The sequence below is a fragment of the Nannobrachium achirus genome (genome assembly GCF_963921795.1).
Source record: "Nannobrachium achirus genome assembly, chromosome: 10".
In the NCBI taxonomy this organism is placed as follows: Eukaryota; Metazoa; Chordata; class Actinopteri; order Myctophiformes; family Myctophidae; genus Nannobrachium; species Nannobrachium achirus.
The window spans coordinates 35,488,470-35,632,648 of NC_137819.1; the positions used below are offsets into that span (position 1 = coordinate 35,488,470).

Here is a 144,179-nt window from a genome sequence, read left to right on the forward strand (position 1 = left end):
GTTTGATTGCTAATACTTCAAGACATACCCCTTCATTAACATATGGTTGAAGTAATACATAAATAGAAATAAAATATGCACAGAAATAGAAAAAACTGCAAATGTATTTATGCCACATTACTCTATTTGTCTATTTCAAAACATATTTCTTTCAAATTAACCTACATTTATTTCTTTATTATTTCATTTATTATATAGTTTATTTTTTAATATGGCAGCTGTGGCCCTCCATAGAGTCCTTCTGCGTTTATTGTCTTCTGGTAATGTGCCTTCTTCACCATCCAGCTGTTGGCTGGTTGACCTTAAAGGGATAGTTCATCCACAAAATGACTTTTATTTCCTATCAATTACTCACTCCATGGAGACTTGAATTCATGGATATCTTTTTGTTTTTGTCGCATTCCTAAGCCAATAATTTGAGGAGACTCTTTGTGTCTCCATAGGGAACAAAGCTGGCTCCCTTTAAGAGTATGGGACTGATAAATATATTATTTGTAAACAACAACACCTTCTTATTCCCATATGAGATACAATAATCCATCACACAGAAATAAGACAGGAGAGTGATCAGAGTGAGAATGGAATGTTTTACTATGGAGAGAGAGTATTCAAGACAAAGGTACAACAGAATAGTCAATGGTTCGTGCTCTCTCTGACAAATTATGTTTTGACATGAGTTTATGTATGGTCATTTGGTCAGTCAGTAGATGACGTTTCAACAGTTCATAGGATATGTTTCTTGTCCACGAATGAAAAGACAAAGAGTCCATATACAGTAGGTTACTGGGGGGAAGAGATGTCCTTCTGGATGACACCAGATGTCCCAAGCTGAGCCTTAGAATACCAAAACAATTCTCATTGTTTAGGTACAGGCTCCAGGCAGTTGATAAGGCCTCAGTTCTACCAGACCTTGTGGGTACTGTACATGACATTATATGACAGTCACTGTGTCACGGTGGTCATCAATATGTATTGATAAAAAGATGATATGAACCATAACAAAATACCTATCAGGGACAGACACAATATAGCTGGGTCACAAAGGAATAGTTCACCCCCAAAATGATTTTTTTTCCTATCTATTACTCGCCCCATGGAGACCTCTATGTTTATATATAATATATATATATATATATATATATATATATATATACAGTATATATAGTTAAAAGTACAATATTTGCCTCTGAGATGAAGTGGAGTAGAAGTAAAAGTACTGAAAACTGGAAATACTTCAGTAAAGGTAAAAAAGAAATACCTCAAAATTGTACTTAAGTACAGTACTTGAGTAAATGTTCTTACACCGGCCAATGTCTACCGGCCAGTCGACCAGCTAACATGCTTTCACCGGTGTGGGACCTGTGTGGACAGTAGCCTACAGTATATCTCATCATAATAGCCTTCCGGTTGTTATGCATTCTCTTTCAAGGCTGCAAGCCAGGATAATGTGAGCAAAAACTGCCAGCACTCACAAAAGTGCCCTACAGTTTCCTCTTTATACGATATTGTACAGGTTACTGTAGTTCTGATTTTATTCCCCATAGTTTTCTTTCCAGTTGGTTGGTTCATTAAATACCCCATCTCTCGAGACAGAGTCAATGATGGCTAAGGAAGAGAGACAGACCGAGTGGGCGTCGCCCTTTCTATGATGATGGGTTCCCAGATTGTTAAATACCTAATCTTCCATAAGACAGGTCCACAAGGAATTAGCCCACACAAAGGTACAACACAATTGTTTTATTTATTTATTATCTATTTTCAAGAAAGAAATTCAATACATATATACACCAAGTAGTGCCCTTTCCTAATGTAAAAAAAAATGGCATCGGGGATACTAAAGTTGTTTGAGTGACCAGAGCTGTAAGACACAGTGTGCATCTATAACTATCCATAAATGCCAATTGTACCACCATAAGAATCAGATTCACTGCATGTAACATAATGTCTCCACTTGTGAAATCATAATATATTACACAAGAGTTGGTTGGGTATCTCATTTCCAAGTTTATTTACATTATTGTTTCTTATCACCATTAACTATAAATACACCATTTTAAACAAGGCCTTTTAACCCAATTCAAAAATAATCCTTCACACCCTCTAAAATGTTAAAACAGAAAAGAGAAATTGTAATGGATTAAAACTATTTTATATTGCATCTTCTTAATATTAGTAAAACATGCAAGGCAAAATATATGATATGAAAATAAAGTGGAAATCCATACAATGTGATGCTTTACAAAGGAAAATTAACATCAAAACAATTCAACATGGTGGGAATTACAAACACTGGGTCTGGTGGAAATAAGTGACAAAGCTTAAAGATCTTTCTCAAAGAAATGGGAATCCATGACTTTCAACAATAGTTTACGGGAAATATAACACATTACACAAATTGTCTGAAGATTCCCTATGCCAAAAATAGCTGTATTATTCATTAAAAGCAACAGTTATTGATAATTCAGTCAATAAATGTATGCCTCTGTATGTTATGACACTGATCAAGGATGGTTATTGTTTTGAGGTTAAATTGTGCCATACAGCTTGCCTGTGAAAAAGGGTCTCTCCAGTTTTCATTTCAGTCAGGAGTATTGAGTAGTGTTCTTCCTGTCATGCATCAATCAAATTACAGTTTAGCCTCGCTCTTAATTCTCTCTCTATATATATATCTCGCACAAATGTGTTATAGAGTGCTATGCAGGCACTTACAAAAGCAAGGTTTAATAAGGCTAACCATATTTTGAATTAGTTTAAGATGAGTCAAAGTCCAGAATGTTCCATAGGCATCAAGCCTAGTTGATTACAATCTATACAGCTAAATCCTGAGTATTCATTTACAGTGACTCCTACAGTGTAAAAGATAAACCTTATGGGTCCTTTTTTACACTCAAAGAGTTAAACTAATACTCAGGATTTAGCTGTGCAGACCAGAGCAGTAAGAGCACAGTCCGGGTGCATCCGGAGGACCTCAGGAAGACATCAGGCTAATGGCTTGGACAGGAAATGGCTTGAGGGAAGTATCTGAGAAATGTACAAAGCACAATGCCAAGGAAAGCATGCGATTAGACATTAGTCACAACATCTAGACCAGTGGTTCTCAACCTTTTCAGGCCACGACCCCCAAAATAATCATATTTTAACTGGGGACCCCCCACCCTGACGAGCACTAAGAGTTGAGGCATTACATTTTGTATAACACGGTTCTATTGTGAAAATAGCAGATCTACATGCTCACAATGCCTCGCGTTGTGAGGCGTTGTGTGCATGTAGATCGGCTATTTTCACAATTTCTGCCCCTAATATTTGACAAATTGGCCAATGTTTAATTTGTCATTTTATAGGTATCAAAAAGTCCTTAAATTGTCACTTAGAAATGTGCAATACGCTTAAACGTTATGTTTGTTTGTTTACTGTTGAGTGAGAAAACAATGTTGCACATTAAGTTAATCATCTGGGGACCGACCCACAGGTTGAGAACCACTGATCTAGACAATATCAGAAATTCAACACCACAATGTGGCAGAGCACCTAGGCTACAATACAATACAATAATGACAAGATAATTCAAATAAACTAACCTACAATACATTTACCATTACATTATTTTAACTGATTAAGATCTGGAACGCATCTCTGTCACTTTAGATTTTAACCACTTCATACATTATTTTATACTTTAGCTACTATCTCATAGCACGGCATTCTATAAATGTCTTCTAGCGTTTGTAAAACTCTTGTTTCTATCATCAGTGGTTCTCAAACTTTGTCAAGGACCCCCAATATTATAAGTATTTGGCTGTGTACCTCATCTCAAAATGTGTTGTTCCAGGGACCCCCCCAGAAGCAGGGATTTGAATTACAAAAGTTTGCTTTGAAAAATATATATTCAAAGATTTGCAAAATCTTTCAAAATTTAGATATACAAGATTTTCACAGATCTACATCTACAAGCTCACAGCGTGGCACTCGGTGCCACGTTGTGAGCTTGTATATCTGCTAGTGGTTAAAATGTAAAGTGACACAGATGCGTTCCCGGTCTTAATGGGTTTTAAAATGTTACTTTCAATGTAGTGTACTTACAATGATGAGGTTTCCAGTCAGGTAATGGCTTTTACGAGTTGGTCTAGAGTTTGGATCATCAGTCAAGAGCCCTCAGATGGTGTTTATGGTCCTAATGGTCAACGTGATCCTTCCATAATTATGCTGCTATATTGCTCCTATTTGTTTGAGAATGTCTGCGTCTTGATGTGCAGTCCTATGAGGCTCTTAATCATTTGCAAAGGTGCTTAACAAAATGAACTGAAGAGTTTGGCTGTGAGGCTTAGCTTGTTGGCAATTCCCAGGATCCATGACAGATTGGTTTTGCATCGTTATTACTCACAAGTCTTGTGAAAGAGAAGCAGGGATGGATTTGGACAAGACATTGGTAGAATGTGGCAGTGTAGCAGGAATGGAGAAAAGATCTTGAAGCTTGGCATTCTTGCATCACACCCCAGTGTTAATAATAAAGATTATTCTGCTTTAATTCTGCTCTGCAGAGTGGCCTGGTCATTATACTGGATATAAACTCTAGTCCACTTTACTAATTGTAAATAAACACATTTACATACATATCTCAGCTTTGTTTTAAACCCAATTTGGTTCTTGATAAAAAATAAAAAAAATAAATGAACACTTCCGGTTATAATATAGCAGAAAAAATATACTGGACAAAATAAAAGTCTCGTAATTATACAACACTACAGTCCTAATGATATTAAACTTGAAAAATATAAAATATATGATATACTTTATCACTTGATACTGTCATAGATAGTGTAACTTCAAAAAAGGCAATGCAGCTTTTCTGTATGCAACTGTAGAAAGTGCGGTAATTCTGATAAGATAGCGTAAATGTTGTCAACATAATTTGGACATGAAAATGAAATATGCTATGGACAACATTTTAAGCCTGTAAAAGAACTGTTCTTTTAAAGGTCCCTTAGCAACCACATGCAGAGCAGAATATTCATCATTATTTATTTGAGAATCATGGGCACTGTGGTTGTCTTCTGTTAAATATCTTCTCAGGAAAACATTTCGTCCGTGTAAGTGAAGCCATCAGTATCGGCGGGTGTAACTTGGTGATCCATACGAGGAGGAGGAAGAGAAGGTCGTTGTAAAACTGGATCCTGTGGCATCAAAGCTACCTCGCCTTGAACCTGACCTAGAGCCAGTCCTTGACCCGGAGCGTGACCCGGCACCCGAACCTGACCCACTAACACTGTATGGACTGTATAGTCCTTTGCTCGACTGAGACGACGCCTCCAGCAGTCGCATGCCAGTACCTTCTTCAACCATGCTTCTCTCCATAGCATCCTTGTAAGAGATTTTGAGCTTGGTTTTAGGGCATGTGAGGTATTTAGAGTAAGCGCTGACGTCTCGTAGCTTTTGTGCGGTACGTGCATCTAAGGTGCCCTTCTTTACAGCGTCATCTATGGGTACTCTGGCTGTAACATCTGGTTCGATCAACCCACCAGTGAGATACTGGACTTCTAGGAACCGTTGTCCAGCCTCATAGTACAGCCAGCCTTTCTTGAGGGCTTGGGCTGCTGACATTTTGGTTTTGGTTCTAGGATCCTCAAATCCGTTGTAGGCTTTCTGTGCTAGATTGATGCGGTCGACCATGATCTTATCAACCAGTCCTTTGTTCATTGCATCTGCAACGGAGAACTTTTCCCCAGTATTTGGGTCGAGGATGCCTCCCGTACAGGCCTGGGCCTCTAGTAACCTTTGACCTGTAATGTTGTCCACAAGGTTTCTGTGCATGGCCTCTGTAACAGACACTTTCTCCAGTGTGTCTGTGTCCAGGATTCCAGCCACAGGGCCGGTCTCCTCAGTTGGGTCATTCCATGTTGTTGCTGGTGGTGTTTTCGTGACAGGAACTGGACTCATGGGGTAAGATGAGGAGGACCCAAAGGAGGATGACCGGGATCTGCTGCCACTCGTGTTTCCAGACAGCATGTCTGCAAACTCTGTTATGGACAGAGTCCCTGCCCTGTACTGATCAAGTGCAGACTTGTCAATGAGTCCCTTTAAGATGGCATCATCGATGTCATATTGCCGACCTGACCTCCTGTCAATGATCATGGATTTCACAACACCATCAGATGAGGTGATTGTAATTTCTTCCCACTCACACTCCTGCTCGGCAAGCTCTATATACGTTTGGTGATCGATAAGCCCTTTGCGATAAGCCTCATACACTGACATTTCTTTACCGGTCTCTGGGTCGACAATGACTACCCTGCGTTTGCGCACAGATGACTTTGATGATGTCTTCCTCTCGCGCTTCTTTTCTTTTAGCAGTAGTAGAGCAAAGCCAGTCTCTGGGTCTATCATGCATCTCTCCATGAGCTGCAAGTATGTTAGGTTTTCTTCAGTGTTGGGATCAAAGAAACCTTTAGTGTCGTCGGACGGGTCAGTGAGGATTTCGTTCATTTCTTCGTCGAAGAGGCCACGTTCATATGCTTTTTCCACTGGCAGGCGATGGCTCTCCTCTGGGTCAATTATTCCCCCCGTAGCAATCTGAGCCTCCAACAGGCGAATACCATGATCTTTTAGAATGAGACCCTTTTTCATGGCCTGGAATAAAGAGATAATCTTGCCAGAATAGGGATCCCTGTAGCCTGTTACTGCACGCTCAGCTGAGAGGAGCTTGTCTTTGAACTCAGGGCCAACAATTGCCATCTTGACAGCTTCGTTGACATTCAGCTTCAAGTTCTTGATGGGGTCAATGACATATCCGGTGGCTGCTTGAGCCTCAAGAAGTTCAAACGCAGTTCCTGGTCTGATCATATTCTTCTTCATTGCTTGGTAGATGGACAAGCGATCTTTGCTAGATTCTACATATACTCCAGCAATGCAGCTGGTGCCCTCAAGGTACTTCTTCACTTCTCTGCTTACCTCCTCTACTGTAATGAGACCCTCAGTGAGTTCATTATAGGTCTTTTGGTCAATAATCCCAGACCGAAGAAGCTCATCCACAGTGATTTGCTTTCTGAGACCCTTGAAGAGAAGGCTTCTATCTGCCAGTGAAAGCAGCCGCAGGCCGCTCTCTTTATCGACTTTGCATCTTTTCAGGAGCTGGGTGTAATTTTGTTTCTCATCGGTTGTTGGATCAGTGTAACCCTGCACATCCCCATTAGGATCAGATATTCTGTCATGTGTCTCCTTGTTGATGTATCCACGCTGCAAGGCTACGTCTGTGGGGAGGTGGAAGAAGTACTCAGGATCCATTAATCCCCCAGTGGCTTCTTGGGCCTCCAAGAGCCTCAGGGCATAGTCCTCTGGAATAAGGTCTTTTTTCATTGCCTGGAAGATAGATATCACTTTTCCACTGTATGGATCCCTGTAGCCTGTGACCGCTCTCTCAGCTGATAGGAGTTTATCATGGATCTCAGGGCCTACAAGACCTTTGCGCACAGCCTCATCGACTGTTAGAAGTTCATCTTTCACCGGGTCGATGATAAATCCTGTGGCAGCTTGGGCCTCAAGCAGATTCAATGCAATCTCAGGCTTAATGAGCCCTCTCTTCATAGCCTGGTAAATGCTGAGCTTTGGGGGATTGACTGACATAATTCCAGCAATACAACCAGTACCAAAGAGATACTTTTTCACTGATGGCATTTCCATAACCTCACGAATAGTCATTTTTTCTTGCTTCAGTAGGTTGTATGTTTGCAAGTCAATAATCCTGGCACTGTAAAGCTCCTCTATGGTAACTCTTCTTCTTATTACATCACATGACATGCCCTGCTGCTCTGTCCTTACAGTCTCTCTGTGTTCAATGATTTCAATTATAATGAAAACCATTCTCTCCTTTGTGATTAGTCCTGAGCGATACTGCTCCATAAGCCTACGCCTTTCCTCCCCTGGAAGTAAATCTGAGTTCAAAACATCCAATAGGTTCACACTCTTTCCTGCAAATCTCTCATGGGGGATATCAACCTGAGAGTTAGCTAGGTCTGTCTGAGCCTGTTCTTCTGTGTACTTATAGGACATTTCAATTGGGGAGGCAGGGGCTTCTTCAACCTTTGACAGAGGCAGGTAGCACAGACCAGAGTTCGGATCTTTTACACACTTCTCCAACAACTGCTTATAAGTAACACTTTCATTGGTATTGGGATCAGTGAAGCCTTTAACATCTCCTGAGGGTTCATTGAAGGACTTGGCCATTTGCTTGCTGAAGTAGCCCCGCTGGATGGCCACATCACTGGGAACACGATGGCTGCTAACTGGATCGATTATCCCTCCTGTGGAAAACTGAGCCTCCAGAAGGGGAATTGCATGTTCTCGAAGGACTAGCTCTTTCTTCATGGCCTGTAACAGGGAAATGTTGTTGCTTGTGTATGGATCTTTGTATCCAGTCACTGCCTTTTCAGCTGAGAGAAGTTTCTCGTGAAGCTCTGGGCCAACAACTCCTACTTTTACAGCATCATCCACAATATATCTTTGATTTTTGATTGGATCAATTACGAACCCAGTTGCCGCTTGGGCCTCTAGTAGGGCGAGACCAGTCTTATGTTGCAGGATGTTCCTCTTCATTGCTTGATATATGCTTAGTTTCTCTTTTGTCTCCTCCAGGCTGATTCCTGCAATAAAATCTGTGCCCTGCAAATACTTCCGGACCATGTCAGTGTCACTTATTTCCTTAGGTTTCTTTTTGCCCTGTTGGAGTTGATCAAAGGTTGCCTTATCGATGATGTTGGAATCAAGCAATGAGCTGGCAGTGATGGGTGCCCTGAGGCCTTCAAAACAGGCCTCTTCTTTTAGTTGTTTTGTTTTGTCTTCCTTTTCTTCAACCATTGTCATGACAATGGTTATTAGCCTTTCTATTGTCACCTGTCCCATTCGGTACTGTCGTATAATTTCTAATCTTTGCACCTCAGTGATGTACTCAGAGTGTATGATCTCCCAGATTGTTACTTTTCTTCCCTTGAAAGGACCATAATCTAACTCCATGGTTGCCTGGTTCAGAGCCTCTTTGGTCTTGACCTCTGTAATTTGACTGTCTTCTTTTGACTTTAAAGCTTTTGTTGAGAGAGGGAGCAAAGGGAGACTAGTCTCTTTGTCTGTGACACATTTCTTTAAAAGTTGCGAATAAGATGCACCCTCCTGTATGTTAGGATCATAGAAGACCTTTGTTTCGTCAGTGTTCTTGTTCAAAGTCTTGCTCATTTCTTCATCAAAATAGCCACGTTTACAGGCAACTTCATGTGGGATGCGATAACTTTTAATGGGGTCAATGATTCCCCCAGTTGAGAGTTGTGCTTCAAGCAGACGTATGCCATTATCTTTCTTTATAAGGCCTTTGCTCATTGCTTCGAATAGAGATATTGTTTTTCCAGTATATGGGTCTTTGTAGCCGTTGACAGCTCTCTCTGCAGACAGAAGTCTTTCATGCAGCTCTGGGCCAACAAGGCCTGATTTAACAGCCTCATCAACTGTGACTTTATCATTTTTAACAGGGTCAATTATAAACCCAGTCGCTGCCTGAGCTTCAAGGAGATTTACTGCGGTCTCTGGTGAGAGAATCTCCTTCTTCATAGCTTGATAGAATGGCATTCTCTCCTTGGATGATTCATTCAGAACACCAGCAATGCTGTGTGTTCCTCTTAGTGCCTTCTTAACAGCATCCATCTCAGCTATTTCTTTAGTTGTTACCTTGCCGTTGCTCAACTTGTTGAACAAGTCTTTGTTTATGATCTTGGAATCTAGGAGTTCACTGGCAGAGACTGGAGTTCTCAGTCCATCAAACATATTTTCATTTTTCTTCTCTTTGTCTTCCACAACTGTAATTACAATCTTGATTACTTTTTCCACTGTTATTTTGCCAGTCTTGTATTGGCGAATCAAATCCCTTCTCTGCTCTTCTGTAAAATACTCAGAATTAATCACTTCCCAAATGGTGACTGTTTTGCCTTTGAACCTTCCAAACAGTACAGTGACATTTGCTTTACTGAATATCTCTTTGGTCTCCTCATCTGTGAATGATCGCCCACTTTGGGCAGCTTTCTCTGTTACTGGTAAGATGAGTAAGCCACTCTCTGCATCCTTGGTGCATCTCTCCAGTAACTGCTTGTAAGTGATTTGCTCTTGAGTGCTGGGGTCAATGAATAATTTGCAGTCATCACTAGGGTCAGTTAGCTTCTTGTTCATATCCGCATCAAACAGACCCTGCTTATAGGCTGTCTGAAGGGGTACTCTATGACTATTAACAGGGTCAATAATTCCACCAGTTGCAAGCTGCACATCAAGTAGTTTGGTGGCCTGGTCCTTCTCAATAAGTCCCTTTTTCATGGCCTCAAACACAGATATTTTGGCTCCAGTGTAGGGATCTTTGAAGCCAGTGGCTGCTCTCTCTGCAGAGAGCATTTTGTTATGGAGTTCAGGGCCAATTAGCTCTTCCTTAACAGCCTCATCAACAGAGAGCATTTGATTTTTTATTGGATCAACAATGAAACCGGATGCTGCTTGGGCCTCAAGTAGCATTGTAGCAGTGTCAGGAGTGATTTTCTGTTCTTTCATTGCCTGATAGATGCTCATTTTCTCTTTTGATGGGGTCAATACGCCTCCCACACCGTTCTGGCCCTGGAGACATGATTTCACTTTGTCCATCTTTCCCATGTCTTGCACAGTGGCTTTACCCTTTTTCAGTTTGTCATATTCTTTCTTGGTCAGGATACCGATGTCATGGAGCCTTTCTGCAGGAACCTTCTCCCTGATTCCTTGGAACGCCAATTCCGGTTCTCCATTTTTCCTCACACCATCCACTTCAACAGAGCCATTGAAAACCTTCTTTGTAGTAACTACCTTTGTCATTGTAACTAAATGCTCTTCAGTAACCTTATCGGTCTGGACTTCCATTTCCTTGTTTTCGGCTGAAGCAGCTTGCTGAGCAACCTCAAGTTTCTGAAGTTTCTCCCTGAGCTGTTTGTTTTCCTCTGCCAGAAGCCTTTCTTGCTCAAGCCTTTTCCTTTCAAGTTCCTCCATTTCCTTTTGCTTGTTCTTCATCTCCGCTTCAGCTTCCTTTTGCTTTTTGAGAGCAGCGTCCATGCTAACTTGGAGTTTCTTCTTCTCCTCCTCCATTTGTTTCCTCTGACGTTCTTGTTCGTCTTTGAGCGCCTTGGCCTTCTTCACTTCATCCTCAAATTGTTTCTCAAGCCTTTTCTTCTCTTCCTCAATGACCTTCTCTCTTTTCAGCAATGCATCCTTTTCTGTGATGAAAGTTTGTTGCAGGATGGTCTTCTCCTGCTCAATTTGCACCCCCATGGCGTTTTCCATCTGATAGGGACAACAGAAAAGAATATTAGTTAAATGGTACTGACATTGTCACCTAATTATGTATGCTTAATTTTAAAAAGTACATAAAAACAATAAGAACAATAATAATACTAATGTTTTGGGCTTTTAAGCTGCTTTCATGTAAGTTGCTGAACATGTTATTATCAGTCTCTGCAACTTACATTATAGTTAGAAATGGACCACTATGAAAGGTTAGTACTCGTAAAAGATTATTGTTCAGTTAAACAGTTTATATACATACAGTATATCTTCACAATTTTAATCACAATCACAATACCTCTTTAGATTTATTCTGAAGCTCTGTTGCCTCTTTTTTCAGCTTCTCTTTCTCCTTTTCAAGGTCAGCAATTGCTTTGCGTAAATCATCGGCTTCTTTGGTGCTTTGCAGTCTCTGTGTTTCCAATTCCTTCACAACAGTCTTGTCTACCGTGTCTTTCTCTTTCTCCTGCAGGCGGGCTCTGATGTCTTCTGCTTGTTTCTTGAACTTTCTAGCCTCCTCCTCTGCCTTTATCTGAGCATTACTGAGCTCCGTCACCCTCTGTTTTAGCCTCTCTGCCTCAGCAGAAGCCTCAAGTTGTCTCTTGCGCTCAGCCTCCAGTGACTTCTGGAATTCCTCTGTCTCTTCACTGAGGCGCTGCTGCATCTGTTGTTTGTCTTCCAATAGTTTCTTAGCTTTCTCCTGAGCCTGGTTCTTTTCTTTCTGGAGTTCCTCCGCCTCAGCTTTCAGCTTACTTGCCTCTTGGATGGCTTGCATTTTCTCCTTTAACATTTTCTCTGCAAGTGCCCTCTGTTCTGCCAGATCGGTTTCAGCTATCTTTCTCTGTCGTGCTGCTTCCTGAGCTTCCACGCTTAGTCTGGCCGCATCCTCAGCCAAGCTTTTCATTTTTTCAGCTTCCTCTGCAAGGACTTTCTTTGTGTTGTCTTTGTCTTTCTTCATGAGGCGCTTGTTTTCTTCCTCAATTTTCAGCTTGAGCTTCACCAGCTCCTCCATCTGAATCTTGACTTTAGAGAGCTCATCTTCAACTTGAGCTTTTTGCTTGCAGGCATCATTGACTTCACCCTTCAGTCGTTGTAGCTCCTCGTCCAAAACAGATTTCTGCTTATCGGTGTCCTCCAGTTGCAGTTTAACCTTCGACAGCTCCATCTCCACCTGAGACTTCTGTTTAAGGGTTTGTTCTGCTAGTTTCTTGTGCTTGCTCATCTCTGTATCTGCTGCCTTCTTTTGTTGTAGAGCCGCTGCCTCAGCTTTTGCTCGCTTGGAGGCCTCCTCCTCTGCCTCCTTCCTCAGCCTCTCTGCATCCTTCTGAGCTTTGGCTTGTTTGGCAGCTTCCTCCTCCGCAGATTTCTTCTGCTTTTCAGCCTCCTCAGCTTTTTGACGGAGCAAGGCAGCCTCTTTCTCTGCTTTCTCTTTGGCTTTCTCTGCAGCTTGTGCAAGTTTCTTGGCATTTTCAAATTCCCCTTTGAGCTTGTCCTGAGCAAGACTGTCCTCCTTTTTCTTGCTGAGAACATCTTGTGCTTTCTGCTCAGCAGCACTGCATTTTTGAGCTGCCTCTTTGGCCAGAACGATCTGTTTCTCTGCCTGTTTGTCAGCCATCTCCTTCTGCTTATTGGCCTCGGCAGCTTTCTTCTTCAGACGTTCAACTTCCTCCTGAGCAGCTTTACATTGACGAGCAGCCTCCTCCTCAGCAGCGGTGATCCTCTTGACTTTCTCCTCAGCTTCTTTCCTTTTCTTCTCTTCCTCTAAAGCAAGCTTTTTTAGTTTATCCGCCTCTTCCTCTGCTTTGAGTTTGCTCTTCTGGGTTTCCTCTGCAATGCCCTTCAGCTGGCTAAGCTCCAGCTCAAGATCCATCTTTCCTTTAGATGCTTTCTCAAAGCTGAGTTTGATGACACGTATCTCCTCTTCAACCACCTTCCTGTGCTTAAGCGTTTCCTCCACAATCGTTTTCTGCCGCTTCAATTCAGAGTCAGAGGTGTTCTTTAGTTGTGTGATTTTCTCCTCTATATCTTGTTTATGCTGTGCTGCTTGGTCCTCCAAAATCTTTCTCTGATAAGCCTCCTCTTCAGCCTTCCTTTTCAGCCTTTCATTTTCTGCCTCTTTATCTTTCAGGGCAATCTCAGCTTCAGTCTTCAGGCGAGTTGCCTCATTGATGGCAGATAGTTTTTCCTTGAGTATCTTCTCAGCTTCAGCTCTTTGCCGGGCTGCCTCTTCCTCTGCCATTTGCCTCTGCTTTTTAGCTTCCTCTGCTACTGATCGGAGCCTGGTAGCCTCTTCGGCGAGTTGCTTCATTTTTAGCACCTCAGTTTCAAGGAGCTGTTTGCTTTTTTCTGTTTTAGACATTGTGTCCTTCTCAGCTTTCGCCTTTAACTGAAGAAGCTCATCCATTTCACGTCGGACTTTAGCCAGCTCCTCTTCCAGCTGTTTCCTCTGGTTCTCAGCAGCGCTCACCTCATTTTTCAGCCGCTGGAGCTCAGCATCCAACAGGGACCTCTGTTGTTTGGCATGCTCAAAGTCGGCCTTGAGACGGATACATTCTTGTTCTGCAGATAGCTTTTGCTGGGCTGTTTTCTCTGCCATTTTCCTCTGTTTTTCCAGCTCTTTCTCTGCATTTTCCTTTTGTTTAAGGGCAGCTTCTTCAGCCTTAGCCCTTTTCTTGGCATCTCGCTCAGCCTCCAACTTCTGCCTCTCTGCCTCCTCCTGAGTCTGGCTCTTCTTGTGGGCTTCTTCCTCCGCCTGAAGCCTCAAGCGGAGCGCCTCATTGGCTTTCTGTCTCCATGTCTCTAGCTCCTTCTCTGCCTGCTCTCTGGCTCTGTTGGCCTCATCCTGTTGCTGCTTGAGTCTCCCTGCCTCCTCTTGCAGCTGCAGAACAGTACCTTGCTCCCTCTTCAGCGATTCCTCCAGCTCAGTCGCCTTTTCATTAAACAATGTTCTTTTACTTTGCAGCTCGGTGGCAGCACTCTTCTGTGCTACCTCCTCAACCACCTTGATCTGCCTGTCTTTCTCCTCCTCAGCCTGTTTCATGCGCCTCTCTGCCTCTTCCGCTTGCATTTTGAATCGCTGCAGGTCATCCAAGGCTTTCTGCTTTTGCTTGGCAGCCTCTTTCTCGGCATCTGATTTGCGCTTCAGCTCCTCCTCTGCATTTCGCTTCTTCTGAGTCTCTTCAGCGACCTGCTTGCGGAGCCTCTCTGCCTCCTCCTGAGCACATTTCCTGAGCTTCTCAGCATCATCAGCCCTGTCTCTGAGTTGCTGCAGCTCAGTCTCAGCTGTGGCCTTCTGCTTTAGTGTGGTCTCTAACTGGATTCTGATGATGTGGATCTCTTCCTCTATCTTGGTGCGGCTGTAGAGGGCCTCTTCTACCTGTTGATTCTTGGATTTGATTTCCTGCTCTGAGAGACTCTTCAGCTGGTTCAACTCTACTTGTATGTTCTGCTTCTGCTTCTCAGCATCCACAGCAACGTCTTGCCGCCTGTTAACCTCCTCTTCCATTTTGAGTTTTAGTGCCTGGGCTTCTTGCTCTGCTTTGGCCACAGCTTTAGCATGGGCATCAGCTAACTGCTTTTGTTTCTCTAACTCGGCCTGCATCTCTGCCATCTTTTTCCTCTCCTCTTCCTTTAGTTTTTCAGTAGCTTTCTGTATTAGTAGAAGCAATGAGGGAGTAGAGGAGATAAAGGAAAATGTAAAATTATGTTAGATTATATGTTAGACTATAAAATAAATATTCAATGTTTGATTAGTTATAAAACATGTAGGTACATATATATATATATATATATATATATATATATATATATATATACATGTAAATACATGAGGATATGTTATGCTTACAGATAATCATAATTCAACAAATAAACATTTGTTTTAACGACAGAAAGAAATACTGTATTGGGAAATGCTTGTCATGTTTATTAAACGTATGGTATACAGAATGAAACGTTACGACACAACACAGCACAACAGTAGATTTTGAATGGCTTCATGCAACTGAGGTCTTTCCTGATTGATGTTGCTGATTGACATTCTACGTTTTCTAGGTTTTTTGTTGCTCTGTGTGAAAAGGTCTGTCATACCCTTATCATTTTATATTGAAATTATGTGGCACATTTTTTGGATGGACCCTGAACCCTCAAAAAGAACTTAGTTTAAGAGTGAAAAAGAAACAAGAGAGACTGAGGCATAATAATTAGCAACATGCAAAGTGTATTATGCATAGTGAGTAAGCTGTGAATGATTTGGCAAAACAACAATAACTAATCATTAAATCAAATAATTTGTATGAAATTATTTTGCAGCAATTCAGATTTATAGTTTTGCTCTGCAAGCACACCAATCTGGAATACCTTCACCATGAGAAATAGCATAGTGATGCAGCAAAGAATCTTCATATAATGTCATGTGCAAAATGACCTTGGATTAAGATGGCATTGACAAGATTGACAAAAAATAATAATCCAAGATCACGTTGCTCCAAGTGAGAGAAGCAGACATGTTAAACATAAAGAGATGGATGCGTATTAATCTTAAGTAAGATTGACATAGTGAGTATGATGACAGCATTGATGTTTGGCTCCACATTCCAGTACTGTGAATGCAGATTGTGTATGTATTTACAGGCAACAATCTTCTCATGACAAAGTCTGTCTACATTCTGTTCTTTAGAGTTTGTGCTATTTGTTGCACATCCAAAGTAAAAAGACCATAGAGCCAAAGATGATGACAGTATGTCAAAAGACCACACAAATGAGTGACAGATAGACATGGGTCTGGTGTAAAACATTAAGTATATGTAGAGAGGGGATGTTTCTCTTAAATACCTGGTGCTTTGGGGTTAATTCACCTCTTAAGCGCCCAAACATGATTGCTATTCATCATGACAAAGCACTGGCAAGCAATACAAATAAAAAAGCAAACAAAATACAAGGTTAGAAAAGAAAAGGAAGGGGGTAAATAAAGCATTCATTTGAAACAGAATAATTCTGAGGGCGCGAGAAGCCAGCCTGAAGCATCTCAACCACCAGTGTGAGTGTGAGTAAAGAATAAATAACATGAAAATAACTGTACCGCAAGCATCTGGGAAAATATGACGAGAGGTTCTAAAGCCAGTGCCAAATCAGCATTAAATGTACTTAAAGGCTTCTAATTCAGAGGCACATTAAGTTGTGACAAAATAGACAGTGTGGGCGAAATGAGAGACAGGTAGTGTTGAGGGCAGATGAGCTGCAACACTAGTACTATAAAATATTTACTATTTTCACTACATTAACAAAAGTTTCATTCAACACTTTGCATACTACACTGTAGATTTAATAACCATTCTTAAAACTCATTATGGATTCAGAATCTTTGAATTTGAGTGCCATCATTCTGTAGTTTCATAGAAAATGACAAATTATTTCCCATACAATCATTTGAACGTGTAAGTGTTTTGTTGTTGTGGATTTCATTTAGTTAGTAATGTTTTATGTTAGAGAAGGCGGCTGCAGCCCCATTCTGTTTAATGCGTGCAATGTACCTCTTCATCCTCCAGGCGGCGCTGGGTCTCTGTGATGAACTTGATGTACTGGCTGGTCAGAGTCGTCAGCTCACTGTATCGGGTTCTCAGAGTAACGTACTGAAAGATACGTATTTTTCCAAAGTTAACAGTAGTACATGTAAGCAGGGGTCATCGCCATGTTGGCTTGTGGGGGATATTTTTGTAAAAATTAAATTTTTGCCACAGACATACAAAATAAGAAGTCAATACTAGACACACATAAAGAGATGTGAATGACCATAACAGGTCTGTAACACTGAGTGTGTACAAATGTGTACGGACATGTTGATGACCTGCATGTAAGATTCTCTTACAGACAGTTTCATTAACAACTTTCATCAACATCAGAGTTTCTAGGTTTTCTGTCAAAGGACATTAGGACCATGCAGCAGTAGGCCTAATTGAATGAACTTGAGACTGCATCTGAAAAGCCAACAGCTGTTTTTCAGTTGTAACGATAAAGGTATCTGATGAAGAACGCAAGTCTGCAACACCTACTTCCTGGATGATATTGTCAGATGCGGACTCCATTTTAGCTTTCTTCATAGGAGATGCTATGGGATCCTGGAGTGCTTTGTAAGTCACAACCTGTAGCTCATAATCCTGGAAAAATAAAACATGAAGAGAAAATTAAATGGTACCACCCATTCACACATACATTCATACACCGATGGCGTAGGAAACCATGCAACCTGCTCACCGGGAGAAACTAGGGGTTCAGAGTCTTGCTCAAGGACTCTTCAACATTAATTCAGGGGGAGCCCAGGATCGAACTGGGAGCCCTTCAGGAACACCTCTGTGTTCTAAGACGGCAACTCTACCCTTGAGCCACTGCCGCCCCATTAAAACAAATACGCTGTATAAGAAAACGTCTTTTTAAGATGTGATAATTCCTGTACATACCTTGACTGCATCAATATATGCCTTTGCATATTTCTGGCAATCTTCAACCTTGTCTTTGTTTTTCTCAATCTCTTCGAGAAGTTTCTGTAATAATACAATTAATACAAGACAATGTGAATATACCATATCAATTAAGGAAAGCCATAATCCATTAAAGTTTACTGTAGATACAAAAGTGACACAGAGCTTAATTTCTCATGAAAAAATAACTACAGGTTAAAAACAAAATGTAATCTTTAACTGCCTCCAATAACCCTTCTTTATACGGTACCAACAGCCTATTCCTCTCTAGTTGTCCGGTACCTTCTCCTGAGCCAGCTGCTCCTTGAGAGCCTTGCTATCACCAATGGGAACGGCCTGGATCTCCTCCTGCCTCTGCTTGGCCTCAGTGAGCCAACAGATGAGCCAGTCGTAGCTTTCACGGTAGGAGTGCATCTGGCGCCCCAGCAGGTCCAGCTCCCGCTGCCTCAGGTCGATCTGGCCGAACACGGCCTGCCAGCGCTCCAGGAGACTGCTGACGAGCTGGCGGTAGTGGTCCAACTCGCCGTCTCGTTCGCTGTGCACCCGCGTCATCTGGTCATTGACGGTCGTCGCCTTCTTGAGTTCGTCCTGCAAGCGGTCAAATATGGCCTGGTCGGCCTCCGCCTCGCTGCGCATTTTCTGTAGGAGAGAGAGAAACAGAAAGAGAAGAGGATTTAGGGAAAGAACAGTGTCATTAATTAAGAACTGGAACGCATTATTGCGCATTATTACTTCAACCATTATTTTATGCTTTAACTATTAGAAAATTGCAGATATACAAGAGCAAGTCTGAATATTTTTTACCCGATTCTATAAATGTCTTCTAAATCCTTCAAAGGTTTTTGAAAAACGTTCTAATGTTTCTGTCAGTGGTTCTCAAACGTTTTCATGTCAAGGACCCCTAGAATTACATGTATTTGGCCACTGATATTTGAGTTACAAATCTTCGCTTTAAATAATATATATTTAAAGATTTGCAAAAAAAAAAAAAAAAGTCTTAATGGGTTAAAACTTCTGCTTCAAGGTACATGTTTGGGTAAACGTGTCCCCGATTTTCCTATGCATAAAACCATGTACTGATAAACAATAAGTATATGTTTCCTTTCCAAGATGAAATACCTTTAGCTGGTTGCGATAATTCTCCACTTCCTTTTCATCTGTAGGCACCTTGTTGACATCGCATAGATGGGTCTCGTAATTCTTCAGTGTGTCTTCTGCATCTTTGGTGCTGCGAATCACTACATCAATGGTCTTCAGCCTGAAGGCAGAAGACATATTCTGTAAGGTCTAATGAATATTCTCGTTGAGTTTGCATTAAGGGCCCTGACAATGGTCTTAGTTTACGTTAAGGACACTGAATCAAAGTTTTAGGTTGTGTTAAAAACCTGAGAATGGTTGGGAAAGTATAAATGGAAACACCTATGTTACAATTAAACATTTGTAAACACAATATACAATTTACTGTGACGTGATAAAACACTGAATTAGTTAAATGATTAGCAAATATCGCTGTTCAATAGAGAAAAAGATCCCTCTAAAACAGACTGATGAATGAGGTGAATCTTGAAATCAAGGCTATAGTCCAAATAATCCATAGTCACGGTAACTTACTTATCCAGGTAAACAGAGGACAGACTGTAGACATGATCCATCTTCTTCACGGTAACATCCAACTCAGAGCGCAGCATCGGAGCGGTGTGGGACTGTTCAGGAGAGGCCAGAACCTCTTCTGTCTTCTCAGCCATGCTGTTCAGTTCTTTTTTCAATCCCTCCAACTCTGACTGCACTTTCTGTTTTCAACAAAAGGGGGAGAGAATTAGTAGAGCACAAGTGATATCAATCACCAAAAGTACAAAGCCACAAAAAAAGCATTTAGGTTTCAGGTTTATGGCATGTGACAGTCTTATCAAGCAATTATAGAGGGTAAATTGTACAGTAAGTGTCTTTGAGAGTAAATTATAATACGGCTCTTGGAAGACTTTGGTATGCCCCGTGAATCAAACCTGAAATGTACTTGCATGTCTCATATACTAAATCATATTGCAATTAACAATTATAGCAGTGAGGTAAATCATCAAATGAGAAGATATTTATATCCCAACCAACCAAGTACAAATCATGCCTTCCATTACCATGTGTCAAAGTGTCATGTGCACTCTTCAGATGTACCAATTGTACCATGCTTTCTAATATTTAATGTCTTTATTTAGGTTATTGTTTGATTTACTTTAGAAACATACTTAAAGCATGTGTAATTGATATTAATACAATTTTAATTTAGGCTTTTTGCTTTGTCTTCATAATTACATACAGTATAAATATTGAAATGTCATTCCTTACCATCTGCTCTGCGGTCTTCAGTGCACAGGCTTTGAGTGGCTCTTTATCCACTGGCTGGCGGAGGCGTGTGACGGTCCGATTCTCACAGGCTTCCAACCTCAGACGCAGGTCCTTCAGCTTAGTTAGGTAGATCTTACACACAGACTCATCCTGCTCACCTGGAGAGGTGAGGGAAAGCATGATTTAGGCGAGACGAATAGAAAGGGGATTTATTAGGACAGAATAAGGGCCAGATAAAGTCAGGATTGACTCCTAAATCAAGTATAAATGACGAGTTTCATTCCAAAGTGAGACGTCCACCATTTGATCATTTTAAAGGAGTAGTTCACCCCCAAAATGACTTATTTTCTATTGATTAACTCATGCCATGGAGACTTGTGTTCAATAACATTTTTGGGTTTTTGTCACATTCCTAAGACAATAATTTGATTACAATAAGTACCCATTGACATTAAGTACACATTGATTCCGGATGGGGACCCAAATGTATTCGGGTCCCAATCCGGAATCAATGGGGGTGAATTTACTTTTTAACTTTTTTTGTCTTAGGAATGTGACAAAAAACAAAAGATATTAATGAACTCAAGTCTTCATGGTGTGAGTAATCAATAGAAAAAAAGTAATTTTGGGGGTGAACTACTCCTTTAAGGTGTGTTGTCAAAGTGATCATATGAAAATGAGAAAGCTCTCTTTGGTTATAATATATTTTACAGAATATATTCATTCGAATTTTGGGAATAGTGCACTTTGGCATGGTGGACATAAAGTGCTTTAGAATGAAACCCCTCAAATACACAGGTTTTCTAAGTCATCTAGAAAAATCAAGCTAATGTTTTGTGGATTATTCCACTACTTGTGATTCGCCTAAAGAGGGAGAGAAAAGCATTTGCTTCTGATTGCGTATTAGTAGCATTTATACTACCAACATTCTGTATTATTGCACGCTAACAACTCACTGCTTCATGCATACATTCCATATGGATTATAAATTGAGCAGTTGGTTCATTCATTGACACTCGTTCTCCCATAAAGGGCGATACGGTAAAAAATACACTTCAGTGACACGCATGCACAGAATATTGTGACCAGTAGTATTAGGAAAAACAGTACAATCAATGAAGATGATTTTGATGATTGAAAGGGTTGTGATTGGATGAAGTTTGATGCAGTGAAATGAAATGCCACAGCAAAACAGCCTTGACAGCACACACGGCCCTCTACTCAACAAAAGCTACTGAGTCTGGTAAGGTAACCAGAGCACCTTACCTCCAGTGGGTGCAATGTAGCCTGCAATGTGAATTAAACAGTCAATGACATTTCAAAGAAAAATGGCCATGACTAAAATGAATTGAATGAAAGATGACTGTCAACAGTTTTTGTGGAACATGTCTTGCAACAAAAACAATGAAATGTAATGTGTTTAATAAAATGTTTTCCTTGATTAATAAAAAAATAAAATAAAATGTCTACCAACGGATAGCTGAATGATCCCACAATGGTTCTCAACCTGTGGGTCGGGACCCCCAGAGGGGTCTCCACATTATTTTGGGGGGTCCCCAGATCTTTTAACTTAATGTGCAACATTGTTTTCTCACTCAACAGTAAAAGGTTGAAAAGGTTGAGAACCACTGCAATAATGCAATGCATTGTCAAGAACATAATTGTCAGGGATTCTTGTGTGATTCTATGGTTATGTTACCTTGCTCCACAGTGCTGATCAGAGTGTTGTAGTGCTGGTTGGACTTGTTGTAGCCCGCCTCCACTTGCATGCGGTCCTCGGCCCCGAACAGCTGGGAGTCCTGGCTGTCTCTGAGGAAGCCCTGATAGTGCTGCTCCAAGTTCCTCAGCGCCAGCCTGTATTCCTCTACCTTAAGGGTCTTGAACTGCAGCAACATAAAAGAACAGGGTGATGAGAGATGAAGATATGTGGTGCTTGACTGAATTAACTTCTTGCCTGCGGGTCGACTTTGAGAACGACGGCGGAGCAGATGGTTTCCCTTACCTTCAGATGGTTATAACGAGAGACCGTGAAAAAAAAGTATACGATGATGACGTCACCAATAATCGAGGCCTCGTCTGTTTACAATGGCGTCTGCTAGCCGTTTAGCTCAATACAAACCATCGTCCATTACTCAGCTTCACTAGGTCGGATTTTGATTCGGAAATTTTGTGCGTGGCGTCTGTATACGATCCGTTGCCCAGACCGATGGTGGTTTAGACGATCAAGCACGAATTGAGCAGTAATGAGCACATATGGCGCGCCGTTGATTATAGCCGTGTCTCCCATTGTGAATCCATTGAGAGACGTCACTTATCCATCCTTCAAACATGGATTATTCTGAAAGTTTTAGTGTTACGATGGTGCGCTCTAGTGGTCTTTTTGGTGGTGGTTTATCATCATAGCTTTGAAAACAATGAAATTATTACCTATCATGTTAATAAAATATAGCTATTTCCCGGCAGTTTTAGCCATATTTTAAGTTCGCAGGGAATGGGTTTGAAGAGCAATTGCCTTGAATGCTTCTTTAGGGCAGTGAGTGGTTCTCAACCTTTTCAGGCCACGACCCCCAAAATAATCATATTTTTTAACTGGGGATCCCCCCACCCTGACGAGCACTAAGAGTTGTGGCATTAGATTTTGTATAACACTGTTCTACTGTCAGCCTCTAATATTTGACAATTTGGCCAATGTTTAATTTGACCTTTTAGATGTATTAAAAGGTCCTTCAATTTTCAATTTAGAAATGTGCAGATACCCTCTATACACAACTCATTCTGTGCCAGATGCCAAAATGGCTCCAAGGTAGCTGTGCCGAGATTTTGTATGTTTTTCTTTACTATGCAATGAAAAAAAATGATTTTTTTTTTATAATTTTTTTCCCCACAGAAACAGACACAGTTGTTGTGATTCAGTGGCAAAAATAATTTTGTCAATCGGACAAATGGTTCCAGAGATAGAGCTGTTTGAATGAAAAAAAGTGTCCATCCACTAGAATGGACACACATGAACACACATTTTCTCAATCAGCTAAACGAGGGAGCGAACACACAAACAGAGAAAAGCATCTCTCTGATCTCAGGTCATTTTGACATCTTAAAAAAAAAAAAAAAAAAATGTTTTTTTTTTTTCTTCTTTTTTTTTCTATGTAAAAAACACAAAAACCGTCATAAGCCGTCATTGGCACACAGGGCTATTGGAAAAAAACGTCATAAGCAGTCATTGGCACAGAATGAGTTAAACTGTATGCTGGGTTGTTTACTGTTGAGTGAGAAAGCAATGTTGCACATTAAGTTAATCATCTCCCCAGATGATTAACAAAATAATTTGAGGACCCCCCTGGGGGTCTCGACCCGCAGGTTGAGAACCACTGCTTTAGGGATCCCCCTCGCTACCTCCTAAATCTGTAAAGAGGACCTCATTTGAAAATATTGTAGGGCTGGAAAAAATATCAATAGTCGTTTTGTTGGCACATAATAAATCAAATATTATTCAGCCTTGGCCTTTTTACCATGGTGATGTTCCAGGAGTTGATGATGTGGATGTCTCTCGTTAGATACTGCCATGAGAGGAGGCTCCTCATGTCCACGTTCATCGTCTTCCACAGCGTCTGAAGTGTCTGGAGATTGCCGTCCAAACTGAAGAGGACAGAGCAGAGGACTTCAGAACTTAAGAGTGTTTAAGTAAAGTGTTTAAGTAAAGTCTATCGCGTTGCTGTCCTTGTATCTCCATATAACCTTTCATGGTTTCCTTTTGAAATGAATGCCCTACTTCGTCATACAGGAGTGACACACAATATATAGGCTATGCTATTTTCCCTATTTATGAAAATGTTTGAATATTGAAAGTGTGACTGTATATATTTTTTTTCTTCTAAAGAATCTTTTCTTTTTTTGTTGCTTTTTATGCCTTAATTGGAAAGTAAGTTGACAGGAATGTGGAGAGAGATGGGGATTGACAAGCAGCCAAAGGACGTTGGGATTGGGACTCGAACCCACGGTGCGCTGTCAGGCTACATTGAGCCTAGGTGGACCGCTACTCCAGTGGTCCGGGCCGACTGCGAATTTTGTATGTGTGAGTGTGTCTGGGTTTTATAATTATGAAAAAGCTTGTGACTAAATAATAACTACATTGGATCCACTGGAACACAGGTTATCTTTTTTATTTTTCATTTCCTGAAAAGTAACGGTTTTGGATATTCAAGGTTTGTACCCGACCACGCCGATATACAGTTAGGTAATGAGTAATCAGATGCTTGGCTCACCCAGTTACACTGTTCACAGCCTCCTTATTGGTTGGAGGGACCAGGAAGCAGATGGACGGCACCGTGGCTTCACTGCCTTGATCATTCAGCACCCTCCACTTGTAGGGCTGAGAGTTGTTCAGCAGGGCACACTCATCCCCTCTGTGAACCGTGATCTACAACAACGGTACAGAAGACAGAATGTTGTAGCAGCTGTGTGTAGCACATTATAACATCATTCCAATAACAATATGTGTCAAGGGTGGATGATAATTACTTATGTGGGACCTACAGTGCTAGGTTTAGGGAGCTGGTGCCCATCGAGGGTACTCATGGTACTGTTAAAGTAAGTCTGATTTATTCCTATTGGTGGCATGTCGTTGTTGCATACCGGAAGCACGCAACCAAGTATAAATTAGGAAGGAATTAGGCACTTTTGTTAAAAGGGACACCACATGACATACAGTACATACGGTACAAAGGGAATAGATACTGTAGTGTACTTGCACCATTACTGGCACACAGTACAGTAATGTTATGTGATCTTTTCACCTCCATCTGTTTGAAGTCACAGACAGCCTGAATAGGCGTCTTGCCCTTTATCGAGGTCGCAGGGTTACGTGGCTTGAGCTGAACGATGGTCTGAGCTCTACGGTGCAGACCATCAAGGTGAGTTTTAAACTCTTTCAGCTGCTCTTTCTCATCCTGCAGAGGACACAATAAAGAAAAATCATAGATTCAATCATAGAAAAGATAATGGCCAGGTTTCTCAAATTGATTTTAGCCCATCGTAGCACACGAATGGTCGTAGAGACCAAGCCCCGATCGTCATGGGTTTACATGGGTTCGGGCAGAGGGACTTATTTAGCCCCCTACAACTACACCATCATAATCAACTACACCTAAAATCGCTTTGGGAAACCCAGCCATTGATAGATAATATCGTTAAAATGTATAATTCGTTTTTTCATTTTTGGCCAGGCAAAGCTTGGTGCCCAGGGCTGCAGCCCCTAAAACCTGTGCATTAAGCTGGGGCTGGCCAAAACACAGGACATCCCTTATGCTGTATAACAGGAGGACATATTTAGTACTGTGTTCTACCTGTAACGCACATATACGGCGTCTGCTGTCGAAAATAAAAATATGAATAGCGTCTGTCCTCGTGAACCTTTCAAAGTAGCGTATTTGATAGGCATTATGCACTGACGTATGCCCTGGTCACACGAATAGCCGCGGATCATAGATTATAGTATGCCCTCAAAAAAAGTCTAGAACACACCACTGGACTTATTCATTATATAATAATAGCACATAGTGAATGTATAGCTCCTAAATCCTAACAAAATATGTACATAATACAATCAATAATACTATTTCTTGTTAATCAGAGTAAACGTACAGCCGCGTCCTGTAGCAAATCCTCCAGTCGCGTGACAGTGATGCTGCGGTCACACGTGTACTTCCTCTTCATCGTGTCGTGCATCTTCTTCATCTGCTCCTCTGCCTCTTTCACATCAGAGAAGAACTAGATAGACAAATAACTATTATTATTATTACTATTACAATATTACATTATTACAAGAATTATTTGTTTTTTAATTCATTTATACGTGAAACAGGAAGACGTTCACATAGGATGGACATTAAACAGTAAAACGCAAACCATATGAAATCACACAACTCTTAATGTCTAGCTGGTTAAATGCTATACAAGTAAACCCTAACCCCGGGATCCAAACTAGTGAAAATAACTGAGCTTGTAGAGCTGCTATTTTCACTACTTAAAACATTTTTTTAATGGAAATAATTGTAATTTTTGAAGCGGTGGAAACCGCTTCCAATGAATGGCTTTGTGTGTATCACAAATGACCATATATGGTCATTTCAGTCCAGAATGAACAGACTTTTTCAAAAACAGAATGTCCGTTTAATTACCATATATGGTGATCTCAGTCCAGAATGAACAGGGTTTTTCAAAAACAGAATGTCCGTTACCTTATGTCCATATATGGTCACTCCAGGCCAGAATGAACAGGTTTTTCCTGTCCCGTACGTGTAAAATATCAGTCCAGAATGAATAGGCTTTTTCAAAAAGCAAAATGTGTGTCCCATGTCCATATATGGTCATTTCAGTTCAGAATGAATAGGCTTTATATGTCCTGTACATCTAGAATATGTGTGCGGTGTCCCTCCCGGTCAGATGAATGGATACTTTGAGGATTGGTCAAGCTTCACATGATAATTTGGCCTTCAGGGTTTATCTGTCTTATTTAAACACTTTATATTTATTTATGTATTTATTTAATTACAAATTCTTATTTTAATGTATGTGTTTTAATCTATTTTATTTTTTAAACCTATTATACCAACTGTCATACCAGCTCTCCAAATACATTCAGAATAGAAGTTTTATCTGTCCACCGCTTCAATTCGAACCGAGGTTTGATTTTTTATTTTATGTAGAAATATTATATATTTTTAAATGTAGGAATGAAAAGGGGGTATTTACTGCTATTATGCAATGCAACCTTTAAGAATTGGTCCACAACCCAAACATGGGACCCCCAAATAACAGTTTAATGTCACTATATTTCACTAGTTATCCTAATTAAGAATGTCTACTGTAAGTATTCAGATCATAGGTTTTCCTCTCTCGACGCACAACTGCAGAACAGTCAGTTGTAGAATTCTGTACTAAATCTATCCACAAAAATCTTCTCTTATAGGGAACCCTGGCACAAACTCTTTTCAAATGGGGGTCCACGGCCTAATTTGTATCAGTTATAGGGGACTGATGTTTTCTGAACAGAAGTGCATTCATCGTGGACATACCTGGAAGTACGCCGTGTTCTCTTTCACGTGGGATTCAATACAGCAGCACAGCTGAAGGATCCAACTCCACTGGGTCTGGAGGGCTGCAGTGAAAGCCTTGAGGACAGAAGGATGAAGAGTGCATGATTTCCAAAGTTATGTCGTTGAGCATAAGTGAGGTGAGTGAGGTTGTGGATCAGTTATTTTCGGTGCACGACGCCGACACATAACTAAGTATACGGTAAATCAGGTGTTACAGTGGAAAACATTCCCACCATGCCATGGAATTCTGGATCAATCAGTAATCAATGAGGCAAATAGGGAGTCGAGAGAATATTCTTGGTCGTGAATGGTATGCTTTATGTACATGGTATCATGGGGAGAAGTACAATAACTGACACTAATCTCAGTGGTAGAACGGTAGTTCTGCAAAGAGGCACAGGGATCAGGCCATAGTTATACTGTACTCTCTGATTCAAGGACAGGCTGTACCAAAACAATAGCTATCAGGCATAGTGGAGACATCTAGAGACATAGTACTACTATTGAATGAGAGGTATTTCTATATACAACCTATAATCATACCTAATAAGAATGACAGAACTATACAGTAGTGCACTGCCAAGGTAGAGTGAAATAGTGCTTATTTATGGTGTAACACTGATTAAGATATAGATCAGCTCTACCTCTATGGTCTTCCTGGCAGGGTGTCCGTCCTTCAGGAGCTTGTCTCCTGTGGCCTGGACGTTGTTCATCTTCTTCTCTCTCAGCTCCAGCTCTCTCATCAAACCCTGCTCCACAACGAGAAAGCATCATTCAGCATTATAGTTGATGAAGGGTTTTAATACAAAATGTGATGTCCACCACTTGAAAAAAAGGGTAATTTACAGCTGCAAAATTAATAGAAGTGCAAAATTCGAATAAATTATGGATCGCTATTGCTGTTTCTATTGCTTCTACAGGTATTGACTGGTGAATTTCAGATAATGAAAAGTAAATACATTTAAATAATAACGTATTGTTATTATTATTATTATATTTTGGAAATACGCTTCTACATGAGCAGTTGATCATGAGGGTGCATCAATCTGCTAACAACATAGTATAATTCCAACTAAAACGATTGTACATCTTTTCATGAATCTTAGGTGAAATTAAACACTGAGAAGTCCAGCGTACCGAGTAGTTGTCTTTCTTAGCTGTCATGTTGGTGTTTCGATCGCTCCAGTCGTAGTTGACCTCCTCCTCCTCCTTCTCGTTCAGCCACATCAGCTCTTTGGTTGCTGCGGTTACGAAAGCATGAAGCTCTGCCAGGTAGCGCAGACGAGTCTTGGAAGCATTCTGCAGGAAGACATATGATGAACAAACAATGTGCTATTGTCTCTGGTTGGGGAAATTACCTGAAGCTTAATAGGGGCTTGAAAAATCAATACAATTAACCTCTTGCATCCATATTCTGGGGGGGGAACATTAACCAAAAACAGCCGAACTACAAGTTTGAGCTTGTATATTTGGTGTAGAGGTGGAAAAAGTACAGAGCCAACCCTTTTACTAAGTCTAGAGGTGGTCAATAAATATTCAGTACAGTGTGGACCAATTTATGGTACGCTCCAGCATGGTCTAACTTAGTTTATTGTAATCCTTAAACACATACGATACTATTCTCTAGTCCAGGGGTCTTCAATGTTTTCAGGCCAAGGACCAAGGAGTTGAGAGAGAGATGAAGCAGGGACCCCCACAAATCTTTCGCCTGTTGAAGACCCCTGCTCTAGTCTCGTGAATGTTTTCAGTTTCTTTGCTTTGAGTTTTTAAGTTTGTAACTTACCAGAAGTCTTCCATACTGCAGCTCAAGCTGGGACAGGTAGTCACGGTAGGCACTTTTACTCACAGGCGAGACCTGACTCTGGATCAGAGAAAAGACAATGAGAACAAATGTAAAATACAAATTAATCAGTCAAACAGTGAAGTGATTTATGGTGACATGATGAGGAAGTCTATATGATCTATGTTTTGCCATATTTAATGGGTGTGCTGGTATCATCTGGCATGTTGAAGAGTAGTAAACCTCCAAAATGAGGGGTTTACAATTTGATTGTAGTAAATTCACACCCATTGGGAATCAGTGGGGGTAAATCTATTGTAATCAAATTATTGTCTTAGGAATGCGACAAATACAAACAAATATGATTGAACTCAAGTCTCCATGGAGTGTGTAACCAATAGAAAAGAAGTAATTTGGAGGGTGAACTACTCCTTTAATGGTGCAAAGGGCTGTTTGTGCTATGCTAGACCAAAAGTACTAAACCGATATAGGCCTGTGAGCGTGCTGGTCTGTCATTGGTGAAAATATGTCTCTTTCATTGTTTTTCCTTTCTTATCTTAGTAGTAGTAGTAGTCAGTGTAATATATCTCAGAAGAGCACACCTCATCGGCCTTGGCCCTTTCGATCTTGGAGCGGAACTCTTCCACAGACTGGTGCAGACCACGGTGGCTGCCCAGCTGCGACTCCACTGTGGGCAGGTCAGTTCCCCACTCCCCCTGGTCCACCCGTCGCTGGTTCTCCTCCACCCAGCCCAGCAGGTCCTGGATGTAGCGCAGGGTCACCTCATCCAGCTCGGGCCTCACCCTCATGGGGGCCTGCTGGAGGGTCTGGGAGCTCTGAGTCTGCACCTGCTGCTGAACCATCTGAGTCATGGGAATCTGGGCTGTGGTCACACCAGACTTGAGGCGCAGGTTGAACTCACTGCGCAGGTTCACCAGCCTCTCGTGAAGACGGTAAACTCTGGAGAAGAATACAACACATCGGTCAGTGTGAACGATGGAGCTGTGTGTTGATTAATGTAAGCAAATGGGAGGAAAATTGATCAACATATAATAGACAAACTATACAATATTGGGTTTGAGACAATCGTTTTATCCAAGGGTCTTCAATGTTTTCAGGCCAAGGACCCCTTAGCTGAGAGAGACATGAAGCAGGGACCCCCTCTACATATAATTGTATAAATGTATGATACAGATTTTCATTGATTTCAAATCAATGGACTTATAAACTTGTTTGACAGCACTGTCGTTACTTACTTTCACTTGGTCTGCTCTTTTTTTTACCTCTACAACAAACCTATTTGTCAAAGATAGCAGATCTACAAGCTCTCAACGCCTCACGTTGCAAGACATTGAGAGCTTGTAGATCTGCTATTTTTGGCTACATTTCTCCTCAGAATTGTGATTGTGATGCCTTGCATCACAATTCTGAGGAGAATTCAAGTTGATAATCTAAAAGAATTATCCTATAACACAGATTTGGTGGCCCCCCTGTCGTAACTCTGAGGACCCCCTGTTGAAGACCCCTGGTTTTATCTATCATAGATCACGTATGTCTTTAAGCCCATTGATCATCTATGGGTTTAGAGGGCTCTGTCTGTGATCATAGAACTTCAAAGACTCTTAGCAAATAGGATGAAAGAAAAATAATTATAATCTCAGCACTATTAACTACTTAAGCGTGTTTCGAGTAGCATAAATAGTCAAGCTCACAATGCGTTGTGTTGAGGCACGTTGTGAGGTTGTAGCTTAATCCTATACTGTAACATCCGCAGTGTGGGTGAATTCAACATTGCAACCCTAAAATCTACGGTAATTTGAATTTCAGACCTGCGATACATTTGCTCAGCTTGAAGGTGCCGTCCATCTTTGAGCAGCTGAACGTCATTGAAGAGGAATCGGATCATTCCCTCCGCCTTCTCCAGGTCTGCCTCCATCTCTCCTGAGTGCTGAGCAGGCTTCCCTGAACTCAGCATCCTCATGTCCTGCAGCAAACATGGGAGAAGGTATTCATTGTCTTGCTTTTCGTTTTCTGTTCTCTCTCGTTTTCATATAAATTAACCACGTGAACCCTAGCGTCCCAATTCTGGGCATGCCATATTGTAAACATTCAGTGAAAATGGGCGATCTAGATCGGGTATCTTCGACGAACAGAACTGGTATAAATGGGGAAAAGGTGGGTTGACCAACCCTTGGGGAATGGGGGATCCCGGTCAACTGAAGTGTATAGGGCAGGGGTCTTCAACGTTTTCAGGCCAAGCGCCCCTTAGTTGAGAGAGAGATGTAGCAGGGACCCCCTCAACCTTTTCATAGATTCCATATAGTTTAATTGTTTGACAGCACAATCATCAGTGTATTTTGGATTCATGTCAATTTGTGTTTTCAGATATTAGGCCAAGCGCCCCTTAGTTGAGAGAGAGATGAAACAGGGACCCCCTCAACCTTTTCATAGATTCCATATAGTTTAATTGTTTGACAGCACAATCATCAGTGTATTTTGGATTCATGTCAATTTGTGTTTTCAGATATTTAACCACTTGAACCGTCTACGACTTGCTACTTAATAAACTTCACCTTTCACTCTGTACTTAGTCTGCACCTTTCCCCCTCTACACCAAAGCTCTTTGCCGAAAATAGACGATCTACAAGCTCACAACGGCTCGAGCTGCGAGGCGTTGTGAGCTTGTAGATCTCCTATTTTTGGCTAAAGTTCTCCCAATATGGACACTAGGGTTCAAATGGTTAATATAAAAAAGGAAGAACATAAAAAACTTTCTATCACTCAAAGATTTGGAGGACCCCCTGTAGTAACTCTGAGGACCCCCTAGGGGTCCCCCCTGTTGAAGACCCCTGATATTGGGTTTAAGTGGTTAATTAATTAAAATACTGATTATGATACAGCTATGCAAGAGCATCTTCAAGGATGTGTCTCACCGTTTGTAGCAGGCCCTCCACCTGGTTGAGCTGCTCTTCACAGACCCCAGACTCCATCTGGACCTTACTGACAATCCTCTGGAGACGCTCCAGCCTGCGGTGAGGGTGGACAGGTCAGAGAAGAAAGACCACATACTCTATGTGTACTAGTATCAATGAGTCTGCTGTTTCATTTTACACAGACTATGAGTACAAACTGTTTAAAAGGAGAAAGATGTTCTTCTTCTTTAATTTTTCTTTTTTACATTTTAAGAAAAGAAAAAATGCCATGATACACACCATACATGCCAGTGTAGTTTCTCAAATTGGAAAACATGCTAGTGAAAATGTTGAAAAAGTAAAGCACTCACGCCCTCTGCTGGCGAAATAAAAAGTTTAATGCATAGCCATGATTCATAAAGGCCATCATGAAATCTTCTCTGTCCACAGGTCTTTTCAAGCTTTGCCTGATGTTGGAAGATGGGGTACTGAATGGTGAACCACAGTCATCACTGAAGTAGCTTTTCGGGAGTCTTGTCATAGAATGTTACGCCCCGCTAGCTCATCATTAGGAAAACAAATCTTGAAATAAACTAGAATATGCTGCAAAATGACCATAATATTGGATCTGTACCCATGAATTAAAATGTGGTTTTTACTTCCACCTCACAATGCAGACTCAGTTTCCCTTCCAGCCAACGTAGGCTTTACGAGTTGGTTTATGAGTCACAAACTTCAGGTCCAGAGCGCCTGACTCATTCCTTGATGGTTTCTTGCGCCCTGTGGTATTTTACCAGTATTGTTCATAAGGTATTGGCAACAAACTTCAGCGTTTGCTTTGACAACAAGAAGGACATGTGATGAGATTCACAAACAGCCAAGGACTTCCAACGTAAAAAATACTGTAAAAGGTCTTATTTGGGATGTTCCTTTTAACTGTACTTGTACTGTACTACATTTCTATTGTATTGACTATACTTGTACTGTTCTCCATTTTTGTCTAATAAAATAATCAATCAATCAACACTTGCCTCTCAAACTCGGTCCTAAGCAGACGCTCTCGCTCCAGTATGGCGACGTGTAGGCGGCCCCACTCCTTCTCCACATCGATGGGGTGGTACCCAGGTGGCACTTTAACATGGCCTGCCTGGACTGCACCCTACCAAGCAAAAGACTACTATAAGTGACATTTAATTATTATTATCCAATGTGCAAATGATGGTTTGAAGGAATTCGCAGCATTACCCAGGACAAAGGGGCAGTATAGTAAAGCAATGAATACCACACTGCACATACATCTGCATCCAAAATTCATGTATAAAACAATGCAACATTAAAAGAGCTATCTATGTAGAGAACACTGACCTCAAAAGATTTGTAGATATGTTTAGAGCGGTTCTTGTCTGCCTCTTTGGCGGGGAGCTCCGTTTCCTTGTACTTCATAAACTGCCGCCAAAGAACCTGTGGGTTAGAACAAGGATAGATTTGAACCAGATCAGCACTAACACCACCCCCATGGTCACCATCACCTGAGATTTGATCTTGAAGATAAAGAGAGATAATGCCAGGACTTCTGTAGACTAAAGAAGAGAAGTCCAAGGCATACTATTTCAACAACAAAAAAAAGAATAGAGTCTGCACACTGGTGATGCTGGAAAAAGCTCAGTTATTTGTATCTATTCAGATCTTCATCAGGACTTACACGGTACATGTATATTGTGTGTATCATTCGTGTATTCATGTATGTCAGCATCACCAGTGGGCATTCTTTTTTATGATACTTTTGCTTGTCTTGCACCTGGGCCACGGATGACGTGCGTGCACTGCACTTTCCATCTCCCTCAATCTGCATGCTTGTCTACCTCTGCTGTTCCCGCAGAGCTTCACTCACTCACCTCAATCTCCTCATAGCTGGTGGGGAACTTCCTCTCCTCAAAGACCAGGATGTGATGTCTGATCCATTGTAGCAGCATGGTGACCAGCTCGTAATACTCCTGCCAACGCAGCTCTAGCTCCTAAAACAAGGATGCAGACAGAGAACAGGGTTCGTGTTAACTTTACACTATGTACTGTAATCAGATACCACTGTGGTACTATGGGTACTATTTTGTTTGTTCACATGCTTCGTGCAAAATTGTCCAACAAATCCAAGACCATTAACTGAGAAAAACAGCCGGTCATGTTGTAGGTTACTTTTCCTTTGACTAGTCAACTGGCAGAATCAGTGTTTCGGCACAAAAGGAGCACTCACGTTAGCTTTCACGCCGTCTTGAACATCTGGTACTCTGGGCATGACGTCGTACATTGAGGAGACGTACGTAATGATGGACTTTTCATCTGGGTGTGGCACGTCCACATCTACAGGCCAGAAAGGAGTTGTCAACAACTGACATTTTTCAAGGGATTTCTCTTTAAAAGATGCAGGGAACAAATCTTTTTTGGCCAACATTCAAAATAAAGTCTTAAAGGAGTAGTTCTATAATATTTGTATATATTTTTTTATAATATCTTTGGGTTTTCTTCGCATTCCTAAGACAAAAAACTATTTTTTGCGACCAAAGGTCGCAGTTTACCATGAGAAATGTCACAGCTTGTCTGCATGTAGACGTGAAGCACATTTTTGTACACATTTTTACAGTCTATGGGTTGGTTCCCTTGACACATCACTGTGATATCACAGGTGATATCACATCACAAGTGACATCACCTATGTAAAAGTCCATATATGGGTATTCCCCAGAATCCCTTTTATGCCCTGATATGAAGATCCCTGATGTCATCGATATATATCACTGGCCAGATGGCCAAGACATGGCCCATATCTGTGTGGCTGGTTCAGATAGGGATCTCCATGTATTGGCATAAAATATATTGTATGTTGTGATGTCATGGGAACCACTCTAACAGAATCCCTTTTATGCCCATATATGGAGATCCCTGATGTCATCAATATTAAGCCCATATCTAACAGGACTTCATATGGGAATGCCCATATATGGAGGAAGACAGCCCATATCTGTGCATCTGGTTCAGACAGGGATCTCCATGTATGGGCATAAAAGGGATGTACTATATACAGTACATGGATCTCCATATATGGGTAACTGCTGGTCTGATATACATCACAGGCCAGATGGCCAAGAATTGGCACAACCTCACCCTTTAGGGCGAGGTCGCATGTCGCCCTGAGGCGTCTTACTAGTAGTAGATTTACCCCCATTGATTCCGGATGGGGACCCAAATGCAGTTGGGTCCCCATCCGGAATCAATAGGAGTACATTTATTGTACCTTAATCACATTATTGACTTAGGATTGAGACAAAAAACTAAAAATATTATTGAACTCAAGTCTCCATGGTGTGAGTAATCAATAGGAAAACAGTCATTTTGGGGGTGAACTACTCCTTTAAGCAAGGTTTTGAACCAAAATGCAGATGAGTACATTTGGTATTTCTTTGTACTGTAAATGAATCAGAGTAATACTGTTGACCCTGCATGTGTTTTCTCACCCTCTGGGTCCAGCAGTCTTGTGACACCCAGCTCCCTCTCTGCCACACTGAACGCCTGCTCCAGGTTCTCCTGGTTACTCTGGTGGTACACCTTACCCATGTCAATCAGAGTTGGCCTGGGGAGACAGACAGACAGATCATAAATAATACATTAAAACTGGTACTACTTGAAAATTACTATGCCTGTCAATCACAAAAAAAGTGATTAAGCTGGGAAAATGTATTTGTTACATTACATAATTACACTTTCTTTTTTATGTTGCACCTGCCACTCATCATTTTCCACATGCTTGTTGCTTGAGGCGTTTTGATCATCACTGAAGTTGGGGGGAGTTAATATCAGACAGGGCAGGCAAAAACAAGAGTCTTTGCTAAAAGTTGGGCTTGCTATTCCCCCGTCAATTTGTGCACAAAGAAAGTAGACTTTGCACGCACACTGCCAAGGAGGTAATCACAGACAGCGTGCAGATACAAGTACAAGGAATATTATAAACTCAAAATGGATTCACAGCACAGGTAAGCAAAAACCTCAGCTGCAATAAAGAAATAGCAAGTAAAATACACCACTTTGTTTAGAAATACCAAAAAGGAACATACTGTATAGTGAACACCAAATAGCTTTAACATTGAACGCAGATATTAGCTCTAACTTTCGTGCTGGGCATTAATCTCTTACACACAAAATAGAAGTCTTCCACAGTTTGTGTAGGAAGGAACAAGAATGTATGCATCAAAGTTAATCCCAATCACCATCTTTGGAAATAATTAATCAATAAATAACGTACACTTGCACGATTCTCTGCACATAGTATTCCCCATGACCTCGGGGTGGTTCCCTGTCCACATAGCATGCTTTTCTGTAGGATAGTCTATCCCTGCTCAGGTGCACAAACTGTGGCTCGGATCCTGTGTCGCTCTGAGATCCTCTGCTAGAACGGGCCCGTGGGCTCTGGGGACCCCTGCGTGACTCTGAATAGTTCTCGGACGGGATGTCCTCGCACAGCATAACCACCCTGTCCTCCAGGTCGCTGGCGGAGCCGGCCACACTGCTGGAGGCACTGTTCAGTCTCTTCCCAGACGGGAACTTTCTCTTCATCTTCTTCATTGCTGCACGGGTCGAGGGTGCTGTGTTGCACTGTAGATTTCCTTTTATCCTGTATCCTTTACAAATACATCTGTCTAGTGTTTGGCAGAAGGTCCGACGTTGATAAAAACTAACATCCACGAGCCATGACAAAGTGAAAGAATCAATGTTACTCTAACTTAAGAGGAGCAATTTCATTCTGGCTCCAGTTGTTGACTTGCATCCAATTCCGCATCTATTGCGCTCTTTGTCCTTTGCTCTCTTCTGTTCTTCTCCGCTTGAGGGATCAAATAGCTCCTTGCAGCTCCGAATGTGTTATGGTACAGTGGAGCCCATCCTGCTCTACCTCCACAGAGAAAGAACTTATGGCAGAATGGTTAGCGTACCTGTGTTTTGCTGCAACCTGCAGACTCCAGAGCACATGCCCCTAGGGTATCTTATTCACACATTGACGTGATACACCCTCACAGTAAAAAGGAAAAACGTACTCTCATTATACCAAATGATGCCAACTCAGGTTGTATATGTTGTTTTGGTGTAGTAGTGTTTGGGGGATGCTTCAAGTTTTTAGCTTTTCCATGCAATGCATCTTGTGACAGATATCATGCATTTTCATTGTGATCTGACAACATAGTCACCCAGTGTCAACATTTTATCACAAGTGTTGACAGCAAATTATGTTATTTTAAATCCATAATGACTGATTGGTGTGACTGTGAATGATGTTTAACAAATGAACCACAAATTGCATTGTAAACAGAGATTAGATTCTCCTTGATACTTGACTAATGGTGATTGACCACAAGGTTGTCCTGACATGCTAAGTATTTTGAGGAGAATATTAATCTAACTACAACTGTAGGTATGCAGCAGTGACAGTGTCTTCAAATTGTATAGCCTGCAGCATTTCAAGATCCCAGGACCGGGCAAGCTTGAGCGATCATAAAATGGGTCGGAATAGCTCAAGAAAATATTTTTACTTCTCCATCAATTATGCTACATAACTATACTAGACAGTACACACGCATGGTTCATTTAACTATCGAGGTCGTCACAGACCAGGGGCCTGATGAATAAAATCTATGAAAATCGCTGGTGAGTATTTAGCTTCAAAACTTTTCATACTGTTGATGCCACGTTGATGTCTTTTTACGGTGAAACATCATTCGGAATAAAACTTTTGTTGCTTTTGCTAGATATTTGTGTTCCGTGTGCATGTGACCTTCTGATGACACAAACAACAGTTCAAATTAATGCAAATTAATAAAATGCATTGCATAAAATAAGCCTGATTTGGGTCTATTTTTAAGACTTTTAGAGATTCATTAATAGTGAGCATTTGTCTGTGTTCTTTTTGGAGTCACAATGTAGTCAGACGATTCAGACCTGTTAAGGGTAATGGGGCCCACTGATAAACTTGTGATCATAGTCAGCAGGAGAACAGAATAGGATAGACTAGAGGGCATGGAACAGGAAGAGGGCTCTGGTGGGATTCGATTGCCGATGAGCAGCAGTGTGATTCTGGAGGGGAGTGACTACATTGTTGGGCACAGATGGCGACACTTTTATCCAAAGGGTCTTATGAGTGCATTTTTAGCACCGATATCGCAGTTACAATAATGCCAAGTTTGAGTTTGACAGGAAATTAATGAGTCTCAACCCCAATGACAAGGATAGGCTGCATTCTCTGCCCGCTGGGCTTAACATAGTCCAGTTTATTGTAGCATCTCACCTGTGTTTGTGTATGATGGCATTGAAGAGCTTGCCGTCCCTCCAGCTGGTGGTGAAGTTGTCACAGCGCATGCTGTGGTATCCTTCCACCATCCTCTGGGACCAAAGCAACAGCTTCTCCTTGGCTGTCATGTCATCTGATTGGCCATTCACCTGGATGTCTGAGATCTGGTGGAACAAATTGAAAAATCATGACTAAATACTGTGTAATGTTGAATTGTTTGTGTTTTTCTTTTCCTTTTCCTTGTATTCGATGTGGTTTTTGGTTGAATTTAATTTTCAGTTTGGGGCCATAAAAATAGCCAATCCAAAATGAATGAATTACTCCAATGCGATACACCAAACAAATGCACTACTCTGTTTGTTGACAGAAGGGAAGGCTGGTGTTTTCCAAAACACCAGTTGATTTCTTCCAGACTTTAGATGACTCACATCTCAAACCTTCATTAACCAGTGGCTGTATCTGGAAGGCACATGAAGTCCTTTGCACTTACTGGTTTGGAAGAAAACCAAAACGATTCATGAGATCCATAAGAGCAAAATTAAATTGATAACCGCTTATTTAACCAAGCTAAATCTGCCAGCAAGGAGACGTTGGCGTCTCCATGTCACAAAACCTCCATGGGCAAATTCCTTTTTAGAACAGTTGGCAGTCTAGGTAATGAGTCACAAGAACTCCCTCTTTTTCTCTCTCTCTCGCTCATGAAAGATGAGACTCAACTAAATACACAGGAGGCTTACGCCGTAAAGATGTAAGGTGAATGCCAGTGCTGTGTTTACCTTTGTGGCACATTGACAGAATTCCTGGCTGCCGGCTATTATAAATGTACAAAGTAATGTCTATGGTGTCTATTTTGCATGTAATCCAATCCACATATTGAGTACATGATCCATTCCACACTGATTATGATCTGATCCATACAGTATCTCTATCTCTTTATAATTTGTATCTCTTGGTCAAATAGTATTTGCAAATAATTTACAGTGATTGCATTAATCATCTTGGGAGTGCCAGATAGATGGGGTTTGTAATATAGGGTGATGCAATGATTCAACAAAATATACACCATCTCAGAGATGAAAATGTCAAGATTTGAGTGAAAAAATCCAAACTGAGCAAAATAAAAATATTTGCAGATGATACATTTGCTGTTCCAGTCATGAGACCTATTTCTAGGCCCTCGATAGAACAAGCAGGGGCTTCATTACAAAACTAACGTTATTTTGTGGTCATGCTGATGCGTCACAGAAGTGCTCACAATTTCACTTCCAGGCTTTTTTAGAGGAAAGGGTGGAGGAGAAAAATGAGGACAATCACCCTTCTCTACAGAAAGGGGAACCCCAGTGCTACGTGCGTGGGCACCGAGTGAGTCACAAGCCCAGTGGAAACACAGGACCTCCGCCCTTCAGGACCAAATCTACTTTATTTTTCTACTAAATTGAGAGAAATTCCTGCCTCCTCCCCCTCGCAGAGGAGGTCTATTAACTCAACCGCTCACTTGCACGTCTATAAACTATTAACTTAGTAGGCCATGGGGAGCTCAAAGGAAATCAGCCTTTGTTTAATGATGACTACCATGTGCCACTGCAAGAGTTTACTTTGTGTGGAACAAATAACAGGCACCAGATGATTAAGTGCTTCCTCAAGGATGAGGTTTTAACAGATGAGAATTATTTTGTACACCGGACGGCATGTCAGGACCATGCAAACAGAATAGTGGTGTCAAAAAGAATCAATTCAGCAATGCATCGCAATTCGGCAGTGCTCAATTCTGCATTGATGCAGCAACGTGACATAATCGATAATCAAAGCCTAAATATAATTATATATAATATATAATTATAATAATATCAATAAAATATGTTGTTAATCATTATATATGACTGCTTGTACTGACTGTTTTTTTGTTGCCAAAACAGCTCTTGCCATGTTGTGCAGTAATGGTAGAAATCGAATCGAATCGTTACCTGGTGAATCGTAATCAAATTGAATCGTGAGGGAAGTGCCAATGCACACCTCTAAAACAGAACAGAAGAGTTGGAGGGGTTTGTTGAAAGTGCTTGAAACATTTACCAGACAAAGGTAATATTATTAAATTATAATAATGATAACGACAACAAGCATCACCGTCGTAATCATTAGAACACCCATTAGACCTTAGAATCATATAGCACTTTTCTTAGCCACATTAAGGATTAAATCGACTTGTAAATCTAAATGCACTCTAAAGAAAGCAAAGTACTGGAATAAACGTGACTGCTTGTCACACCCATTTTACTTCCCAACTTTCTCATGGGAATCACTGAGTCATGAAGAACTTGGGTAGGAGACCCGGTTCTGCCTCCCACTATGACCCTCACATCCATTATAGCATCAAAGAATTTTCCTTTACTCTCCCTTTTTCCACATTTTAAAAAGTCACCATCTGGTAAACCAATTCCCAAACATTAAAAAAATCATCTTTAATTTTAAATGAAAGATGATACCATAATCCACAGTGCGTTACAATGAGTGAATTTAATTCTTGCTGGGCCCTATCTTCTGTCCGGCATAAAGAGTGCATTGCTATTTTCCGAATGTGTGCACAAAGCAGACAACTGAAAGAATATATACTGTATATGTTTTGTTTAGTTGTATATATTGCATTAATAGTGTGTGGTTGTCACAAAACCTGCACTAGGCACTAGGGCTAGGCCACACTGCCAAATTGGCTCATACAGTAACAGTACAGAGAATGAAAACACACTGTCTTGTCTGTGTGAATTCATGGGAATCAGTAGTGGTTGTATATACAGAGATTAAGTAGTGCCAAATGTTGAATTAGATCCAAGTGAAATGAAGCGCTCTCGGACTTGTGCTATAATTATGTCAACATCAGTGGGTGGCCTGAAGTCAGTTTGATTAGTGCGCCTATTGTCAGAGAGCCTTACTACACTGTGGTTTCCTCAACCCTGACATGGAAGTGAATCAATCATGTTCTAATGTAAGTAAACTCAGCAAACCGCACTTGATTAAAACTCAAACCGACCGCAATTACATTACTTGCAACAAACAGAAGCATGTGCACGAACCCTTTGTGAAGATTTGCAATGATGGACAACAGACTAGGAAACTTTTCAGGCAAAACCGATGAGTAATGCAGTTTCCCCAGATTTATCAGGAGATGTCTGGAGAGATTTTTACTTTATTGTCTGTGATAAGGAATGTTACTGATCTAGATGGCCTACAGAAGGGCCAAGTTCACTTTGTTGCTTAGATTTTCTCTCAGTTTTTCCATTGTGGATACAGGTATCTCAAATATCTCGAAGTCTTGTGTTTCATCTATAAATAAACCATTATAATTGTTATACATTACCTGGAAGTGAAGGATGATGGTCCATATCAGCCCCAAAGTCAGCTTTGGGTTACCATCTGCAATGTCATCATTCCTGATGTTGACCAACTTGACCTGTTAAAATATCGACAACAGTATGTTAGTTTATTTATCTACAGATACATGAAAAGAACAAAGGAAAATCAAAAGAACAAATGAAAAAAGATTCATAAGTTGTGTACCTGTCTATGTTTAAGAAAGTCCAGGGCGATCTGTACATTCTGCAGTTTGTGAAAACGCATCCGCCCTTTCTCCCTTGGCTGTAAAGAACAAGAGGACACAAAACTTAATTAGGAAAAAAAAATATTTGTCAATAAATGCTCAATGCTCAATATAGTAGGAACCCATGACTGAGGACAGGTATGACAGTGTCTGACTGACACTGTTTGTACTTTGAGAAGTAGACTAATATTTTAAACAATCATGGCCTTAAATACAAGACATACAATAAATGATTGGAACATTTATGTGAGGTTTGACTCAAATTCTGTTTTGCTGTGAACAGAGCACAATTTAATTTGACAGTCTTTTTTTCTTTTGGATCTCTCCATATATAATACAACATGTCTCTGAAATGAACTGGAGTTCAGCCAGGATGTTTGAAGGTGAATGCATGGGAATGATACAGCAGCAATATATCCCTCCAATAATCAGTCACCGCCATTGTTGTCTACTGTACATACAGTACATAGCATTTTATTCTCTAACATTACAACATTTAGATAGGTAGGCCTTAAACTGGTTCAAGCCAAATTTCATATGCATCCACCACTGCTACATGAGTCTCAAGTGCACTAGAAACTGTTAGTTAACATACCGTACAGTACCTGGCTGACCACGTCATGCATTGGTGCAAGATGTCATAAGCTATAAGCCAATCGCAAGCTTTACTGCTGTATTAGTAAAACATTTATTGGCTTGCAGCAATGCTACTTAGTCCTTCGCTTTTCAATAGAGTGAGTGAACCTAATACAGTAAAAACCTGCATGTATGCTACAGTATAATCTTCATTTTCAAGTATAACAATTCTTCTGAGATGCCCACACCACTGCACACACAGTCTGTGTCCAATACAATTCTCATATTTATACTGCTATTCAATTCCTCATGAAGCACTCACTCCATCTCTAAAATAGCATAAGAAATGTCTCTCGTAACCCAGATAATCTACATGTAATATGTAACTCAACTCAATTAAAACCCTTAAGAACTACGGACCCAGGAGGGACAGAGGTTGGGATGTTTTTGCTAACTCCTCAAAAAACAAAATGGAAGGTGGGGCGTGGGGGGGGGGGCAATGTTGAACATAGATCGAGCGAGGGACAGTAACAGGGAGTGTGACATCATGCACAACCCAGCAGCCACCTGGGGTGGTGACACATGCCACGCCCAAGGAGGCGGCCAGCCACGGTCCAGGCGCCACTCACCAACCGCACGTTCCTCACAAGGTCACGTTCCCTCGGCTACCAAGGCAAGAGCATCGCAAGAGAAGAAGGCGGAGGCAAGAAGGGGGACAGGTCAGGGCAAAAAGGTCAGCAGACAGGAATTAGATTGAAAGGAAAAGGGATCAAACAAGTCAGTGCAGAGAACGGTTACGAGATGAAAGCAAAGAATGGAAATTAGTGTTGTTGTTTTTTTTAAAAGGGGGTGTGAGTGATATTGTTTTGTTAAAATGTGTGTTAAATAGCCCCATATTCCGATCATATTCAATCATTGCTGTTGAGTAACAGGGGTCTCCCTGTGTCACCAACTCTTTATTAAACAGAAAATACATTTTCAGGTTGGGATGCCAATTTTATCCAATCAGGTGAGAGACCTCATACAAGAGGATACAGGATAAACAAGTGACATGGAACAAGTGATGAAACAAAGCAACAAAAAAAAGGAGCAGACAAAATTAGAACTGGATATTTGTGTGGTTCTCTCTCCTGGTAGGATACAATTGGTATCCTGACCTGAAAATGCTATTTATATAGCGCCTTTTCTGTTTGCTGAAGAGCTGAAGCGATGGGGAGACCCCAGTTACTAAGCAAACACTCTATAGTACTATCAGAATATAGAGCTTTAACATTTAACAAAAAGTTATTTGGTATTTGCTTTTTAACAAAAACAATACCACTTACACCCCTTTAAGCCTATGGAGTTCATCACCAAATAGGTGTGTTATACCAAAAAGACCAGTGCTAGTATAAAGAAAGCAGAAAGAAAAAAACATTACTGTACTTCAACACATACTGAACTATCTTCATATCTCTAAAAGACTCAAACGTGAATGCATGCAGGAAGAAAAGAAAAGCAAATGAGTGCCGACGCGTGACCCATTAGGTTACAGACATTAGACATGGTTCAGAGAATACACAGCAGTTTTGAGTGTGTTAGGAAAAACTCACAAATGAGTAGCCTGAACAGTAGAATGACCTGGAAAAGCAAATCAAGTGAGGATGGGGAGATATAGTGTGGGGAGATTTGTGGGACAGAGTGGCAGAGGAAAGGTGTTTTTTTTTTACGGCAGAAGCAGAGGTCCTACCATCGGGGAGGTCAGAGGCCCAGGCAGCCCCAGACAGACTCACCAGTGTCTCTCCAGAGAGCACCTCCAGCAGGGAGATGAGGTTGTGTCCATCTCGTAGGTCCTCGTACAGGTCTGTGATGTGCCTCTGGGCCTGAGGATGGAATCAGAGAGGATGGTTGAGTTCATACTGTACCTCAGGGGTTCTCAAACCTTTTTAGGCTGTGACCCCCAAAATAAACATATTTGAACTGGGGGACCCCCCTCCACCTTGACCAGCACTAAGATTTGAGGAATTCCATTTTGTATAACATGTTTCTATTGTGAAAACAGCAGATCTACATGCTCACAACGCCTGGCGTTGCGAGGCGTTGTGAGCATGTAGATCGTCTATTTTCACAATTTCTGCCTCTAATATTTGACAATTTGGCCAATGTTTAATTTGTAATTTTAGAGGTTTTAAAAAGTCCTTAAAGGAGCTATAGTCAACTTTTTCTTGAAAAACGGATGCTAAAATAAAAATAATGTTTCGAAAATATTTTATAAAAAAATAAGCTTCATATATGTGTTTCTATTCAAAAAATACCACAAAAAGCGTAAAATAATGATAAAATAATCATTTTGGCCATTGTCAGACCGACACTTTGTTTACATTCTAGTCTATAGACTAGGATGTAAACAAAGTGTTGGCCCTACAATGAAAAAGTTGACTATAGCTCCTTTAAATTGTCACTTTAGAAATGTGCACATACCCTCTATACACTTTATGTTAGTGTGTTTACTGTTAGAGAAAACAATGTTTCACATTAAGCTACCGTAATCATCTGGGGACCCCCCTGGGGGTCCCGACCCACAGGTTGAGAACCACTGATCTACAGTACCAGCATTTTGTATTGCTGCTACCTTACACAGGGTTTCCCTCGTAAAAAGAGTATCTCAATGGGATTTACCCATTTATTTATTTTTTTGCAAGTGGTTAAAGCTGTTTACTTTTATGGAATCAACATTTAAGACATCAACCATATCATTACTTCTCTACAACTGTAAATCTTCTTGGATCACAGTGTATTTTGCGGATGCTTCGTTGTAAACGGAAAAGACACATTTCATAGTAACTCGAGTAATGACTGAAATTGGATCAGGAAACTATCGCATGGCTATCAGCAGGCTTTGTTTTAGCATCGGTTCGGTGTTTATACACAACGTTGCATGAAACACACTGTAGCCTAATATGACACTAATCACATTAAAAATCCACAGGAAACCAGAGAGTCTGCAGATTAAAATTGAGGATTTACTCTAAGTCATACTGTGTCTGGCTCAGTTCACCTGTACAAAACAAACACAGTATTTAAAAGGGAGGGGCCTAACCACACACAGTGAGCCACGGTTACTGTGTGCCTTCTGCAGAAAGTAAATACTAGGTCAAACACCGAGGTTCTGTTCAGACTTGACAACGTAAACATTGTTAATTTGCAGTATCCTTTTCTTGGTTTTGTTTGGTGCACCTGTCATCGCCGAAAGGCACAATGCACCACGCCAAACCTCTTTGTAAGAACCACCTGTTCTTCTGTGTCTGCCCACGGACACACACGCTGGTTCGACAGCATGTGCTATTAGATCTGGCCGTTACGGCTGAAAAGTATTTATCACAACATTCATGGGATAAACGTTGACGGTCGACGTTTGACACATTTTCTCTAAACTCCCTTATGTGTAAATCAAAGACCCGCTCAAGAACGAGATGACAAATCTCAAGGGTAAATCCTTTCAATAAAGGTACATTATTAATACCACAATGCATCAATGTGCCACCATGTTTTATTGATGGTTTTTGGTTTACTGGATCCAGACCCCTGAATGACACATACTGAAAGCAACGGAGAAAAACTGAGACGAAGGTGATTGATTAATTATTCTGTTTTTGACATCTTAATGTTTTAATCCCCATCCCTGTTTTAATCGCCATCACTCGTTAAACTACACCCATCATAATGAATATGATGTACTGCCCAGCCCTACAGTATACAGTATGCTCTGCTCTGTGTTACTTCAAGTCAGAGAGTTTATAAAAATGCACAAATTCATACACTCTCTGACTTTAAAGTCATACTATATAGCCTTTTCAACTAAACAAAAGTTATTTTAAAATACATTTTCACTGGTACACTATTCACATTAACCATTCCACTTAAAACATGTTTAACAACTTTTCTAAACGTTATGACACTATATATACATAATAAGTATAGTACGTGTTGACACCGCAGCTACACGGCAGCGCTTGGTGAAAAACACTGTAATGACCGGGATTTCACCAGAGGCGTCACCAAAAACACTTCTTAAAATGAATGTTACACAGTATGACTTTAACACTGACTGAGGACTTGTGTTCTCGGAATGTGTTAAAAAGGACCAGTAAGAACAGAGGTTAGGGGTTAAAGCACTCAAGCAAAGTGTGTGTGTGTGTGTGTGTGTGTGTGTGTGTGTGTGTGTGTGTGTGTGTGTGTGTGTGTGTGTGTGTGTGTGTGTGTGTGTGTGTGTGCGCGCGTGCGTGCGTGCATGCGTGCTTGCGTGCGTGTGTGTGCGCGCGTGGGTGCGTGTGTGCGCGTGTGTGTGTGTGAGATTGTGAGAGAGAGAGAGAGAGAGAGGGACATGCAGAACAGAAGGAATGTTTGTCCACTCAGCACTCAGCACTCAAAGGCAGCACCTACCTCTGCTCTCCAGTGCTGATGGAGAAAAGAAGGATGATGGAAGGACACAGTAGGAAGGATGGAAAGAAGAAAGGATAATGAATGAAAGTGCATGTGTAGTAAGAGGAAACAGAGAACAGAAAGTTAATTTGGCCCGATAGATCTACCCTGGAAGCTATTCGGATACATTTTCCTTTTCAAATAATATCTGAAACTTTGGTCCTTGTGTCGGAAACCATGTGGAATTAATGTCCTGAATTAATTAAGTAAAGTAGTAAAGTGAAGTAATTGGTTTTATTTTATTTTATGTTGTCTTCTAAGGATGTCCCTCACAAATGTTGATTCTAGATATCATGGATAAGTAATAGGTATATATTTGAAATCTTGTTTTATATCTTGCTATCCGTGACACAATGTAAAGCTTAATTTATACCCCGTAGTATGGTGTTGCTTGTCGTCAAAAACCGACGCAATTGCGTCGTTCGCTTGAAAATTAAGCAAACATCTTTTCGCTCCACACTATTATTTTCGCCAGAAATAGCTGATCTACAAGTTTAGCGTTGTGACAGTTGTGAGCGATGCGCTGTGAGCTTGTACATCTTCTATTGTCACTGGATTTTTACCCCCACTGCCGCTTCCGTGTTTGCTATATAGCCCGTTTGACATTTGAACTTTGGTACTCTCAAGATGGTGGATCTTAGACACGCCCCCAAGTTTCGCTCGAAGTTTGCCAGCCCAATAGGGAAGCTAGGGTACTTCAAGTCCATTATAGGTGTCAGTGTACAGCAGGGGGCACTTGGAACAACAGGCCCCGGGAATGAAGCGTTCCTGTGGCCATGTTCCCCGTTTCATTCTCTTATGATCACAGACAAAAATCGTCTGTAGGCCAGCCAGATACTCTGACCTCCACGCACGTGCATGTCTTCTGGGCCCAGATCAGAGGGACTCCCCTCACAAGGGAATAACAACGACAAAAGCCTCTGAGTCACCCAGAGAACATTCACCACGCCCCTTTCATGCTTGGCTTGCACCAGGAATTCCACACAGAGTTCAGCAGCCCACACTTCATTTCTCTGGGGACAAAAAAAATCCATCACCTTGACCGTGCTGACTCAGCAGCAGCAGATACAGCAGACAACACACTCCAGGAGGAGACATGTTGTTTGTTCGGTATAAGACCAGACCATTGCTTACAATTCAAGGTCTAATACAGTTGCGGCAATAGAATTGAGACTAAAGTTGTTGTTTTTTTGTTTTTTTAACAATAAAAGAACACAAACAGTTGTTTTTAATTCTTACTTTATAGAATGTTTATGAGGTAATTTATGAGTGAGATTTCTTAAAAGCTGTTAAAAAGCCATGATTGTAAGATTTAGGACACCATTCAGTAATAAGCGCTGTTTGCTTCATTCTTGGAATGTAATTACATAACAAGGATGCAGACCATCTGGGGGCCGAACTACTTTGAATTATGACAGGACTGTCACTCTCCAAACTTGTGTCAGAGAATCCAGTTCTTGGTGTGACAAAACAATCTCTCCGGTGGAGCCAAATGGAAACCATAATGACACCACAATTACACCCAAGATCCCAAAGAGATCACCATAAGATAACATACGCCATTTTGCTTGCTTCCATCCAAACCATCTCCACAGCACCACCAGTGCCTACGGTTTTAGAAAAATGAAGCGTTGTGGGTGGAGGCATGGGTTTCTTCTGGCTCTTCCATGGTCTCTATCTGCCCACTGCAATACGTTCAATAAGCCCGCCTGGCTGTCTGCAAACCAGATGTGGAAACCTGAGCCCTACCCTGCTCTCCATCCCGCCCCAGCCATGCTGCAGCCTCCCTGAACCAGATAAAGTGACACCAGGTGTTTCTGACTCATTCTCACACACGCATACAGTTAACGCAAATAGCATGTGTGTTTTATTGAGCTCAGAAGAAGAAGTACATTGTAGGTTGCTTCTCTAAGACATTTCAGATTTTATTAGCGGTATGGGGTCCAGGCTGGATTTTGTTCTGCATTTTATTTTCAGTTAATGGAGAAGCACAATAGTTTTTTCCCAAACTGTTGTAAATATGTACTACTGCTGTAGATATTTACCACAGTATGTTGTTCACAGAGTCATCCCAAGACATTGTTTTACCATTCCGTTTACCGTTGGGCTATTAACTAAGCCACTAATGAGCTGCAGCTTCTTGTTCTATTGGCACCAAAAACTACTAAACTTGTTCCATTTTATTACCTGCTAATTGTGTTCTGCCTGAAGATGGGAATTGTTATTAGTGGGCGTTGCTGTGGTGTGGTGTGGTCTTACCTTCACTAAATGCTTGTTCACCCATTTTGTGAAGGTCTTTTTCTGAACCCGGTCCCGTTCATCTGTAAAAGCCAGATAGAGACAGAGAGAGAGAGAGAGAGAGAGAGAGAGAGAGAGAGAGAGAGAGAGAGAGAGAGAAAGAGAGAGAAAAAGAAAGAGTGAGAGAGAGGGGGACTTATTACTACAGGTGTATCATTTGTACTACATTAATTGACACCAAAAATACTTCCGACTACAGAGATACCAAGTGTGCATAAATGTCACTCCAATGGAACATACTGTATGTCAACAAAGCCTCCCTTATCCAAGATTAATAAAGCTACTAAGAGGCTGGATATAGTTATAGAAATCAAGTTGTAATATGTTTTAGTCCTATATGAAACATCACCTCTAAAAGAACATGTTCCACCTTGCAAACGCCATAGATCCCACAGTTTGATTAATCCAACTCAGGGTCTGTCAACGCTTGTTTGAGTGTTGGAAGAAGCAGATCGGTCACCTTATCAAATACCATCATCCACATGTTGTGCAATGTTGTTTTTACACATTCAACTTTAAAACCAGGTGTAAACTCAGCTGTCAAGAAAGTTCTCACTCCCTGCTGTTTACAGTATCCACAGCACTACCGGGACTGTCATCAGACTCATCACTGATGATAGGTATTTGTTAGACCATAGCACATACGTAGGAGATAACAATGTTTCCTCATTGAACTCAAGTGAAAGCCTCTGTTCCTTTCCCAGGACACGAGCTCATCAATGCTGGTCTTGTGTAAAAGATAAGATAATCATATCAAAGCCAGGCTGGAGCAGAAAGAAACCAAAGAACTCCAGTGCCAACAGCAATTTAACTATGCCATTACTTTTGTGACTCATATGGCTAGAATGAAAAAGGAGTAGGATATGCACAATTGCACATCCCCACAGTTTCTTTAAAATCACACCCGTGTGAACTGAGCGGTGGTTTATCTCCCCCCCCCCCCCCCCCCCCCCCCCCTGTGTGTGTGTGTGTGTGTGTGTGCGTGTGTGTGTGTGCCTGGCCTGGCCTGGCCTGAAAACAGCGCCCCTCCCTTAACATGTGTGGTCATAAAAGGTACTACACCACTTGAGGCTACATACAGACATACAAACAAACAAACAAACATACATACCTACACACACGGCCACGCTATGGAGACGGTGTGACCACCGCTCAAAAACGTTGCTGCACTCAAAGAATTATCAAATGAAGAAAAACAAGTTCAAGTTCTATATAGTCTCTATGGGTAAAATAATTTAGAAAAGACGGGAGAGCAACCTATCGTGTGTGGATATTTCCTTTTTCTTCATTAGATGTGTATTTGAACGGAAAAGTGGAAATAAAAACCAGTGAAGGGCGAGGAACAATGTCAGAATTACTTCAGTTGTAATTTTGTAATGTTCTCATTAACATCCCATTACAGTTTTATTTTTAATTTTTATAAAGAACATTCTTTGCAAATAAACTGATGGTCTCAGCCCTGCAGCTGCAACCTGACGTATGCCCTCTTCCTTTCTGAATTTACAATAGGAAATAAGGCAGTAACTTAGCACTGAGCAGCAGCTATACAGCATTATGTCAATGTGAGTGTTGATTTTATGGCACAATATGTCACAGAGAGAAAATCTTGTACACATAATATACTTTTCAAATACAGTGACCCTGATTCTGGAAATGTGGGAAATTATAGACACGAATGCAGGAAACTAGGAAACTTATGTAAGGCTGCCATGCAGTCATAATGTTGTTATTATTGTCTGCTCTGGACAAGCATTCTGTTTCTCTGTGTTATCACTTAAGATGCAAAGGCTGGAAATACGTTTGATTTGTGATAATTTTATTCAGCAAAGTTGCTGATGTGCAATGAAGTATAAGCCTTAAAGGAGTAGTTCACACCCAAAATGACTTTCTTTCTATTGATTACTCATCCCATGGAGACTTGTGTTCAATAATATATTTTTTTTGTTTTTGACGCATTCCCCATTGATTCCGGAAGGAGACCCAAATGCATTTGGGTCTACAAATAATCTCCTCAAATTATTGGCTTAGGAATGCGACAAAAACAAAAAAGTATTATTGAACTATTGAATCGATAGGAAATTTTGAGGGTGAACTACTCCTTTAAGGCAGTAAAGGTCAGGGTTACCATTAACATTCCAAATCGGACCAAAACACATTCCAGACGGACCATTTCAAACAAGACGACTGAAAGTGAGTCAAATAATGATTCATCTCCAGCATGTTTGTGTTTAGTAGACCTTTGTAGCCTAAAGCAGTAGCCGGATCTACCCATTATGATTCTATATCCCTTACTGCTACAGTATATTGCAATCTCAATTAAATTAAAATAATACTGTAACCAACAGTTGTTTGATACTTGTGTGATAGAAAACATGGAAACTTAGTGACAAAAGAGCAATATCAGATTCACATATGTTTCCTATATTACAGCAAACCATTGACCACTTAAGCCCTATTTTATACTTTGACTGTTTGAAGACAGCCGATCTACAATCGACAGGTGTGAGCTTGTATCTATAGATTGTCTATTTTAGAACAAAATAGAACATTTTGAGAAATGTTGATACATCTTAAAGATTCTCGCCTATAACAACATGTCCAAAATATGGGGACGCCACAGTTCATGTGGTTAAACGAAGGAGTAACCATGACAACAAAGGGGTGTGGCACATTTGAGAGGAGGCAGTAGATATAGAAGACAGACCTCACATCAGAATATATAGAAGGTAAACATTTACATAAATACCTAACTGTCATAACCATAACTCATAACCAAAAGGCTTGACATAGACCTGCACACAAAACATCTAATTGCAACCAAGCAATGCACCAAAGAATTTCATTCAAAGCTCATATCTTTCCTATTAGCACACATCTTTCCTATCACAGACTTCACAGAAACAACAACAAGGGGAGGGGGAAAATACAGCAAAACTGTCTGTGGCATTGCAACAAAGACTGGAATAAAAACTCTACCTTTTCTGTAGTCAGTGGCCTTAAGTCTGCCCTGGTAGTATGAGTCCTCTATGAAGACCCCGTCACTACTCACGCTGTCAGAGGAGTAATTTCTGAAGCTGTGGTGCATTGCCATTGCACGGCCAGATCGGCGTCCTTGACTCAATGCAAGAAACAACAAACAGATAACTGTAGACAGTTTGCACCGTTCAACTTCGGAGGGGGTGTGCTGCTAAGTAGGAGTGTCAGCCCCCATTACAGTTCCTGCACTTCTTTTTTTTCCCAGCATTTACTGTCTCTGACACACTGTTCTCTTTTTTTTTCCTTTTCTTAGTCTTACAAAATGCCTGCCTGCAGGCTACAATGTCAGGACCTGTCATTCACAACACTGTGGTCTATGTAGAGAGGGGGGGGGGAGAGTCTGTTCCTCCAGGCCCGGCCCAGCCCAACCCCATACACCCAAACCCAGCCCACCGCACTCCACCCAGGCCATGCCTTAACAAAGACAACCCTAAACCTAGCTGTCCTCTGCACCAAATCAGTGGAAGAAGTTTGCAAAGACAATGGGGTGCCACAGCAGAGGAGCACAGTTACATAACTCGGCATACCTGAGTGCCAAATGGACCTGAAAGTTAATTCACATCTGTTCATAACCTTCAGGCTTATCCCACTGTTGTATTTATTGTGTGTCACTCAGGTATTTGCTAGAAGGCATTTTGCTTTAAAAATTTAGTTTAGCTTCATGTGCTTAGCTGATTAAGCCAATAAAATGTATATGGAATTTCAAGTTAAATGTAAAATATAAAAGTTAAATACAATGAGACTCGCAACTCATTACTAATTTTAAACATAAGTTAATAGCCATCAAAAACGTAATAGATGAATAGTAGGCTATTCACCTTTGTCTGAAGTTAGAGCAAGCTTTAAATAAGTATCAGCAAAATGACACAAATGTAATACTACAGTAACTACAGTAGTATTTAAATGTTTCTAATTTAGCTGTTTTTTGGGAACAAAGTGAGTTATCAGTCTAAACACAAACAAGAACACCACTAATGTGAGTAGGTGGGCATCCCTATTGTCCAGCTTAAGCGAAATGGTCCAGCTTGACTGAAATGGTCCACCAGTGCCCACTGCCTACTGACCCTAAATGAGCACCACGTGTTCAAGCCACCAACTCCAAGTGTGTGGCCAGTGGCAGAGAGGCTGGACACACGCCACACATCACAGCACACTGAATGAATGGCCTGTTCTTTAGCAGAGAGGACCAGGGTAGGAGGCAATGTACACAATGGAAACCAATTCTCACTACCAAAGAACATTGTCCCACATTCACCCAGTAACCTTCCCTCGGGTATGGATTTTCTGACTCCATCAGAGCACAATTACAGTGCACATTGACTATATATTTTATTCTTCCATTGGGGCACAATTACAGGGATCTCTTCATTGAAGAGGTTGTTTCCAGTGAATGAGGGTGGGTGACGGGAGGATACTTTGGGGGATGAACAAGAATCCAAAGCCAACAAGAATGTAACTATTTCGAGATTTTCTAAAAAGAACATCGCTGAGCATTCTTGTCTGAGACAAATGATTTCTTTCAAGCATTTGGTTTTGATTTTCTGGAGTTGGAACCGACAAAAGACAAACAAAAGCGTCAGAAAAACATGCCAGCGGGCTGTGAGAAATTAGTTTGCCCACAATGCAGCTATTGTGTGACTAGAGAGTATCAAATCCAAGGCAGACTGAGGTGAGCGGTGTGTCCGGTGTGTCTACAACAGTACGACTACGTTCCACACGCAATGAAGGAAGCACGCATCAGCACTTTCTTCGTTTATAAAGCAAATCACCTCTGCACATCTGTAGTCTCAAAATGATAAAAACAATTAGGTAACGTCTGACATGTGCAATACAGACATTGCTCTCAGGGAATACAGGACGGAAGCTATTTGACGGAACCATGGTCACGACCTGGTTCAAGGCCTCCAGTGCTGTAGCCTAGCACCTTCACAGATGTGTCACATAGCACCAAGGTACCCGGGACACCTTTCACCCTTAGCAGCATCCATCTTCTTCTTTCAAAGGAGATACTGAGACAAGATCTTGGAGAGGAGAGGGATTCTTTGGATGCCTGCGCTGGGCGTTGGCTTGTTGGAACATGAGAAGAAGTTGCTGATATACTACCTCTGCTCTAGGTGCCTTATTTGGTTCTGATGCAGCCCCTAATCATAATACATGCATTACGAATTACAGAACCATACCAAAACCCCCAACCAAGTGTAGCCTAAGCCTTCAAAGTGAAATGAAAGTAAAATAACCCAAGGAGGTCAAAGCTGCTCAAATGCTCAACAGACTTCATGCTCCCAGCCCTCCTGTTTTATAGCATTTTCTGAATTTTTCGTTATTAATTTCATGTGTCTCACATATGTCTTATGTCTGCAAATGTTTTTGTCTATTACAAAATATGCACGGTGCATAATTGTTTCATTATTCATTTCACGTGTTGCACACATTGTTTTCTGTATGTTTTGTCTATTGCGGATGTGCATGGTGTCTCTTTGAGAATCAAATAATGTCCTGGAATATGAACTTGATAACCTGATAACAAAACATTGAGGAATGTTCAAGCAGATCAAATCCAAAGTGCTATCATTCGTATTACCTTTATAAACCGTGTATGCTGAAATAAATTAGCATTCATTAATTAATCAACTACCACATTTAATACCATTTAACTACCATTTTTAATAGATTTGTGTTTTTAACTTGCCACTAGATTAAAAATACTTTTCATATAGAGTCATGCTCCACGGGACATTTCTAGATTAGTTGTAATACACGGTTATTAGAAATATGAGGTTGTGTTGCTATATAAAAATACCACCAGTCACCCTTTTTTGTATTATTTTAAGAATAGCAACAAGTTGGAACACATTGGCCTAATTTAAGGGGTGACTTTTCCCCCTGTAGCATATACTGCAGGGATGAGCCAGAAGTCGTAATAGCATGTTTTACGATGACAGCTTTGGCATGACGGGGAGCTTGTACACCATCAACCTCAAGGGTCCATTTTTACACTCTCAGAGAGTTAAACCGACTAAAAACCAAACACTCTGGATTTTATTGCGTATTCTTTCTGAGCATTCCTACTTGGGGCGTACACCCATCCACCACACAGACAGGGGGAGCCAGCTCCCTGCGATAACCCCATCACCTCACCCACCTAACCATCGCTCTCTGTGCACGTGATAACACGCAACAACACTGACCTCTTAGAGGGGAGGAATGTTAATAAACATTTGCCGAAACCTTATTCAGGGCTTATGATCTGATTAATAAGAAAGGAGTAATGGGCTGAAAGTGGGATGGTTCAGTGGGCTCATAGAGAAGGTATGGAATGGAAGCCCTGGGGGCATTATGGCAGCAGATCCCAACGTGCAATAAAGAGGCCATTATAAAAACAATATATGATCTATCATAGACTGCAAAGCTATAGCTGTGTTGTTGTTATTATGGATTACAGATGCAACAGTTAATTGAACTAATCGATTTAATCATTATAGAAACATCATCGATAAACAATTTTCATAAAAATAGGGAAGGGGTAGCTTTGTTTCCCCAAACAAATATTTAAAAAAGAAATAGCTTATCTACAAGCTCTTTGCAACTCGTTGTGAGCTTGTAGATCGGCAAATCTTTTCGGCTAACGACAACAGTGTAAGAATAAAATAGGCTTAAGTGTTTCATACTAATTGACTTAATGGATTATGAAAATACATTTGAATCTTTTTGCATTGATTTGTTGATATAAAACGAATTAAAAAATAAAAATGTGCATCTCGATTATTTGATTTACTCAATCAAAAAAGTAATCAATAGAATAATCACAGGAATAATGGAGAAATAATCGATAGTTGCAGCCCTAATTATGATGTCTCTGCATCCTCCATGGAAAGAAACAGATGACACCAACTCTTGTTAAAGAAAGATGTGACCATTTGCACTGCAGGAATATGCACCCAGACACCAAATGGAATGTATTAGGAACACATTCTGTTCATTAATTTGTGGTTACAAAAGTATGGTATCACTGCTGGGTAATTTGGATGGAGATGGGCTCTTCAGCTGTGGTAGCCAAAGGAGGAGAGGATGTTTGTCTCCCTCCTCTGTTGAAAATGGGATAGTACTGTATTCTATGTTGCACACCTCAAATGTTATCTACAACTTATCACCAGCCAAATTAGGCTAGAACTGAAAAATAACTAAATAAAATATGTCACTGGTGATTTTCTCTGCCTTTCTTTCCACATTCTAGTCAAGAGTTATTATGACAACGGTGGAAAGTAGTAGTAAGTAGTAGTTCAACAGTGGCCGACAGTGTTTTGGCTCGTGTTGCTGGACAGTCACTCTCGATTGCCGTAATATGAAACGTGAGAGAGACGTTTCCATGACAACATACCAAAACACACAGAAGCTGGGAGTCCATTGACGTATGATTTATAAGTGAGTTGTTGGCAAAAGAAAATACTTGCTCTGGAGCAAAGGGGACTTCAGGAAAAAAAATGAAAAAAAGAAACAGCCTCCTTTTGGGGAATCTTGAGCGGTCCCGTTAGATTTTATACAGTCCAATCATAATGATAACCATAATGTTTTACATGACTAGAGTGGAAGAAGGACGTGATAAGAAATGTGGTTAATGTTTAAGCTGTTGCATAGAGGGGCACAGCACAGTCAAAACTAGTTGTATAATGTATACTTTTTCAGACAAAGGATTTCTTGCAGCACCAATATCTAAAATAGGCTGTCCAAACATTTTTTTTTGTTGTTGTTCTGAATCTTAATTTTAATAGATCAAAGGTATTTGGGCGATAGGCCTATGTAAGCCCAATTCTTGTGTAAACGTTCCTTGGTGCACTTTGCAAAGAGCAATGAATGAGTGATGCTGATCACATTATGATATAGTCTACATAGTGAATAAAAAAGTGACTGTGATTGACATTTTGGCTGTAAATCGTGCACATAGTAGGCCTACTAAAATTAATAACCTAAAAAGTTCTAATACTATCAAATATTAATAATGAATTGAGGATAGGCCCATTATCAATAATTCTTCATAGTTTGGAAGCCTCCGGAATGTTGATTCATTGATTGATTGATTGATTGATTGATTGAAGACTTTATTAGAAGTTTGCATATGAAAAGGTAAGGGACAGTACAGTTCACTGATACAAGGTCAACTAAAAGGATGAACACCACAAGAAAGCTGTATAGACTTGTTTAAATTGGGGTCCCTTTTTACAACCCATGAACAAATAAAACACAGGCTACTATGCAAAAAATATAATTTATGTAAGAGCATTAGAGCAAGCGTTAGACCTATATAACACCCATAATATCCCCAGATAAATGCAGTAGGCCTACAAATAGGCTACAACTTAATTGGCAGTTGACGCTCGTCTATAATTAACTGTACCGTTATCACACCATTAAGTCTGACGTGCACTTCGTCGTACGAGTCCGACAGTGTCGACATTTGAGGAACGCCGATCAACAAGCTCACAGCGCATTGAGCGTTGCAATGCATTGTGATTTGTGAGCTTGTAGATCTGCTATTTTCGGCGTACTGTTGCCAACGCAATGCTGGCATGCAATAGGTCAAAAACCATTAGACCCCACTCGCTCAATCACTCTCTCCCACCCACCCCGGCCCTCCCTCAGCACACACAACAACTCCTCCTATTACACGGACGGAGACGCTTGGAGACAGACACAGTTGATGACCAGGACACAGCGCTGCCACTGCCAGTGCTTACCTGCGCAACACATACGGCTGTACAGATGGGATCCCACTTCACCACAACTCATTTCGTGGATGTAATTAGCGCGTCCATAAATAATTTCCCGGTCGAAGGCGCCATACCAAGAAGACTTAGCTGCGATGGCACTATCTGTGACAAGTTCTGCCGCCATCCTGTTTTGTTTTGTTTGCGCGCTGCTGTGCGTAAATGCGCACCACTGTGGGCACTCTTTAAAACCCCCCCCACACCCCCCAAAAACGTGTATGCTGTCGCACGCGTTCGTCCTCTTGAGTTCAGAGAAGTGTTTCAGCCCTTCAGACAAAAAAAGAAGGAATCCTTTCTCCTCTACCGAAGCCACAAAAAAGGGGTCGTATCGGATTGCAAATAGTCAAATCTTCCCTCTCCAAAAGCCCGGCCCACATTTGTTCTGTTTAATGAAATGCAGGAGCGAGCGCTCTTCTCCTCCATTCTGCGCGCCCGGCGCTCAGCGCAGCCGTTGGACAAGATGATAACATGGAACAAGGAAACATCCCAGATTAGAACGCCTGCCTCCGTCTGGAGCAGCGTTTACACACTGTTGACTGCTAGAGTTCCGCACGAGATGTCTGTCTCTATTTTAGCATGGCGGTGTAATGGCTGTGCCTTCGTTACCAAACATTACATAATAAGGCACCATGGAATGTTTTAATACAGAAATGAAGGCCGATCTTTTGGCAGGACAGACCGTTCATATAGTAATAGTATTACTCATATCATTACCAACCAGACCCCGCCCTCCCTCTACTCTGAGTGATTTCTTCCACATTTCTTTCAACTGTGGCTTGTCCGAAATCATTCACTCATTCTCCACTTAACCTCGCCCATCAGGCTTTCTGATTCTCCACTAATCCTTACTACAGGGAGTTACAGCCTGGAGTAGGTGAATATAGTCCTCAAAAATAATAATTGGGCTGGGCAGGGCAATATTATAATAATTAATTGCATTTTTATAGCGCTTTTCCAAGTGCTCAAAGCGATTTACAATGGTTCATTCATTCATACATTTATGTTTGATTATTATACATTTATTATAATTTCGCGATATGAGACTAGATAGGCTATGACTGGGATTTGGGATATTAAAATATGATATGGCATGTTGATTTCATTTCCTCGTTTTAAAAAACTATTTTATTCTTTAGAAAATAATTGGAACAATTAAAAAATAGACTGTATTTATTTGGTCAGAAATATCAGATCATTTATTGTGTTGATACATGGCCCAGATAGAGAGTAGCCTACAGTGAGTGATTACACAGCCTGCATGTGAATACTCTGTTGCACAGGATAGGACCAACTGTGTATAGGCTACAGCATGTGCCATGGGTGATAAATGATACTTTAGGGTTTAGGCACATTCATAACAGCTGTGCGTCATAAATAATATGAACAGAGCATGATTGTCTTCTCTTTCCATAACATTGAAAGCATTTCATATTCATGGACGCACAGTAAAATACATTGTTTTTTTCCCCCACTTCATTTGTGCAATATATTACACATTATCTGCAATACAAGCCAAGTATTTGTTCTGGCACACCAATTCCAGTAAATATTTCAATTGTTTCTGTTCCTTGTTTCTTTCTTCACCACAGGGACCCCTTTGCAGAATCTGAATCACAATTAAACACATTCAACATACAAAGTCTACTTTTACTTAAAGAAAGGTATAGATTAAAAAGAAAATCAGACTTGTATTCCAAATGTATTTTAATAAGAATAGAAGAACAAACATGGGGTAAATTTCCTATAAGAGAATAATTCATTCCCAAACATACTTGTCAACCATTCAAAAGTGTAGCTGAGGGGGAAAATGTCAGTTGTGGGTGTTTAAGGATCTTATTTTATTTAAGTGCTCAATAGTTCCAAATTAACTTTTATTCTCAGCAGCCACTGACCCAGATTATTTCTTCTAGGTTACTAGGCTGATAATCACACCATACATTTATAAAATTAAGTATAAAGCTCACTTGATATGCAACCATTCACAATTTAACTATATTGTTTGCCCTTTTTCATTTTTAAAACAAAAATAAATGTCATTGTTAAAAACTTACTAACACATGGGAGATAAAGATTCTGTCAAAAACAGGGTGTATTCATGTATTTCATACATTCTTTTTTGTATGTTTTATATTTTAAACACACGTCTCTGTAATACCAGTATTATACCAGTGTTATACTGGTATTATCAATCATGACTGTGAGTCTACCGCATCTGATGAATTCTGTGGACCACAATTAGCACACTGTTTGAAACAAACAAAAAATAAATTCCTAAAAGTAAACCTATGCTTTAAGACTATGAGAATTGAGTTTCACATTTCAAAAAAAGAAAAAGAAAATATTCAAACCAATCAAAATGAGAAAACAGAAATTAAATTCTAATCAAAAGTCACCCTCAACTTGTCCTGTAGTAAAACCTTGAATGTTTGGTTGATGAAGAAGATTTAAAAAAGTCCCGTTTTTTGGCAGAGGTAGTTGGTGGTCTTTTCCCTGATATGAGAGAGAGAGCCAGTTTTGATCAGAAAAGGGCGTTGATGTGACAAGGCTGCCGACTCTTCACCCTATGAAACATAATCGGACATATCTCAGACGCTGTATCAGCATGACACTTTTAAACAAAGCACACTGCAGTATCATTCATTCTTGAGGACGTGCCAAGATGCTGGAGAGGATCGATGGAGTGTTAATTTAACTCTGAAAGTAAAATTAAATTGTGTTGCCTTGTGTTGCGTTGCCTTGTGTTGCACCTGTGTGTATGTGTGGATTTGTGCAAGTGTGCGCATGTGTCTTGTGCAAGTGTGCGCATGTGTCTTTGTTGTCTGCAGGTCATTGTGAAAGGCATGGCGGGAGGTCAGGACACAATGGTGGTCCCTGAACGGGACGCACACGCTCTTAAAATATCTCATTATGGTTACAGGGACAACTTACGAATTAAGAGAGACAGCAACAGAGTAATGCCTAGTAGTTTATGCTCTGTTGTTCGGCGGTACATGAGTGAGGCTTTACAAAAACCTGAATCCATGCCAACTCAAAATATATGTCTTGGCGTTCACCAGACCGAGCAACCTTGTCTCCAGTACCCTCCCCTGCTCTACTGTACAGTAATGTCTGATGCTCACTTGGGTGTGTCTTCCTGAAAGGACGGATTAGATTCACTATCAAGAATGGTACCATAAAAGTGCATTGCAATCCTCTAATCTCCCGAGACCATAGAAAGCCAAATAAAACACTGTTGACGGAAATCTCAAGGCAAAAGAACAGTAAAAGCACAACAATTGAGGAGAGCAGACAATAGCTTTCCTTTTTGGTTTGCAATGTATTAAACTGCAGGCAACACTATAATACCATCCCACAGTTTAGGAGAACACAGATGAGGAGAAGCCCAAACCAACTGAAAGCAGATGATTTACAACCTATGGTCATTATGGTCTGCTACCGGTACTTAAATTACTGCACAAACTCTCAGCTGTGATCATTACAATCACACGCAGAGAGCAAATTACTCTTTCATTATCCAGCCATACACACAGCACGCGCACGCACGCACGCACACTCACACACACACACACACACACACACACACACACACACACACACACACACACACACACACACACACACACACACACACACACACACACAAATAAATAACTCAGATTGTTCAAAGGTCCTGAGGATCAGATCGGGAACACGCGGCCACAGCTTAGCAGCAACTATAAGTTTGTTATGTTATGTCTGTATCTAGGATACACAGACATCCCAACCCCCTCCTCTTTCCTGTGTGGAGTTGACCATCATCACCCGGCCTCTGCGTGTGGCAGGGCTGCAGACATTCTGTGTGCTTTTTTTAACCTGGCCGGGGTAATTCCCTTTTTTAACCTGGCCGGGGTAATTCCCCTTTGCCCCAGAGCTACCTTCCCCCTTAATGAACGACACCAAAGTCACCTTGTTATAACAAACTACAGCCTTGCTTTACACAAGTACACTTGGCCAGGTTTTGTTTGCCAAACGTCACGCAGCACGTGACGTCCACTCTACGCACCTTTCCTTTTGTTTGAACTAGACGTGTAATGTCAACAGAAAGCCTACTGCTGTCTGTTTCTACCACCTCTAGGACAAAGTAAAAACATAGCACTAACACGTTTAATGGTAATATAATTGGGCAAGAGAAAGTCTCTATCGCTACGAGTCCAATCATGAAACCTAGTTTCTGCACATGCAAATGAGCTGGATATAGTGTAGAGATGGCATTTGGCCTATCGCCATTTACCAGTCAAACCTCTCTTCCTGGTCACATTCTATTTGATCTGTTAGTTGAATTAGTACCTGCAGTAGCCTTGCTGTACCTGCAGCCACAACAACAGAGTTAGCATACTGTACTGTATGGTCCCGATCAATGCAGATCCCCTAACAGCAAATTGATTAGATATACAGTAGCTCTTTATTTTATTTTTTTGTCATCTAAACACTTTCATATTTTATTGCCTCCCTTTTTTGCCTCATAAGCTCTGGAGTGAACGTTTCCTTTTTCAACTGCGCAGAACCTCCATCTTTCCTCAAGTTGCACTGCCTAGTCATTGTTTTGAAAGTTAGCCCTCATATCATAACATATCCAGTAGAAAAATCTCCAATTATCAGCTTTAGGCGGGCCCTCCTTGACTTCCTGCATGCGTGTGTGTGTGTGTGTGTGTGTGTGTGTGTGTGTGTGTGTGTGTGTGTGTGTGTGTGTGTGTGTGTGTGTGTGTGTGTGTGTGTGTGTGTGACTTATATAATGATAAACCTGTCATCACTACTCCAAAGCCATTACAAACTGCCTGGGCAATGTTCTACAAAATAAAGTTATCTCCCAAAAATAAATTTGAAGGCAAAGGTCCTCTCAAATAACACTGTTATCCTTTAAAGTTGGCATCAGGTGGTGTCTAATTTAAAAAAATTGTAGTAAATGTCATAGATGTATGTTAAGATGCTTTATTATCATATGCCACTTCACTGTATGCTTAAGTATTTTTTTTAAATATGTACAGTGGCTGTTAAACAGGTTTTCTGACAGCACAACTATAATGTGGAAGGGAGAGGGCTACTATCGTCCTCTTCCCACACCTGCAGACTTTCACCTACAGATAGGCATCCTGTAATTTGCCTTTGGGTGTGGCTCGTTTGGTTACCTGCAGCCAGAGACGTACTAGTGCTGTTTGACAGGCCACCATCGTGATGAACCGTGTCAACAGTAAATTATAGATCAGCAAGGTGTGTCTGTCAGCTAAACACCACATACCTAGAGGTAACCTTCATGTTGTTAAGTGAGCAGAATGCATTGTGATCTCCCACTCCTCTAAGAACAGATTGTCTATGTGAAGGGGTATAGGCCAGCTGGGGCCTGTTGAAATTCCTTTTAATAAACAAACCAGACTGAGCACATAGTTGAGAAAGTCTCAAATGTCAAAAGATCCCTCCTGAATCCTGATCCATACAAAATGACGTGAACAACACAAAAGTAGAAAACCCGACGTCTTTAAGACACACAATGCAAAGATTACAACCAGTCAGACCTAAACATCAACACGTATAGTTGAGTGTAATACCCCAGCTCCTACGTCATCACATTTCAACCAGCATTTACAGGGTTAACTACACCACTCTCCACCGGCAGGAAACTGAGAGGGGAGTGTTGGGAAGGGAAAAAAACGAGGGGGAGAGGAAGAGATACAGGGGAGTGTGCATCACGACAAACGCAGTGAGAGAGAAACCAGAGAGGAGGCACGAATGGTGAAGACAACCGAAGGCAGCCGGTTTGCCACAGAGGACAAAACCGACTTTGATCTACCTCCCCGCAGGCACAAACTACTAGCACCGGCAGTTCTCCTGAAGTAAGACTTGTAACTAAACCTGTCTTACCTTGCTTCTTACGTAGCCTCCACTGCCAAAAGACGTATAGAGTAACCAAGTGTCCCACAACCACGAGGGTTGGGAACACATTTCCAGGGGGGCTTGCCGGCATCGGGCCTGGGACAGAATGGAGAGTCACAGGCTCCAAGGACAGGTGGGAGGGTTGGGGTGAAAGGTGAGGGAGGGTGGAGGAAGGGAGGGGGGCGTCCTAGGGGTGTGGTGCCATCCAGGACTTTAAAACAAGAGCGGTGGCCAAGTTGCTCGCGACTTTTACGAGAATGAGCCGAGAGGAGCGAGCCCTGCACCCCGCCTCCCTCCCTCTTTTTTTCCCTGCCAGTGAGTCAGTCCTCTCTGGCTCCAGAAGTGAGTGAGCTCCCTCCCCTCTTTCTCTCTCTTCGCTCGCTCTCTTTTGTCACTGCCAGACACTTTCTTTTCTTTCTATTATTCTTTCTAGTTATTTAAAACGTAACCTTAGTTCACAATTTACTTTTCTCTAACTACTACAAGCTCTTTGCAGTGTTCAAAAGTAGTTCCTAGTCCTCTGCTGTAGTGACTCCACTTGGCCATTGCGAGAGGCTCTCTGCATTTCCCAGTGCCAGGCTCTCTGCAGCCTGTCTGCAGCAGTTAATAATACATGAGGCTGTTTTGTGTAACACACACACACACACACACACACACACACACACACACACACACACACACTCACACAGACATACACACCTCTCTATCTCTCAGGTCAGCATTGATAAGGAGTACAAATACAGTAGTACATCTTAACCTTGCTTTCAAGTTTACTGTTCAATAACTCCATAGAATGATTTTCCCCTTAACAAAGCCCCTTGCAGTTATTTTCCATCCCACTTTATGAGTCATGTATGATCCAAGTCCTTCCCCCTTTTCTGTGTTTGTACTAAAACCATGACTCCCATTTTATTTTCCCTCACAGAACAGACAGACAGCTCACCATCAATCCAGCTTCATAGTGCGGCTTAATCTTAATTTTCCTGAATGCTAATTGCTTCCTTATGCTGGGACAGCATAGCCCATGCCCATAACCTTCCCAGAAGCCTGCATAAATGAATAGTGTTTTACCATCAGCCAATGAAATGGTGGTTAAAAAGAATCTCCTTTAAACCCTCTCCGTGACTCAGTCAATAGATCTACCATACACCTTTCTTTTTTAGGACATCCCCTGTTATTAAAATAGCCAGCAGCCAGGAGCTAAAATACCTCCCTTAAGTAGGCTAGACCAAGAGAAATGAGCTAATTTTGTCTAAATCTCTTTCTCCTCATTTTACCCAATTATTCTGTAAACGTGTACTTCTGCACTGCAAATTCCTGAGATTGCCACTTTTGAGTAGTTGTAGGGTTGTAAAGTACTGACTCATTCTGTAACCGTCATGGCCTGTACAGAGAGAGACTCTAATTTTAGGGATACATTATTATGCAAAGCTTTTTGGCCATATCCTTTCTCAACAAACAAACCATGTCTATCTACTGATCCACCCTAAGCTGCGTGCACAGTGCACACACCACCCACGTTATGGCCAAGATCAAAAGCTTCCTGCAGTGATCAAACTGACATTTGCCTCAAGAACTTTCAATTGGCCAAACACAGCCAGGAGAGTTTCTCGGCACTACAGAGTGTCAGTTACACCCTTAATACCATGCTGTAACCCAGCACCAAGACCAGTGTCATGCTTGTAAAGGGACGGCGGCACAAGTCAGCCGCCTCCCATTAAAAAAGAGCCCAAATAGATCTAGTGACATCACCTGTGGCGTGCTCAATGTCAGCGTATACTGTAAACAAAACTGTGGTTCGACACATACAGTAGACCTTCAACAAACTAGGCTAGGATATAGTATGGAGTTCCCAAAAATCTAGCAGTAACATCTGTAACAGTTATCACAGTTACATCACAGTTACAGATGTTATGAAACATCTTGGGCCACAACTATATCTCAGACAAACACGAAACATCAGGTGAGATAATTGGGAAGGGACAAATGCAGCAAGGACCATATGCCTCGACGCTGACCATTAATTTACCAGGTCATAATCAGGAAGATCTCATTTGATCTGTGCAGAAATGTCAACCAAATATCATTCTGGACCGTTATAAAAGTGAGAATGAGAATACGATGCGCACTGCAGAGTGAATATCAAGCAGTGGAATAAAAGCAATAAATACAGATGTTTGGCTATAGCAGTTTAACCTCTCCTACCACTCCCACAAGGGTGGAGTCAGCCCACTTCTACTATCCTCACATGGTAGGATGCTTGTTCAATCACCCCCTAAGGCAGTCCAGGTCTTATGTTCTCACATTGACTGCAAGTATATTGTTTAATAGCACATTCCAATTTAAGAGTAGTAGGTCTATCACAAAAAAGTTATTTTGACGTCAATCAAACTATCAAAACAATGATAAGCTCTATGTAATGACCTTCACACTTCACACAATGACTGGAAACTCAACGTTAACTTTGATTGAAATCCTCCTGTACCAAAAACAAAGTACCAACAAAGGGGGTGGGACAGGTGGCATGCCTCACCACGTTCTCCTTACTGTCACCTTCTCAAAGCATCCTCAAGATCCAAGATACAAAGTCCAATATAATAAGACCTGTCCCTACTACAAAAATAAAATAATCCACTTACCATGTGGTCTTTTTTTTCGACAACAAGAACAACAGCAAAGGTCCATCTTTACTCAGCCCGTTCGTGTCTTTCAAGCATTATTCTGAACTAAAACTGCAAGGATTCACATCTGACCTAAAGACACTGCTCACTGATCAAAACCAGGGGGGCGTGCTGAAAAGGAATGAGGGAAGAAAAAAGAAGGGAAAAAAAGAGCGGGGCTGGGAAATAAAAACTAGACAGCCGCGCAAGTTGGATTTAATTTGTTCCGTTCGCAGTGGAAAGCACTGCATATCTCTGGTGCTCTGGCGAACAGTACTGGATCCAAGCCATTTGCAGGGCTGTGCAAATACTAGGGGACACATTCATTTTCTTACAGGAAGGAGACAAAGAGCGGAAAACACGGATTTGCCAACCGGCTACCATAACAAAGGTTTGTCTGTGGAGGACATAAAAAATAAAACTGGAAATTAGTGAAAATGTATCCCCATGTGTGCACTGTGCAGAATATCCAGTCACAATGTACTGCGTGCTGGTCAGAGCAGTGGCTCTGGTACACAGCTTAAGGGCTTTAATAGCATTGCACATACGTATTTAAATCAGCACAAGTGATCAAAAACCCTCTACAAATTGGGATTAAGTGATACTTTATCTAATCAAAAGTTAGATTAGACATAATGTGCAATTTAAACTTGTAATAATGTGTCTCTAGACAAGGCAAGTACAGGCAACAGATGCTAGTCATCATCGGCATGCTATTTATATAGCTGTATACATTATATACGGCACCCCATAGGAATGACCCTCACTTTTGAGAATGCAGGCAAATCACCCATGATGAGGGGGCAGAGTGCTATTGGCAGAGAGAGGTTGGGGGACCAGCCAGTCAGGGCCTCACCCCCTGCCCACGCCCCCTGCGTTTAACACCAGGGAACATGATCCCAGACACCCACAGACACAGCGTGGGTCTTTACTCGAAGTCTTAGAAAGCTATGAGCCATAATTTGCTTCAGTCTTACTCCCTATATGTAGTAAGTCTACGGTTGCAATAAATGCATGGGAACATATTTGGGAGTAGCACAAATAGCACAAATTACAAATGCACACTACAGTAAAAATGTAAGTATTTCAAAAAAATCACACGCTTTGTCAAAAACCTTATAACTGCTGACACTAACTAGACCTAAGAGGCACAGCCATACTCGCTGGTCCTACAGTATCTCATCCCAAGCCAAGCCTATGCATAAGGTACTACTGTGGTGACATCTCTTGGTAAGAAGACAGAAGTGTACGGATAGTAAATGCTTCCTACCTTGGCCCTGTTGGATCAATGTTTCCATGATGTCTATGACATGAGTCATTTCCATCGTAGCAGCCATGCGTCTTGGCGTTGAATTCAATTAATTAATCTTAACCTATCGCTTGCATCAGAAAATAAGAGACTAACCGAAGCTCTGCTATGTGCTACTGTTGTCACTGCATTTACAGTATGCACAGCCTTTCTAAATGTTGGAGTTTAACGTTCACAGCAGGCTGGGCTTAAACAGGGAGATTCTAGGTGGCAACTGCCACATGTTCCCATCTGGAGCGCTCTGCAGCTTTGCCCTCTCTCGCGGAGGCACGGCCATGGTGCGGCAGGAAAAGCTGAGTGTGGCTTAATTGGACTCACATTTTCCCGATCTTTGCTTAGTCATATATCAGCCCTGAGAATGGAAAGATCTCGGGCAGGCCGTGTGCATCCAGGGAAGGTCATGAGAACATTTGGACGTGGGGCCAGTGCGTAAATGCTACCTTCAGATCATCCAGCTAAAAACATATGAATATTGTGTAAAAAGCATGCAGATGCCATAGCAACACAAATCATCACTTACTGCGGAAACTTCCCACTGGACTTCAAGCAACTCTATCTTCAGACGGTTGACATTTCTCTATTATAAATCCTTGTTTTGAGTGGTCTCGTGTGATATTGTAATAGGCCTATCTTGAGTTATGGATTCTATCTTGAGTTATGGATATTTTATGAGCTGTATAAAAAAATCTGAATTCTAACAAAAACATTTTGAATATTTCACTGCATGTGCAATGTATCTAGAATATATGAAAGTTTACATTTTTTGAATTATATTACAGAAGAAAATTTACTTTTACGCAATATATATTCTTTTTATGGATCTGTCACTTTCGTCCTTACAATCATTCATGAAGATAAAGAAAAGAGGATACCTAGTTGTTGTATGAACTAGTGCAAGATGGAAATTCCATACTGTGTGTTTCCTTGTCCCTTGTGCTTAGAATGACACAGGTTAGATACACCCGGACCACGTACTGTATATACACACACCAAAGCCCTAAAAATAAAAAATAAACATCCCCATAACACCTAAAATGTGTAAGTAAATTGTCTGATTGTGCCACGCACACAAGTGCCATACACACGTATGCAGAGTTGACTATATTTGTACAGTATGTACACTATAAACTACAGTCAGGACCATGTGCTTCAAGGCACATGTTCTCTAGTAAAGTACATGTGCTACTGTAATGTCCCAGCAGAGGGCAGCAGTACCACCATCACATCTACAAGTCATCCCTACTGGAGTTCAGAAATATGCTGAGCACAGGAAGCTCACAAACTAGGCCAGTGGTGGAAAGTAACCAAGTACATTTACTCAAGTACTGCAGTTAAGTATACTTTAAGTACAGGGATTTTTACTTTACTGGGGTATTTCCAATTTCAATACTTTTAGATCTTCTCAAATACTTCTCAGAGGCAAATATTGTACTTTAGATTCCACTATAATTATTTGACAACTTTAGTTACTTGTTACTAGTTTGTAGATTTTGATTATTATTACATAGTGTAACCACTTCAGCCCTATACCCTATACATGTCGGCCATTTAAAAATAGATGATCTACAAGCTCACAATGAGTCGCGATGCGATGCATTGTTGTGAGCTTGTAGATCTGCTATTTGCACATTAAACTTTTATACATTTGAAAAACGGAACCTTCAGCATTCACTTTCTACTTTTGATTTTGATACCAGTACTTTTGTACTTTTACTCAAGTAAACTTTTTTTTCCTACATTGCAGTACTGATACTTTATAACTTGTTTATCTGAAATGGATACAGACCTCAACAGAGCAATTGTGCTAGCTTCTAGAACCTGCAGTAAAGATCTGTCCCTGGATCTGACTTGACAAAAGACTTGATTCAGTTCCATGTACACAAAGCAATGGATTTTGAGGTGCGAGTATCTATTCTGCATCAAGACCCCCATCTCAAAATATTTGGTTCCAGGGACCCCCAGAAGCAAAGATTTGAGTTAAAAAAAAATATTCCACTGCTTGATGAAATTGGGTCTTGCCTTAACTCAACCTCTGCCAAAAAAATACACCTTTGTACCCCTTCCCTGCCATGCCCGAGGAACCCGAAGATTTAATAAGCTTTAATTAAAAAGAAATAATTTATCGAAGCGGAACCAAAATAGGCCGGAACTAATGCTCCGTGATCGGTTTCTACACGGACACATTATTGAGCGGACCAGTTAACATTGAGGCCGTGAACCGGAAGCGGATGGTCCGTCGTCTATTTTGGCCCGTTAGCTTTCTGTGTAAACTCCGCGGCTTACAGACGGAGAACTTATTGATCAATTGGAAAAATGTAAAAGGCTGATGGAAATACGCGAACACACGATGCATAGCAGTGTCCGATCACGCACGATGGGAACTGGATGAGCGCCCGCGTTAACAGGTAGGAGAAGCCAGCAGTGAAAGACATTGAAAAATCTTCGGGCTCCTCGGCCGTAAACTACGAATGAGTTAAGCTAGATGCAGAATAGATACACGTGTGCAACTCGTCTCAAGATAAAGCATTTCTTATATGTATTTCAGATATGGATATGTGTTGTTTGACTAATGTTTATGTTGTTGTTGTTGTTGTTGTTGTTGTTGTTGTTGTTGTTTTTTTGGTTGTTGTTGTCATGCCTGTTTGTGCTCACTTGTCTGTAACGACCTATTTTCTTTATTCTATATATTTTTTTTATTGTTGTTTTAGGTGAAAACTGCAATCCTTGTACCACTGTTGTATATTTGATGTTTGTACAAAAGAAGCTGCTACTCTTATTATCGTACCACTCCATTGCCTTAAAAATATAGAAAAAGATAAAGCATTTCTCAGACAATATCTTATACTTGTAAAGTTGTAAGACGCCTTCTTGGTCATCTGACCAGTGATGTATATCGGACCAGTTACCCATATACTGTATGGAGGCCACATTGGCCACAGGGATACAGAGATACATACATACGGACAAGCTGTGACCGTTTACATACTAATATGCGACCTATGGTCGCAAAAACTGTGAGTTCAAATATACAGCGCACAAACTGAAGATGACTTTTAAGATAGCCTACTGTACATGTACTATGAACACTTTTTTCCTTATCACAGTGAATAAAGCATATATAACATATATATATATATATATATATTCTGTGAAAATAGCCGGTCTACAAGCTCACATTGCAAAGTGATGCGTGGTCGAGGAGGGGGCATAGAACAGAGCCCTCAGGGTCAACAAAGGGTTTAAGTGGTTTTAAAAACGGTCCACTCAACATACCCTAACCAGCCGAAACTAATACGATCACATTGATAAAGCATGTCTCTTGTCATGCACCACAAGTGGCATTTGCATTCCTGCAATGCAAATTCTAAAGATGAGTAAAAATAACTTCATACAGTATTTAAATGAATCACCCATGACAGTTCAGGAGTGTACTCTCATTTTACCCACAGTAATTCTTCCACATGGATACTTTGGAAGTGTATATGTAGGCTATATTATTATTTCCCCCCCAGATTGATACCTTTATTCTTAAAGGACTTCTTTACCACTTTCAACCTATCTTCATATATTTGGTCCTCACTAATGTTCACGATAAAACATAATTTTGTTCTACTCCTGTGTCTTTTAGGAGGGCTGTGGGCAGTTGAGAAACCTGCCTACCAGTGACATCATCTTTAGGCAGATGGTTTTTTTATAAACAAGATTAAAAATATATATATATTTAGATTTTTATTATCGCGACAACAAATTCTTCAGGAATAGAAAGCCTGCAGTTTCTATTAGCTTGGATTCTCCATCAATGATGTCACTGATAAGCAGGTTTCTGAACTGCCCACAGCCCTTCTATGAGACACAGAAAAGTAGAAATAATTTGTGCTATTTTATCATGAACATTAGTGAGAACCAATTATATGAAGATAGGTTGTAAAGTGGCGAAGTCGTCCTTTAAGTTTGATGCAATGGCTCTAATGGCTCTATGTCCTGGCTCAATAAAATGATGTATAAGCACCACTACGTCCGTAAAACCTACAGTGTGAAACAGGTACATACTAGTACTGTGTTTTTGTAAAAAGAAAGTTAAAGCTCTAGATAATAATCATTGCTGTATAGAGTGTTTGTTCAGTAACATATCTCCAGTTCTTTAGTAAACAGAAAATCTATTTCCAGGTCGGGATACCAATTGTATCCAATCAGGAGAGAGAACCCCACAAAGATCATTCATCAGCTTCAATTTGATAGTGTTGTTCCAGCATCAATATATTTTCTGTTTACTCAAGAGAATCATATAGCAATGATTGTTATTGTAATGTAGAGCTATTTAATACTTATTAAAATAAAATAATAATAATATCATTTACACTCACTTTAACGCACTGTACCTACACACCTAGCACACATCAAATGTGCTACCTCTACAATAAATACACAGATAGTGTGCCATCATGCAAAGCAACCAAGTCTCTCAATTTTACCTTATTTATGTAATGAATTGTCATTCTATTACTATAATTGCACGCAGGGCAGGAATTTCATAGAGGCCATGAAGGCCATGGCCGCCGTTGCCCCTCAGTTTGGCCTTGTGTCCCTCAAAACAATGGCATGACCTGAGGCCACAGTGGCCTTAATGCCCCAGCTGACTGTACCACTTTCTCCTCTGTCTCTTTCTTGTCAGACACCAGTCTCTCTTTCTTGTCATGTAGACACCAATGTGTCTTTTGTTGAAATTCTGAAATCTTAACTCCCCGAATCGCCATCTTTAAACCAATGCTGTGACTTTGATTGGTGCAGGGTTTAGCATGGATTCATCAGATTGTAAATACCATCATTTATCTATTTCACTGCAGATTAGGTTATCATCCCTAAGCACCCTTAGATTCAACAAATTATTTCAATGGACTAATATCTTGTTTTATTTTATGGCCTTCCTGCCCTGGCATTTGGCCTTTGTGCCCTATGTTCCCTCAATGTTAACCACTATGCCTAACCCTAACCCTAATCCTAACCCAAACCCTAACCCTAACCTTAACCTCAGTGAGGGAACATAGGGTTGAGGGAACATAGGCATGACCCCAAAAAATGGACAACACCAAAGAACAAGTGGCCTTGCCCCTAAAATGACAACATTCCAGGCCTGATTACATGTACATCCTCAAAGATGTGCTCATGCCACAAACTCAACGTGGCATATTCTCATCATCAAAGGTATATGATAGACCTTCATCAGGCAAGAATTCTCACTTGATGAAGGCCTTGCAACCTAAACATTGCACCTAACTACAGTAAAAGTGAAGGGAGTGTGCAGGATTCTGTTGTTAGCATTGATAATACCTAGAACTGGAAGGTATTTCTTTGTCCTATAGTAAAATATGCACATTGCACACTTTAAGCGTGCAAAAATTCTTTCTAGGTCTATGTAAGATAAAAATCTGTAGAACTATTTGACAAACAATATAGCACCTAGCACTTATTACGTAACATGCATTTTACAGCTTTCTAAATCATTCCCCCACTCAGCTGAGAGCAGGAGTGGAGAGCAGCGAGGAGAAAGTATGCCTTTGTAAATATTTGCAGTGTACATAAAACAGAGCAGACTTCTAGCATCACTGGGCACACTGAGGAGCAGATGCAGGGGGGGCACTGGATCAGCACACATACTACTGTCAGGGTTCGATTTGCGGGGGGGGTTCTTAAACACGTATGCTTACTGTATGCAAATAGCTGATCTATAAGCTCACAACGGGTCGCAATGCAACATGCCGAGAGCTCGGCTATTGTTGCTTTTTTATGTTTATTTAAAAAATGAAGAATGTTTAAGATTCTTTTTTTAAGTTTGCTGAAGATAAAGACAACAAGGTTTTCAAACATATCAGACAGTCTCTACATTTCCCAAAAGAAAATGAAGGTATTTAATTTAGTCTGACCGGAAGTATGGATAAAACATCCCACTCAGCAATAAAAATGGATGACCAGAGGAGGAAATCTGAAGCAGAGGGTTGGATGTGGATTTAACCCCATCCCCCCAGCAAATCGAACCCGGAATACAGTACACAGTAGTGCAGTACGATACGACACAGCTCAACTTACACTAAAGCTCCATTCCTTTTTTGAGCACAGCTACTGTATGCACGTGGCCAACTGGCCACTGAAACAGCCTAAAGTCGCGCTGCCAAATGCAGAAATAAAAGTACTATACAGCACAGCGTTTATACTTTTATACAAATTGTCCTATACTATTATATCCATCAGCGAAGGAAAAAGTATCTACAGTTTTCACTTACAGAAAAACTATCAATACTGCAATATAGAAATACTCTGTTACAAGTAAAAGTCTTGAATTCAAAACGTGCTTCATTAAAAGTACAAATGTATCAGCATCAAAATGTAATTAAAGTACCAAAAGTAAAAGTACTCATTATGCATAATGTCCCATTTCAAGTTTCAACAACATTTGAAACATTTGAAAATAGCAGATTTACAAGTTCACAATGTGTCGCATGGCGACACATTGTGAGCTTGTAGATCAGTTATTTTCAAATGGTCGAAATGTATATAGGGCTGAAGTGGTTAATGTATGTTTTGTAATAATAATCAAAATCTACAAAGTAACTAGTATAAACTTAAGTTTTCGAATAAACTAGTGGGGTAAAAGTACAATATTTGGACCCAAGATGTAGTGGAGTAGAGGTAAAAGTATTGGATAATGGAAATATTTGAGTAAAGTACAAATAAATCAAAATTGTACTTAAGTACAGTACTTAAGTAAATCTACTTAGTTACTATACACCACTGGTATCTATGGTTTCAGGTTGGCCTCTGAGTGAGTTTCAAAGTGTAGTGTGGATGTTGAATATATGCAGAATGAGAAAATGTGTAGAAAATCTCCAGCATCTTGGCAATCCTCTGAACATTGAGACATCATAGAAACACAAATCAACATTCTACAAGCACATAAGGCAATTTGTAAATGCAAATGGCCATGTACTGTAAAAGAAACTGACAAGATGGGTTACATTAATATAAAATATAAACATTTTACACTAGCCATGCAGCAGGCAAGCAAGCAGTAGCAGAGCAGTGCAATGCTCTTCATCATGCATCCTGAAGATGACATTCAATTAGCAGTCTGGTTATTGTTTAGCTCTATCGAAAATGACAAGGCCATTATTTGTATCACTACTAAATCAAATTATCCCGCGTTCACCCTCCCACACATTCACAAACAGAAAGAGTACCCATAGCAACGCCTGTGTGTTGTCAGTGCTGCAGGAAAAGACAGGAAGAGGAAGGAATAGAGAGGAGGGAAAAGGAACTAGAATGGGCTCGAACCTTCCATGGAGTCTGGCCAGACTTTCTTGACCTCCTGTTCATCATTGGGGTCTTCTGTGAGGAAGCCCCAGTCTCCATGAGGCAGATTGGTCTTCAGGACAGAGATGGGGCTATCAGAGGAGACAAAGGGGCCGCTGGCATAATGTCCCTCAAAGGCCTCAGCCTTCTCTTGCTCGAGTCCAAGCTCCGGTACCATGTTGGAAACCATCACTGAGGAGGAGGACATCTGTACGTAGGTATGGGAGGTATGGGACTGGGAGATGACTTGGGTGGCATTTGGTTCCTCCACTACTGTAACTGTTTCCTGGGTAATCTGCATACTGGATGTTTCAGGACAAACAGCACTATGGTTCGCTCCTGTTTCCTCCGACAGGTTTGTGAAGTCATCTGCGACTGGCGATGGAGGGCTTGGTAGTTCATAGTCGGAATCTAATTCAGGGGTCTCAGCTTTGGCCGCAGGCACGTGGGTTTCTTTGGGTTCTTCCAGGATGTCGATCTCAGCCTCAACAGGAACATCAGGATTGTCTTCAGTGGACACTGCCTCGGTTACCAATTCTCCATGAACCTCCTGTTCCTCTACTTTGGGTTCTTCAACCAAGGGGGCTGGTTGGGGCTCTTCCTCCACAGGTTCATCAGGCTTAACTTCAGTAATGATCGCTTCTGTGACTTCAGCAGGTTCCTGCAAAACTGGCGTAGGTTCCTCTTCTTCTGCGTCGTCTTCTTCTTCTTCTTCATCATCATCATCATCATCATCTTCTTCTTCATCATCATCGTCATCATCATCATCTCCTTCCTCTTCCTCTTCTTCCTTGCCATCTTCCAACACCTCTTGGATCAATTCTTCTGAAGGCACCTGGGTTACAGCTCCCTCTTCTTCCAATACTGTTGCTTCTACAGGCTCAGGCTCTTCAGCGACCTCAGGTGGCTCAGCAGAAACGACCTCTTGAACTATCGCCTCCTCCACAGCTTCCTCCACAACTTCCTCCACAACTTCCTCCACACTTGGAGCTGGGACCTCTGGCTCCACCTCTGGCTCCACCTCTGGCTCCACCACAGACAGAGCCTGTGGAACCTCCTCAAGGATCTCTGGTGTGCTGGGAGCCTCAACAGGGACTTCAGAGACTGGTTCATCTGCAGGGATTTCTGGTGTGCTGGAAGTCACTACAGGGACCTCAGAGATTGGTTCCTCTGAGTCTGCAGGGGTAACCTCTGGAGCCAGGGCTGTTTCAAGGACCTGGTGAACAGCATGAACCTCCTCAGAGATCTCTGGCATGCTGGGAGCCACTTCAAGGATTGGCTCCTCTGCCGGGGTGACCTCTGGAGCAAGCGCTGGTTCAATGACCTCGTCAAGAGTCACTGGAACCTCCTCAGGTACCTCTGGAATAATGGGAGCTGTAACAGGGACTTCAGGGGTTGGCTCCTCGACTGCAGGAATGAACGCTGGTGGCAGGGTTGGTTCAGTGACCTGCTGAACCTCAGGCAAAGCTGCTGGAACTTCCTTGGGGATCACTGGGGCTCGAGAGGCTGGTGGCTTGGGCTCTCTAACTGGAGCAGCGTTTCTACTCTCAGAAGAAAACTGGGAGCTTCTGAAACCTCTCCTCATGCCCTCCTCACCTACACGCTCCTCTCCTCTACGGGGGCCCTGGCCTCTCCTGAAGAAAGTCTGGGTCTGAGCACCAGGCTCTCCAGGAGGGGCACGGGACTGGTAGGAGCCCCTGAACCTCATCGGGGGCTTGTCAGATGATTCCTCTTCCTCTTCCCCGGGTCTCTTGTGGCGGTAGCGTTGGCGGTCCATCATGCCCTCATGGCTCTCTCCAACTCCCGCCCTGGGTTTTGGAACATAGGATGTGGGGCCTTCCACAGTCTGACTCCCCACCCGATTAGCTCGTCGCATCACGTCCAGGGTGAAGGCAGGGCGACGCACACGTTGCAGGGAGGAAGGTACAATCTCGGGGGGCAGGTGGAGGTACTCACGCAGGTACACAATGCCCTCATTGGTCAAATAATAGTAAGCATGTTTCCAAGCGAAGGTCTCCCTGACAAAGCCCCTGGACTTGAGTGAGCCCATGACACGAATCACCTTTAGGTTGGCAACACCTTCAAGGTTAGGATGCATGTACTGAGGACGTTTGTCCTTCTTCGCCACCATGACTCCATCCCGGAAGAGGAGCTCATAGATGGCCCTCAAGTCGGCTAAGGGCATTACCATTCCGGCCACCATTTTGTCTTCTTTGTCTTTGCCTGATCAAACTTTCAAAACAAAAGAAAGCAAACTTGTCACACCCAGATATAGGATAGCAAAAACTATAGCTGTCAATGTCCTGACATCACAAAATCAAATCAAACATTTGCAACAGAAAGTTCTCCACTGTCAGATCAAGTACTTCTGCCTGTTAATGAATTGTGCAGTTCCACAACATCACACATGCACCATCTATGACAAAAACAAAACTCTTTGGAAATGTTTCTTAAAGTTACAAGGTAGTTTGCAAGGTATTTACTGATCTACCAAAACAAAACACAGCACAGAGAAACAGCAACGCTCACAACCCCTCCTACCTTTTTATGTGTCTCTGATCGGAGGAGAAGCAGCCTGGACGAGAGTCGAAGAGAAGAGAGAGAAAGGGGAGAAGCCAAGTATGTGTGTGTGTGAGTGCATGTGGGATGCAAGGAAAGCGATAGAAAAAAAAAAGGGAGCCAAGCAGGAAGGGAACGCAGAAGAGGTAGAAGGAGTGACACACCCCCTCAGCACTAGAGCACATGTGTTCGTACACTGTGTACCTAAAGGGGCACCCCTCCCCCTCCACTGCCTTGACACACCCCCTTTAGGGAGCCCCGAGCGGAATGGGCAGGAGTCCAACACATGAATAAAGCTCACATATACAGTAGAAGACCTGTGCTTTAACAGTAGCATATATTCACAATTCAGTTTCCTACAAACTATCACACAGTTAACTTTAAATCACTTTTTTGCACTCTGTAACTGAACTTAGGATACAGGCCAAATGACAACGAAAGGAAATGTCCGTGCCCCTTCTCTGTCCATTGCGAAGGAAGTTTGAAGCAGTTTCAACAATAGGGGCAAACTCTCTGTTTACAGAGCAGGTGGGAAAATACAAGCTGTGGCACTTTATGAAACTGGGAAAAGTTTGCCTGGACACTATGCTAACAAGTTGCCGCTATGTGTACTGAACTGCATGCATGCATGTGCACATGTATGTCAGTGCAAGCACATGTGAGCTCTGCAGTGGAACAGCATGTTCCACTCCCGACCCTATAACTGGGGGAATTCTTACTGAATTGTATTCTATACATTTAAAATACTTTTGTGACTACTGTGTTACATGGAAGTTTATAATCTTTTTCTGGAGATATAGGTCATAAGCACAAATTGATCTTGAGAGTGATGTGTGTGTACAGTAATAGATTCATAATATGCCTATACACTTTTTCAGGGTGGGAAAACTGAATTATCTTTACAAATGATGACCCTGACAGCTTGGCTAATCTCGAGTTCACATTTTAACTTGAAGATAATGTCTTCACTTATGCAAATACAGTATATGCTGCAGAACAGGCTGTGTGCAGAATGTCAGAGAGTTTCCAAGTTGTCTGTTAAACTGGTCTGAACAGATCCCAAGAGTTTGACACGTGGACAACTAGCAAAATTGGTTTGCATAACTATACTGCACTAAAGTACATTAATTTACACTGACGTCTAGTCTTTTAATCGCAAACGAAAACCAGATCCAACCAACATCCCATTGTGGAGATGACTTTAAAAGCCATTCTACAATCATGTCACATACACATTTATTTAATTCCTTTCCACATTTGCAATGACAAAAAAGTCCTCTGGCAATTATCATGAATCTGCATGCCCATGCCAACCGCTGTGCCTGGCTTTCCAGAGAGAGGCCTTCATTTAACCAAAGGCTCGAGGCAAGATTTTGCAAGGTGGCGGTTATTTGTCCTTATAGCAGGTAACACATACCAAAGGTTGTGGTGAAGTGTTGATGTCTGGGAATAAGCTTAAGAGAAGAAGAAACTGTTGCACATTCTGCATGTAGAACCATGTGCAGCTACCTTAATGATGACATCTCAGGCTACAGGTCTTCCTCAAAATCATCAAATTGGTTGATTTTGAAGGCCCCATCATTAAAGTGACTACATAATGAAGCCAGAGTGTGTGCCACCTTTTTCCTTTTTAACTATTTTGTATTTTACTGTCTAAAAAGCAAGATTTACAAACAGCAATTATGAATATAACATATACCAAATGCATTTGAGTACAAATTAACAGTGTACACTGAACTATTCAGGCTTGAAACAAAAATGAAATGTATTTCCCAACAGCCTTCTGTAACAGTAGCCACGGTCCAGCTGTTGCAATGTCAGCGGGAGCAAACAGTTGCGAGTTTTGCAACTGGATGGTTGACATTTCAAATCACTGGGCCAACTGGGAAAAGATAGTGATATTGTGAAGAGGTGACATGCTTCACATTCAGGATTCTTGGAACCATGGTGCTTTATAGCAAACTGGAAGCATTTTCACCAGTTTTAAACGGAACCATTATAATCAAGGATACGTCATCACTAACGCCTAGCTAGATATACCTGTATTTTTATTTTATCCTGCAGGGGAAATTCAGTTGTCAATGGCAGTTACATTTTCCCATAGCAAACTTTGCACGCATATTTGAAAGAGAACTAATATTGGATATGAGGAAAGCCCTTGAAGGATACAGAATCTAAAGTGGAAATGCATTTGAATAACTTGGATGGAAAAGCAAGAACACTGGTGGAAAAGGGGTATCACTGAAAAAAGACTTGCCACATTATCCCCAACTCAGTGAAGCACATTATAAAACTGGTGTTCATTTGTGTGCAGGTGTCGCACACAGAACATTGTGGATCTACAAGCTCACAATGCGTTGCAGCATGACGGATTCTAAGCTATAGCAGATCTGCTATTTTTGGTGTACGACACCCAGTCGCAACAAAGTGTTAATCAGGCATGACTGTGTGAAAGTGAAGCAGGGCCGTTCTGTGAACCTGCATGCAAACTCAGCAAGCACTGATGAATTATGGTCAAGAATACTTCAGGAGAGCAACAAATAATTGCAAAGGAGAAAATGCTTTTCTTTTTTCTAATGCTTCACCATCTGAAAAGCATACTGGGTCTGAACCACAACTTATACAGTCTGTTTATTAGGGCATAATGTACCTTTCATAGCTTAGCATACAGTACATAGCTAGACTAACTCACACACTATGTTACAGAAAATAGCCATGTCACTAGAAACAGAAGTATGTATTTGAACAAAGAGGTAGCTAGTCCACTAGTACTGACTGGATTTGACTACTGCTATCAGCTATTCCATTTTATACTGTATATTTTATACTGTATATCAGTATAATATTGTCCAAAATACAAGTCCAATATAAGTTTGTAATTATCAGGAAATAAGAAAAAACATTATACTGTAGCAATAAATGATCTGAGAAAGTTGTACAAATCAAAAGACTTGACAATTAGTTGTCCAAGGGCGGGCGGATGTACTTGGCTCAGAGCCAGAGAAATGAGCACAGTAAAGGCATTCATGATCTCGTGCTGCAGAAATGGATACATGACAAACGTATGTTGTGGCCCTGCTACTCTCCATCAGGGGTGTCACACCAAATTATGGGCCCTGGGTACAAGGATTCATTGTGGGCCCCTCATGAATATTCTTAATAGGGGGAGGGGGTTTAACCCATTTAGACTGGGAATGCATTATTACGCATTATTTTGTGCAGATATACAAGCTCACAGCATGGCACAGAGTGCTGCGCTGCAAGCTTGTAGATCTGCTATTTTTGAGAAATCGTGAAAAAATATTTCAAATCCTTCTAAGGTTTTTTTGATAAACCTATGTTTCTATGTCAGTGGTGCTCAAACATTTTCATGTCAAGGACCCCCAAAATGATATGTATTTGGCCACGGACCCCCATCTCAAAATATTTTGTTCCAAGGACCCCCCAGAAGCAAAATTTGAGTTGAAAAAGTTTGCTTAAAAAATACATATATTCAAAGATTTGCACACATTTCCCGACTTTTCAAAAATAGCAGATCGCAGCGCAGCACTCAGTGCCACGCTGTGAGCTTCTATCTCTGCTATTTTTCAATAGCTAAAGTAGAAAATAATTAAGGCCCCTCCACCTTGGGCCCCAGTAACTCAGTTCCACTTTCTCCCCCCTTTTGACGCCCCTGCTGCTACTCTCCATTGCTGGGCGGTCAACATGTCAGCCATGTGATGATGAATGACTGCATCCTAAGCGTAAGTTATAAAAAATGCAATGTAACAAAAACTTGATGACCCGAACAGAAATAGAGCCACTGAAAGGTCACTTGGAACACCCAAGTATGAAAACCTTTGGGATGGCTATAAAAGGTCATTAGTAATTGAGACCGTCTACTGTATGGTGCACATCAAGACGCTGTATGTAAAACAAGTCCAGTTGGCTTATGTTGATGTGTGTTCACTAGTCACTGTGTATCCACGTGAGCTTGTAGATCGGCTATTCTTGGTGCGCAGTCACTACGTTACGTTACGCCGCTGTGGACACCATCATATACCAGAGATGATAAATTAGGCATAATACAACACAATGGCAATTAAAGAGCTTGTTCCAGATTAAGATACAAATTCAAATTTGGTATTCATCAAAGAACATCAGGAAAGCCCTTGATTGTCAAAATATTTTTCAATTAATAATTAGGATTAAAATAATAATAATCTAATATTCTTATTCACAATTTATGCAAAGTATTACTTTCATAAGTGTAGCATTTTGTAAGTGGAGTCTTCAAATATGAAGCTCATTTAGTCTTCATCCGGCTAACTGTACAGAGAGAAATGATAAACAAATAAGAGGAAGCATGTCTGGTGGTAGAGTATTGGCCAGCGGGCCATATATTCGAATAATACCTAACCCAATGAAAAACAATACGACTGAAATAGACCAGACATTATGCTACTTCTTGTGCACTGTGGTAAAAATAAATAAATACATATTATTATTATTATATATTGTATATATATTTCTTTTAAATGGGCATTACAATATGTGAAATGTGTCTAAAATTTCATGTGTCAACAAAATTTACCAAATGTCCAAAAGATATATATTTTTGAAAGTATAAAATAGGGCTTAAGTGGTTAAAAATATGGTTGATGATTGACGATGACGCTGAGGGACAGATCATAGCTTTGGACAATGTTCAGAACACTGCAAGGCTTACAGAATGCGCAAGTAACAACATACGGTGCATGTACGTACATCCACTACAGAAATAAATGGGGTGTGTAGTGTATACTTATACAGTATGCTGGGCAAATTTGTGAAAGGCCAGTTATTTAGAACATGCCACTGAGGTCATAAACATTGATATTCAGTAGCCTTTACATCTCTTCTTCAGATTTGTCCCTCGATAATCTGTTCGCATATAATGTGTGTATCTGATATTGAAGCATGAAATAGCAAACTGGAACTGAAACTGATGGCACAGACTGGTTTTGTCTGTTTCTATTTTTGGCACATAAAAAGAATGCTGATAAGGCAGCAGTAAATAACAGCAACGCTTTAGATGAGTGGGTGCGGATGTGGAGAGGAGTCGACCGATCAAAGGAAAGAGCGCAGACAGACAGACAGAAGAATATATGGAGAGAGTAAAGGAGTTCATATCTACTAATAAATGATGTGTCACAATGCTCTAGTCATGTCCTCCTCCAATCTCATGCCCTCCTCACTCACATGAATTTAATTGCGACCGTCAGGTCGCAGTTACTATCAAAACCTCCACCGGCTATATGTCAGTCTGTCACACGTCATGCTTTTGCCCTACTCATATCTCTGCCACCGTTGCCCCGATCCATGCCAAACTTTGCACATAAACTCCTTGGCTGCCAAACCACAACCTCATTTCTCACATGGCCCTCTTCCAGCGCCACCATGAGGCCCCTACAGATTTGACCCTAAAATCACGCAAAGCGGTACATAGTATCTCTACAGTGATGTCATCAAAATGCATCTGTCCCATCTAGCGCCACCATCTGGCTGATTCTTTTAAAACACATTTTTGGACACTTCTCCTACAGATTCTGACCTAAAATCACGCAAATCGGTACACAGTATCTCTAAAGTCATGTCATCAACATGGATCTGTCCCATTTCCCATATTCCCTCCTGATTGGCTACCATTGCCTTCTAAAGTTTGTGCATGCGACCTGGCGGTCGCTTATCTCCCTTACTGGTATACTGTAGGTACATGAAGGGTTTAACCTCTTAAGGGCTAAAAGCAGATCAATAAGCTCACATTAGTCACATCACAACGCTTACAGAATATATGTTTTGATGTCCCAAAGTAGGGACATCAGGGTGAAATGCATACAGAAATGCTACAGCATGGCCTGTGCCGCTGGCATCTAGGCTAAGAGCAGTTACAGCGTGTCGCAGGTTCGAGTCCCGATCCCGACGGCCTTTGCTGCATGTCACTCCTCATCTCTCTCCCCCAATAAAGGCACTTTAATTACAGATGTGACTACTGACTACATATTTTACTGTACTTCAGAACCAGGTAAACAGAGATTTCTTTTGTTTTGTAATTTAATCCTCACTTCCATTTTCAAAAAATGTCTTATAGCACTATGAGAAGTTTTGAGAACGCCTTTATTATTTAAAAGTTGTAGGAATTAGTGATGTTTTCCATACCATCTGAAATGCGACCATGATGACAATGAATTTATTTGTATGGTGTTTTTCCAAAAAGGGTAACAAAGTGCTTTACAGAACACGGTAAAAAAAGAGCAGCAACATAAGCCATAAAGACATAAAACGGCAAATAAAACAAAGGATAAAATAAGCGCAATTACAACAATAATAATAAATAAAAACTAAATTAAATAAAAACTAATTTGATTTCTAACTGACATGAGAGTCAAAAAACTAAGAAAGGCACTTGACATAGTACCTGTAAAAGGATGTTTTCAGAAGAGATTTAAAAGATGTTAAGACTGAGGGAGGACTTGAGTGTTTGAGGGGGGGATGCTCGAGATCGAGTGACGACAGAGACCAGAAGAATTGGAATCCCAATAAGAAAAAATCCACCAAAGGTGAGCTCAGAATGCAAATCCAGGAGGCATGCCATATATTGTATATAGTATTAGTGTTGATTCAATGCCATTTACCCATTGTCTTTGTGAAGAAATAAAGCTACAGAATGTGCATGTCATAAACAAATTATCAACCAGCGTTCATTGTCGCCCCTCGTTATCCAAGTTGGTCATAATTAATATATTATTAATATAATCTATGGGTCTGTAACACATTTGTACACTGTTAATGTCAGTTAAATAAATTGGCCTAATGCACATCACACTGGAGGTACCGGTACTTGAAATGAAAACGGCTGAGAAGCACTGATATGAGATCAGGTCATTAGCTTGCTGATTTTACATCATGTGACTTACTAACTGAGACGCTTATTTTTCTATTTAAACAAATGACTTTTGCTACTGTATTCAAATTTAACGGTCCTAAAGTTTCTCCTCTTGTTTTTCAAGAATATACTAAGACGTCACACCAAAGCCTGTGTCGGACATTGCCTCAAGTCTTTGGTACTGTACTAGCTGTCTACTTTCTTGGTGTGGGAGAGTTCTTGCATCAACGGGAAGGTTCTCACACTTATATGCAACTTATAAGCATGGTCATGACAACCTGTCTCTGAGGACTGTGTCAGTGGGGGCAATCCGGAGGGGTTGGCTGTGCTAGATGAAGCCATTTCTGGGCTGGGGATCAGTGCTGGGGTGGCTTGGTGAAGATCAGCAATGTGTGAAAGATTACTCCAACTACTTGTGCAATCTCTACTAGAGCTACTTTGCGTGCTAAAAAAAATAATGTAAGAACATGTGAATTGTATTTGCTTAGAAGAGAACTGAAGAGGCCTAAGAATAGAAAATAACTGGCAAAGAATATCCTGTCTGTGGAGTGTATTGTCAATCCATTACAGCAGGTTGACTCTTTTGTGATCCCTGTAAAGTGTTCCTGAAAATAATGCTGAGCAATACTGTATGTCTTATATGTTTTTGTTATGTATGCGCCTACTGTTCAGATGGTAGTAGAGTTCTCTATTCTCCTGTATATGATGTGGCTTATACTGTAGGTCCTGGTGGGGATCACTGAGCTCAGTGATGAAGCGACGCCTCGCAAATCTCAAAGAATGAATGAAGGGAGCCTTTTTACAGGTGTTCCCTTTCTTCTGTTCCACTGCCTGGAACTTATTCTCATTGTTGTCATCTATTGTAATTTATCTATTTTAATTAATAACTAATGTATTTATGTATTTATTATTTGCTTATTGTTTGTTTATTTTTATTTTATTTAAGTGGGATGTGTTGTTTTTCCTCTGTTGCTTCTATTAGCAGTCATGGCTGCCAGTTCCCACCTGATGTTGTGTGTGAGTCCTGACTGCTCCAGACCATACTGAATAACTGCTAGCTTGCATAAGGTCTTCAAACTAGGACTCAAGTCTAAGATGTACACCTGCACATCATTTACATATTCTCCAAAGAGAATGATACGATCTCCCACCATGCAACAGTACATCCTATACATCCACGGACACAGGACTTCCCCCTTTGGCTCAATCTTCTTCCAACAGAAGGTCTCTGGATTGAATTTCCACAGTAAGTCAATGAAGATCCAGTTCACGATGTGGTATCCAGCAAATATGTACAGCTCTCCATTGTGGGCAAAGGCTAAACGCCCCACGCGTTGTTCTGCACAAGAAAGCTGTGCAGAGGGTGTGCACAGCCAGCAATTTGTCTTTGTGTCAAACACACTGATGTTGTTGTTATTGTTTCCCCCAAATACAAACATCCTTGTCCCGATCATGGTGGCAGAGTGACATTCTGAAGCAGGGGCCTGAGTGCCTCTGGTGTCAATTAAAGACCAGGCCATTGTGGTAGTGTCCAACTTGTAGATGTCATTAGAACATTGGGTCATGCGACTTAATCCGCCAAAGATATACATCACCTTCCCCAAGACGCAGGATGTGTGGTAGCGCCTCGCCCAAGGAACAGTCCCAGAAATCTTGGGCCTAAACCACCTGTGGGTGTCAACATCAAATGCATAAAGCACGTTGCTGTCCTCCCCTGTGTAAGTACGTCCCCCCCAGATAAAGATATTATCATCTATAAGGCCAGCTGTATGGCCTGTGCACATGGAAGGGACCTCAGGGGGACATTCTCCTCTCTCAGTCGTTGCTGGGGGTAACTTAATCCAGCGCAAAGACACTGTGTTGAAGACGTGCACCGCAATCAGACTTCCCATGTCATTACCTCCAAACGAGTACACCTTGTGCCCCAATACCACAGCAGGAGCATAATACTTTCTTTTTGGTCCTTCTGTCAGATGCACCGTCCATCGCAACATTTCCCTACAACGGTATACAAAACGAAATAAATATAAAAGAATGGAAATTACTGCACACTCTACAACTTATATCGGTACAGCGGCACAAATTACACACAAAGCTTGGCCAACATCAAAGGCTAATCAGGGAAGCTGATGCCCTAATATGGCATGCAGTATGCTTAAGGTAGCTGCATACACCAGAACTACCAACGTCAGTTCGGTTCGTCTGGCCTCCCCAAACAGAACAAACAGTGGACAGATAAATGTCACTTCATATACATATACGACCACCGCTACATCAGGAAGCACGGAACAGATAGTAAAACTAGACTGCACTCTGTCGAGGTGCCAACTTGCACCTTGTGCATTTGTGGTCATGTATGGCCTACTTGTACTGCAATCGTGCTGTTTGGTGTTCTCTGTATGCATAAGGGTGGGCACGTTGGCACTCTGCCGAGGTGCCAACTTGTGCCTTGTTATTTATATCAGGTCGCACTTGTTGGTGGTGATGTCACCAAGAATGATGGTCCCTCATTGGCTACGGCTTGGAGCCCTTCTCTGATTGGCTATGGGCGTAAACACAGACACACAGATACCGCCACATACAGAAACACCGAACGCAGTACTTGCGCCCTCTGCTATTTATTCTTACTTTTAGTCGACAAAATCAACACTATGGACTATGGACGATCACTAGACATGGGCTTGAAATTAACACTATCTCTCACTCTCTCTGTTGCACTCACCCCATGCATGTGTTTGTCAGTAGGTTCTCCTGTATGTGGAAGACAGACATAGACAATAAAAACATATCAATGTTGGTGTAACTAAGAGATTAGCTGATGGTATTAAAAATGTACTTGAGTAAAAGTACAAAAGTATTGGTATCAAAATGTACTTAAAGTACGAAAAGTAGAAAGTACTCTTTGTGCAGAATGTCCCATTTCACAAGTTTTCAAATATATACATTTCTTTAAATAGCAAATCTACAAGATCACAATGCGTTGTATCGTGACTTATTGTGAGCTTATCCACCTGTTTCCGCCAGAATTTACTGTAGAATTATTTGCGGGACACTTCCGGTTAACAGCAGACATACAAGCTCACGTAGCGTCGCAGATTAAACCGCTGTGAGCTTGTAGATCACACCCGGCTGCGACACCGGAAATGTCCGCACGCCTTCTGCGCAATGCACGATGGGACGTTGGAAACTTGTGGATAGATTGGCTATTCTCAAATGGCTAAAATGTACAGTATATAGGGTTGAAGTGGTTAATATATGTTTTGTAATGATAATCAAAATTGATAAAGTAACTAGTAACTAAAGTTGTCTCAAATAATTGTAGCAGAGTAAAAGTATAATATTTGCTTCTGAGATGTAGTGGAGTAGAAGTAAAAGTACTGAAAATTGAATACTACCAGTAAAGTAAAAGTACTTCAAAATTGTACTTAGGTACAGTACATGAGTAAATGTACTTTCCACCACTGAGCATTTAAATGTGGAGCATTCTGGCTTGAGGTGGATGGACAGTAAAATTGTAATTGCCTAATATACTGTACATCAGGGGTCAGAAACCTTTTTGAAATGAAATGCCATGTTTTTATTTTCTAGATAGTCAGTGTGCAATGTCAACATAGATTTTAATGACACCCCATCAAAATCCTGACACATTTTGATTGTCAGGACATTTTCATAACGATCATTAGACTTGCGTATCTCCCAGACTCCCTCCCCAGTCAAAGCTCAGAATTTTAATGGATGTGCCAATGTTGGCAGTGTTGCCTAAGGTTGCCTACCCCTGCTGTACGTCCTTATATCAAGCTACAACACTTGTATAACTGTTGAAAGCAACACTAGCATAGCCTACTGTACTATTGACTCTCTGTTTGCAAAACCACTATTGAAAGCTAATTGTATCAAGAAGGAATGATGGGAGTTGACAGACAAACAAAGTTGATAGGTAGCAGAGGGTTAAAGCAACTGTCAAAGACAGAACATGCCTAAGGGAGAAACCACTGTCTGTACAAACACACAAGGACAATATTGACAATTGTCTAAGCATCAATGGAAAGCAAAAATAAGCCAATATTAAATGTCACAGACAGAAACACACGGGTATGATTACAAATGTACAAAGACAATTGTTTAGAGCAGTGGTTCCCAAACCTTTTAGCTCAAGATCCAAATGAGAAATTAGATTTCTCACCGGGACCCACACTTGTGAAAATAACCAATCTACCTACAGTATAGAGACACACGGGTGCCTACACATTCACGCCCCCTATTGTGATAGCGGCCACACTTCGGGTAAGGATGAACGGTGCACTGCAGCTGCCGATGCAATCCCAATGAGAGGCATCGTGAAATATCATAATTTCAGTGGTTGACTAATGACTACTGAGGCCATAGCGATTTTTTTTGTATTCTAATAAAGTGTCCCATGAGTTTTATTTTGCCTTTTTAAAGTGGCATATCTGTCATATTGATACACTACCTACAATATACTTTAATATACTTCATCTGTGAGTCAAAAGTGCTAGCATTGGAAATCGTAAGTTTAGGTGGTCGCATGGTAAACACGTCATGGACGCATCCCTTGAGGTTTTCAATACCCAGATACGCTTGTCTCTCATGTATAATTAGGCTGTTTATTTTTGGAAAATGATTGCATCTCGCTTCTTCCAAACGGAGTCTTGCAGGTTATTTTTGGATTAATACTAATGTGGCAAATTCACTGTAGTTGAAAAAGTCAGGATCTTCAAAGTCGGCGCTCATAAACGCACAGCAGTAAAGACAGTGATGTCACTGAAAAGCGACAGGTTCTGTGTCTGCCGTTTCCCCTCTACTCTGTTAACATTATGGGTAACCCATTCAAGTGTCAATTAAATGTGACACACTTCATGTATTTAGCAAAAAAGAAGATATATTGTCAGGGTCAGGCCATACATTTGAAAACATATTTTTATTTAAATCAATATAGTCTTCAGTTCGTGTAGGATTATTTTAATATTAGGCTAACCAAAGTTGAATTGCAATGACTTTCTATGGGCTGGCTTGCAGTTCACCGTTCTCCCTTACCCGAAGCGGGGCCGCTGTTTCAATTGTGGGCGTGAATTTGTAGGCGCCCGTGTGTCTCTATTTGTTGTACCAGTAAGACTCCCTAATCGGGAGATAAGTGATTGTGTATGCGTCAGGTCACATACACAAAATGCGTCAGGTCACATACACAAACTTCAGAAGGCAATGGTAGCCAATCAGGAGGGAATATGGGAGATGGGACAGATCCATGTTGATGACATGACTTTAGAGATACTTTGCGTGATTTCAGGGCAAAATCTGTAGGAGCAGTGTCCAAAAATGTGTTTTGCAAGAATCTGCCTTATGGTGGCGCTAGAAGAGGGCCATGTGATAAATGAGGGGTGGAGGTTGTGGTTTGGCAGCCAAGGAGTGTGTGTGCAAAGTTTGGCATGGATAGGGGCAACGGTGGCGGAGATATGAGTAGGGCAAAAGTGTGACGTGACGTGGCGTGTGACGGACAGACTGACAGACAGACAGACTGATAGCCAGTGGAGGTTTTGATAGTAACTGCAATGAAGTTCTTTCGATAGAAATGTGTCCATGACCCACAAATGTGTCCCGACCTAGTGTTTGGGAACCACTCTCTTCCTCTCTTTTCAATACGTTGGATTTCTTCTGAATTTACTGGTATTAAGTTACAAAAAACACATACAAATTTGAAATATGGAAATACAAGGTTTCTGCCCGAAAGCAATGATATGAGAACTCTAAAGGTCAAACTCTTAAGAGTGCTGAAAATATATATTCCCTTGTCTCCCTCCTTGGTCCACTGACAGTCATATTAGCCCATTTTCCAACTGTGCAAATGGAAAAAAAGTAATGTAATTTCTTTGCATTCAGACAGAGGACAATCGTGCCTGTGTTTAATTCTCTTTTACTCAGCCTCCTCTGAGAGTACTAGAGACTGGAAAGAAACATGGACCCCAGGAATGCTACGGTTACGCATCTCAGGGGCTAAAAATACAAACTTCAGACTATGAAAATGTTTGGAGGAGAATTGTGAGAGATTTCATTGTCCATTTCTTTCCTCTGACAATTAGCTGCCCAACAAGCTTCATTTACAGCAGGGTACAGTACTATACTGTACAGTACATACCAACCTATACTGCCATCTGCAGATGGCTTGGAGAGACAATGCCCAAAACCACTGCATCAATGCCTCATATATTAATAAAAACAACAAGGCTGGCCTTACACTACAAGATAATTGGTAGGATCTGGTAGGATCACACACTACAAGATAATCATTTAGTCTAGAGGGGTTTTAAGAGGCTGTCAATGTTTCAAAATCAGCACGGTTCCTCATCTCACAACCAGGCCAAGCCTGGTATCATCTTCCTGGCCCATCAGTGCGATTCAGCGCGGTTACAACCGGACCGGGCTGTGCCGCGCTGTGCCGTGTTCAAAAGCTTAGTGGAAAAAAGATTCACACACACTACACGGTTTAGAAAATCGGGTGCACCTCAAACTAGAAGATTCGATTTAGATGATCGGGCCTGGGGAGGAGGGTGGGGCGCGAGGACCTGGCGTCTTCTCAGTTCATGTGATCACATGTGAAAGCAGTAAATATTGGGACAATGGGACGAGTCGATAAACATGGCAAGCGAACGTGTTTTAAAAGTCAGTTGGACAGCTGAAGTGTGTGTGTGTGTGTGTGTGTGTGTGTGTGTGTGTGTGTGTGTGTGTGTGTGTGTGTGTGTGTGTGTGTGTGTGTGTGTGTGTGTGTGTGTGTGTGTGTGTGTGTACCCTTATACATACAGAGAACACCGAACAGCACGATTGCAGTACAAGTAGGCCATACATGACCACAAATGCACAGCCCGGCCGCTGTTGTCAATCAAACAGCCACGCGGGGATGTCAATGCAGTTTAACGGCATGCCCCGCGTGAGCCTTTTAGCAACGCGAATACTGTAGCACAGCTAACCGTAAATCATAACTCTTGTAGAGATATTTTATTTTGGGACGTTTCTCTCTACAAGAGTTATAAAGGGGAGTCAGAACGCTCTTGCTGGGTGAGCCCTTCCGTCCTTTTTCTGCTCCAAACATGTACAAATCAATATATAAGGTGCTCACCGCATTGTCGAAACAGTTTTCTACCGACCCGTCCACTCGTCGGCATGTGTTAGTCCATATGATTCCAATAAATTAATGTTTGCTGCTATTCTTGTGTTTGCTTTCTATGGTGTTGATGAATGTGCATTGCCTGTGTGGGCCAGGCCTGTTGTTGGAGAGAAGAGAACTGAAAGACTTAAAGTTGTGATGGACAAAACCTAAAATGTTTCATCTAGTTGCTTTCCTTGGTACTGGAAGTGCATATTGCTGGTGGACAAGTTTGTTTTAATTTATTATTAGTATTATTATTAAGCTGTTGTTACCTCCAGTCCAATTAGTTTAGATTTTATGGTTTTATTTATTTATCTATTGTTTTATGTTGGTCCTGTCTAAATTGAAAATAATTTGCGGTTGGCTTTGTTCTACATGTAGCCTTGAGACTTGACTATTAAGATGGTCCTAGAGAGTAGAGACATGACTGTGACTATTAAGATGGGCCTAGGTGCAGCTGAATTAACCAGATAGCAAGCTATGCCAAAATGCCCTTTCTATGCATTTTCTATGCATTTCAAGGGGTTTGACCCCCCAAAAGCATCCCACATTGTCCCCCACAAACGTAGTCTTTGTCCCACATCTGGTGACTTGGGATCTGGTCACCCTACCGAACAGCTGCTGTCTTTCTCTCTCGGTCGCCCGCTGTGCTGTTCGATAACAGTAGCGATCCAGATAAATATCAAACATTTTTGAAAATAGCCAGGCGGCCCCCGACCGTCGTGCGAGCAATCGGCAGGGTTAAGACTGGATCTTTTAACCCTCACACTAGACAACATTTATGCCCGAGTTTTGCCCCCGATCTAGACACAGCCCCCCCCCATACTCTGGAAGGTTGTTAAATGTTCCGATTTTCTTGTAGTTCAAGGTTTAAAAACAAAACAGAGGACATCTAGTATTGCCAAACTGATTCAGTTAGCTCCATTCAAATGATTTATCCATCTTTAAAGTCCCCCTTATAATGAAAATCACATTTATAGCATGTTTGTGTGTTGCCCAAATCTATTTCTTGCAGAAAATAATTAAATAAGCAAATGAAATGACTTAGCAGGACTCATTTGAAGGCTCCAGTCAATCTAAAACAGGCCACTTGTATCTACTGGTAGTGATATTCCAGAACTAGACACCAGGATGAACTGCACAGACAGGAGCCAGACTGTACTATTATGGCTTTAATTGATTAAACACACCCTTGAGGACAGTCTGTGTTTAATGTAGTATCAAATGGGTGGGGTTTTTCACATACCGTAGGACAATGCAATGGCATGATACTAAACAAAACAGTATTTGAGATCTTGTTTTTTTTTTGGGGGGGGGGGGGGGGGGGGGGGGGTTATGCCTTTATTGATAGGTATACAGTAAGTTGACAGGAAATGGGGAGAGAGATGGGGGTGACACGCTGCAAAGGTCATCGGGACAGTCATGTTCTACTTAACACAGTTATTATCAGGATTAAACATAGGCTAATGTCCCTCGCTGCCAGGCTATTTCTATGACTTTCCTACCTTTTGATGATCTCAAAGCGTGTCCATCGTGCCCGAAACGTGTGCACGATCGTCATTCAACCGTCAACAATACAGTGTCAAACAAAAGTAGCAAAAATAGCCAATCTACAACGCGGCGCGTTGTAGATTGGCTATTTTTGCTACAACGTGGGTTTTATAAGTACTGAATGAAAAGTATTAGTTTGCAACAAAGTAATATCTACATTGGATCCATTTGAAAACTGGTTCTTCTTTTCAGTGTCCTGAAAGGTTTTGGATATACAAAGTTTCCACTAAGCGACAATATGTTTTTGAGTATTGTATTCCAGTGGTGTAAAGTAATTGTACTCAAGTACTACAAGCTCACAACACGTCGCATCACGACGTGTTGTGAGCTTGAAGATCTGCTGTTTTCAAACATTTTAGTGCTTTTACTTTTGGTACTTAAGTATATTTTGATGCCAATACATTTGTAATTTTACTCAAGTAACATTTGAACACAGGTCTTTTACTTCTAACAGAGTATTTCTACATTGCAATATTGATACTTTTAATTAAGTAAAACATTTGAGTACTTTTTCCACCTCTGTTGTGTCATAATTCGTGTCTACACAACTCTACAATTGTGTCTTCAATATCTGTTCCACAAACAAAATGCTCAATCTACACAATATTTAGCATTCAATGATTTACCAACGGTGTCAATTCGAATGGGAATATCAATGCCAATTGAGAAAATAAACTCTGTTTTGACTGGAATCTCAAAGGGGAATGAGAACTGCATTTACACTGTAACTGCATTTAGTGTTTTGCATTTTATGAACACAATGAGAAGTTAATAGTGGTTTTGAGGCACTGTTCAGATACTGAGGTTAAACGTTTCAATAAATGCATTCCAAAGAAAAACTTTAGACTTGTCTTGGATTTGCACCGATAGACTACAGCTCTGGCTCTCAGTTCTTTGGACTTTCATAGCCCATCATGACCTTTAATATTTGACATTTAGAAGTGAGTGATGTTATCTGGAAGAATGATTCACAGAACATAGATGTAATCCTAGAATAGAAAAGGCACTAAGGTATACAGTATACATTTCAATAGTTGAAATGGGTTTCCATTACAGTACGATTCAATCTGTATCTCTAAACTAAGGAGGGAACAGTGGAATAATCAACATGTTGAATTGATTCAGTGGACGCTAATACTTCATCTCCATGTGTTCTCCATTACCTGAGCTGTGGCTACAATTCAAACAGCGCTGCAGTAACAATAGATCTCTGTTTGGTTCTATGTAACCCTGTCCAGAATGAAGCAGTCAGACTTTGAGTCAAACACTTACAGTCAGTACCAGCTTCAAAGCACAAATATGGCCCTTAACAAAACACAGTGTGGACATAATTCAGGCAACACCACTTAGATAAACAACTCTATCCATCCATGTAACAGGAATTTGCAGCTTAAACTTTTATCTGATCTTGTCCAAAATGAGTGTGAGGGTTTGGGTTTCAGTGTGTCTACTCGCGGTTGCTTTGATGGAGACGTGTGGAGTTTAATGGACACACAATGGCTTTAGCAAAGGTCCAACCTAGGACAGGGTCTCTGACCACTCGACCACCCTGCTGCACATACAAATAACAAGTTCAGAGTTCATCTCCCACTGCTTCTTTGTAAGGCTAGTACATGATTAAAAATCCTAGCCCTTCACCAAGGTGAAGGTGGTTCATGTTTTTTTAAGTGTACAGTGATGTTGCTAGGTTTTCAATGTAATGGGTCCCGGGACCCACAGGTGGTCATTCAAATGGGTCCCAGAAATATGTTATGGGTCCCGCAACGAAACACGCATTATGTATCAATGGTGAAAACATCAAAAAGGACTTTAATTTAAACAAATAGTGGCAAATAGCTACTTGTATGTAGTACATAAATGACAGAAGCATGGATTTACAAGACAATCTCAATCATCTCATCAATAATGCCAGAACGCACAGCTGTGGAGACTCCACCACATGCAGCTCAGCTGGTGCAGTGAAATGACTGATAGCAGGAAGGATAGAGTTGTATGCGTCCTGGGGATGAAGTGATGCTTAGTTTAACGCGTCCTTTAAACATATGCGTCAGGGACGCAGGATGCAGGGCTAGCAGGATCACTGAGTATATATATTATACACGAAATACATCAACATTAATACATCAAATGGTACATTTTATGGTGGGCAGTTTAACCACGTTCAACCCTCAACCTTGTGCCCCTGTTCTGGGCATGTCATTGTAGTCCAAAATAAAGAATATAAAAACATTGAATAGATTCTAGAATTGAAAAAGCCATTTCACAATGTGAGGGGAGGGGGGGGGGGCTTTGCCTATTTGGGGCTCTTTGGCATGGAAAACGTTGGGAACCCCTGGCGTGTACGCCGTGTAGGTGACAAAAGCCTGAAGAATAGAGAAACCACAGAAATGGAGAAATGGTTCTTTCAGCTTCGCCCTAACGAAACAATTTATGCTTTATAGAGAGCAATTTATTTAGGCTGCAACTCCTGCAAGGCTGTCTTCCAGTTTGTTAAAACCTGGAAGACATTTTCAGAACTTTGCATTTTGATGTTTGGGAACAGAACAGTGGAGGGGAACATGCTGGAGGGGACCAGGGTCTACGCCCACAGTAGGCTCGCACCACATGACAGCTACACCCACACGCCTGCAACCATCACACCTGAACACACACAGAATAAGCATGTACTCACACACCCATGAGGGCGTACACGTGTACATATGCTTAAATGTAAAGTACACGTAATAATATACCGGTAAGACTCCCTAATCGGAAGATAAGCGACCACCAGGTCACATACAAATTAATGCAAATTAATGCAAAGTTTGGCATGGATAGGGTCAACGGTGCCAGAGATAAGAGTAGGTCCAAAAGTGTGATGTGACATGACAGACAGACAGCCGGTGGAGGTTTTGATAGTAACTGCGACCTGACGGTCGCAACAACAATAGAGGTATACAGTATAATATATCCATGTCTGCTACCTCTGTCATTCTTCCTTAAAGGCTCCAGTATGTAGATATACAGTAATATCAAAGACCATGCATTAGCTTCATCTCTCATACGTCTCTTATCTATTCTTTTTCAAAACAGGTTCTGCAGCCTGTACTGTGCATGCATGTGCATGCCACATGCCCAGTGCAGTCAAGAATGTTTCCCTGATTCGTGATGCATATTTTTCCCAGCCTGTCAATCTGATCATTCGTCATTTTTGACGTGTGCCGTCTTAAAAACGAATGTGAGACTCAGTTCAAGAGCATATTCCCCAATGTAACAACAACATATTACAATAAGATAACTCATAAAATATCAAACCATGAACCAAACACCTACAGTAGCTGAGCACACAGACAGGAAACTTTACTTCCATATTCTGATTCTAAAATAAAATTTGGTGCAGAATTGTATGAATAGGAAATGAAAAAGTGAAACAGTGATTGATCACCATCCTACGCCACAATTTATGAAACACTTGAAACAATGGGAATTCTGACCTTTGGGTATGAGGACTGCATTTCAGAGTGACAGAGATTGACAGAGGGGGATCTGACCAAACAAATGAATAAATGAATAGAAGTATTTATGAAGCTTACTCAATAGCTGTGATGGAATACTTCCAATACTTTTATGATACATTAACGGTATTTGAGACAAAATGGTGGACTGAGCTAGCAGCTAATGGATGCCTGATGATGAGGTCTAACGTTGTACAAAAATGATGAATCATTGTATAGTAGATTATTCCCCACAAGGGAGAGCAGAGTGGCACAACAACTTCAGAACAGTGAAGATGTCTTATTATATGAATATTTAATATTATCATGTGAAGAGTCAGAGCAACAAAAGAGGAAGAAGTGTGTGTGTGTGTGTGTGTGTGTGTGTGTGTGTGTGTGTGTGTGTGTGTGTGTGTGTGTGCGCCGTTTCATGTGCATGTGCATGTGCATGTGCGTACGCATGCGTAAGTGTCGTCTGTGTATGTGTGTGTGTGTGTGTGTGTGTGTGTGTGTGTGTGTGTGTCACTGACCACTGGGATGAGTCATCAAAACCTATAACAAGCTCATGTTGCCAAGGTTACAAGGGAATTCTTGCCACGCCCTTATGACCCACCGCAAAATGTGTTTAAATACAGTACAAGGCCAGGACAGTGGTCAGAGACGGACAAGGTTTCTCTGTTACTAATGGCGACAGAAAAGAAATACAAGCTCACTCTTCCTGGAAGAGCTCACACAGCTCATCATGATACAACCTTGATTAACCGTCGATGGAGCAGCTGTGCCAATACAGGATGTGGCTGGAACATTCTAGAACTATGTTGGGCAGAGTAGGCACACATACCACCTCTTCACAGCTTTGGTTTGTGAAAACCTTCCCCAATGTTTTTGGGCTTCTGCCTTTTAGAGTAGAAGTTGCACATGTACAGAGTATCGTCCCCCTTTTCCCCCCAGAAACGTTGCCATAGGTAATTCCTAACAATCACCTTGATGAATACCAGAACGCTCGCCCCCAAAACACAGTCGCCTCGGGCGTCTATCTGGCAGAACGGTAGAACGGTCTCTGCCTGGTATTCCTAAACGTAACTTCTGTGAACTATGCCTAAAGGTTAGGTTAAACCTAATCTTATTCATTTTTTTTTTAAGATTTGTTTTTGGGCTTTTTGCCTTTATTGGATAGGACAGTAGACTGACAGGAAATGAGGGAGAGACAGGGAGTGACATGTGGCAGAGGGCGCCCGGATCGGGAATCGAACCGGCGACGCCGACAGGCATTGATGCCGAAATGGCAATGCCTGTATGGTATGCGCCTGGTCCACTAGGCCACCAGGCACCCCCAACCTAATCTTATTCCTAACTTTAACCCCAGTAAAACAATGCCAAAACCTAACCCTATTCCTAATCTTAAACTCAGTATAACTATGCCTAACCCTAAAGTTATTTCTAACCTTATCTTCAGTAAAACAAATACAAGAATACAAGAACTGCCCCACCGAGTGGTCGGTGTGAGGTCGGCGGAAAGAAATGAGGGCAAGTGTGTTTTGGGGTGAGCAATCTGGTTATACCACCGGTACTGATGATACATGTAGGATATGGGGTTACACTCAGATCATAATGTGACTGATATCAAGGAAACATTTCCAAACAAATTGCAATTCCTGAATGTACCGCACAATATCTCTGAAGCAATTATTTCTTCACACAAGTCATGCAGTGCATGAGTAGAGACACCTGCCAACAGATCAGCCACTCAGCCCACTGGGTAAACTTGACACTCTGGAAGTGTAAAATTGAAGAAAAAACAAAAACAAAGGGGGAATACTGTTTTTAAAATGAATGGGTTCTCAGATACTGTAGACTGTCACTAAAATGTTAATCAGACCATGATCACATCATTACAACTCTGATCAGCATAATTAGTAATTACAACTCCCCTCAAACTTCTATTTTTTCCTGGCAATTGGATTGTGTGAGATGGTCACCAAATGTGCATTATCTCTCTATTTACATTTTACAATATCAGTATTAGCAGCTGATCTGTCCAGGCTTTGGACCACTTTCTTTTTCATTTCATTTGACAAAATATAGGTCAAACATTAGTAATGGGCAGCCTAGAACTCTCCAAAATCGAGATCGGATCCAAAGATCTGCCATCGGTCGGGCTCTAGTGGTGAGTTTGTTTACGTACTCTATACATATTTGTGGAATGTTACGAGTCACCTGTTAGCCCGGTAAACCACTATCTTTACCCTACTACTGAGTAAGCATTAGACAGACCTCCCCTACAATTAATACACTTCAGGTGGAGCAGGAAGACTTCCATGTATGATTGCAAGGAACCTCACCGTCTCTCCTCTATGTCTTTAATGTCCACACAGATGACTTTGAGGTTAGACCACCTAAACCTAAACTTAACCCTAACCTCAGTAAAACTATGCCTAAACCTAACCCTAGGTTAAGATTAGGAATAGGGTTATGTTTTGGCACCATTTTACTGAGGTTAAGGTTAGGAATAAGGTTAGGTTTAACCGGCATAGTTTATCGAGGATACATTTAGGGATACCAGGTAGAGACCGTTCTAACGTTCCACCGGATAGACGCCCAAGGTGACTGGGTTTTAGGGCGAGCATTCTGGTATTCCCGGCATCAATCACATAATCTTTAAAGGAGTAGTTCACCCCCAAAATGACTTTTTTTCTATTGATTACTCATGCCATGAAGACATGAGTTCAATAATATTTTTTTGTATATGTCGCATTCCTAAGACAAAAAATGTGATTATAGTAAGTTTACCCCCATTGATTCCGGATGGGGACCCAAATGCATGGCCCTGGATGGGGACCCAAATGCAACAAAAAACTAAAAAATATTATTGAACTCAAGTCTCCATGGCGTGAGTAATCAATAGAAAAAAAGTCATTTTGGGGGTGAACTACTCCTTTAAAATACATTCAGCCTGGTCAAGGGTCATTACCCGGCTGGCCCTTATAATTAGCTGTGAAGAAGCTGTCGTCTGTGTGGTCCAAAAATATGACTACAGCAACTGTTCATTCATGCAGAAGTCATGAAGATCAGAGCAGATACCTCGGTGTCTGTTTACGTCCAGGTACTGTATATCTTTCGCAGCACATATAGTTTAAACTTGAGCTAATACTGCCTTGGAACCGCCTCTATTGTCTCTCTTCACTGGGAATCTGTTCATGGCTCATTAAAACAGACCCATTCTTTGTATCAGAGATCATCTCTCTTCAGAGGTGCTGACACTAACAGTAGAAGTAAACACAAAACTACTACTCTGGTGAGCTTGAGGACACAAATCAAGGGAATGTGGGTCATATATCTACTGTACCATGGGGGACCAGTATGTGTAAGACTGGCGAGCGTTAGACTAAGCAGCGTCAGCACTAAGAAACAATTTGGAAGAACCCTGGACAGCACTCACTATAGTATACTGTAGGAATGTGCATGTGGCCTACTTATAGGGATGTTGTGTGTGGGGAGACCATAAATCGTCAGGGTCATATATAACAGTTTGCCCTCCTCGTAAACTCAGCCTTGACAGTGTGAGAGAGCCCCCTGGTTTGAAAGCCCTCTTTCACCGAATGGCCCACCTCCTTTTCTACCGAGCAACTTTTTGCACCCCCTACCGATCCTCTCCTAATCTTTTTCGTCTTCAGTTCACTCCCAGACATTGCACCGCAATGATGAAAAGAACGTCACGTTGTTCTGTCTTCCAGATCATAGGAGCAGAGTGGGAAGGCATCCCAAACAACTTCTTTTGGGATTCTGGGGCGCCTCCCTGGCTGTTGCCGGATGGTGCGCATGTGGTTAAGGTTGGCAAACAAACAGTCCCTAAAGCCTTTATAACTTCAACTCATGCCAGTCGAGTGCTGGAAATGGCAAGGATGAAGGCTATATAAATTTAAGTTACTGGGAAAGTTGAAATGTCAGTTGGGAGGAATTGAAAACAAATGTGACACAACACAGCACGTATAAACGTCTTATAAGAGATTAGAAGTCAAAACAGCTGGCCTAGATAATTGCAACACATAGATATGTAGAAAACATCAGATGTCGGAGTAATTTATTTTGGGTAAACTACACGCAAACTTTGTAACCAAGAGGTTGTTCTACATTACATACAATACGCATTCATTTAATGTTAAATCAACAGGAGGATGACAAAAAAATGAATTCAAATCAATGCTACCTGAAGAGCAACAATGAAAACATGCAACAATAAGTGATGCCCGTAAATCCGACATCTCATTACTCCGACTACGTGGCTACGCGTGTGGTTAGGGTTAGGACCGACGCAACGTCGGAGAAATGCGCCGTCGGAACAATGACACGGCACCGACTGGCTGAAGTTTTACTCAGGTTAGTCTGTCTCAGGCTCTCAGCAGAGGGATTGAACTATCAGGGAAGTGTCCAGATAAGTAGAGAGACCAAGAGCGACAGAGAGAGAGCAAGAGAGAGAGAGAAGACAGAGGCATTAGACTAGGATTGATAAAGGTTCCCAATGTTTGGAACAACTTTAAGAAGAAGTGTTCCAGTGGTGGTGTTAATGGATTTCCATTTCCTCCTCACACTCTTGTGTTTATGTTCCCCAGGGAAACGAGCTGGCGAAAGTCGACAAAAAGCGGACATTGTAATATGGAGTGTGGGGGAATTAATTACATCAGATATTGTTATTATGTTGTTCACCTTTGGCCTAATATGATATGATCTGACCATCTGAATATCATAGAATCAAGTTGCCAAGGCACAGAACTGTATTCATTGTTTTGGGTATATCTTGGCCTCTTGACACAAAACTCAAAACTGATAAAGGAAAACAAAGCCTATTCTTACCTCCCCCTGACCTTACTAATGTAAATACCACTTATTTTGTTTTAATAGTGGCGACTGTAGCTCAGGAGATTGGCCAATTCATGGGTCGGTGGTTCAAATCCCAGCTCCTGCTGTCTACATGTCGAAGAGTCCTTGAGCAAGACACTGAACCCCCTAGTTGCTCCCGGTGAGCTGGTTGGTGCCTTGCACCAACCAGTTTCCACCACTGTGTGTGTGAATGGGTGAATGTAATGAGCCTTGGATAAAGGCGCTATACAAATGCACCAACAGTTTTTTTGTATATATTTTCTGCATAGTACTGTGTTTTATTTCTTTGCCATTCAACACAACCTACCCATAATCAGTCAAGCTACGGAGCACCACAACACACCACTCACTACAGTATGTATGTAAACCAGATTGGAACTTTCAGTGTGGTTCCAGGTCATATGCAAACCTTGAAACACGTCTATCTGCATAATAGCCTTACTACCAGTGTGAGATGTCAATCAGACAGACTTCAAGTCATTCAGTACATAAATATAAGCCAGTGAAAACAGGATAAAGCCACAGTCGCTTTACCTTTCCAGAAGCTCCCGCCCTACCAGCACGGTGACACAACAAGAGGACAGGAACAGTCACTTACCTACAGAAGGAAGAAAAAGACAAGAAAAACATACAGTTACAGTAAGCAAATTTAAGTCATTATTTCCCAAATTGGCAATGCACTTAAAAGAATAAATGATGTGATATAAAGAATAAATAAAATTAAAGATAGACAAAAAAGTATTTATAGAGGTGCGGGATATAACAATGTTTTCAAAAGTTGGTGAAACAGGGGGTGAATGAAAAGGATTTAAAAAATCTTGTGTCTTTCTGAAAACCACATTGCAAGCAGCTAGCCTCGTAAATCAGACTCTAGAAGGCAGGAGGAGTCTAGTTTACTAGGCTAGCAAGCAGCACCTTAACAGTGAATTTAATGAAAGTGCTATTGTTGAAGTGTTAATGGACAGTGCTGTAGGGGGAAAAACTGGTTTTATGACATTCACCACATATACTGAACACACCAAGTAAAATGTGGCAACTATTAAAAGCAGTGGAAAAAGAACGCTCAGAAATGGCAATAGAAACTGAAAGAAAACTGAAATAAGAGATTTAACACTGTGCTGTAGGCCTATACCATCACATTTCAGTGTCATAAATTGTTGGAGAAAAGTAAAACCTAACTCTGAGGAGCTGGAAATCAGCTTGCTGTAGCTTTGCTAGCAGTGCCACCTAATGGACGTTTCAGATAAAATTCCACTCAGACACTCAGCTGTTCAATGTCTTCAGACTCTCTCAGTTATAACAAGTGTTCGTTTTGACAGTCACCTGGTTTTCATTCCCTAATTGATCCCACTCTCTCTCTCTCCCTGGCAAAGGAGAACAAAGTACACAATTATATCCCACGTGGAGGAGGATTAACCGAGGATGTGTCGAATTACTGAGCAGGAAACCTCAGGTTGATGAGATTTAGGTAATCATATCATATAGGTTAAGAATGCACCCCGCTGAGACTGCGGCCAGACATGAATGACAGCCTTACTAACAACTCTAACAGGATTATACACCAACAAGACCCACATCTGTCTAAAGACACTGGACTGTTCTCTACACATACTACAGCATGATAGCTCTCAATCGTGGGTGTAAGAATGTGAAGAAGAAAAAAAAAGACATTGGCAGATGACAAACCCACATGATCTGCTGCTAACTGTAAAAGGAATGCAACAAGAATGTCTGATTTACATTTTATTCAACCAGCTTAATTTCTGTTCACACATTAGGATATTGTGAACGCCATCATATTTTAGAGTTTGTATGTCATTTAATTCTATCGTCAACTCAAATTATTTATGAACATGAACCACTTTCTCCAGAAGTCTGAGAAGCTTATACTTTTAGCTGCTCCATAGATAATAGTAAAGATTTGCTGATTTTACGGTTTTCCGCTTAAAGGATATACTACTAAGTGCTGTTGTTTGCATAAGCAGCCATGTCATTTCCTGAAATGGACTGTGCTCATAGACAGGCCCCTACCCACCTATACATTACCCACAATGCATTTGGACTTTTCCCCATATGTCTTGCTGTTATGCGAGATGCAAGTTCATAAGTCTGAAAATAGATCAACTGTGCAGCTGTATTGATATCACTCACTCACACTGCATTTACGGTAGGAGCTCAGCAGTGGGAGAGAGATAACTCACAGCAAAGAGAGTTCCTCTTTGAACTTATTTTAAGCCACACAGGAGTTTTACAATAAGTCATAGAGGTCATTAGAAGGGCAAATTGCATAACATACAGTATCTTCCAAGTCCCTTTGCTAATTCTTTTTAACTTGTTTGAACACAGTGCAATTCCTGCATTTTTCCAGATGTGTTGAAATAAATAAAAAATGCATTGGACGGTGTGTACAAAGGCCTTTAGAGGTTTTTGATGTGGTACAGTTAATTAACATGCTATATATATATATATATATATAATATATATATATATATATATATATGTGTGTGTGTGTGTGTGTGTGTGTGTGTGTGTGTGTGTGTGTGTGTGTGTGTGTGTGTGTGTGTGTGTGTGTGTGTATGTATGTATGTATGCATGTATATATATATATATATATATATATATATATATATATATATATATATATATATATATATACATACACATACTGTACACTAGATCTAGCAAGGAAATACAGAGAAGAATATAATTAATAATGAATTCTGTCCAACACCACCAATAACAACCAAAAGCAGCATCTATTTAATCTATTCATCTTTCTCTCTAATTATGAGTAGTAGTATTGGACACAAATTCTTTATTGTTCAGGGCTGAAGGTACTGTCAACAACTAGCAAGGAACTACTGTAGGTATAACATTTGTACTGTACATTCCCGGGGATAAATGAACATTCAGGATTTTACAGTGTATGACACTAGACATCCCATGTGGAAGGATCAGATCTCCAGAGAGAAGCAGGTATGGAATCTGAGCAATGATAACCCTGCAATTCCCTCGGATCAAATAGCCTCTAAATATTTCTGAAGGTAATTGCACTAAACCTGTTCAGCCCTGCAGGGGTATGAATTAAACACTTAAAACCATACTCCGTTGACCGCAGAAAAAAAACAAAGCTGATCAACAAGCTCTCAACGCTGATATTTTTGCAAAATGCTCACCTATTTTTTGCTGAATGTTCTCCTATTATGCCCAGAATAGGTAATGCTAGGGTTCTTGTGGTTAAAGGCAGGATGTATTGTAGACCTTCACAACTGTAACACTAAAATGATCATATTCAGAGGATTAGTAAATTGCCATGACTATCCTAGAATCAAAATTATTTAGAAATTTAAAAAAGTATGTAACAATTTGTGACTGCTCGAGTGGTTCAAATATTTGAAAATATATCAAAAGCTATACTGTATACACGCACAGCAACCATGTGCTTGTATTTTAAGTTGTCCTCCCCCTCTGGCCTAACATAAAACACACGCACGCACGCACGCACGCACGCACGCACACGCACACACACACACACACACACACACTTTCTGCTTTGTCCCATTGACAGCAGTCACCCGTTGAGGCCCAGTGTTGTCCTCTCATGTTATGTTGGTAAAGCACTTGGCAAGCAAAGAACTGCAGTGGTGGAGAAAAGCTTAGAGCTGATCAGATACTGGACTAGACTGGGGACTTATCTGCTGGCACAAGTGGAGAATGACTGCAGATATGCACAGATACTGTAGGCGGTGTCCATGCTTGTAGATTCTCAGCCAAATGTCATATCTTTAGATCAGGGGTCTTCAACGTTTTCAGGCCAAGGACCCCTTAGTTGAGAAAGAGATGAAGCAGGGACCTTTTCAGAGATTCCATATAGTTTCATTGTTTGACAGCACAATCATCAGTGCATTTTGGATTCATGTAAATCTTTGTTTTCAGATATTTAACCACTTGAACCGTCAATACTTAATTAATAAACTTGAACTTTCACTCTGTAATTAGTCGGCTCTTTTCTCCCTCTACACCAAAGCTCTTTGCCAAAAATAGTCGATCTACAAGCTCACAACGCCTCGCAGCCTTGTGAGCTTGTAGATCTGCTATTTTTGGCTAAAGTTCTCAGACACTATACTGTAGGGTTCAAGTGGTTAATATAAAAAAGGAGAAAAAAGTTTCTATCACACAAAGATTTGGGGGACCCCCTAGGGGTCCTGGACCCCCTGTTGAAGACCCTTGCTTTAGATATAGATTCTAAATCTATCTACCAGACATCTTGTAGCCATAATTGTTCATCTGACATGCCATGTTATGCCCGAATTACACTTGGCTGTGTGCCGTGTTTTGAACCAAAAATAGCAGATCTCTCCTACAGCTTGTCACGCTCGACACTGACACGCAACTAAGTACAGTGGTGTAATGGTCGTAGAGCGCGTTGTGTGGCCGGTGATCTTTACATGTGCACTTGCAGGAACGGCACGGAACGGTGCATGAGACGGTACGCCCCCTAGAATATATTCACGACGTGCCAAGTAGGCTACACTAATCAAATGGCTACTCTGCATAACAAGTTTACCAGTGGTGAGTGCATCCCCCTAGATCAGTGGTTCTCAACCTTTTCAGGCCGTGACTCCCAAAATAATCATATTTTAACTGGGGACCCCCCACCCTGACGAGCACTAAGAGTGGAGGAATTACATTTTGTACAACACGGTTCTATTGTGAAAATAGCAGATCTACATGCTCACAACGCCTTGCAAGCATGTAGATCGGCTATTTTCAAAATGTTTGCCTCTAATTTTGACAATTTAGCCAATGTTTAATTTGTCATTTCAGAAGTATAAAAAGGCCTCAAATTGTCACTTTAGAAATGTGCAGATACCCAATATACACTTAAATGTTATAATGGTTTGTTACCGTTGAGTGAGAAAACAATGTTGCACAATAAGTTAATCATCTGGGGACCCCCCAAAATAATTTGGGGACCCCCCTGGGGGTCCTGACCCACAGGTTGAGAACCACTGCCCTAGATTCACGACCCGCCGAGAACTCTAATCAAAGGGCTATTTGAATATTCCAGTGGTGACTGTGAATGTTCCCATACATGGTATAAAACCAGCACTATGGCTTCAGTACTGCTTCTGTGGTATTCTTTTTGCACGCAACAAGAAGAGATTTGTTCAAAGCAAACTTTTTAGTTTTGCTACTACAGAGCAGTATTTTCTAATTTAATTAATTGAAACTAGAAAAAAATGGTGCCCGCTAGCCTAGTGGTCCAGGCACATACCACATGCTTTGTGCAGCCTGTAGCGAGTTGTGAGTTTGAATCCCGCTCCCAAGTGACCTTTGCTGCGTGTCTCTCCCCATCTCTCTCTCCCAGTTTCCTGTCTATCTTCACTGTACCCTATAAATAAAGGCAAAAAAAGACCCCAAAAATATCCTACAAAAAAAGAAAAAAAGAAACTCTAATGTAATCAAGACTAGAAATAAATTTAAAACATTGTTTTTGTTAATTTCCCATTACATCTGCAGGGTGTTGACATCCTTCCTTTCTATTAAAGCCTAATTCAAGGCATTCCTTGAGAAGATTTACAAAATGTTTCCTACTACTTATACAGTTTAAGTAAAAATTATGTTAATCACACAAACGTTGCTTGTCGTGGACTCCTGGTCTCGTCATGAGTAGAAAAATTGTGGAATGCCCTACCGACGGCCTTAAAGGAGGGAAAATCTCTACCCTCCTTTAAAACTGCTCTGAAAAGTCACTTACAAGTGGCTGCAACTTGAAACTGATAAAAGACAAAGCCTATCCTTACCTCCACTTGACCTTTCTACTGTAAATACAGACTGTTTTTTATTCTGTTTTCCGACTGTCTTATGATTATACTTTCTGCATAGTACTGTGTTTTATTAGTCTGTCATTTAATTTTGTATGAGTATGAGTTGTGAAAAGGGACTCCGATTTAAACAAGCCGAAAAGCTTTCTTGTGGTGTTTATCCTTTTAGTTGACTTGTACCAGTGAACTGTACTGTCCTGTACCTTTTCCTATGCAAACTTCTAATAGTATTCAATCAATCAATCAATCAATCAATCAATCGACACTCATACGCATGCACAGTTGCACACATGTCGAGGCACGTGAGTGAGTGATTAAATGGCGTCCCTGGCGGGGGAAAAAACACGATTATACAAGTATAAATCAGGCTGAAGAAGAAGAAGAAATGGTACACCAGTTGCACTGTTCCCTGTAAATGTTCCCCAGCACACATCATGACCATATTAACAGCCATCAGCTGGGTGAAGCTGAAATTGAATTCTCCACATAGGAATAACATGCATCCTTCTGATGCTGGTGAAGTCATCCTCAATTCAAGCTTCAGTCTCCATCAAAACAATGATGTCATACGGATCATTACATATGCCATGGATTACTTCCTGCCAATGCCTCAGCGTTCATAGTATGAACGACATCATGAATGACACCACAGGGCACAGGCTGCAGGGTGGGGGCCTTATTCAGAAAGTGGATTTCACTCACAACTCACAAACTGAAAGTTATCTGTGATTCTGGGTGTTTTTATTCTAGATAGACAAATGGATGGACAGACAGGAAAAAAGACAATTAAGACTACTGCCATGTTTGTATCATTTTCATGTAAACCACCATGAATTGAAAAAAAAAGAGTCCAACACTGCAAGACCTTCTATATTACTTTGTAAACTATTACTACACCAAATAATATCTATACTACTAGCTATTTTTTCGGGTATGGAAAAGAGGCTTTGTAGAGGGAAAAAGAAGCGGACCCAGAGCCGTGCGGGACCCCGGTATAGAGGGTTTATGTGGTTAAAACAAAAGCAAGGTGAGAAACATCTTGGGCACTAACTCATTGGCCCATCAGTGTGGAGTGACTGTGGTAAGCTAGTTGCCATGTCTCACCTGCCATACGACTGCTCATTCAACCTGCAAAGTGCTGGAGGTGTTTGTCTTGTGCCTTCGCTGCCTAGTACTCCTGTGCTGTAACTCTATACCGCTCATAGGACAAGTGAACCCCGCCCTGACCCCTTCCGCCATCCGCTCTTTAACCCCACATCTGTGCTTTCTGGATTCACCTTATTCTTGGCCTTTTTCCATGCAGGGTGGCGCCATTGAGTTTTTCTCTGTGTGCTGGTAGATAGATCCCACGAGAGTATGTCACGTTCACTCTTCCATTATAAATAAACTGGAGATGGAATGTGTCTTTTTGTTGTCTTGGCTTCCACCCTAGTATGCTACTGAAGTGCACTACTGTAATGCAGGTAATCAGTAGCGTTGAGAGATTTTGCAAGAGACAGAAGCGGTAAGGTCTACGCTCAGAGCCCAATAGAAGCGACTAGGCTAAGTTTTACCACTTTAAATCTGCTGTTTTCCAAAAATATTGAAAAAATATATAATTTTGAAATATTTAACACAAATGTTGTATGGGGTCCCTGACACAATATTTTCAGATGGGGTTCCGTATACAAATATATATTAATCTGGGGGTCCTTGACATGAAAAAAAAAAACAATATTAGCAAGCCCAAACAAGCAACTACACTTTAGACACAAGCCAAACGCAACCCACAACTACCAATGATACACCCCATATCGAGCTGACATTCTGGGCGTGGCCAGGAATAGGGTGAATATCAGTGGTTCTCAGTTAAACGATTCGTATTAAGGAAAAAATGGACATGCAAGGGTCCTTTTGGTTCTCTGTACACCCTCAAGAGTTAAACTGAGGATTTAACAGTGTAGATTGGGATCCCAGTAGCCTGGCTCCAGTCCCTGAATCGCTAGTCACGCCCATTAAAAACATTCAGGTCTGGTGAAGATTCTGTTGAAAATCTGTACGGCAAATCAGCGTTGTTTCAACTTGAACGCATATCAAACTGGGGGTCCTTAAAATGAAAAAGTTTGAGTACTGCTTGACTTGAACATGCAGTAGTGCAGTTGGTGACGATGTGGCCAACAGCTCTAGAAATCAATACTGCAGAACAGAGCTGAGGCAAGAAAAGACAAGCAGTCTGGTCTGGGGTTTTACAGTATGGGAGGCTCATTCACCCAGACGGACGCAACTCATGGAAGGGCCCCAGAAAGGTCAAGGGTGAAGGAGGTCAAGAGTGCCGGCACGTTGACAGATTAGCTACGTGTTGGCGGAGAGAGTGAGATAACAGAAGGAGACTGTGTGTGTGTGTGTGTGTGTGTGTGTGTGTGTGTGTGTGTGTGTGTGTGTGTGTGTGTGTGTGTGTGTGTGTGTGTGTGTGTGTGTGTGTGTGTGTGTGTGTGTGCTTGTGTGCTTGTGTGTATGCGTGAGTGAGAGAGACAGGGAGGTAGAAAGTCTGTGTGTACATGTGTAACTGGGGGGCGGTGTTATTGTAACAAGAGAGGGAACTAAAGGGAAAGAAAAGGAGAAAGCTTATAATGTGTTTGATGAAGGGGGTGACTTCAGTTCTGGATAAAGGAATTGGAGGTGGCTCTAATTCCATCAACCACACTGCAAAATGCTGAGCATTAATTTGCCACCATTTCCACTCTCACACAGATAACCTAATATTCTGGATTTCTTTTGCTGTAAAGCAGACAAAGGGCTGCAAAAATATAAACACAGGAATTGGATTAATCAAGACCACCACCCGCTGTGGCCACAGCGTGTCTATGCTTGTTCACATGTCTGTAAGAGCTACTATGGAGCTCAAAATATCTAGGCCAGGTCCTACATACTGGCTAGGAGAGTGGGCAAAACATAGTGGAATGTTATGACATATTGCTTAAAATGTAACATACAGTAACAGCATGTAACTGGTCAATATGGTACTAGTCGGGCCATGACATACATACAGAAAATGGTCAAATCATATCTAACAGAAAGAAAATGTGACAATGTTTAGTTTCATTTCAGAAGCTCTGACCTTCTGATCCAAATGATTATGGTTGTACTTGAAGAAAAAATCGAACCTCTGTTCGAAGTGGAGCTGTGTGTGTGTGTGTGTGTGTGTGTGTGTGTGTGTATATTGCAGTTGATGCTCAGGGCAGGCTAGACTCAACAGCACCTCTCTGGTCACCCAGGATCATGTGTACCGATTTTTGTGACATTTGAAGAAAATATGTAGGAAAAGGAGCAAAAAGTGTGTTTTGGAGAAAATTCAAGATGGCGGAAAATCTATCCTGGCGCAAATGGGCGTGGCCTATATGGGGAGATGCGTCTTGACCCAAGGAATCCAGGGAAAAAAGAATTTTAATTTTCCGATCTACGGTTCAAGAGTTACGGGGCAAAACGTAAAGTGGGCCGTTATAGCGCCACCATGAGGCCGAGTGATGTAATTATTTTTCGATTCATTCTTAAAATCATTATGAATCTCCTCTCCGAGGTTTGAAACTGTAGCTCCTATGGTTTACGAGAGAAAAATACTTGAAAGTGATTTCTTGCATTGTCCCATTATAAGTCAATGGGGACAATTAAGCGTCGTTTTTTGCCGATTACGTCGGCATGGTAAGGCGGATCGGAACGAAAGGTAATAGAACACCATTCCCGGCCGAGCCGCACATTTTGATGTATATATTGCGCGAGTGGCGTAAATGGTGCGGCACTAGTTACGCGCCGAAGTTTAGGCTACATACACGGACGGAGACAGACAGACAGACAGACAGACCCACACACACGGCCACGTATAGGGAGCTTGTGTTCCACACAGCTCCAAAAAAGCTGGTTCTGTGCACGGAATGCCCTGAATATAGTTGACAATAGTGGACAATAAAAGCAATGGTCTTGTGGTGAGGACATGCTTACCAATGAACTGAGCCTGACTGTTTAGTATAGTGGTGTCAAATATATTAAGTAACTCCATTGGGAGTGTTCAGTGGAGCGAGGGAGGCCTTTGTCTTGACTACACAGGGGAAAACATTCTCAGCCCTATTCAGACCAGTAGGACAGTCTTCCATCGCTCTCCAGGGTCACATAAATGCCCCTGCCACATTTTGCCAGGCAAAAAAAAAAATCACACCCGTGTGAAGTGGAGCTGTGTGTGTGTGTGTGTGTGTGTGTGTGTGTGTGTGTGTGTGTGTGTGTGTGTGTGTGTGTGTGTAGATCATGTGTACCGATTTTTGTGACATTTGAAGAAAATATGTAGGAAAAGGAGCAAAAAGTGTGTTTTGGAGAAAATTCAAGATGGCGGAAAATCTATCCTGGCGCAAATGGGCGTGGCCTATATGGGGAAATGCGTCTTGACCCAAGGAATCCAGGGAAAAAAGAATTTTAATTTTCCGATCTACGGTTCAAGAGTTACGGGGCAAAACGTAAAGTGGGCCGTTATAGCGCCACCATGAGGCCGAGTGATGTAATTATGTTTCGATTCATTCTTAAAATCATTATGAATCTCCTCTCCGAGGTTTGAAACTGTAGCTCCTATGGTTTACGAGAGAAAAATACTTGAAAGTGATTTCTTGCATTGTCCCATTATAAGTCAATGGGGACAATTAAGCGTCGTTTTTTGCCGATTACGTCGGCATGGTAAGGCGGATCGGAACGAAAGGTAATAGAACACCATTCCCGGCCGAGCCGCACATTTTGATGTATATATTGCGCGAGTGGCGTAAATGGTGCGGCACTAGTTACGCGCCGAAGTCAGGCTGAGTCAGGCTACATACACACACACACACACACACAGACACACAGACACACAGACCCACACAGCCACGTATAGGGAGCCTGTGTTTCACACAGCTCCAAAAAAAAGAAAAAAAAAAAGAAAGGAAAACTCAGAAGGACACAGCATCACAAGTCAAGCTTTTAGAATGCGTCTCTCTCCCTTCTGGCTGTGTCAACTCATGGGTCTGTCTGAGTTGTGTGCAATGCTTTTTCCATGTAAAGGTTTTGCCAGGTACTTTTAAGTATCTTTCTTATTGAAGGTGTAGGCGGTGGTGGAAAGTAAAGTGTACATTTATTTATGAGGCATTTTTACTTAACTTGAGTATTTCCATTTTCTGATACTTCTATACACTCCATCTCAGGGGGCAAATATTGTACTTTTTACTCCACTACAATTATTTGACAGCTCTAGTTTATTAATTTAAAAACAAACATTAACTGATAAATTATGATGTATTACTACACACTACGCTTCCCAGCAAGACATCAACCTTTTCATGATTGGCACAGGCACCTTTACCAGTTGAAACATTAAAGTGATGAACACATTAATGCTTTACTAATTACAGTTCAATAAGGTGATTGTGACTCTGCATAATGAGTACTTTTATGTTTAGAACCAATACTTTTGTACGTTTACTAACATTTGAATGCAGAACTTGTACTTGTAACAGGGCAGGGTTAGGTACAGTAGTCCCCCCTGATTCAGACAGGGATGCGATATTGTGCAGAATAGCCAGAAGGCAGGGGCGCCCGCTGGCCTAGTGGTCAAGGCGCATACCACATACTAGGCTATGATGCCTGCTGGCGTCGCCAGTTCGATTCCCGATCCGGACGACCTTTGCCACATGTCATTCCCCGTCTCTCTCCCCATTTCCTGTCAGTCTACTATCCTATCAAATAAAGGCATAAAAAGCCCCCCCCAAAAAAAAATCTTTAAAAAGAATAGCCAGAAGGCCTTGGGTAGCTGCCAGCTCATAATGTACTGTAGGCTATTATGAACATGTCTTACTTTAACTACAAATTACATGATTGAATTCAGGCCCTTCCCTTTGCAAGTGGGGCAATTAACATAATCTGGAAAGTCCCAGTGAGCCAATATAATTAATCAATTAATGTTCAACATACTTATCTAACTATTCATTCTATTTAATAATATACTAAACAGTGTCTCCGCCATGGTTACAGACGCATGCTGAAAAAATGCCCAAATTTGGATATCAGCATGCTGACATCACTGATACTAAACAGTGTGGGCACCATTGTAACAGCCACATGCTGAAACATTTGGAGATGATGTCTTCTGTCTTTTCGCATGCTGACATACTCTGACATCATAGTACGGACATCACAGACTGATACAATGGGTATTGCACAACTGGACATCAATGGTGACTATTCTGCCCAATGGGCACCGGCCTGAGTTCTCCAACATACTTATTTTAATATAATCTGGAATGTCCCAGTAAGCCAATGTACTGAAGGAATGTTCAACATCTTTATTTTAATATAATCTGGAATGTCCCAGACAGTGAATGTACGAGTGATCAACATACCTATTTTATACAAACTCACATTACAGCTGTTTTGCTTTGAACTGAGAGCAAAGATATTTGAATAGTGCCAGTACTGTATAGTGTCAGTATACTGTATATAGCTTCCATCTTGGATTATATACTGTATAAGTATAACACAAAAACATATAATAATTACACATTTTAAGTGCGACAGAAATGGCCGTGGCAGCGTAAACTCCAGTGATGTCAACAAAGTAAGAAACACAAGTTGTAACCTAATACAATGCAGGGGGAAAGAAATCAACTAGCACAATACAGAGGGCTGAATACGATACGTGATACGTATCATCTTAACCACTGTCCCATTAGAGCAGTACATCCTGCCATTCTCTCCAACCACAGTCCCGTCCTGAGCAGAGGGGCAGGGCTAAGCTCAGCCCCACTGTTACCGCGGCGATGCTGCAGCATCGCAGCCACTTTGCAGCTACCAGCGCAGACGCATTCAGTGTGCCGCATGCAGCACCAGCCTTCCACAGCAATCACCCCGGCTCTAACACACACGCACGCTCATAAAACTAACATTTGACACAATCTCTGCGACTGACCCTCTCCGACCGACCCCGTTGGCTGCAGCCCCTGCGGTCACGCCTGGGCAACAAAAAGAGAACAAAAGCCTTTCATTCCTTTTATCCAAAACAAGCAGCAGAAACAGAGGGCGAGAGCGGAGGATTAGAATTCCTCCAACATTCGAAACGTCAGCAGTACAGAACCCTTTCAAACTAAAACTTTTCTTTCTTTTTATTTTCTTTCTCTTTCCTAGCTCACATCCTTGAACTGCTCACATCCTCAAAGACAGCAAGGGGATTGTGGGAAACCGAGGCAGACCCGGAGAAGCACGCAGATGTCTACTTGAGGGCGAAAACTGAAGGAGAGAGGAGTACCTTTGAGAGAGGTGATCTCATGCTGAATAGACCTCCCGGAGTCCATGATCTCGATTTCCCTGCTCCAATCCCTGAGGCCGTGGTCTAGTCGAGGCCGAGCGCTGCAGCCACAGCCCTGGGGCAGCAGCACAGCACGTCAGAGGATGGAAATCCCTCTCTGTTCTCTTAAACTGCTTATTTTCTGTGCGCCTCTCCTGTTCTGCTGCTGCTGCTGCTGCTGCTACAGTAGCTGACAGCTTCGTGTTTGGGTCCTCTCTCTCTCTCTCTCTCTCTCTCTCTCTCTCTCTCTGCCGCTTTCTGTCTTCCCCCTCCACTCTCCTCTCTCTCTCTCTCTCACACACAACCCTTGTCAGCCGAGAGAAAATTGTGAAAGGAAAAAAGCACACTTCCCCTCCCTTCCTGATGTTGTCCCATCCCAACCCATCCTCTCGGTGGTTCACAGGGAGGTGCCTTTAACCAATAACGGTCACGCTCAGCCATCACATCACATTGACGCGTGAGTTGGCTCTGGCCAGCCAATGCGGCTGTTGTAAAGTGAAGAATGCATTTAGATTCTTAGGAGGAAACACCAATGTCGGGGTGTGTGTGTGTGTGTGTGTGTGTGTGTGTGTGTGTGTGTGTGTGTGTGTGTGTGTGTGTGTGTGTGTGTGTGTGTGTGTGACTGTGTGTGTGTGTGTGTGTGTGTGTGTGTGTGTGTGTGTGTGTGTGTGTGTGTGTGTGTGTGTGTGTGTGCGTGTGTGTGTGTGTGCACACAAGTTCGTACATAAGAAATGTAATGCCCAAAAGATCTTGCGTTGTGAGCTTGTAGCTCGGCTATCTAGTATCTTCTCCAAATGAGATTAGGTGTAAGAGGGAAAAGGAGCCCTTTTTAAGTGTATGAAATTCACATAAGGTTAATAAATGAATGACAATTTGAATGCTAACATTTTACTTTCATCTAGTAACTCATCGTATCAGTCACAACATCAGATACATTATTGCGTTTGAAACATACAGTGTCACTCACAATCTGAGTCTACTAGTGACTCAGCAATACCTGTGCTTCAGTCTAGCACCAGAGTGTTGAACTTGAGACTAATCCATTTTTCATAGCAGTGCTGCAGAGGGAAAGGACCTTGACACAGCACTTATGCTTCTTTACAAGCAAAGCAAAGCCAAATAACGACAGGTAAAGGGATCACTTCCCAAGTGATCCCAAGTGTTATATATTATACTGTGAAAATCATTCCAAAATATGTATGGGTGAGCAAACACAGAGTAGCTATCAACTGTCAAATGTTCAACACATAACATATTTGCATACAGTATGTGAGACATGCTATTGAGCAGGTGTATTTAAAACAATGAACAGCAGTAATAGAAAGGGGCCAAGCAGCTTGCCTCAAAACAACTGCCCATTCATTGGCACATAATACCACAAGCTAATCCTTCCCATACCGATTGAAACACATAAGATCACAGGCATTTATTTGGCAACGGGGCCACATATTAAAAAAATGCTATTGGCAAAGTGGGTCATGTAAATGGCAAATTGTGCATTTATATAGTGCTTTTATCCAAAGCACTTTACATTGATGTGCATTATATTCACCTATTTGCACACCAATTGCAGAGGAAACCATGCAGGGCACCAACCTGCACATCAGGAGCAATTAGGAGTTCAGAGAGTCTTGCTCAAGGACACTTCGATACTAACTCTGGGAGAGCGCAGGATCGAACTGGGAACCTTGCGGTTCCCATACAGTCGCTCTACCAGCCGCTCAACCCCTGAGCCAGATACCTGTAAATGCTTTAATTTGTTTATTTGGCAACACTTTCTTTGAAGCCTCTCTGTAATATATAATATTAAAACACTATAGTTACTGTATACTATAACAGACTATATTTATTATTACACTATAATTATAGTGATAAGCACTTAAATAGTCATAACACACTTTTATGATGCATTATAATCACTGTTATAATGCATCCTAGTCATCAGTCACTACAAATGGTCGTTGGATGAGTCAAATACAATATTAAAAAGCTTAAGATGAGACAATGACTCAGAGCGACCACTTGGGAATCAGAAGGTTCACGGTACAATACCCGCCTCCCCCTGGGTAATGTCAGAGTATCCTTGAGCAAGACACTTAAAGGGCAACTTCACCTCTGGTACAACCAGATCTTATTTTATTGTTGTTTGGGACACAATCAACACAATCCTGAGTTATTCTTTGTGTTCAATCTGTGTTTTGAGATATTTTAGTATTTCAGCTGTGCTAGTGATGCGTTTTGCATCATATGATGCAGCATGATGATGCAAAATGCATCATATGATGCAAAATGCATCACTAGCACAGCTGAAATACTAAAATATCTCAAAACACAGATTGAATACAAAAAATAACTCAGGATTGTGTTGATTGTGTCCCAAACAACAATAAAATAAGATCTAGTTGTCCCAGAGGTGAAGTGGCCCTTTAACCCTTAACTTCTCCCAATGAGCAGGTTGGTGCCTTGCAGGATTTAACATGAATCTGCCGGTAATAGCGCCACCATGAGCCCCCCCAAAAAAATAGGGTGGCATTTCTTCCTTGACCTGTACATGCGGAATTTGATGGCAATCGGATTGCCTCATGATTTAAGGCATTTTATTCGAAACAGGCCAATCCTGCAAAATCTGGAAGACAATCTTAGCCAATCAGGATGGAATATGATAAATCAGACAGATTCGCCTTGATCACAAGGCAATAGAACTAATGTGTACCAATTTTCGTGATGTTTGGACAAAATCTGTACGAGTAATACACACAGAAGAATTGAGGCTCCAGAGTGTGCGTGCAAAGTTTTGCGCCTATCAGTCCAACGGTGTCGGAGATTAGCTGCTCACAGATGGACGGACACACTGACACACGGACGGACACAGGCGAAAGCATAGCCTAGCCCTAGGCCATGGTGAGCCTTCGGGCAAACTAAGGAGAAATCAAAATGACTTTGGCTCTGAGACTTGGCGGAGGTTCCACCGCCCCTCAAGCCAGGTTCAGGCTGGTCAGGTCACATGATGTGACGAAGATGTATTGACATCGAAGGCTCCAATGCCTTCACTGTTTTTGCTATTATATGTCCTGCTATGGTTGTCTGGTAGAAGCAGATACCTATAATAAAGTATCAAGTTCAAACAAGACACTTTCAGATTGAATGGGAGTCTGCCGCTAGAACCACTTATTGTAGAGCATTCGTAGTCAAGGACATATATTATCAACATAATTAAGTGTTTGCAGGCCAGACCACTTAAGACCATTGGTTTTAAAAGCAGCCGTTATGACTAAATACTGGAGATTGTAACTACAGTACTCAGTATGGTACGTTTTATAACATCCCAAAAGAGCCAATGTTTCACAGCTGCTTTTCATTATAATAACTGAAATATTTCACATTTCTTGGAAGCCACCTAAATAACCCCAAATTATGATAATAGGATTTCATAAGCTACCGCTGTTTTACAGGCTATGATGAGCAAAACAAAGCCGAGTTGTTTGAGGCAAATGACAATTTGAGACGCCTGTTATACACATTGTTTCTGATCGTCAGCCAAGTGACTGGAGACAGTCTTCAGTCAATGCAAGCCTTATAGAGTTGGACTTCAGTTTTGATGCCATGGGACAATATATGAACATTCAATCACTAGTGTGGCTGTGGTTGCTATAGGCAACACACTATTGTTCACCTAAAGTAAAACAGATTTCTTTTTTTTTAGTTTTTACCTTTTTTGTTCACCGAGTTCAATGGACCTTTTCTGATTGGATATTATATTGTCCAGGATTGGTTATGCTTCACACGACATCACAATATATAATATAAATGGTGAGACGGAATTCATTTCCCAGTGGATTCCTCACGACTTGCGTCAGTGCAACCACACTTGCAATTTCCCAGAATCGCACCTTTCTAGTTAATAATCATGAGCTTTTTTTTTTCTTCCAAGGGCCACACCTGGTTACAAATCTTATGTTATCCTCTCGCAGGGCCTTGTTGAATTCAACAGTCTCGCTGTGACCTTCACCTCTTTCAACACTCTCATCCTGTCCTTCTGTCCACATGGATGAGTCAGTGAGCAGACTTTGTGCGAGGACGGTAGGGAGTACAGTAACACATGTCACCATAACACAGAGGCATTTTCTTATTTAGTACATTTAGTAAGTACATGTTACTGTATACGTGTATACTGTATACATCCTTCACCACAAGTCAGCTAAGAAATGGGTGAGAGAGGAACCATGCACTGCCTTCTCCTCCAATCAATACCGGATCAATAACTGATTATCAAGAAGCGGTTGTTGCACAGATCCACAGTTACAGTGGGTGACAGAAACCATGTATGTCAGTACAGTAGATCTACAAGCTCACAGTGTGCCGCAATGTAACAAAAAGAGAATACAAAATACATTTAGATGTATTTATTTTAAGACACGGCTAAAATAGGGATGCCAGGTTGAAAGTCTGCAGATTTTATAAATATTTAGTATACAGTACAGTAGGAAAAGTATTAACAAGAGCGTGTGACTAAATAATGACTACCGGTTCATTACAAGGTTTCTGCCTAAATGTGATGGAATGCAATACAGAAAAGACTGTCAAAGGTAAAACGTTTAATTTTTCATGAGGTCTCAACAGCACAAATGTTGTACCAAAAATACATCACAGAAATGCATTTGAAGTTATTCAGCCATGTGTGACAATAACTCATCAATTATGTGATGCAATGTGCAACAGGATGTTACTAATAGTTAAAACCTCCACCACTGCACTGGAACTACGTGCCCTTTTTGAATCACGCCCAAAATATCCATGCTGAGAAATCAGCACTGCAGAGGACCTCCACTAATGCACAGGGCTTCAGACCAAGGAAATAAACTCTCTAGTGATGACAGATGGTAAATCTAATCTAGCAACTGGAAGGCCACACCTGAAATATTATCTTAATCATGGTGGTGTTGTTATGGAAATGTGCTTTCTTGCGGAACACAGTCTAAGCTGATAAGACAGAAAATGGAGAACTTGTATGAGACGTTAAGTTCTCCAATGAAATGCTATCATATACATCCTGGAGGAATAGCATGTTAGGGATACGTGGCGGGCACTTGCAACGTTGTTGGTTTTGAATCTGGCTCATGACCTTTGTCGCATATCTTTTCGTTTCCTGTCGCTCACCCCACCCGTATATTATACTAAGAAATGCCCTGAAATGATCTTTCTATGAAATGTGCAAATGTGCAATGCAAGGAGTGGAGAAAACATGACTCCCGAGTCCCTTGCCTGAGCAGTCGATGTTGCTGTGTTTACATGCAGCTGTTGAGGAGCTTGGTGTCAAAACTCACTCTGAAACACTGCCAATTTTCTTTCTGTCACAGGCACAGGCATATCATCACTCTCAGGCAGAAACCTTGTATGTCCATATTCATCTTTTTGTCTTATGTTCATGAAGTAATGCCCTGGCCTATTACATACTTTGTTGCATGTCAGTGTTATGTAAATGAAGTGAAAACAAAAGATCTGAAAGCTCACAAAGTGCTGCTCCACGACACGTTGTGAGCTTTTCGATACTACCAATAAGACTCCCTAATCGGGAGATAAGCGACCGTAGGTCACTTATCTCCACAAATAGGGCAAAAATGTGTTTTGCCAAAATCTTCCTGATCCATGTTGATGACATGAGTGTAGACATACTGTGTAGTGATTTTCGTGATTTTAGGGCAAAATCTGTAGGAGCAGTGTCCAAAAATGTGTTTTTAAAAATCGGCCTGGAGGTGGCGCTATATGGGAGAGATTCATGTTGATGGGATGAGTGTAGACATACTGTGTACCGATTTGCGTGATTTTAGGGCACAAATTGTAGGAGCAGTGTCCAAAAATGTGTTTTGCAAGAATCGGCCTCATGGTGGCGCTAGAAGAGGGCCATGTGAGAAATGAGGGGTGGGGTCTCCGCGCCGGCAAGGCGGACGAATAGGTACCGGCCCCGGCTCTCCCGGAGGCTCCTAGCCGGAGTTACAGCATTTTATGTGAGCTGCAGTGGAGGGGGTCCTCCACTGGGGGCGCCACCACTTTTGCATCCGTTCTGGAGCACCAGGAGTGGGTGGTCCCCGGGAATTCCCCGTGAGCAGCCCCGTTGGGGTGGTCATTTGGTCATGTTTGCACATTTGGTCATGTTTTACATCTGGGGGTCCCCCAGGGACCTGGGGGTCCCTGGAGCTCCGGGGGTCCTTGGAGGTTGTAGTTTGGCAGGCGAGGAACGTGTGTGCAAAATGTGGCATGGATTGGGGCAACGGTTGCGGAGATATGAGCAGGGCAAGAGTGTGACGTGTGAGGTGTGACAGACAGACTGACGGACTGACGGACTCACTCACAGTTTGTGCAGGTTTTGATAGTAAGTGCGACCTACGGTCGCAACTAGATGGCTACAATAGTTTCTCTATTTTTGACACATTTTTTTAATGTTTTGCTAAATGGAACATTTTCACCTATAATTGCATGTCCAAAATAGGGATACCAGGTTAAGTCTGTCTGTGAATTCTAACTCAAATGGATTATTTTTCCATTTCCTGAAAAATTTAGAAATACGAGGTTTCCACCTGACAGTGAGGACATCATAAAAAGAATACATGATACACCATTAACCCCCACTGATGGGAATTTGGTTCAGCCCAATGGGAATTCCAGCATTAGAATTTGGACTGGGCCCAACACACAATCGAGCTTCTGAGAGGGGTGTGTGGATGCAGGACACGCCAAGCTTTGACATTGGATTCCCTGACTGGGCCAGACAGTCTCAGAGGCCTGTAAGAGAGACGGATGATAACGGTGTGTATGCCACACAACCTAACTTTATTAAAGTGATATAAAAACCCAGCGCAGTTGCTCCGTCTCATCTGCCCACAAATAAACGAGAGCCTGAGGGATTGGGAACCTTCCTCTGACCATTATCAAAATATGTGTTTATCATTGCTTCTCCATCTATGATACAGCCAGACAGACAGACAGACAGACAGACAGACAGACAGACAGACAGACAGACAGCCAGAGTATCAGAATCTCTATTATATGTTTTGGTCAAACATTGATGACAGTTACAAAGCCTGTAGGATGTCCCAAACAAAAACAGTGACATTGCAGATCTTTTCTAATAGGACACAATCAGAGGACCCTTATGAATGGGAATTTAACTTGTTCTCTGTCTGAAGCCACATATCTTTGAATTGATTGCCAGGCCACAATCGTAAATACGAATTTGTTCTTAATAGTTCTGCCTGGTTAAATAAAGAAATAAGAAGTGTACTGTAACACTAACAAAGCTCCACTAGAGGCTGTTCTAGGTTCACCAGGAAGAATGTTTTTTTCCTGCACATCTATTCTGTGTAGACAAATACACTCATGACAGGTTCTTTAGAGATAGGAATCAGGCAGACCTTTTCAGACTTCATCATGAATCAAATGGCACCAATATCATGCATCACAAAAGATTCCATCAGACTCTCTATCTCAGTAGCAATAAGCTCGTTTTCTGTTTTATATAAATAAAAACAAGTCAAGACAAAATATTGCTAATAAACTCAATAACGTAGAAGCCCATAACCTAGTGTCTATGTTGGCACTAGCAGCAGGCGGGGCACTAGACTTTACCAATAGCACCCCAGCCCAGGCCCAGTAGCAACATACAGTATGTGCCAAAAGACTTGCGATGACATTCCTGGCATTAGTCTGGCTTAGCGTGCCAGCATCAGGGGTGTTAGTACTATTGTTCTACACCCCAGAACCATAGCTAAGCCAGGATGTATCTGACTTGCTGCACCCTGCAAGCCTGGTTGTGACCGAAGGTTGCATTATACCCTGAAAAACCTCGTCGCTTGTCTGTCTGACTGTCCGTACGTCCGTACAGGAAGTGATGTCAGTGAGTCACAGTGATGTGGTACAGAATTACTCATATATGGGCATAAAAAGGATGTCACGTGACATCACTTCCTGTACTGACAGTCAGACAAGCTACGAGATTTCTCAGGGTATAAAAGTCCATATATGGTCATTCCCAGAAAGAGAAAAAAAACTTTTATGTCCATACATTTCTCATAAATTCCAGGTCGAAAATGAGAATGTTAGGGTACCATATATGGAGATCCACAGGCATCAAACCAAGGCCCTAACTCACCAAGGCCCTGCTTGGCATTACTAATTAACGTACGTTTCTTTTATGCCCATCTCCATGTATGGACATAACATATATTGTATGTATGGATACATATTATTATTAACACTTGGGGAGCCAAACTCGTTCAGGGACGAGTTATGGCCACTAGATGTCACCCTGCCACAGGAAGTTATATCGTCGAGGGACGAGTCAACAAATAGTTAACTTTTCGAGACCGCAGCTTCCCTTTGCATGCCCTGAATCCATTACGTCACCCAGCCAGGGCAGGAAGCCCCCTGTCTCTCCCCACACGGAAGGATTTTACATGGCTTTAGATTCTACTTTGAAACATAAGAACGGCTTTATCTGAGAATGAGGTAAAAACAGCCCCATGGAGGCAGAGAGCTGATTGTTTTCACGGCGACACTTTACCGCGAATTTACCGCGATTTTTTTACCGCGAGTTTCGCGAGCGTTTGTAAACAAATGGAGTACCTCCTCAATCTTCTCTGGACACGCACGTGCACACGCACGAAGCTTGCGGGGCTCATCAAAACATAACGTAAGTCAATGGTGGCACCAGCAACAGCTATAAATGTTATAAACCTTGGCCGCCCATGTGTTAATAAAGGATAAAATAAAATAAAAAGTCCATATATGGTCATTCCCAGAAAAAGGAAAAACCTTTTATGCCCATACATGGAGATTTCTGATGTCATAAATCCCAGGCCGAAAATGAGAATGTGAGGGCATGGAACCAAGGCCCTAACTCACCAAGGCCCTGCTTGGCATTACTTACGTACGTTTTATGCCCATACATGGAGATTCCTATATTGTCAATATTAACCCTTCTTGTGCCTATCCCGGACAAGTTCGGCTTTTTTTTCAATCCAATACAATGTTTTTTTTTGCTATTTTACTTACCCTGAGCTGCTTGTAGAGATGTGGGTGGTCCTGGCTCGTCCTACGCTTTCCAACGAGTGATTCTAGATGGTCCGACGATTTATTCCATTGAAAATGGTTTAGAATAAAGTTTAGAGCCCCCCCCCCAAAAAAAACTCAATCTATACTGTCGGCGGGGCGACGTAATCCGGGGTGCCTATCCCGATCTAGCCCGGGATATTTAATAAAATGAATTAATTAATCGGAGGCCTTAACGAAGCCCCGGTCTAGCCCTGGATCCAAGCCGCCTACCGAGCTCTCTTTCCACCGGCCCGTAATCGGGCAACGCCGCCGCACCGCGCCGCCCACTCCAATACAAACTCACATCTTTAGAGACCTTTTTCTCTGAACTGTGTTCCCAGACCAGCGACCAAGTTTTATTTACGGCTGAATCGCCGAAAATCGATCTTCTAAAATGAATGATAGCCTATAGCAACATTGTTGCTCTCTTCATCCGGGTCACATTGATCACATGCACCAACGTGGACAGGCGCTTCACTGCTACATGGCTCCCTGTATGTTAGACTGGTGGTCAATGGGTCTATCCCTGGCACTCTAGCGGCCTCTTGTGGCCTGGCACACAACTTGTTAAGGACAAACTCCCCCCAGAATGACAAATACTAGAATCGTCAGAGAAACGCTGTGGTTGGCCAGATGGCCAGGGCGAGGTCGCATGTCACCCTGAGGTCGCAAGTCACCCTGAGGTGTCTTACTAGTAAACAAAGAGGCTAACAAATGGACATACAAACAGGTATGTGTACCCTAGTCCAGTGGTTCCCAAACAGTGTGCCAAGGTTCACTGGTGTGCCGTGAGACTAGTCAGGTGGGCCTTGGTATTTTGTCTCAACCACACATTAGTATTGCAATACATACAAGCATACAAAAAGTGATGTACTTTGTGTGCACTCATTTAGTCCTTTCCCAAATATAGAGGCGTATCCTATACCAAACTCTGCACTGTATATCTATTAACCACTTTCAACCTGGCATGTCATTATAGGCCAAAATGTGCACAAAAAAGCAACATGAATTGAGTAATTATGGCATGGTTTGAAAGATACAACTTTTAAAAGATTAACTTCCAGAAACAAGAACATGAGATAATTCAACGTACCAAAGTATCTACTGTATCTACTCATCACCTTTTACAGCCTGGCTTTGCAGGACACTGGGGATGGATACAATAACAATTTGTGCCCAACTGTAGCCGGCAGACCAGAATCTTCCACTGGCCAGACAGATTTGTCTGTCTATGACATCTCCCTGACGGGCAGATTAGAAAGACAAACCTTCCTGAGTCACCTCCACTCTCTGTCAATATTCGAACAGAGCAGCATAGCACACACTGAACTCTGAACGCAACCATTTCTATGAGCACACTGTTGGAAAGTAAATATTGAGATTGCACTCATGAATCATTAGTTTAATTAGGTTAATTTGGCTAATTGCTTCCGTTGATGACAATCACCATAGACACTGGGGACATAGGTAGCAAACAGAAACAGAAGCGACAAGAAATATGTACGTCAGACCTATGTATAACTAACCACCTAACTCTCGAAAACTGTGGTCCAAAATACACCAGGCAAAATAACAACAATATGACATACAACAATATTGTGTTTACTTTCAACATTCTTCTGAGAAGCCATGCTGAAAGATGCGTCAGACTATTGTCATGTCAAAACTATGTCAGCAAACAAGGGAAACAATCCTTTACTATGGTTCTGGGGTTGGAAAGAGACTGGTTGACTAGTCCATGATAAATCCCACTACAAATACAATTCAACATTCAGTCTACTTTTAACCCCAAGGAGGCTTTGCCAAGACTTTATTTTGGACAATTGGGCTTGCAAAGCTGGTGTCATACTGGGATGCCCCTCCCCTGGCAGCCATTTTGAGAGGGTCGGGGGATATATACTAGCTATAGTAGCAGGGCTTGACATTAACTTTTTGAGGCACAGTGTCATCTGGACAAGTACATTTCCCATTCACTTGTCCAGGCACAAAAGTAACTGGTCAATTTGCCATTTCAGTCACTTTTTTTCCCCTTTTTTTTGGGACAAATAAATAAGACCTCCTTGGCCCCCTCCACTCCACAGCCCTGCTAGGAGCATCACAGAAAAAGTGAAACCAAAAGCCACAAGTATATTTAATTACTCTTAAATCTTTATCCCACGATTTTGTAACCCATTTTTCACCCAGGGTCAAGTACATGTTTAATTAACTTGTTCATAAGGATTTATAGTTGTCCCGGACAACAGGCCAAGCCTAATGTCTATGAGCCTTTCTGCAGCGCAAAAAAATCAAATAAAAAATAAAGTTGAGCCTCAATGCAAGCGTAGTAGCTATAAGGAACATTTTTAAATGTACTTGTGGCTTTTGGTTTCACTTTTTCTGTGACGCTCCTAGCAGCTTTGTGCTGTATAGACTATGGACTGTGGAGTGGAGGGGGCCAAGGGGGTCTTATTCATTTGTCCAAAGAAATAAAATACAAAATACTGTGAAATTGCAAATTAACCAAGTGACTTTTGTGCCTGGACAAGTGAAAGGGAAATGTACTTGTCCAGAGGACACTCTGCCTCAAAAAGTTAATGTCAATCCCTGCTACTATAGCTGTGGCTTTTGGTTTCACTTTTTCTGTGATGCTCCTCGCAGCTTTGTGCTGTATGCAGACTATGGACTGTGGAGAGGAGGGGGCCAATTTATTTGTAAAAATAAATAAATAATAATAATAAAAAAAGACTGTCCAGATGACACTGTGCCTCAAAAAGTTAACTTCAAGCCCTGCTACTATAGCCAGTATATATCCCCCGACCCTCTCAAAATGGCTGCCGGGGGAGGGGCATCCCAGTATGACACCAGCTTTGCAAGCCCAATTACATTGTTGAGGTATTTAATTGGAGCTTTATTTATTTTCTATACAAGACAATAGCAACAAGCTAATGAAATTAACTTTTCGAGTATAATTTATTTTCATTGAGGCTTGTGACCCGATGAAAGAATGTGATACCACTGCCAGGTAAAGTGGCGTAACAATTCTCAACTTTGCCCAGGAGTTGTTCAGACTGGTACAAGAATTACAGCATGAGAAACACAGATGCTCACAATAGACAGTGTTCCTATACAGACCCTCCCGTGTAGCCATCAATAGCACAGAATTACATCACAACAAAAATATATTATGTGGTAAAACACACAATCAGTCGAAAATATGAACAAATGGAGAGGAAAACAGGGAACCTTACGAAACCCTGTGAAATAGCACACAGGCGATAAGGCCCCTATAAATCCTGGGACAGTTGTTTTTCACCTAACTCTGGACAATCAAGCATATCTGAGACAGTGCTGCACCTGGGGCCAAGGTTTGGGTAGAGTGTAGATGTGAATAGTACGTGGGAATTATGTATGACTATCTCTTCTGCTTCCAGAGGTTGTCACAAGGCAGGGCTGGACTGGGACATACATTTGTCCCTGGCACCTTGGCTGGCAAGGGATTGTGTCCTTGTCGCTGCACTAGCAACTCCTATTTATTGGTTGATACTGGAAAATGTTCAGCTGTGAAAGATATCTGGGCGAGAAGGGTCGCCGTCAAGTGAAAAGAAGCAGTTGGTGGCTACAGATAGTATGTGGTAATCAACTTATTCCCCAGGCCAACAGTGGTAGTTAACAACGGGGACCGCAGTACACAAGGGGAATTGGCAATGATCAAATTGAGGAGAAAGTGGAAAAATAAACAATAGCAAATGTGTGGGTGAGTACTAGTGCAGGGCCATCATTTAATCATTGGCTGGAAGTAAGGAACCTTTTGAGTTCAAATGCAAAGAAAATTAACTAGTGAAACTGAAAGTAACCTGATCCGAGGCTACATCAAAGCCTACTGTATCCTACTTAGGGCTGAGTACACAGAGAGGCCGGAGATTCAAAGACATCATGTGCGACAACAATCTACAATAAGTCCTTTTTTTTTATCCTGCACAGATACCTGATCATATTCCATTACTGAAACTTTCCTCTTAACACTGTGCACCCAGACTGTTTCCAGACTTGACAGAGTAGAGAGAATGGAAAGAGAAAGGAGGGGGGGAGAAAAAAAAAAGTGTCATACATACACTCCATTTCTCTTCTAAATGTCGCATTTCAACAACAACAGCTAGTATAGTAGTAAATTAGTCATCTAAGTCATAGTGTGAATCAAAAAGGTTATTTTTGATATAATCTTTACACCATTCTACAGTACATACCTATGTTTTTGACAACTTCTCTAAACACTATTAAACAAAAAAAAAGTATAGATATTTTTGGGGGGCTATATTTATAGATTTACAGTAGAGAGAGAGGAAACAGGGAGAGAGATATGGGGAGAGACATGCAGCAAAGATCGTCAGGAACGGGACTCAAACCCGCAATATGCTGTCAGGCTACATAGCCAAGGTGCCTAGACCACTGGACCACGGCCCAGGCCTTAAACATTATTTGTATTCATGAGTGACTGCACCTGACATATACAGTAATGTTTCTGACAACTTGTTGCATTCCAAAATATCTGTAAATGACCATGCAGGTCAATTATCTGTCAGATTGACACTGATCTCTGTTGATACTAATGGAATTATGTCAGCAAATGATTGGCTGACTTGGAGCCCACCCACAAAAGACACAAGAGGCCTTTCCATTATTAACTGGGGACTCATTCTCCTTAAAGGTTCCCATGGGTTTCTGTACTCATGGTTGACAGTAATAGGACTGACCGCAACTTAGTCTCTGATGAATTAACTAAATGGACAGGTTCACAAAGGCTACTGCTGGTGGATAATAGACAATTACTATGGAAGGGCTTGGGACCAGAACACTATACTGTACAAGTACATCAACTAGAAAGATGCAATGATGGGAAATTGCAAGTGTGGTTGCCGTGACGCGAGTCACACTTGCAAATCAGTCTGGAGGTCATTCGTCTCCATATTTGGGGAAAGAATAATTTTCCCATTCAAGTCAATGGAGAAAAAAGTCTCTATGAACTTGGTCGATTTGACATAGAGCTTCTTCTTCTGGATTGCCATGAAACTCGCAGAGCACATGCATGTTTCCCAGAGAATGATCCCTACTTTTAGTGACCCAAAGGCCTTTCCATCAGACCATCACCCTCATGTGAAAATATCAACTTTTCACACAATATATGTTATATCTTATAATAGGATTCCAGAATGAACGCTACTGATTCTGGTGACCTCATGGATTTTCTTCTAGACTAAAGCCACATTTTAGACAAATCTCAACTTGGGTATAAGGAGCAGCATAGACTACAGCAGAGAACCTGTTGACAAGTGAACTTGTTGACACTGACTGACTAAGTAATGGGTTTTGATTATTAGTCACAATTGCCATCACTGTGAGAGGAATAGAAGTACTTTTGTATTGCAGTTAAAAATGGCACAGAGCCAGGGTTGCAAGAAAATAAGCAACTGAGCAATGCAGTTCTACTTTATTATGAGGTTCTTATTGCAGTATAATAACAGTATAATATATTAAGCCAAGATAATATACAATTACATAAACTACTTGCACAGAGACACATAAATAATAACAATAACAACCAGTAAGGCTCCCTAATCGGGAGATAAGCGACCGTAGGTCACTTATCTCCACAAATAGGGCAAAAATGTGTTTTGCCAAAATCTTCCTGATCCATGTTGATGACATGAGTGTAGACATACTGTGTAGTGATTTTCGTGATTTTAGGGCAAAATCTGTAGGAGCAGTGTCCAAAAATGTGTTTTTAAAAATCGGCCTGGAGGTGGCGCTATATGGGAGAGATTCATGTTGATGGGATGAGTGTAGACATACTGTGTACCGATTTGCGTGATTTTAGAGCAGAAATTGTAGGAGCAGTGTCCAAAAATGTGTTTTGCAAGAATCTGCCTCATGGTGGCGCTAGAAGAGGGCCATGTGAGAAATGAGGGGTGGGGTCTCCGCGCCGGCAAGGCGGACAAATAGGTACCGGCCCCGGCTGTCCCGGTCGCTCCTAGCCAGAGTTACGGCATTTTATGTGAGCTGCAGTGTAGGAGGTCCTCCACTTTTGCATCCGTTCTGGAGCACCAGGAGTCGGTGGTCCCCGGGAATTCCCCGTGAGCAGCCCCGTTGGGGTGGTCATTTGGTCAGTTTAGCACATTTGGTCATTTTTTACATCTGGGGGTCCCCCAGGGACCTGGGGGTCCCTGGAGCTCCGGGGGTCCTTGGAGGTTGTAGTTTGGCAGGTAAGGAACATGTGTTCCAAATTTGGCATGGATCGGGGCAACGGTTGCGGAGATATGAGCAGGGCAAGAGTGTGACGTGTGAGGTGTGACAGACAGACGGAGGGAGGGACGGACTGACTTACACTTTGTGCAGGGTTTGATAGTAAATGCGACCTACGGTCGCAATAATTATTTCCTAGCACATGATTTCTCTGTGTACACAGTAAATTGTTAATTTCATTTATAAACCCGAGAGTATACAAATGTGAATTTAACCCCAAATGTGAATTTAACCCGGTGGATTTCACTGTGCAGTTAAAGCTTCGATACTCAGACTAATACTAATCCCTCTTCACTGCTGCTAACCAAAGCCAACCAAAGAGCTGCTCCCTGTATCTGGGTTGTGTATCATGTATCATTATGTATCCCCATAAGTCCTCTCCATTCCTCCAAAGAGCAGCTGTGTTTGCCACTTGTAATGCATATTAGTAATAACTACTATTACTTTACTTGCACGTCTTCTTATTTCCCTCCATGCACACCACACCGTACAGCACATACAAGTTAGAAAGTGTATGCTTGTCAGTGTCAGTAGTACAGTACATACACAGCGCATACACTGTATACCACAGTGCATGAACATGCACAACTCAAAGATGCTATTTATGAATGCGAGGTCATGTTGCATGAAACCGATCTGAAAAAAGTACTGGAAGTAAAGCGTGGAGGAAGGGGAATGATGGGGAGGGGGTCGGGGTTGTCTCTGTATCGGGCGGCAGTGGCTCATCAGACCAAATTATCGTACGCTTTTTAGAAGTGATCTCTATAGCTATTTAGACATGCATTCTGCTAAGAATGGGTCCTCTGTTGGGTTCTGCAGAGGGTCAAAAAATATAATTTGCATTGTTCTCTTTAAGACTATTTAAGGTTAAAGCTAGTGAATTGCAGAGAAAGGCAGTGTAATAAACTCAAGACCTGTGGGACAATGTTACTTTGGCTTTTGTACGTCACTGTGTAGGCTCTGTTTGTGGAGCGGCATTTCTAGTAAATGGCAGTAAAAACATCCACCGGTTTCGACCACAATGATGTTGTTTTCCCAGGGTGTTGCTCCTGAAACACTGACCCTTAAGCATAATGAGATGACATCACCAGGGAGGATATCTGGTAAGACCTGAAATAACCCCACTCAGGGGGCATCTCAACCATGTGCTATGGTCACTGGAATTAATGGTTGGCAGGTGCAGTACTAGTACAGCAATGTTGATTATGGGATCCTCCCCACACACGCACACGCACACACACACAGTCTTAGCTGTTAGTTACTGCAACTAAGGGGAAACTCAACTAAGGGGAAACTCAGACCACTGCAATATTTCTCCACAATGTTTGACTTCGAATGCTTAATTCATACGAAGGTCTCACACCGGAAATAGCAGTTCTTCAAGCTCAAAATGCATAGATCAATATTTTTGATGTGCGACACTGTTATACGCCAAATTATAATCTTTGGTCTTTGGTCTAAATGTTGTGGTGAGAAACCCATGGGTTGTGCCTGCACAGGTTTGAAATCAATTCTGTGTGCGATGCCACTAACTTCTTGTCTCATTGCTATAGTATCTTCACAGTCTTCATACTGCTATATGAAAACTACAGTCTCTCTACCAGAGATGTCTGACCTAGATGTCATGATGTCCTTTCAACCAGAATAACTTTAAAAGTGACAGGCTAAACTTAAAGGATATATTTGCGGTGAGTATTTCAAGCAGAGTGGCGTGCTTAAAGTTATACCATGTAACTTTTTTTATAAAAGAAATCTTAAAATTGTCCTAACTGTTAAATCGCTAAAGTTTTAGAACCCCCACTCCGTTAATTTCAGCTTCTAAAGCCTTCTCTTTATATGTTTTCTATGAGCTGTGAGGGGGGAGAATTTCGCGGCAAAATGACGTCATCTGCATCATCTGTATACGTTGGCCAATCATATCGCGGATCATAAACACATGGTACACTACCGGCCAATCAATTCAATTCAATTCAATTTTATCTGCGTATCTGCAGTATCTTCAGGAAATAGCTTGCTTCAACAGCTTTGTTTACACTGGTCTAGAAGTCTAGCATGTAGCTCCCCAACCGCTGCTCGTAGAGGCACACGGGAGACCTCTATGGATGCGTCTCGGCGAGGCGGACGCGGTGGTCTGAAGGACCGGTACGCGGCGAAAAACGGACGAAAAAAGCAGACGCGACCACGGTTTGCTATACTGCTACAGACCACTAGTTGAGCAACTTACACAGTATAGCTTTAAGATTAACAGATGTCTACAGTTACTATTATGAAAAACAACCATGACAACCATGAGCTTAGCGTTCATTGTGGGAAACACTGAATTCTTTTTTGCAATTGCAATATTGTTAATGTACTGTAAATGGTATGAATACCGTTGGCACTGCAAAATGTCTATTCTACTGCTACATAGAAAATGATGCATGCCAAGGTGCATCAGTGATGACACAAAATGATGATGTTTGTGGAAAGGGAACATATTTCAGGGTGTCTGCTAATTATAGGTAAATATTAATAAATATTTTGGGTAAAGAAACAACTAACAAGTCTACATCTGAAATCCCCATTAACAACCCATAGATGTACCGTTCCTTACACACAAACAGACCAAAGGTTTTTGAATGACAGACCAAAGTGGCTTGGCCTAATGTAGCAATAGAGGAAAGGCTATGAGGTGACCAAATTTGGTACTTTAGGTTTCATTCTCCGGGAAGCATGAATACCAGGATTGGCATGTTTCACAGGACCTGCTCGCTTAAGAATCAACTGGTAATGTCAGAAAAGACCTGAATGCAGCAAGCAGCATACCAAAGCCTTCCATATGAACATTTTTACAGTTTACAGTATGTTGATTCTTCATGTCAGATTTTTAGTTTTTTAGCCAATCAGGATAGAATATGGTAAATTGTACATATCCATGTTGATCACATGACTATAGAGATACTGTCTACGGATTTACGTGATTTTTGGACAAAATCTGTATGAGTACTGTCAAAGAATGTGTTTTGCAAAAATCAGACTTGTGGTGGCGCTAGAACAGGCCCATGTGTGTGGCATCCAGGGAGTGTGTGTGCAAAGTTTGGCAGCGACCGGGCCAACTGTGTCAGAGATTATCTGGTAACAGACAGACGTCTTACGGACAGACACGGACGGACGGACGGACGGACGGACGGACGGACAGGTGGCTGAAACCAGGCCTTTCGGTCTGGTGGACACAACCCTGTTGTGTGCAAGTGTCCTACTGGTGGCATTAGAGGAAAAGATATGGGGTCATTTAAGGCAGTGTTTCTCAACCACTGTTACATGGACCTTCTAAAATATGAATCCTTGTAAAAAAACGAAGTTGTCCTTTAAAGCCCCACTACTAGTGACGAGAGCCAAAGAAAAGCATGTTCTTTCATTTTTTACATGGCAGGAACAGCATCGGTGCAAGTGTACTAGGATGGTGGTGTGGGATGCTCACAATTCTCTCAGCAGCAGTGACCTCCACCCAATCTCAACAACAAGAGGAGCAGATCTTGGCAGAGAGCGGAGGGTCTGACTGGGGACATGGAAGAACAGACTGGTTCCAGAGGGGCACAGTGGGATTGTTACCCACAGTGACCTGCACTGTGGGGGAATGCATGGGAAGAAATGACTAGACCAGTGAGACTACTTGGATGGATTCTGTTTCCCAGCAGGAGCACAGCAGATTCAAGGCCAAGATCACTTGTTTTGTTGTCAAATATCTCTATTGAACCTAACTGTTCCTACACTAGTTATGTTTGCTTGTTTGGTTTTAATCTATACCTAATACCTATTAGGGAAGATTTGATTAGCTCTTTTTCAGCAACAGCCTGTTTTGAAGTGATATACTGTAGTTCTGCCACCTTGGAGCTTTTTTGAACATGGCTGTTGGTCATGCCATGGTACAGCTCCACTAAAAAACGTTCTAACAGTAAATTAATCTGAAATATCAGTTAGAAAGTGAAAGTACAACTGCCCCTACATACATAAACCATGTTTGAGGTGAATCCTCTACTTAAGTGCTTTACAGTTTTTTTAACAGACAGCAAACCCAGCCACCTGTAATAAATAATGCTAACCTGAACACAACTACCATCAGGTGAACATACAGTTCATACAGCATGTGCCACCTTGTAGACTGTCCATTTAATTAAGGTGCGCTGTGGGCATGGGCCCTGTGCCATTCAACCAGGAAACAAAATGTAGCACCTCTCTCTCTGTGCCCACATAGCCCACAGTGATTCCCCTGAGACATGTAAGGTTTATAGTAGAAACAAAACCAGATCAGGCGCAACAGGATTCCTTTGTGGGCTATTAGATACACAGGTCTTCTAATGCTGAGTTCCACGCTCCTCATTAACCATATGAACCCTAGTGTCCCTATTCTGGGTTGAAGATTCTGCTATTATAGTTGAAGAGATTTGGTGTAAAAATTAGGTCCCTACTAGTATAGAGCGTGGTTACAGTAAATGAGAACTTTAAACCCTGTGAGATACTGATATTTCTTGACCCAGAAATTGGCCAGTAGCACTTTATCTCTCTCTCTCTCTTCCTGCAGACTCTACAGAACTAAACAAGTGTAATACCCAAGCTGATTGATGCATTGCCAGCAGTACAAACTTTTCACTGTATGTTAAATGTCACTTCCATTACAGAAGCATCATGGGTCCTGTTTCCCTGTCTGACTTCCCTCCTGAAATAGAGTACATCTGTGCAAATCAATATGGAACCAATTAATGTTGGACAGTCAGACAGGTCTTAGAACCCCCACACACATACAGTATACACACTTCCCACTTAGCCCTGCAAGATTACTCTCTCTCTCTCTCTCTCTTTCTCTCTCACACACACACACACACACACACACACACACACACACACACACACACACACACACACACACACACACACACACACACACACACACACACACACACACACACACACACACACACACACACACACACACACACACACACACCTGGACAATGCTCCCTCTCAAACATATGATTGTCATTGACATGCCATTTACCAGTAGTTCAGCCATTGAAGACTGAGAGAGGAGGAGGAGGAGGTGGTGGTGGTGGTGGAGGTGTGGTGAGAGAGAGAGAGAGAGAGAGAGAGAGAGAGAGAGAGAGAGAGAGAGAGAGAGAGAGAGAGAGAGAGAGAGAGGAGAATGAGGAGGAAGAGGAGGTGGTAGTGGTGATGGTGCAGGTGTGGTGCTGTTAGTTACCTTTATACTTCTCCCTGACGTTCTCGTACGCCTGCACATAGTCCTGCTCCTCTGGGAGCCGCTGGCCCGGGTCAAACATGGACATGATGGCCTGACCGTCTGGCTACCTCTTCTGTCTCTGGGTCCTTCCTTTTAACTCTTCTGCAGACGCTTTTCCCAACTTACTCTAACTGCTGCCCTTCTGCTCTGAGAGCACCCAGCCCTGCTGTCTGTCTGTCCGTCAGCCTGTGTGTGTGTCTCTCTGTCTGTCCCTTCTTTCTGTCTCACTCTGTCTGTCTGTCTCTCTGACCCACACTCACTTACAGACTGAGTATTCCCTCTAAAGCCCAGTAGATTTAGTTCCGGACCACCACCCACCTCCACCACACCAACACTACCACCACCACCACCACCACGCACCCCTCCTCTCTGTTTGAGAAATACCAACACACGCGGCAAACCCTCCTCCTTAAAGGCACAGAGGCTCACAGACCACAGAGTCTGATATTAGGAGAGAGACAGAGGCACCAACTCCCCCCGCGTGCACACTGCACACACACACACACACACACACACACACACACACACACACACACACACACACACACACACACACACACACACACACACACACACACACACACACACACACACACACACACACACACACACACACACACACACACACACACACACACACACACACACACACACACACACACAGCTCCGCTCCACCCCAAAACAAGAGACAGGCACACATGGCTACACAGTTAACCTAACTCTGAGAGAGTGTACAACAATGGAACCTTCAGAGTTGAATCAATACTGAGGATTTTGCAGTGCACACCAGAAAGAGCATATGACTGAGCTGACCGCATGGAAGGTTATATGAGTTCTTAACACAAGGGGGAAAAACTGGCAGGTTTAGTGCTTCATCATGACTCCTGATGTGCAGCCTAAAAGAAAACAATAATAGAAGTTATGCTTAGGCCTACAGTTTAAGGTACTCTTCAAAACCATGTGTTATTCCCAGAACAGGATGACGGCAGATTGTAAAGTTTGATGCCAGAAGACCACACCTCTAAAGCTGAGAGAACACTGGGTCAACAATAAGTCATACAGCCCATTCTGTAGTCTTCCTGGTTTAAACCACAGTATTAGGCTACAATACTATCATCCTCTCAACTTAAGAGGAAAATAAACAGTGACAGCAAAAAGGCCTATTTTCAGCAAAAATATGAATAGAAAAAAGGAGGGGTCCTAGTATGGACCCCTGGGGGACTCCAGTCAATGCTATATAAAGGGGAACACACACCGGATGCGGGCGACTGCGCAGCGTCGCGCCGCAGTATTGTGGTGCAGTGAGCGCCGCATCCAGTTGGTGTTACCGACCGGCACTTCACGCACCGCAATACTGCAGCGCAACGCTGCATAGCCGCCCGCGTCCGGTGTGTGTTCCACTTTACGAATGTTAGCTGATCCAAAAGCATCAACCCTGTCCATCAGGATTGGGAACAGTTGACTTTGAAAGCACTTGTTCCGTTACATTTGGACATATAACCATTGTTATGAAAACAAGACTTTTGAATGCCGAAGAAAACTTGCTTCCTGAAATGATTGAATTGCAAAGGGAATTGACCTCTGACTGCTGCCAATATATCTAAACAAAAGGTGAAAGGACTTCAGAATCTATTTTCTTTTCTTACAGTTTCACTTCCTATGCTGACTTCATAACTGTGGGAAAGTAAAGCCTGATTTTATTGTCATTGGATGCCAAAAATATCCAATCTACATGCTTACTATGCATTGTGAGCATACTTTTTGTATAATGTAAGTATACATTAAGCATTAGAAATCAATTACAGGTAGGTGACTTTGACACAACTTCTTTCTGACCATAGTGAAGAGATGCAATATACTGTACACCAGGGGTCTTCAACAGGGGGTCCTCAGAGTTACTACAGGGGGTCCTCCAAATCTTTGTGTAAAAAGAACTTTTCTACACTAACCACTTGAGCCCTAATGTAGTATCCCTATTCTGCGTGGAACAACGCCTTGCAGCACAACGCCTCTTGCCTTGTAGATTGTAGATCTGCTATTCTTGGCAAAGACGTTTGGTGTATTCACCATATTCCTGGCCCCGCCCCTGGCTTCCAGTTCATATCCTGAAAGAGGCGGAGGCTGAAAAAGCTGGCCTGAAAAACATCATTTGGTTTCCTGTTGTCCTTGCATTAAAGTGTCAGTAGTTGGCGTTCTGGGCTCTGGGCTCTGAATGTACCTGGGTTGCCATGTCTGCTTATAATAAGCAATGTGTGTCTTTTAAAAAAGTTGTATAGTTGCTTATTGGGCTTACTTTCTAATATTTTTTAAACCAGTGGTTCCCAAATCTTTTAACATCAAGGACCCCAGATTAACATATTTGTCCACAGTCGCAGACCCCCATCTGAAAATATGTGGTGCCAGGGACCTCCACACAGATTTATGTTGTTGAAATGTTTCAAAAATATTCTTTTTTTTCTCCCCTCAATATTTTTTTAATAGCAAATATACAAGCTCACAATGTGTCGCAATGTGACACATTGTGAGCTTGCTGATCTGCTATTTTCAAATGTAAATGTAAAGTAGTATAGCCTACTGTAGTTGCTTCTGTTGGGCTTATTTCTTTGGCAAAATCTGGCAACAGACAATTTCATGTCACTTCCTTACTTGGGAGAAAAACTCTCTAGCGCCCCCTGTAAAAGAAAATGGCAGCCTCCATAGAGAGGGCCAGGAATTTGGTGAATAGTGAAAATAAAAGCAGACCAAGTATTGACGGTTCAAGTCGTTCAATGCCTAAAAATACACAACACAACCAACAACCTCCTACACTGGTGACATTTCTGTCAAACAAGTCTAAGCTGTCTCAGAAATCTATGAAAATGTTTAATCTGCAACACAATTTTATAGAATACGTAGTGGGGGACAGTGGGGGTCCCTGCTTTATCTCTCTCTCAGCTAAGGGGTCCTTGGCCTGAAAACATTGAAGACCCCTGCTGTACACTCATAAACTACATTTGCGATGAGTGTGATTCCAAGACATATTGGGAACAGCTATAGTAGCACAGTAGGGGTTCTTCCTGCAAGGAAGCTGTGATTGGAAAGGCTGTTCTGGGAGTCATCTTCAACAGGAAAATAGTCAATATATCAGAGGAAATGGTCTACAAATATGAACCACTTAGAAAGGAAATTGAAAGTGTGCACTTGGAAAAATACTTTATTCATACTCCCATGTGTGGGCAATGATATTGATCAGTGTGGAACGAGACATGCTTGCATGCATTCATGCATATGCGTGCGGGGGGGGTGTTTGTTTATGTGTATGTATTTAAAGGAGATGGGCAGGGAGGAGGTAGAGTGTATGTGTATATATTGTACATGCAATGTGTGTAAAAGAATGTAAACATGCCTATAACGTTGTATGTAATGAGATCCATGTCCTGACAGACTTTATTCAGTTTCCAGCCACAAGGAGGTTTCCATGTTGATTCTATTTAATACACTGAAAGACCTCCTACAACACTGGTTCTCAACTGTTTCTTTTTCAATGACCATGACCACCAGTTTGATATGCATGGAGTCCATGGACCTCCATTTGATAGGATTGTCATCTCTGGAATCCAATATACCCGGTAAAATACATTATCTGTGTTACTGACCCCTATGGGTACCGCATCAACCCCTAAAGGGGCCCAAGACCCCATGTTGAGAACCAGTGTCCTAAAACACGTTGCAAACATGAGACACTAATTACTGTTGAAATGTGTATAAAGTATTCTTGCAATGTCTGTGCATTGCTTGCCACACAACACAAGCATATAGGTATCGTGGAATTCATTTCGGAAGGCGAGGACAAAAAGTCATACATGTTCCAACTTCCATGTCATTCAATTTAAAACAACAGTAGATTAGCAACAGATTTGTTGCTAATTATCTATTTTGGATTTCAAGTTATGTATTATAATCAGGTTGTTTCTCACTAGTGTAACAAGTAATTTGCCTGGTTCCAGACCATAGACCCCGCCCACTCTCAGAGTGGACTGTTTCTCTGGTCTGGAGCTGAGTACATGAATCGGCAGTTTAGCAGCCAAAAACTGCGGCTGATCCAATGAGCGCGGGGGGTGGGGGTGGGTCTAACAAATATCCAATCCGTGCAGCAGTTGAAACGATTCAAACAAAGTTCACGCACAGGCAGGCTGAGGCAGGCACACACACGCGCGCACTGATTTCACCAAGCTGTTAACAGTTTGCCAGCCGAAATAGAATGGTTGTTGGTAGATTAGCCGTGACATTTCTATTATTATATTATGATCTGAACCGCATTCATTTTACCAGACATCCAGCACTATATCACGTGGTCTTCATCCCCCATTATCATACCGCGATCCCCCGTTGTTTTACTCACCACAGTTCCCTGTGAAATTCTCAATCTGCATTGGCTTAGAGTGGGGGATTCGGCCGACGCATCGGGTCCCCGTGCGTTTCGCGTGCGCGATCCGTTCACGTAAATGTCGCCTCAAATAATCCACGTGTGACTCAAGAGTAGAAATAAAAAGTTCCGCTCGCATAGCCCGCAGCACTGCTGCAGTAGAAGCACTGGTGTATAAACAGTAAACGGACGACAGCAAGGAAGCTTAAAGAAGGAATGGAACTGACGTCACTTCTGCTTCATGTCAAAGCAGCCATGAGCTATCGATGGACTAGGGAAGGTTAGACGATCGCCGATTTTCAGATAAAAATCATTTATTTCGGTTTTAATGACCCAGTACGGTAAAAGACGGCACGGCTGAGACACCCTTGCTCAGAAAGGAAAGGGTTAATGTTGATACATGTTTCTGGTCGCAGTTCTGTGTGGAAGCAGTCACTGGCACAGACAGAGACACACACACAATCACACACACACGCTGCGACGTGTCGCGTTCACCGTGCGTCGCGTTCACCGAAGCTATCAAGCCAACATGTATCTGTTTAGATGCACACCTAGCATTAATTAAGAACAGAGAATGTTCTTCTTGAATCTCAATGTAACAGTATTGGACACATAAAATAGCCAGGTATAAAGACACTTACATTTTCAGTTTGGTCCGTCAACTGTAGATAACATCACCCACTCACAGATCTCAGTGCTACAGAGTAGACATATGTGCGTGTTATCACTTTCTCATACTGTGGGGCCTTGGTGTTTAAACAAAGCAATCGGGAAAATGAGGATAAATTCCACAGAACGAAACAAACCGCATACAGAAACTAATTGCCAACTTTCCGTGAATAAATCGTTCATCTGTGGAACATTTCGATATTTCAACATTTCTACTTGAAATGTTGACACAGTGGAACTTGGAGGAGGGAGTGTTACATACAGACAGTTTCTCAACCAGTGAGTTACAACTCAAAACTGGGTCATGGTCTCATTTTGTCAAGGTCATGCACAAATGCTAGGTCATAAAAGCATGCATAGCACCACTGCAGAGGTCTAATTTGGAGTTTGCATTTGATATAAAAGGAAGGTCAGTCATATTACAAGTAAGATGCCCTAACAGCTCATCCACACTGCCAGTGAGCGAGCGTTTTGACCGTGATGTCGCGCAAAAAACTGTCCTCATATCGGACATTGTGTTCCGACGTAGCCTGAACCAATGAATCAAATAGATTAAATAAATATAAAAAGTGTTTGGGGACGTGACATGGCCACAAAAACTCATCTCTTTTCTCATCCTTCTCTCTTTCTGTCTCTCTCTAGTAGTCACAGTCTGGGTGTAGACTATGTCTCTCAGCCACGGGGGCCTGACTGGACAGCCAGTAAAGCCTCCCATTCCTCCCATGCAACTACATGCCCACTGCTTTGGCTGTGGCATAGTGGTTTCTCTGTGTTCCTTTACAAAACATATAAAGAAATAAGGATAAAACGAGGCATTTGAGAAAGGTTTCCACCTCCTCCACTCTTTATCGATTGCTGCTGTGTTCACTGACGTGTTCTGTAACTTGAACTACAAGCTCGGCACTGTCAATCGAGCAGCTACCTTACTGGCAACTTGAATGCCAGGAAGAAAAGGTTAGAGAAATGTTTTTTATTTTATTTTGTTTATGTTTCAAAGACTGAACACAGGCTGACCAATGATTTACTTCAAGGAGCTGCTATAGGCCACACTTAGTGAATTAAAAAAAGTAGACATTTAGAAATTGTAATATGTATAACAATGTTACATTTATTTATTTATTTATTTATTTTTTATCAGATGAAAATGCCCCATAATAAAAAAAAAAGAAAAGAAAAAAAAAAGAAAATGGATGGTAATTTAGGAAGTTTAATTCTGAATCAAAATCATCCTCTACCAATGTTATACATGTGTATATATAGATGGAATTGTGTGACAGAAAAAGAAAATGCCCCATAAATACTGATGTTAATGAATGCAAAGCTTTTTGCAGGAAGGAAGGCATGCACAGCATAGCCTGGCTTGGCCAGCCTATACTAATGCAGCTAACTAACCAAACTGCAGTATCTATCAGTATCATCCCTTCCTTGTTTTAACATGGGTGGATGGTCAGGCTGAGCTAGGCTATGCACAGCAAGCTCCCTCTGCAGTTTACCTTTGGCTACTGTCCTCTAGTGTTCACTGTGAATATTGCATAAATGTATCTCTTTTAAGAATATATAGTACTAGTAGCAGTATTACCAACCCCAGAACGGGTTCATTTCCACATGACCACAAATATCATGAGCACTCATGAAATGTCCTTCAGTTTTTTCCATATAATCCAATTTATATAATCCATATCCATATATCCAATCTGGTTGTGTCTGGTTGCATTGAACAGGTTAATACTATTATTATGATAAGTTTGACCTAGAATACAGTACCTTATAGTATCATGCTAAACCAGACACTGAGGGTATTTCAGTCAGACTGAAAATGTAAATGAATAATTGATAAGGCTTCAGATTAATCTAAGAAAAGCCCAGTACTGAAAGTAAGCCTAAATAATTTATTTGACTTTGCGAATAGCAAAAGTTTGATGTTTTTAGTTTTATTCTGAGCAGTCATGGCAGAATGGCACATAGTCAGAGTTGGATGGCCCAGCAATTTATATTTGCTGTAGCATTTATGTTCCCTCTGTATATTACTCTCAGAGTGACATGCGACCTCGCCCTAAAGGGCCAATTCTTGGCCATCTGGCCAGTGATGTATATCGGACCAGTTACCCATATATGGAGACCCCTGCATGATAGTCAACAATGTGATGTCAGAACATGCCCATATATGGGCATTACCAAATATGGGCATTCCCAATAATAATAATTAATATTGATGACATCGGGACATGGATCTCCAAGTGTGACTCGTGATGACATCAGCGATCTCCATATAAGGGCATAAAGTCGTCGGACCACGTAGAATGGCTAGTTGGAAAGCGTAGGACGAGCCAGGACCACCCACGTCTCTACAAGCAGCTCAGGGTAAGTATATTGAAGCCGAACTTGTTCGGGATCGGTACACAGAGTGGTTCCCCTGACATCACAGTGCAGCGTTTCCGGCAGCACTTTACAAGCCAGGCGCTGCGCCTGGTCTGAAATCTTTAGCGCCCGGCCAAGACGCATAGCGAAAAGCCCTAAACGTCACCAGTGTCTGCTTGTTTTCATCACATACACACGTCCAGAGCAGCCCACCGTCACAAATGTTCACAGGGGCTTTAACGGTGCAAGGACGAGATGTAGATTTCTTTTAAAACCACTATAGTACATTTTGCGATTTGGGACTAATACAGTAGATGGACTTCACATTCGCCTACACGACGCTGTGCTGCGGCGGCGCCCGCGAGCATGTTTCTCCTCCCGGGGAGGAGAGGAGGAGGAGAGAGTGGCTGGCACAATGCAGCCTGCCGCCCTGCCCTGAGCGGCTCAGGGCTGAGCCTTTAGTTTACCTCCGCGGTGGAAATCCTGGCTGTTACCCGCGACTCACGTAGAAAAACTTGCAAAAGTATTTAACTCCAGCACGGGAGGGATGTGTTACGTGTTGTGAACTTGTGTAGGCTACTGCATGAGAATCACGCACCACTCCGTGAGTTAGTTTCACAGGACTTTGTGCGGGTGCTCAATAAAGCCTTCCGTGTGAAAAGCTTTACTATTTATGTTGGTTTAATGTGTAAGATTAAACATAGCAGCGCCAATACCACGTTACCTAACCCTACGATGATAGTATAGCGTCCGATCACTGGTCATGACTCATCACTCATCACCAGCACACAGTAGCACTAGCAAGCTAGGTAGCTATGTTATTGTTCGTCATGTCAGACCAACGTAAACCTGTTACCCCGGTCAATACATAGGCTTCAAAATAAGAGCCTATCGGTGGACTTCAAACAAAATAAGAACGATTGGTACTTAAATGTAAAGTAGCCTATAAACAAGCTCGCCAACGTTTGGTTTAGCTGTGTAATGCTGTGAGCTTGTAGATCAGCTATTTTCAAATAGCAGATGTACAGGGTCAAAGTAGCTAAACTGGTTTTGCTACACAATGTTGAATAAATGTGAATAATGATAGCATAATGTAGTTGCATTTTCCTTTTTCACACCAACTCATTCATATTTTGAGGGCAAAAATGATAACTGATTTAATCAAAAATCGAAATATGTTTTGATTTGTTTGTTATAAGCAACTTCTCTCTCTTATTTAACTTCACT

The 144,179-nt window shown here is 41.6% G+C and overlaps 1 protein-coding gene across 1 annotated transcript; it reads right to left on the bottom strand.

Annotated features, from left to right (window-relative positions):
* Positions 1-5,100: 5,100 nt before the first annotated feature.
* On the bottom strand, positions 5,101-77,871 carry pleca (plectin a; the record flags this gene model as incomplete). The annotated part of the gene is made up of 34 exons (XM_080735430.1): positions 77,742-77,871; positions 75,183-77,432; positions 52,159-52,293; positions 49,144-49,205; positions 44,196-44,285; positions 41,808-41,885; positions 41,608-41,700; positions 38,253-38,419; positions 35,437-35,552; positions 34,179-34,285; positions 33,823-33,942; positions 33,293-33,388; positions 32,959-33,086; positions 31,949-32,042; positions 30,845-30,999; positions 29,618-29,975; positions 29,019-29,096; positions 28,373-28,534; positions 27,880-27,984; positions 27,215-27,310; positions 25,782-25,907; positions 24,935-25,087; positions 24,404-24,558; positions 23,651-23,777; positions 21,841-22,024; positions 20,142-20,299; positions 19,413-19,591; positions 18,921-19,059; positions 18,084-18,440; positions 17,781-17,864; positions 17,376-17,480; positions 16,857-16,955; positions 11,624-14,974; positions 5,101-11,325 (listed from the first exon to the last, which is right to left on the bottom strand). The coding sequence occupies exons 2-34, from the start codon at positions 77,401-77,403 to the stop codon at positions 5,101-5,103; spliced, it is 15,903 nt and encodes a 5,300-aa protein (XP_080591556.1). The 5' UTR covers positions 77,404-77,432; positions 77,742-77,871.
* Between the last annotated feature and the right edge of the window lie 66,308 nt (positions 77,872-144,179).